The 141469-nt window shown below is 38.4% G+C and overlaps 15 protein-coding genes and 3 non-coding genes across 22 annotated transcripts; 4 read left to right on the top strand and 14 right to left on the bottom strand.

Annotated features, from left to right (window-relative positions):
• Nucleotides 1-32945: 32945 nt before the first annotated feature.
• On the bottom strand, nucleotides 32946-43306 carry nf2b (NF2, moesin-ezrin-radixin like (MERLIN) tumor suppressor b). The gene is made up of 17 exons (XM_053331607.1): nucleotides 42987-43306; nucleotides 42316-42430; nucleotides 41364-41489; nucleotides 40168-40290; nucleotides 39917-40000; nucleotides 39427-39495; nucleotides 39156-39238; nucleotides 38927-39002; nucleotides 38685-38822; nucleotides 38333-38407; nucleotides 38121-38234; nucleotides 37891-38013; nucleotides 37544-37761; nucleotides 37175-37277; nucleotides 36621-36751; nucleotides 36303-36471; nucleotides 32946-35060 (listed from the first exon to the last, which is right to left on the bottom strand). Exons 2-17 carry the CDS (start codon nucleotides 42403-42405, stop codon nucleotides 35013-35015), a joined length of 1770 nt encoding a protein of 589 aa, XP_053187582.1. The 5' UTR covers nucleotides 42406-42430; nucleotides 42987-43306; the 3' UTR covers nucleotides 32946-35012.
• Nucleotides 43307-43739: 433 nt separating this feature from the next.
• On the top strand, nucleotides 43740-47937 carry mettl27 (methyltransferase like 27). Its single transcript, XM_053331529.1, has 6 exons — nucleotides 43740-43834; nucleotides 44379-44509; nucleotides 45523-45651; nucleotides 46008-46143; nucleotides 46577-46669; nucleotides 47193-47937. The coding sequence occupies exons 2-6, from the start codon at nucleotides 44387-44389 to the stop codon at nucleotides 47399-47401; spliced, it is 690 nt and encodes a 229-aa protein (XP_053187504.1). The 5' UTR covers nucleotides 43740-43834; nucleotides 44379-44386; the 3' UTR covers nucleotides 47402-47937.
• Nucleotides 47938-50249: 2312 nt separating this feature from the next.
• Nucleotides 50250-54461, bottom strand: LOC128371256 (claudin-4-like). Of its 2 annotated transcripts, none has more exons than XM_053331525.1 (2): nucleotides 53637-54098; nucleotides 50250-51260 (listed from the first exon to the last, which is right to left on the bottom strand). In XM_053331525.1, the coding sequence occupies exons 1-2, from the start codon at nucleotides 54096-54098 to the stop codon at nucleotides 50250-50252; spliced, it is 1473 nt and encodes a 490-aa protein (XP_053187500.1). The 2 variants fall into 2 exon arrangements, with proteins under 2 accessions (XP_053187500.1, XP_053187501.1); XM_053331526.1 differs by lacking the exon at nucleotides 50250-51260 and adding an exon at nucleotides 54436-54461 and having other exon boundaries at nucleotides 53466-54081.
• Nucleotides 54462-55556: 1095 nt separating this feature from the next.
• LOC128370888 (claudin-4-like) lies at nucleotides 55557-58404 on the bottom strand. The gene is made up of 3 exons (XM_053331073.1): nucleotides 58141-58404; nucleotides 56905-57147; nucleotides 55557-55973 (listed from the first exon to the last, which is right to left on the bottom strand). The coding sequence occupies exons 1-3, from the start codon at nucleotides 58273-58275 to the stop codon at nucleotides 55557-55559; spliced, it is 795 nt and encodes a 264-aa protein (XP_053187048.1). The 5' UTR covers nucleotides 58276-58404.
• Nucleotides 58405-59253: 849 nt separating this feature from the next.
• Nucleotides 59254-59814, bottom strand: LOC128371260 (claudin-4-like). Its single transcript, XM_053331531.1, has one exon. The coding sequence runs from the start codon at nucleotides 59809-59811 to the stop codon at nucleotides 59254-59256; it is 558 nt and encodes a 185-aa protein (XP_053187506.1). The 5' UTR covers nucleotides 59812-59814.
• A 1483-nt stretch (nucleotides 59815-61297) lies between these two features.
• Nucleotides 61298-61722, bottom strand: LOC128370887 (claudin-like protein ZF-A89). The gene is given in 2 exon segments (XM_053331072.1): nucleotides 61298-61335; nucleotides 61338-61722. Coding segments are annotated over 2 exon segments (423 nt in total).
• Nucleotides 61723-64509: 2787 nt separating this feature from the next.
• On the top strand, nucleotides 64510-65571 carry LOC128371259 (claudin-4-like). The gene has a single exon (XM_053331530.1). The coding sequence runs from the start codon at nucleotides 64558-64560 to the stop codon at nucleotides 65188-65190; it is 633 nt and encodes a 210-aa protein (XP_053187505.1). The 5' UTR covers nucleotides 64510-64557; the 3' UTR covers nucleotides 65191-65571.
• Nucleotides 65572-67213: 1642 nt separating this feature from the next.
• On the bottom strand, nucleotides 67214-70265 carry LOC128371261 (claudin-4-like). The gene is made up of 2 exons (XM_053331532.1): nucleotides 69646-70265; nucleotides 67214-67859 (listed from the first exon to the last, which is right to left on the bottom strand). Exons 1-2 carry the CDS (start codon nucleotides 70119-70121, stop codon nucleotides 67214-67216), a joined length of 1122 nt encoding a protein of 373 aa, XP_053187507.1. The 5' UTR covers nucleotides 70122-70265.
• A 5982-nt stretch (nucleotides 70266-76247) lies between these two features.
• On the top strand, nucleotides 76248-81841 carry LOC128371257 (claudin-4-like). Of its 2 annotated transcripts, none has more exons than XM_053331527.1 (2): nucleotides 76248-76735; nucleotides 80564-81841. In XM_053331527.1, exons 1-2 carry the CDS (start codon nucleotides 76248-76250, stop codon nucleotides 81213-81215), a joined length of 1140 nt encoding a protein of 379 aa, XP_053187502.1. In that variant the 3' UTR covers nucleotides 81216-81841. The 2 variants fall into 2 exon arrangements, with proteins under 2 accessions (XP_053187502.1, XP_053187503.1); XM_053331528.1 differs by having other exon boundaries at nucleotides 76248-76880; nucleotides 80796-81841.
• Nucleotides 81842-94473: 12632 nt separating this feature from the next.
• Nucleotides 94474-100381, top strand: abhd11 (abhydrolase domain containing 11). Its single transcript, XM_053331503.1, has 6 exons — nucleotides 94474-94692; nucleotides 96497-96632; nucleotides 97035-97208; nucleotides 97406-97576; nucleotides 97846-98027; nucleotides 98278-100381. The coding sequence occupies exons 1-6, from the start codon at nucleotides 94565-94567 to the stop codon at nucleotides 98411-98413; spliced, it is 927 nt and encodes a 308-aa protein (XP_053187478.1). The 5' UTR covers nucleotides 94474-94564; the 3' UTR covers nucleotides 98414-100381.
• Nucleotides 100382-100470: 89 nt separating this feature from the next.
• Nucleotides 100471-105996, bottom strand: bicdl2l (bicaudal-D-related protein 2-like). Of its 2 annotated transcripts, none has more exons than XM_053331827.1 (6): nucleotides 105285-105996; nucleotides 104596-104715; nucleotides 104345-104503; nucleotides 103057-103142; nucleotides 102803-102923; nucleotides 100471-101411 (listed from the first exon to the last, which is right to left on the bottom strand). In XM_053331827.1, exons 1-6 carry the CDS (start codon nucleotides 105831-105833, stop codon nucleotides 101067-101069), a joined length of 1380 nt encoding a protein of 459 aa, XP_053187802.1. In that variant the 5' UTR covers nucleotides 105834-105996; the 3' UTR covers nucleotides 100471-101066. The 2 variants fall into 2 exon arrangements, with proteins under 2 accessions (XP_053187802.1, XP_053187803.1); XM_053331828.1 differs by having other exon boundaries at nucleotides 103057-103139.
• A 1516-nt stretch (nucleotides 105997-107512) lies between these two features.
• On the bottom strand, nucleotides 107513-111817 carry sumf2 (sulfatase modifying factor 2). Of its 2 annotated transcripts, none has more exons than XM_053331591.1 (9): nucleotides 111640-111817; nucleotides 111386-111539; nucleotides 111187-111301; nucleotides 109897-109941; nucleotides 109644-109794; nucleotides 109271-109326; nucleotides 108824-108908; nucleotides 108419-108560; nucleotides 107513-108335 (listed from the first exon to the last, which is right to left on the bottom strand). In XM_053331591.1, the coding sequence occupies exons 1-9, from the start codon at nucleotides 111692-111694 to the stop codon at nucleotides 108233-108235; spliced, it is 906 nt and encodes a 301-aa protein (XP_053187566.1). In that variant the 5' UTR covers nucleotides 111695-111817; the 3' UTR covers nucleotides 107513-108232. The 2 variants fall into 2 exon arrangements, with proteins under 2 accessions (XP_053187566.1, XP_053187567.1); XM_053331592.1 differs by having other exon boundaries at nucleotides 111386-111536.
• A 1241-nt stretch (nucleotides 111818-113058) lies between these two features.
• cct6a (chaperonin containing TCP1, subunit 6A (zeta 1)) lies at nucleotides 113059-121348 on the bottom strand. The gene is made up of 13 exons (XM_053331823.1): nucleotides 121158-121348; nucleotides 120111-120174; nucleotides 119059-119193; nucleotides 118706-118879; nucleotides 117726-117829; nucleotides 117333-117603; nucleotides 115834-115916; nucleotides 114833-114929; nucleotides 114540-114687; nucleotides 114011-114144; nucleotides 113769-113871; nucleotides 113540-113612; nucleotides 113059-113444 (listed from the first exon to the last, which is right to left on the bottom strand). Exons 1-13 carry the CDS (start codon nucleotides 121292-121294, stop codon nucleotides 113372-113374), a joined length of 1596 nt encoding a protein of 531 aa, XP_053187798.1. The 5' UTR covers nucleotides 121295-121348; the 3' UTR covers nucleotides 113059-113371.
• Nucleotides 114252-114388, bottom strand: LOC128372015 (small nucleolar RNA SNORA22). The gene has a single exon (XR_008322865.1). It is a non-coding gene; the product is annotated as a small nucleolar RNA SNORA22 (small nucleolar RNA).
• Nucleotides 116002-116138, bottom strand: LOC128372014 (small nucleolar RNA SNORA22). Its single transcript, XR_008322864.1, has one exon. It is a non-coding gene; the product is annotated as a small nucleolar RNA SNORA22 (small nucleolar RNA).
• LOC128372013 (small nucleolar RNA SNORA22) lies at nucleotides 119394-119530 on the bottom strand. Its single transcript, XR_008322863.1, has one exon. It is a non-coding gene; the product is annotated as a small nucleolar RNA SNORA22 (small nucleolar RNA).
• A 2171-nt stretch (nucleotides 121349-123519) lies between the features above and the next one.
• On the bottom strand, nucleotides 123520-131254 carry LOC128371566 (protein NipSnap homolog 2-like). Its single transcript, XM_053331918.1, has 10 exons — nucleotides 131152-131254; nucleotides 129549-129676; nucleotides 129342-129387; nucleotides 129101-129195; nucleotides 127302-127372; nucleotides 126370-126510; nucleotides 126187-126218; nucleotides 125493-125587; nucleotides 125202-125285; nucleotides 123520-125017 (listed from the first exon to the last, which is right to left on the bottom strand). The coding sequence occupies exons 1-10, from the start codon at nucleotides 131241-131243 to the stop codon at nucleotides 124953-124955; spliced, it is 849 nt and encodes a 282-aa protein (XP_053187893.1). The 5' UTR covers nucleotides 131244-131254; the 3' UTR covers nucleotides 123520-124952.
• Nucleotides 131255-131858: 604 nt separating this feature from the next.
• mrps17 (mitochondrial ribosomal protein S17) lies at nucleotides 131859-133714 on the bottom strand. The gene is made up of 3 exons (XM_053331798.1): nucleotides 133633-133714; nucleotides 132827-132970; nucleotides 131859-132354 (listed from the first exon to the last, which is right to left on the bottom strand). The coding sequence occupies exons 2-3, from the start codon at nucleotides 132947-132949 to the stop codon at nucleotides 132031-132033; spliced, it is 447 nt and encodes a 148-aa protein (XP_053187773.1). The 5' UTR covers nucleotides 132950-132970; nucleotides 133633-133714; the 3' UTR covers nucleotides 131859-132030.
• Between the last annotated feature and the right edge of the window lie 7755 nt (nucleotides 133715-141469).

Here is a 141469-nt window from a genome sequence, read left to right as displayed (position 1 = left end):
CATCCCTCCTGACACCGGGATTCAGCAGCAGGAGCTTTCTTCTTATCCTGTCTGGTTCCAAATGGTTAGACTTTGGATTTATATCCACAAAAGCGCACGCGATACACGGACAGCCAACAAACGAATAAAAACATTTCACTGGACGTGTTGTGTGTGTGTGTCTACATCTCTGCGCATCTTTCTGTATAACTGTATGAGAGGTGATAGAAAAGGTGTACATCTGAACCTGATTTGACTTAGAAAAGTAAATACAAGGTGAGCAGAGCGAGGTGAGCAGAAAGAAAGATGTGTGTGTGTGGGGGGGGGGGGGGACTTACAGAATCAATAAGATGACATAAAATTGAGAGTGCAGCACAATGGTCTGTCTCTGTCTGAGCAGAAAAAAGCCTCATAACGATCCCGTGGACGAGAGCGAGAACAGGAGAATGCATCCATTTGCATCCATGCATTAATCGTTTGCTTTTGTCTGATTCGCCCAGTTAACCAATTGTGCTTAAGAATAATGTTTAGAGGTGGGTAGAGTCAGAGTAGCCAAAAATTGTACTCAAGTAAAAGTACTGTTACTTCAGAATAATATGACTGAAGTAAAAGTAAACAGTAGTCATCCAAATAATTACTTGAGTAAGAGTAAAAAAGTCCATGGTGAAAAAACTACTCAAGTACTGAATAACTGTTGAGTAACGTCTGATTTATTTGTTAACACAAGCATTCAATCAGACAGACAAAAATACACAATAACCATCTCCAGGGAAATTAGAGTTCATCCAATCAATAAATTAATTAATTAATTAATTACCAAATAGCTTCAATTAAAATAATCAAAGTAATTTCAATAAAATAATAAAAAATAAATTAAGCAGAAGTAACACAAATTTCCAAACCTTTGTACTTTTTCACCAGGCTCTGCAGGCTCATGAACTGTGTGTGTGTGTGTGTGTGTGTGTGTGTGTGTGTCTGCGTGTGTGTATGCGTGTGTGTATGTGTATGTGTATGTGTGTGTTTGTGACAAAACACCCCATAATGTAGCTTCTGTTTCACACTTTTTGTAAGTTAAACATGATTTCAATATGAGGCCAGCTGTTCCTCCTCGTCTGTGTCTGCATTGCCGACTGTTGATTCTGACATTTTTCATCCGTTTCTCTTTTTTGTTTGCTACGACTGTAAATTGTAAACCTAACCCGTCCCGCCGCTAAGATTGAGTATGGTCACATGACGAGACTGCACGGCTACGTATGATTTGGCGGCAGTCTCTCTCTGACAAAATAAAACATTAAAATGAGGCGTACACGGGGGAGAAGAAAAGTAACGAGCTCAATGTAGCCTAATGTAGCGGAGTAAGAGTACAGTTTCTTCTTCCCAAATCTACTCAAGTAAAAGTAAAAAGTATAGTGATAAAAACTACTCCTAGAAGTATCATTTTTTCAAAAACTTACTCAAGTAAATGTAATGGAGTAAATGTAACTTGTTACTACCCACCTCTGATAATGTTAGAACCGCCCACCTCATTAACATACAGAGACAGAAATACAGAAATAAATACATGTGGAAATGTAGAAATACAGAAATAAATGTAGAAATAAATAAATGCATAAATAGATAAATGTAGAAATAAATAAATACATAAATGTAGAAATACACTAATGAATACATAAATGTAGAAATACACAAATAAATACATGTAGAAATGTAAAATTAGCCTTTTTCAGGACTAAAACATATTTATTTATTTATTTATGCATTTATATATTTATTTATTTATTGTCATTTTTTGTCGTTCATATGGGAACTCACAAAAACATGACAAAACCTCATCATCCACCTACACACACACACACACACACACACACACACACACACACACACACACACACACACACACACACACACACACACAGACAGACACATAGCCACCACCGCATGCTGGTAACAGACCCAAATGAGGTTTAATTAAAACATGATTAAATTATTTTTAATTCATGATATGGTAATGTGGCTGGCATCGTTGCTGCTCTCTGAGAAAGTATGAGGGATTAAATTAACAGCATTATAATTTCAACTGAGCTTTAAACTTCACGATTTACAAAACAAACAAACAATTCTGAGTAGACAATGGTGAAATGAACAAAAAAACCCTGAACATCAGAACTGAGAAAAAACATCAAATTCCGCCTGGAAGCATAAAAAAGTCATAACAATCTTACGGTAAAATCTCATATTTTGCTGTTTCCATATAGCTTGCCTAAAGGCATATTAAATTGCATTTGCTTTACAAAATAAAGGATAAAAAACCTTGCAAATCTTAGATTATGAGCAAAGATACACAGCGCCATTGTACTCTATGAGTATGATATACAGAAATTTGTTGCTACAGTCAATTTTAAACTTTTATCAATTACATTTTTTACTGTAATATCAGTCACAGGTTACATAAAATGTATAAAGCAGCTCTGTGCCCAAGGCGTCTCATTACAGCTGATACATATCATAGATAATAAAGCACGGACAAGATTTTTCTTCATCTAAGACTTTCAGATCTGTCCTCTGCAGTCTGGAGGAGGTCCTTTGAGTTGAATTTAAATGGCCAATACGCTTTTCGTCTTCATAGCCAGCGTCTATAGCGGCATGTCAAAACAGTCTGGATATTATTGCAAATGAAGATCATTTCCTGCAGCTAATAACTCCCTTGTCAATAATGCATGAAGTCATATAAAATCACAATATGTCTGTTTATCTGGCCTACCCAAGGTCATTCCTCCACTTCCTCCCCATTCCTCTTCTCATCTATATCTCATCCTGCACCCCTCATTTCTCCCCCACTATGGCTGTTTAAACATTACCCCCTCATCATCCTTTCATTCTAGCTCTCCCTGCTGTCTCCCAAATCTTAGTCAGTGGTGTAAATAAATGATAACCATCTTGGCATGATTGTGAGTTAGTTTGTTTTCTCTGAGAAATCAAACATTTCTGCTCTGCCGAAGGGCACATCTGTGCATGTGTACACACTGCAGACCTGTGAATGCTCGCATATCCTTGTGGTTTTAAACACACACAGGATCAGGCATGCACACACACAAGAGTGCAGCTACACCCCTGAATCCCTGCTGAGCCATCACAGGTCACGGATCCCTAAATTAAATAACATCAAATTCGATTAAAGTAAATGAAACATCACTGAGGAGCACAGGGACGAGAGGATGGAGGGTTGTGCAGGGATATTGAGGGGTGTAGGAGAAGTGGAAAAGTGAGGCAGTAAAAGATTTTATGTAAATTTGAGGTGAAAGAAAGGTTGAGGAGAGAAACAGGTGAAGGAGGGGAAGGTGAAGTTAAGGAGAAAGAGGGAATGATGGAGGAGTGGGGAGAGGGGACGAGCACAGAGAGCAGAGAAGGTTACAGTAAACAATCACTTGATGAGGAGCCAGGAGGACTGTGAGGGTGTATGTCTGTTTGTGTATGTGTGTTTGTGTGTGGGTAAGATTTAGATCACTTTCAGGGACATACACCAGACTTAAGACCAGTTGATTGGGGATTGCTTGTGCAATTCGGGACAAAATCCCAAGGGAATTAATGTAAGTCTATGTAAATATCCTGAAAGTAACTTAAATAGACCTGTGTGTGTGTGTGTGTGTGTGTGTGTGTGTGTGTGTGTGTGTGTGTGTGTGTGTGTGTGTGTGTGTGTGTGTTCAGATCTGTATAACATAACATCACCTTTAGTAAACCGAATCTGAATGCAAAATCATTCTCTGATGGAAATAAGTGCCGTTTCATGTGCGGCCAACTCATCAGACACAAGCGACGGGAATTTCCAACTCCGCTGCCATGGGAATTGCCATGGGAATTGCCATGGCAACATATTACCTTTCTATGTTCACTGGACCAAACTCAGAGCTGGAACCAGCGTTAATTTCTACGACAACATTATCAAAAGTCTCACAGTAAATGTACCAGTCAGGGGACCTATAAAGACAACAAAAGGCTGTTTTGTTTCATTCAAGTTCAGTTGAAGGACCATAACAGTTCTGTGGAGTGTCACTATTGCAAAGTAGAGAATATTCCACTGCTACAATAGCACCCTACACTTTTTTGTAATACTCTGCCTCTCTGGCAGTGAAGTGCCCTATAAAGTCTGTGCTGCAGCAGGTGAATAGAGGCGCTATGTTTCTTCAGGTATTAATATCATCCAGGCGGGGAAGGAGCACTAAACTGGGGACGGAGGCAGACGACCGTAGAGGGGATCTTCATTCGTTGGTGGGCAGTAAATCAACTGCTGCTAGAGGCACATGGAGGTTGAAGCCAGTGAGAGTGATGGAGCTCCCCTGTTCCACCCCTCCATCGGCTGTAACCCGTCCCACTCAACCCGATCCGATGACCTCACTTCCCCATTTACCCCTTTACCCTCCACTTCCCTACATCCTTTTCTCTTTCGTATGCACGCCCCTTTGGCAAGTCCCCTCACTCTCCTCGTCTCACTCCTGTGCCTCTACCTTAGATTTCATTAAACTCCCTCACCTCATCTTTCCTTCCAGCAACCCAATTTTCAGTTCATCAGCGACAGTTGCCTTTCCCCCTCATCTGGGTTTCCCACGATTTCTCACCCATCCTCCCTCCACACCTCCTGCTGGAACGATCCCCAGAGACACGGAAAAGGAGGTCAGCTTTGTCACAACACAGGTTCACATTTAATTGCCACAGTGTTGGGGCTGCCAGAGTGCCAGATTGATGGTTTGGGGGTTTTCCGGTAGCTCAGAGAGTAGCTGTACAGAAATGAATACACAGAGAGCCAAACATGGCCAAGTAGAAAGTAAAAACATAATGTACTGTTTAAGATTAGATACCCTAACAGGGAGAGAGGATGAAGCGGGTAACACCAGATCTGATTTTTGATGACAATACAAAGTGAGCTAACTCTGGTCATACTGACATCAATGGACACTTCAAAACATGTCATCAACATGGCTGCCAACTCACACCTGGTCAGGGGCAACAGATGAAAACTAGCTTTAGGGCTAATTCTGGCATATTTACAGATATGTTTTATGCACTGTCCCTGACATATAAACTAATAAAATAAAATATTTCTCACTCAAAATGCAAAGTCAACAGGCAGTATAACAAGTTGTAAACACAACATTGACATATTATTCTCAATCTAATGCAACAGCTCTGCCATAAATTCTACGTATGAAGCTTATACATTTTCGGTTTTTGTTGACATTGTCAGAAAGGTGATAATTCTACTTTTCGTTTATTATTGAGGTCATAGTGGGTGGTGGTGTTGTACTGGAGTACATTATATTGAACAGTGTTCCTAATATTTTGTCCACTCTGTTAACATACATGATGTATAAGTTTTGTAAAAGTAGAATTTATAGCAGAGCTGTTATCTTGGATTACATTAGATTGCAGAGGGGTTCCTAATGAAGTGAATATGTCTCTTTAGCTGCTAAATACTACTAAATACCAATAGCTATCACTATCTTGCATTAGACTACCTGCATAAACTCTTGTATTATTAAAGCACTTTTTTGGTTAATGAGAGCTATAAGAGTGAACCAGCAGAAACAAATCTAAACAGTGAGGTGAAATATGCTAAAATGCTCCATGATGCATTTGAGACATAAAAACATTGATTGGCGCAGTTTTAAAACTTGCCTCTGCTTGATTGACAGGTGTTTCCTCATTTTAAATACTAAACTGTGAGGATGTTGTTCGCTCGCTTCGGCTGCACCTCCCTACCCAAGTCAACGAATCCACCTCAAGGCTTACATTTTTCCACCACGGTCTGTGAACTCACCAAGATGTTATTGCCTCTTTAAGCAGCCACCATTTGTTACGCAGTACATGCTGAGAGTTAATATTGTCCTGTTGTCAGTTGTGTTTCATGTTTTGTTTCATGTTTATGAACCAACAATACCAGAGAAGCTCTTTGAATTGAACTCAATTAAGAGGAGGCAGAGATAATGAAAGGGATGTACTAAGTGTGTGATTCATTAATACTAATGAGGAAAGTGTAGCTCAGCAGCATCATGCAGGTGTGAGCTCACACACACACACACACACACACACACACACACACACACACACACACATACACACACACACACACACACACACACACACAAACACAGACACACAGACACACAAACACACACACTTGCACAAATTCAGAGGGGAATAATCAGGATAAGGCACGGACAAAAACAATGGTAGTATGTGATATTTGCCCTTGTTTGAACTAGAACAGAGGGCAAAGGTCTCCATCTGTTGCCACTCTAATGCTCCATAATAAACTCCCCATTCTGTCTGCCAATGATACCTTCATAACACTACTTTTATGGGTCTCTGTCCTACCAAACAATACTCTCCTCAATTGCCAGTGTCTCATCTCAGCTACAATAACATCAGACCAGCTAGTCTAATCAGACAGATGTTTGTAATGTTCACAGTGAAATGCAGTAAAGCCGACATTAAACTTTGCCTCCTCCTGAATGTCGCTTGCTGGGAGCAAACAAACATACATGTACCATTGCTCCTGCATGCAAACGTGCACAGTTGCTCATAAACACTCAGGCTCACCTTTCACATGCAATCAGATACAAATTTAAATGTCATTCATGGTCAACCCAACTTTTGCTATAGGCAGGTAGTTTTGTATCCAGCAGTAATTAACTGCTTTGGCTTCTATGATTATGATCAAACAGTATTTAGAGCTATAACTGAAATATACTCATTTACACTATATTATATTTAATTGCAATATTGAACAAGAAGATGTGAGTGAAAATGTTCAGTAACACTGATTTTTTATCCTGAGTAAAAAAACTCACAAACATGTAGCTGTTGTATAACACTATTTAGCTCTTGACTCTTAACAATAATTCAGCTAAGGTTATTAATAATCGCAAAGGATAACAAGTCAACTCAAATAACACCAAAGAGCGAAATAGTGCATTTCAGGTCTCTGCCATCAGTCTATACAACAAGAGCTGTGACAACAGGATAAAACAGCTATGAAGACCCACCACCAGCATCTCCATCCTAATGCACACACTCCTCCATCTTGCAGCACACTGATTACAATATGTAGAAATATAAATGACTTGTGTAGGTAATACTACTGCATATTTCTTATATAAATATAAATGACATAGTGGTCATAACAACAGGTCGTTTATGGCAAAAGTTGAAATAAATTTGGTCAGTCTACATCATTTTGCTTATTATTTATAATGTTAATAGACTATGTGCCACCTTTCTATGTACTCTCATTATGAAGCCTTGTGTTTGATCGCCAGCTTGGATTTTTGGAGCCAAAAGTGCTGAGAAGAGAAGTGACCATGAATAGACGAGAGGGGGCGCTGACTCCAACACTAGCTGTTATCTTGTTCAGCACGGAGCTGATGATTACGGTGGCCCTGAAGTGCAAAACACAACAGCAAATGAGAAAACACAACAGCATTAGAGAGACACAAACTGGAAATGGTAGATACATGGTAGGTACCTACCTACCTGTAAGTGGTGTGTTTTCTTATTTGCTGTTGTGTTTTGCACTTGAGGGCCACGGTAGATGATTTATAGTCTGTGGTTAACGCACGCTGTTCCGTCTACGGGACGGGACGGAAGTTGTGAGGTAGCCACAAGTTCTTCTGGATGTTTTAAACACCAACCCTTAAACATATATATTTTCATGCCGTACATCGTTGGAAAGCTTAGATTGTCCTGATTCATTCAAGACCACTCACGACTTATATGGTTGCTCACAGCCGTAATAGTATTAGCGATTAGCTCGGCTAGCCCCTGAGCTAAGTAAGAAAAGCTATAATGCCTACATACCTTCAAAGTCTTCCCTTTATCCACAACGATCATCTTATGACTCAGGACTTTCTATACAGCTCGCCAAGTATCCATTCTTGTGAAATATGAAATCCGTTTCCATAAAACCGAAATACTTTCCTCAATATGTCCATGTATTTAGTCCAACACGTAATGTAATAACACAAATAACAAACCATATACGGTCCGTTTACGTCATTTCCTGACCTGCGCGTCCATCTCAGAGTACACGTGACTAGATGTTTACGACCGTGAGCCTCTTCTGCTTCTGACGACACCACACACAAGCCAATCGGTGTTTAGGATTAGGCAGTACATGTCTCCAAAGCCAATGAGGACATGGCTTTGATTGACTGCTGTTCTAGCCTATGGAAATATTCGGTGAAATGAAGTTGATAACCTTTTAGCCAATAGTCAGAGGTTTCCACCGGTGTATGACACTAAGCTATTAGTTTGGCTGCCCATAAACAAACCCCAAGCGTAACCGGCATGCGCCCTGTGCGTAAAAGAGTTGAACCATATATCATTACGCACTCGGCATTTTGGTACACGGTTGGTTCTTCTTCGACTTAACATATGACTTATAGCAAAATAAACAGATAGATAGATAGATAGATAGATAGATAGATAGATAGATAGATAGATAGATAGATAGATAGATAGATGGATATGGCCAAACAAAAAAATATGGTTATATATAATAATAATAATAATAATAATAATAATAATAATAATATGGCGTCAGCTTTCATTAGAGACCAAGATTTTGATTGTAGGCAAAGGGGATGTGAAGTTATAGGTGTTTGATTGCGGTTATACAGCTTTGGTAACCAAGTGTCCATTTGGAGTCTCCAAAAAGGACCTGAGGAAAACGCATGGACATACCTGTTGAAAAATAATTCTGAAAAATTCATCTTTTGGTCTTTTGACTCCAAATTTGGACTGCATGAAGCCAAGACCTGTGGCTGTGGCCTCATTGTGTCTATATCCGGCTGAGAGGTCCCTGAATGTCTGTACACATGTCATTGTAAAGGCAAACCTATGGGCGAGTAAACAACCCCATCATTGTAACCTCTGCCACTCTTTGTCAGTAAGTCACAGAATCACACAGACATTTTTACAAGAATCCTGAGAGTGTTTCCTTTCCAATGATACCAGACACATCTCTGAGTCTCAAACTATGTGGGATCTGTGCTGCTCACAACTTGGGCATGTTGTTTAGGCTAACAGCATAAAAAACAGGGGCGTATGTTAAGTGGTTAACTGTGACCATGCTAATTTTCACTAGCTAAAAACTAAACGTAAAATGTACTTACCGAAAAAGTGAAAATCTTATGAAAGTCCTTATGGTGTCTTACAAAATAACTTACAAAATGAACATCATGCTCTCATGAAGAAGACTTGGAACTAGTGTTTGACAACAAACTCATGAGGAAAATGTTTACTGAGAGTCACTGAAGTTTCCCCCTGCTGGCCATTAGAGAGAACGCAGGCGGTTTAACATTGGCTTCACTTTTCAGACTTGTAACTACCCACTTGCAATGTGGGGAATAACTAGTTACATGTAATAACGTTACATAATTTAATGACTAAATAAATGTAGCTGTGATTGGTTACATTTACTGAGTGTGTAACTAAATTACAGTTACTTGTGAAAATGTTGATTACAAACGGGGTTACATCTGAAGTCAGGAGGAGGGTTTTTTCATCATTTAAAAAAATATTTAACATGTTACTGAATACATGTATTGCTGTTATTAATTCTTTGAAATCTATATTTTTTATATTTTGTCAATAAATGATACTAATTAATACATGTTTAAATGAGGGCTAAATCTTGCTTTATAAGAAATGATTTCCCTTAAAAAATCATGTCAGTGTCCATGAAAAAAACATGAACTTAGATTTTGGTGGGTTTAATGGGTACACTTACCCTAACAGTTGGAAACATTCATTGGAAAATCAGAAAAGTAATCAAAAAAATAATAAAATGTAATAAGTTACACTAGTTTGATTAAGTAGTTGAACTAGTTACATTACTTATTACATTTTAAATAGAGTAACTAGTAATCTGTAACCTATTAGATTTCCAAAGTAACCCTCCCAACCCTGCCCGCTTGGTACTCTTGCTTGGAAACCAGATGTCAAACCTTCTCATCAGCACATGAAAGCAGAAAGCTCACGTAATCTCCACATGTGCTCGAAGTCCTGCTGCTGCTGCTGCTGCTGCTGCTGAGACCGACACATGAAGAAGCTGGGTTAGGCATTCAGGGACAGGCTCACCTTGATGCAGGGCATCCAATCAGAGGCCAGGATGCCTGTCCATCTCACATGTAGCAGCTCTACAAATCAGTCCCAGCAGTCCTGGAGTGAAAATAACAAGCAGAGGAGCAGAATAGAAGAGATATCATCTTTGTTCCAGCTGAGAGACATTGTGTCTCAAGCAGAGATGGAAATGTTAACTTTTTTATATCATCCCATCTTTACTACTGTAACTATATTCTCATCTACCTCAGCAGAACATCCTTGAATCGTTATGCAAAGTTATCCAAAAAGTGATCTAAAATGCTGCTGCTAAATTCATGACCAGAACCTCCAATAGGTCTCATGTGACACGATTTGATTGCTCTACACTGGCTCCCCATCAAATTCAGAATCCATTTAATAACTTTAATGATCCCACTAATGAGCTCTGCATGGTCAGGCACCTGCCTAAATTAGAGATCTACTGTAGCCCTGTCACCAGCAGGTCTCTAAAGTCCTCTGATCAGGGTTTGGAGCTTGTTCCTCAATCTTAAAACCAAAGGAGACTGTGCTTTTGAGGTTGTGGATCCTATAACCTTTGAACTTTAGACTTAAGATCCGTGGTCTCTGTGGACACCTTTAAAAACAGCTCAAGACCTGTTTGTATAGACTTGCCTTTATGTAATTTTTCTATGTTCTATTTAATTCTGTTTTTATTGTGTTTAATGTTTTTATATGTGTATGCTTTATTTCCTCTGTAAAGCACTTCACTTCACTTACACATAAACAGTACACATGCATCAAACAGTGACACACATCGTGGCTCACATCATCCTCTCTTATGGGCTGGAATAAAGAATTACTTGTAAGTCAAAGCATACACTTTTTATTTTATATTCAATCTGGCTGAAAGTCAAACAAAACACTGAGAAACCTTGCAGCAGCTGGATACACTGGCATGAGAAAATGGAACGTCCCAATCGATTTCCTTCAAATATCCATGAGAGTGTGTGTGTGTGTGTGTGTGTGTGTGTGTGCGTGTGTGGCCTTGTTTGTGACTGTGACTGTGTGCACTTGCTTGTCAGTATACGTTCACATGTGTGTCTGTCCACAAAGTATTGATTCTGCAACAAGAAGATCAAAGACACGTGGGAGAAAAGATGTTCTAGTGAACAATTACAGGCTCGTTTGTGTCACTCAGCAGGGTCTACTCCCTCTTGCTGAATGTTACCTCTTTTTCTTCCATATTCATTGGCTCTTTTCATGTGGGGCAGAGGAATATGAAAGAGAGCTTGGGTGAATTAAATGATGGGGGGAACGAGATATCAATCACTTGTTCTTTTCAAGGGTTCAGACTTAAATGGAGCATGTGAGGCAAACGTTTTTTTCTGCAATTACAATGTCGCTGGCGCTATGAATGGAAATAATGAGCGTTGTGTCTAAACTTCTTTTTTTTCATTTCCTCTGTCTTTGTCTGCTTATTAGCTTCTTCATGAAAGAGAGAGAGTGAGCTGGCGATATAATGGGGTAAGAATTGGGAAATGATAAGAGTGTGGATAGGATTGAGTTTGAATGAATGAGGTGTTTGGAAAATATAAAATAAGCCACAGTGAATGTTTGTGCGGGTCTCCATGTGTTTAAATGAATACATGTGCATGCGTGTGTGTGTATGTGTGTGTATAATGCGATTCAGAACTACATCAGTAGAAGGACAGAGGGATGAAGGGCATACTTAATATGTAGGGGTGCTCCTCATTAACATGACAGCTAACCGCAGGGTAACAAAATCAGAGTAGTACCTGAACATCTCTTACTTTAACCCTCTCGTTACTGTTACTGTAGTGCAGCAGAGCTAGTCTTTATAATCACCTTTATTTAACCAGAAAGAGACTATAGAGCATGTTTATTCCTTTGTAGTGTTCCAAAGCACCAAGATTCACTTTAATCCAGATCGTTACATTGACACAAGCAGCTTCCCAGCACAGCCTGTGTGTACCAGGGGGCAGCTTTTCTGGTAAAGCTGAGGTCAATGGCATTTCTTTATTCTTTATTTGGGTCCCTATTAGCTTCCACAAAGTCACTAGCTTTCCCAGGGTCCACACAATAACAACAATAAAACAAACAACTTACAGTCTCATTGATTGATAAAACGGAACAACAAAAGGAGCCAAACATCAATGTCCAAACTCAGAAAATGTAAACTGTATAAACTGAATGAAAACAAAAAGATAAAACAATTAAGATAGAAACAAAGGAAATAAAAATAATCAAAAACAAAAAAAATCCAAAACTACAACACTAACTAAACATTACACCTCTAGGATTTGAGCAGACTCAGACAGCAGATCTCAACTCTGCATGATACTACAGGATAACCAGTGCTGACTTTATACCCATGACAGAAACCAGTATAGTCTTTAACAGAAGGAGTGTGGTGTGTTATTACAAATGACACTTTGCAGCAGTAGTTGTCGTAGACTTGGAGAGATATTCTCACTTTCCCCCAGGGACTTGCAATCTCAAGACGTTGCCTTTGGCTTAAAAATCCGACGCTCATTATCATGCAGTAGAAAACTTTGCACTGTCTGGTTTGCTTATTCTTTGCGTTTACAGTAGGTTCACATGATATAACTACACTCAGTGGATTAAAATCATGCATAAATGTGAAATTATTTTTTATTGAGGCCACTGAAAATAATTAAAATTTTACTTTAGCTTATTTTTGTCTCACTAAAGCTAGTTAACTAACTGTTACAACTCCCTTGCTGATCACACACACAGCAGCAAAGTGGTGAGTGTTGCTGCCTCAGTGCACACTCACATTTATACTTGGTGTAGTTTGACTGGTTTGAATGAAGGCATCAATGCTTTTCTAATCAACTACTGAGGCATTTTGACTGGTCATAGTAGTTTAAGCACAGTTGTTACTAATAAACATTCACAATGGCTCTTCAAGTGTCCCAGTGAGTAATGACAGTGAGAGTAAGCCAGCATACATGAAACCAGGACAGTGAAACTGAAGCAGCTAAATGGAAATCATCCATTTTTACATTTATTATCTGCACCTAATTTTCAATTATGATATGACATTAGGAGAAGTGGATCTATGAGCCCTGGCAGTGTTGGGTAGTGACTTGTACTAGCAAAGCAATGACTTGCAGTTTCAAATATAGGAATTACATTACAGTTACTAATCTCATTAACACTCAGTCAGTCAGACGGAGAGAAGGGGGCGGGTTGCTAGTAATTGTCCTTTTTTTCAGTGATTCAAATAGTGTGATTTGTCTTCTTTTAACTACTATACATGTTATATCCTCCGAGCTTGCTACTCCCCAGCGCATTATGAATCACATGGGCTTTGTTGAGCTGGAGGTTGTGTGGAGCCAGTGAAGTGAGTAGAGTATATGGTTCAACTTGCCATGAGTCATGTTATTTCACTGGCTCATGGCTCAGGGATGCTTTGTCAGTGCCACTGTTCACTGTGAAACTTGATGAGGGATTTGCCTGAGGTTGCCTGAGGTAGGCCGTACAGCTCAGCACTGAGCACCAATAATTGGCTCCACAGCTGGGTTGAAATGCAGCTCACAAGTGTAACAGATTTAACACATTTAGTATTACTAAATTGGTTGTAGAACGTGGATTGGTGTACTTGGAAATTCATTTTAAAATTTTTCTTTTGAGGCAAGTGTATGACTGACCAGGCGCATATCCTGCTCCATCCTGGCAAATGGCAGCACAGACGTTTCCTACAACTCAACACAATGCAGGGTCAAGGATTGGATTATCGGCTGGTTCCTTTTCAAACACAGTTGATTTTTTTTATTATGGTTTATTATGGATGAGAAGTTCAATTATTATTACATTTTCCAAGAAATCTGCTGGACGATGGCTCTTAGTTGCATTCCTGCCTCAGATGTGTATAGTCAAAAGATGACGTGGAAGAGGTTGTGTAGAGGGATTGTTGCATTAGTCCTGATGGAGCTGAGGGCCAAAATAAATCATTCTGTGATTCAAAGGTCACCAAGTCAGTGCCTGCACAAAATAACTAACTTCCTTAGAAGTCAGGAGTCGTTCTAAAATGCACTTTAGCGAGACACTGAACCCTTATTTTAAATTGGATGAGCGGATCTGCAATACCTGCAAAAGATACATCTGTAATGTGGGATCTAATGTGACTAAACTGAGTAAAGTTGAAAGGATTTAACAAACAAATAAGCAACAACTAGTTTCAGCTAAACGCAGGGAACATCTCATCACAAAATATTTTCTGTTACGCATGCAAATAAAGAATCTGCAAAATCACACAGTATCCTCACACACGCACACACATACACACACATACACACACACACACACCACAGGCGAAGTTCGCTAATTACTGACAGGAGGACTCTCAAGGGGCCAAGGAAAGCAGAGCGGTGCCCCTCTGCATCCTGGGACCTGTAGTGCCCTCCAGCATCGTTGGACCTGCACTTCTCTCATTTAATCACCATCGCTGCAAGCTGGTCACATGATCAGGAAGGAAGTAGGGCAAAACAGCAGCAGGAGCTGGGGAAACTGTGTTTGAGATAGGGTTATGTCTGTCTGTGTATGTGTGCGTGTGTTTGTGTGTGTTTGCGTGTGCGTGCATGTGTGAGGGAAAGAAAAAGGAGGCATATTAGCATAGTTAGACTTTCAGTACATATTAACACATCACACATGCATGCACACTAACACATGCATGCACACACACTTTAATATCTAACTACATATACACAAACACAGAGAAGATGCCAAATCTCAAATGATAAGATGAACAGCCTGAGGATTTAGGAGGTCCAGCCAAAACACACACACACACACACACACACACACACGTATACATATATTAACCCTAACCTTTACCAGTTGCGGACACGGCTTTGTCCCTATTGCACAAGCCGTCCCCAATCAACTGTTCTCAACTCTGGTGTGTGTGTGTGTGTGTGTGTGTGTGTGTGTGTGTGTGTGTGTGTGTGTGTCCCACTTGCACACACACCCTTCCGCTCACTCTCTCAGTTGAATCCATTAAAATCTCTTAAAAATAATCTGCAACCTGGACTGTATTTTACCCTCCACATTTTGCCTTTACTTGCATGTTTTTGAAAAGTGTGATATGTAGATAAGCACTTTTATAACTTTTTTCCTAATATCGAAACTGCCCCCCAAAAAAACAAGTCTATTTCAGATGGCTTCCTCTAGCATTTCATGGTTTCAAAAACAATGGAAAAATCCTTCACATACATTAACCTTTGACAACAAAAGAGGCCAGGACAGCAGCATGTTGTTCTGTACAAACATCATTTCTGCATTGTGCTGTTTTCTCTGCTGAGTCATCTCCATCTTTGTTCATGCAAAATAATGCTTTTAAACTAAAAAACAAAAATTTAGACATCCTGATCACAGGGGTCTAGTTAATGGAGTGGCTCAGATTGGCTCCTCCTGGTCGACCTTTCAATATAATTGTAATCACAGCAAACCCTACAGACTAAAATTAATGCATCAGGGCAGTAAAACAAGCTGTAAAGACAATATTGACATATCGCCAGCAAGGTTTATCTGTCTGCTGTTTGGTACCAGGCCATAATGTACAGGAGGGTTTTAGAGAATACAATAAATAAAATAAAATAAAGTTAAATAAAGTATATATAACACCACAACGCCAGCTTGGATGCATTTCATATCCATGAAGCCTCCTGTACTGGGTTAGCTGGTCCTGAAGTAACACTGAATCCCACTTGTCGGAGCGTCTGCTTGAAACATCCCAAGGACTTAAGATGCTTGCACAATGTTGACATATTAATAATAATACCATCCACATAACTCGCTGACATTGATATCACCCAGTGTCTGATACAAAGAGGTAAATTTGGCATTAAATCAGGTAATGCCATCATGTCTCTATCTTCTCAAACGGCGACAGATAACCACCTTAACATTGTGATGCTGCAGTGTTGAGATTTTTCATAATTAAGAGATACAAAAGTCCTAATTACAACATAAGGTGTCCAATTTATATGGGTGAATGCAATGCATTTCCATAGGGAGCAAATGTCGAGTTGAGTGATAATTCATCACCATTACTCATACATTACTCATAATTGTTTTTTTAACAAAATATTAATTACTGAAACATTATGTTATAGAACTATGTTTGATCGTGTTGTATTTATGTGATTGGGTTTATGTGCTAATATATTGTACAATCATGGTTAACAAGTTAAATACTGTAGCAGGATGATGTCTCAACCACCTGATCACCTGCCAAGCCAATTCATACCTTGTTAACTCATCCTTTCCTGTTTGTCTCATTCATCCTCTCACCCCTCCCTTCATTTAATCTTATACATCCTCTCTCCTTTGGTATAATGCCTGAGATTGATCCTTCACTCTGAGTCTCCATCCTCTGGTTCCTAGACCAACCTAACCAGATGACTTCCTCTTTCTATATTCATCCACCATCTATCCATTCCATCCATCCTCAAGATCCAATACAACTTTACACCATTAAACCTATTATCACACATTGTTATGACGTGGTCCTCGCAGTACACCAGATTAAACTGCTAAATGAATCCTGTGCCGCTACTGTGTGGAACACAGAGGGATGAGGGAGTCTTTAATTCTTGACATGAAACACTGCTCTAAGAGGATAAAGTACATCAAGCATAATCTGTCATGTTACAAACTGTGAAAATCTCTTTCAACATTTAGATCAAAGCATAATTGCAGAATGAAAAGTCGGTAAAGAAGTAAGGAACCTTGGTAATCATAAACAAAATATTCCCAAACTTGCACCTGGGAAAACAGTAAATATATACATTTACTGCTGAACATTTAAGGACAGAAAACATATACTGTTTAAGTAGGCATAAAATTAGACTTTTTTAGTTTATTATATTTGTGCAGTAGCAATAAAAATCACAGGTAAAAGAAGAAAAAACTTTTATGTCTTTAATTTCATTTTCAAAAGCAATCAATAAAATATGTTTTGCACTACAATAACTTCTAAAAAGATTCCCATTCTATTATAAAGCCACAATGTACAGAATGCATTACAAATGGCATCACAGTAGCAACACATGACACTGTGAGTGTCAGAGATGCCTCATTAGCTCCTGGTTTGACAGTATCCTGTCCTATTGATCCATTGTCAAATCAACAGTGTCACCTCATGTTGCGTGCTGCATAGCAGATAAAAGGAGGACTCAACTTTCACATTCAAAGGTCTGTCCACACAAATGAGGATCGATCTATGAACATTTGTTGAATGACACACACTGAGACAAACACACATAAGGAAGGTAGTAGACGAAGCTGCCAGCTATAATGACTTACATTCCCTGAGGAACTTGTTATCAAAGAATAGCACAAACTCACAAATACTATAAAGCTTTTAAATAAATTGATAATAGAAGACCGGAAAAACAGAAGGAACTGCACCTAAACCCACACCTATACACACCTACACACACAGCAAGATCGATATCTAATTTGACACCGCTGTCACCTTCAGCAGATCTGCGGAGCAAAGCAAAATAAACAGTGTGACCTCCAACTCCAATCACGTGGCTCTCCCTTTCCCAAACCAATGTGGGATGACTTGTCATAAATACAGAACATTACTGTGGTGTGAGTGTAGCTTTGCTGGCAGGTTATAATGTGTCAGAAAAGTGTTCCCTCAAGGAGACTAATGCTGGGATCAGATGACATGATGTCAGCCTAATAAATAACTATGCTTATGTATCAGGAATGGAAACTTGATTGTTCCTATAGTGTGTTATAGTGGAAGACCACCAATGCAGCACCTGGGATGGCTCACAATTTTTCAACAAAACGACATGCATGTCAGAGAGTTTGCCATTCCTCATCTACTTTTAGAGCTTCTACAACAACTCCTTATATGTGATCCACAGAAGCTTAACGATTCCTCTGTGTGCACCTGAAAACATGGTGAAGCTAAAATGGAATGATTAATTTCATCTTAGCAAACCTGTAACCATTTGACTATCACCTTCAGGTTAGAAGCATTGTACCAAATTAATCACACCTGTGGGTGCACAGCAGACCATCTGCACACTACAGTATGCATTCTGCGCACCCACACACTCACCCTCTTTCTACCAACTCATAAGGAAAAGACAGCCCACTTTCATTTTCAGAGTCACTTTTAAAATGTACATATGTAAATGCTCGTTGTTGGTGCAGTCTGACAATAAAGACGACTTCTGGCACCTCCTTCCTAATGACCTATGTCATGAAAGATGGCAAGATGGTTTGTCAAAATGTGGCTCTTATCTTAGTCAGATTTTATGCATCTATGATGGTCCAATCTGACACAATGACCATCTCCAAAAATATTTTGCAGTCTGATCTCGATATTAGTCATGCATCAAAAGCAGCAGAGAAAATGTCAAACTGACAAGATGTTTTTACTTACTGACTTTGCAGTTAATTTGGTATCAGTTGTGCATCTGTCCAAACTTAGTTACTCATCTGTTGAAGACAAAATGGCACAGATTGGTGGATGTTAAGAATTTGCTTATTTCATTGTGCTGTAACTCCTGTGAATATGACTTTGCATCAGTTTAAAGTCTCTACATGTAACGTCTACCTTTGGTTGTGAAAATGATCATACATTTATAAAACTGAACCCCATTTATTTCAATCCCACTGAGTCAACTGGAAATGGGAACTTTTGGTTATGATGCATTCTGGAGCTGAAATAGATATATCATGTTTTGGAATACAGTTCTTCTGTTATTGCATTAAGCTCCACATGGAATACCTATATTGCAAAATGATTGGATTTTATGACGATGATTGGCTTGATTCAGTTTGTGCACTAGATCGCCCAGACGGCTCCATGTGCTGCAGCTGACACCGACGGTATGTGAATCACTAAGTCATTTTTACAGTGCTGTGTCTCAGGAAATGCATGCATGTTTGAAGCGTTTGAAGAAAGTTAGGCTTTAATGTGGTGTGTGTTTGTGTGTGTGTGTGTGTGTGTGTGTGTGTGTGTGTATTGTGTTTGCATCTCATTGACAAAGTTTATTAGCTAAAGAATCTGAAACCGTCCATTTGAATGAAAAGAAAACATAAACCGTAAAAGTAATACCCATAAATAGGTCTACCCAAAAATAGAGGACAATATACACACAGTCACACACATACATTACACAAAAACAAGCCCTGTAAATATAAAGACTACAGTCTACATCTATCATTTGCTCCACGCAGTCAACTGATGCCAGATTTTGACCTATATGAAAAATCCCATTGGCTTAGATGACTGATGTGAGGCGTTAACCTTGCAAGGTACAGACAAATGGTACACACACACACACACACACACACAGAAAAACACACACAGACACAAATGTGCATATACAGAAACAATTGCAGTGCATGCATGTATATGTGTGTGCATGTAGTGCCATAGCCACAGCATGCAATGTATGCATTCTGTGTGAAATTCCTCTCAAAACTGACAGGACTACATGGCCACATAGGTCCAGAGGAGCAGTCATCTTCAGATCTTCAGTTCAATGACAGTCTGCCATAAAATAAAAAATAAAAGAAGACATCAAAACATCACACTGAATACAGGCAGTCTGCTGCAGAGAGGAGTGCACAGCTGGCTGCTTGTGCGACTGTTTATTGAGCATGTCATGTCTACATTCATAGCTAAACCATCAGCATGTGCCGCAACTGAAATGCAAACCCTCTGGAGTCTAAAGGTCATATTAAAGGCACTTTTTTCACCCTTTTACACTTCTACAGTGATAATGGATTGTGCTTTTTAACACTACAGAATAAATATTAAAGGTCATGTGTCAAATTTCATTCTTCACTTTGAAATAGGGCGAGACCTAAGATGCTGCTAACTCATCCACCAGAAGCATCCTAGTGGGACTCATGTGACTGAGCTGTCAGAGCCTTCAAGTCACAGGAAGCCAGTAACCACAAACCATTCAACACCTTCAGATCTCCTTGTCACACCTTAAAGCCATTGGCCATTGGCTAGCAAGGGTTCAAAGTAATCCACCAGGAGTCAGCAGATGGCCAGAGAAAGATCAAGAAAATCATCTTTATACAGAGATTGGGGTTACCATCTTATCTTTTTCCCCTCATCTTATCGTGTAACCAAAACTCTATTCATGGTTCATTTACAGGTCCATGCATTTTAATGTTTTTATGCTGTGTTTCTTTTTTAATGTGCTTAATTCATTATGTAAAGTACCTTGAATAACCGGTATGTATGAAATGTGCTGTACAAATAAAGCTGCCTTGTCTAGGTCACATGACGACAGATGATGAAACTCCACCTGCTAAGAAGAACATAAAATACAGAAAAGGCCAGTAAGTGGACCTTGAGTTTTCTGATTAAAGGTCATATTTTATCCTTTTGATTTGATTATGAAACATACTGCAGTGTATGTATAAATGTATTTCAGTTACAATTCTACACTGAATTGGTTACTGACTGGATTTGAGCTCTAAATGTGAACTGTGTACATTCTTAATATTGGATCTTGATTGATTGTAATAGGAAAAGCACAACATTTTGTATATGCAGTAGTTATGGGGCCTCTTTTTGAACCACAACCAGAGATTAAATCTTATCCAATAATCATGTCTGTTTGATAAACACAGCTTGACCCACTTGACAGGTTTGATTATGAAACCTTGTATCACGTACACACAATTTAAATGTCAGTTTAGTAAAGTAAAGAAGTAAACAAAGAAGTTTAGGTAAATATGTATAAGTATAGGCAGTAAGTAGTAAAGTAATTAAAAATAAGTAAGTATAAATGAGTAAAGCAGTAGTAAGGAGTCAATTGCTGGTTTGATGTCACTGTTGCATAGATTTGTTTTTATCAAAGATGCGAGCAATGCAACTTAATGATTTCACATATCTCCACAATTCAAATCAACTGTCAGCTGTCTACCATGGTTATCTACCAGGGACTGTTGTTGTTGAGCACATTGTCACAGTGATTCAGTCTGTAGCCAGGAGATGATTACTTAAGCTTATTATAAAGACTTGACACAGGGGTAATCAGCTAGCACAGCTCTGTCCAAAATTCAAAGACACACCTTCCAACACCTCTAAAGCTCACTGATGAAAAAACTAAATCTCGTTCAGTTTGTACACACACAAAAATGTTACAATGTCAAATTGTGATTTTACATGGAGTTACATACTGCAACAATATCTAGCATTTCTATGCTATACTAGCACCAGTGACTTCCCAGTGTCTTGCCATTGCAGAGAGGTTGCCAGGCAACCAGTGATATAGCCTGTGATGCTGTACAGAAGTGCTTAGAGCGTGTAACCCCCTTAAAACCATACCATTTGTACATTTGTACAGTTTATGAATGAGCCTGAGAGTAAAGTTTATTGGTGCTGGTAAGCAGATTTTTTTTCTTTACCTTTTTAGAGCCATGCCAGCTGTTTCCCCTTGCTGATATCCTCCTCTGCACAGACATGAGAAAGATATTGATTTTCTCACTTCACTCTCATAAAGCAGGTTAATAAACATATCTCCAAAAATGTATTTATATTTCTTTAAATCTCTAAAAAACCGGACTTTTCACAAATATGACTTCCAAGTACAATATAATCCAAGTACAGTCCAAAAAAGTGATTTTTTTTTTTTTGTTAAAAAAGCTTTCTACTCTCAGGGAAATGTGGGACGTTTTTTTGTTCTTATTTTTGAGAGAAAAAGACAGAACAAGAAATACAGGTAGGATTTAAGTATTTAAGCCAGCACTAAGCACAAAACATGTCTTAGTACATTAATCCTGACACATTTGAATGAAATATTGGTAAAATATATATATAATATAAAGTTAATTACCATAAAATGAATGAGGATGAGCCAAGTCCTATTATTCTATAAACCATAGCCTAATTGTTGTAGGAGTAGGTCATAGGATTACATTCAGCTGCACAGCCTCCATTTCTTTCTCATGCATTCATTCATTCCTTGCCAAGTTCACCAGGGTGATACCAGGCAGCTTTCATCTGCAGTGGACCAGAATAGCCATGAAAGGATCAATATCTTAGCAATACAAAGTGTGGATCCCCAGGTATCCGTGTATAACTTGGCTTCTTCCCAAAATACAATTCTGCAGAAAAAAAGGCCTAATTTTGTTTATATTGAATTTATGGCATAGTGTGAAATAAAAGATATTAAAAGTCCTTGGTTGTGATTTCACTGGATGACAACCCCTGTCACTCCTCCACATGCCTCACGCTCATGGAAAAAACAGGGTTTGCATTCTTGCTTTTGCTGAGACGAGGCCTCCAGCATCCAATTATTTCACTCCTTTAAATGCCTTCACAGCAAAACGCCTTCAAAGGCCTATTCTCTCTTTCTCTCTGTGTAGGACGTGATTTCACTCTGTTATGTCTTTGTAACTCTTCCTCTCCAGTCTGCTCTGCCTAGAATGCAATTCACAGTCTTTAAATGTACCCCTACCCCTTCTCTCCTATTACTCTAATCTGTGTGGCAAATGCCATGAGACAGATCGTAGCTAAAACAGATGGGAGAAACAGTCTCCTGGTTTCCAGAGTTAAAGAGGTACTGAACCCTTTTCCAGGCAAAATGAACTCTCTGAATGATCCTCATTCCCCTGATCTGATATTCCTGTGGCTGGTGGACATCACGCTGTGATGAGTCCCTGTGAGGAAAACCCTCTCCCTCATCCACTTATCTCCCTCCAACTTCTTTAGTTCTTAGAAAATCCTTTTTTGCGTGTCATCATAATCTCATCCAAGTGGATCCAACAGTGCCACTGAAACATTTCATGCGGCAAAAGGGCCTTAAAGTGATGCTGTAATAGGGAAATACTTTTTTTTATCAATGTGGAGAAGACTGAAACACCCATGTGAAAAATATGGTTCTACCTAGTTAGATTGGAGGGTCTAGTTCAGGGGAGAGTTGTTGGTTTAGGGCGAGAGAAGAAATGAGAGGATGTCTGTGAAGCTGTGTCTACCTGACAATACCTAAATTTGTTGTTTTGTGCTTTTCTGAGTTAAAGCAGAGTTCAATTTTTGGAGATTGTTTTGGTTTCACTCGTAAAAAAAAAAATCACCTGTTTAGGCGTTGAACAATCTTTGAGTCTGGCTTAGCTCCCTCACACAAGAACATACACAACATTGATCATTTGTGTATGTACAGTATTTTAATCCACAAACAGCAGTGATTTCTTCATAACAGTATTATTTTCCTATAATTTGTAAGTCAGTCTATGCACCAACTACAGTGCTGAGACATTCATGCATGAACTTTTTTATTCAATATAGTTTTTCAAAAAAAAGGTATGCATTAAAGTTAGAGCCCTAACTATTACTACCCCATTATTCTTCATTCCGCACTGTTCATTTGTTTATATTGTCATGGTCCAGCTGTGACTCACTTTCATTCCTAGTGTTATTGCTTGTGTTTACCCCTCCCCTCTGTTTCTTGTTGATTGCCTGTTTGTACTCTCTCTCTCTCTCTCTCTCTCTCTCTCTCTCTCTCTCTCTCTCTCTCTCTCTCTCTCTCTCTCTCTCTCTCTCTCTCTCTCTCTCTGTGTGTGTGTGAGAGTGTTTAAGTGTGGCCATCTCCCTCCTGCTGCCATCAATCAGCACACCTGCAACCTATGCAGATCAAGCTCCTACAGTATACGTACCCAGGCTTTACACTCCAGACTTCACCAGATTGTTCAGTTTGCCGATTTGGTATAATGTTAGAGTGAAGTTAAAGATTTTTCAATTAAGCATGTCTCTCATTGTTCCCTGAATCCTGTTTATCTGTGTTTACCTGATCATTCTCCCTCTGTGGTCTCTGCCTGCTCGCCTCACCCAGTGTCCTGCCAGTCTGCCTCCCAGCCAAAAGTTCAGCTCCCTCCACCTTTATTAAGGTTCAATTCTTCACACCTCCATCTCCCTTACTACTACTTTTGTACTGTTACAAACTGTGTGGCAGGATCCTCTTTTTTGCTCCAAAATGACTGAACCTCAAATATTTACATACAGTATGTCTATATGCACATTTGCTGTTTGCACCGTCTGGTTAGATGCATTGCTGTATTGGCACATACTGTGTTTGCAATGACAATAAAGTTGAATTCAATGTAATCAAATCCAACATGTGTGATCCATGTTAGATCACTTCATCTCACTTCAGTTGTTCCTTTATTGTTCCAAAAGAGAAAAATTCCTTTAACAATATAGTTCAGGAAAACCTAGAAAAACAATAAAATGAGATCATATGAATAATTAAAAATTAATAAATGCTACATTTGATATTTGATGATTACAATGATGAGAATTCAATTTGTCCCCAAACATCTAGCTATTTAAGTAATCATTAAAGGCTGATGCATTGATAATTCCTAAACAGCTGTGGTAATCTATATTTGTTTATTCTCTTTTTTGATTCACAGGTGTCTAAAGTCCAGTTGTGGATTGTAACTAAGTACATTTACTGAATATTTACTTACTTTATACTTTTTTACTTTATACTTCTAAATATTGTACCTCATACTCTACTACATTAATTGAATAGTTAATAGTTACTTTTCAGAACAAAAGTTTACATATTAAATGTATTGTGATGTCTATAGTTAAAATTAGCTCCACCTCAACCAGCTACAACTTTAAAATGCTGTTTACACATTAATGCATCAGTAACAATAATTCAATAATATATAATAATATAACACACAGACACAATTTATCTGCATATTGTTGACTTTTATGATACTTGAAGTACATTACGTTGATAGTACTAATGCTCTCCTACTTGTCATTGAGTATTTTTCCATTGTTACATAAATAAGGGATTTGAATAGTTTTTCCACCACTGCCAAAGCCTGTCCCAGCATGAACAGTGCTGAAGGCAGGGAAACATCCTGGACTGGCAGATATTAATGGAGAATACAACATTTCCAGATGAACAATATGCAAACTCCACACTGAAAGGACGAAAATCACAAAAATCAAACCGCTGATATCAAAGTGATGGTTTGAATGAAAAGTTCCACAAGACTTGAGGCAAGTGAAGTTACATACTAATTAAGTATATTTTCATTATACGTGTAAAGTGTGGTTAAGTTAAAGACATATAGATGCAATCAAGTAGTGTTTCTGAGACTCAAAATGCAAAACAAGCCGAGGTTCATCCTCCCAGGAGGATTTCGAATGTTGAGGAGAAAGATTAAGAGAAGAAGTCAATCTTATCATTGGCAGTGTAAAAGAAGACAGACAGAATGACATTGATTGGATATACTGTGGAAATCAACAAAGGAGTGTAAAGTGTGAGCCTGTGTGCATTCTGCCCAGGAGAGTTCAAACAGCAGAGTGTCAGAGCAGCCCTGACAACAAGGAGGTGTTATTCTTGCACACTTCAGACTGCAAAATCAGGATTTAACAGTCTGTGAGGAGATGTGTCTGTCTCTGTTGACTGCAGTCAATGCTTTGATTTATTATCTGGTGAATGATCTCTGACCTTCTTAATAAGGGGCAGCTGCATATCTGGAATTATCAATGAAAGAAACTGCTGTTAGACATATTTGTATGTTGACTTGTTTTTGACACTATCAGTTTGCTGCTATTCTGACCTGAATTTGACCATTATCAATTAGAACTACTGCTGATGAGGAGTTCAGGGCTTTCCAGGGAACAGTATACTTCTGTCTCAATGAGCTGAACAAAAAGAACGTCTTTGTGTGAAATAGGTCACACACTCTTTGTGTGAGCAGACACCATTGTAAAGATGGCCTTTTAACATTTTCCTACCATAGCTCCTTATGATAACATCTTTACATATACTGTACACTGCCTGGTCAAAAAAAAGTCGCCACCAAAAAAAGGTCAAAAAAGGTCACACACTCTAATTGTTTGTATATCTTTGAATATTTTAATGTATGCATGTGCCATATAACCAATATATATTGCTTTGAAACAATATATACATGATGTGCGCAGACAGCTATTAGGACAATCTTAGGAAGGCCTTCCCTTTAACCCAGGGTATTAAAGGATGTGTGTCCTTTGGGGAGAGGGGTTAATAGACGGGTTTTGAGTTTCCAGCAGAGCTTGTTGGTGGATTTTTTGATATTTTCTTGCTGCTTTTGTACTTAGTATATTGCCTCTGTGCTGAATAAATTCAAGTAAATCATTTTTGATTTCCTGAAAGATATACACTTCTCATCTTTTGAACTTCCTAACTTTACTTATCCAAGGCTTCTTCAACTACATTTTGGTAAGGCCCCTTGCATACTAATCATGCTCTAATGTGTTAGTAGTGCTAATTTGGATCTCTCAGGAGAGGAACCAGCATTAAGAAGGGTTAGGACAGAAGCCTCTATGTTGGGGTAAAGCCTAGAATGAGGGGCGTACCTGCCCCCGGTGCTGGGTCTCTCTGTCAGATGCTAATAGACTTCTAGGATGAGAAGAGATCTCTTTAACACACACTGATTGCACTGATAATAAAAATTTACTGTGCTATTATGTATCAGATGTTATTATTATCTAGTCCTGGATACATGAATGAATCTCAGTGGAAAAATAGGGAGAAAAAGATAAGTCATTGAAAATATGTCATGAATCTAAACCCAGATAAGGTACAGGGAATGGTATTTTTTACATCAATACCCAACAACTTCAAACATTCTTAGCAAATGAAATAAGATGAAATTTAATGGATAGGGTCAGAAATGTCAGAAAAGTCTTAATGCAACAATTAGGTGCCCATATGAACAATGACAATTGTTTTACTTGCTGTAATCATAACTTATTTTCATACAAAGATCCCCTTCATTTTTAAATGGGGAACAAAATCCACAGTCCTTGTTTTAAAAACTAAAAAATGTGTTCATATATCCAAAGATAATATGAATCTTTAGCCATCTGAGTGGATATCGTCCACGCTTACAGTCTTTTTAGTTAAAAAAAATCCATTGTTGTGTCTCAAAAGACTGTTTTTCTGTTCAGCTGCATTGGAAGGATCACAACAAAAAGAGAGACATATGCACTAAAAGCCACCATCACTTACATTGTAAATGCATTATGAAGCATGAACAGGAGAAATGATGGCAGTGTTCATTTGGGGACCTGAGTGTTGTTTTAGGACAGACTTGACATGTTTTACTTTGGCTTTTGTTTACCAGCCAACATCCCAATGTTCCCAATGTAGCCAAATATCACCCCAGACTTTACAGTAGGGTACTGCAGTACATATACATCATGTCATATATGTGTGTGTTCAAACAGACACAGTCTTTCTCTAGCTAATAAAACATACTGTATCTAATCCTGGACTCACTGCTACTCAGTCTGGTCTGCAGATCTGGAATGAATAAAAAGCCAGTGAATTACAGAGCAGAGCAGCTATTAAAATATCAAACTCTTAACCCGCACAACATTTAATGTGCAGTATTTTGACCCTCACCATACCTATTGAATGCAAACTCAATAAGGTACTTAGAAGCATCTGATCAGAAGCCCCATTAGTCCACACCAAGACTTCACCATATTTTACTCTACTGTCTTCAAAAGTTCCTACTAGAAGACGCCATTTGACTCTATTATCCCCGTATAGTGCTGCGACCTTCCTTCATTACACAAATTACTTCAGCCATCAAGCTTTGCTTTCATCTCCAAAATGACCATTTCCCTCCTCCACTATATAATCACCAAGACATAATTCAAGAGCTGTTTCAGAGGCAGTTAACCCTGAACTCTCTTTTAATGATATCATGGACAATTTTTTTTAAAGTCTTTTTTCAGGCATTTTTGCAGTTATATGATGGTGACAGTGAAGAGACGATGGCAAATGAATTCAAAGAGAAGGGTCAACATCTTGGATCAAACAGGGGATTTTGCAATTACATGGTCAGCATTTAATACCCCCAAGGCCAAAATGATGCACCAAGACAGATCTTTAACAGTTTAACACATTTCAAAATGTGAACTCAAAATATGCGTACACACAAGTACAGATTAGACATCCACACCAGTAAAGGTTGTAAACAGGTCATTTTCAATTATATGTTTTGCAACTTTAACCTTCTAAATGAAGAGAAACTAAAACTGCATTACATGTGGAAACACTAACAAATAGCTGAAAATAATGACATAGTAAATGACAAACCACAGGCACCTATTAAACCGTTATATTAGTCAGTGAAATACCTGCATTGTCTGTTTCTTTTTTTTTGCTCTCAGTAGAAGTCAGTCTGGTTTCCAAAGATATCAGTTCTATTGCTTGGACTAGAAAATAAAATAAAGTTCATATGTGCCTGTGAATAATGTATATATAATATACTATAATGTCATATCAAAGCATTTGCAAATGATGTGTTTTTATTTTTTAATTAATTTTACCTCCTCCAGACCACATAGACCATATCATATCATGTATACAATAAGCAGATATGAGGACATTTTTATTTAATATTCTATAAATGTACATTATTTGTCATCTCATCATCTTTTGTGCTCATCCATTACTTTACCAATGTTACAAAAAAACATCAAAATTATGTGTTCAAAATATGTATCAGCTGGTTGAACGTTATTTCATTGATTGCATTTTGGTGGCCCTGTGTTGTAGAGAGGCCTTAGTTATTTTAGATTAAACAGGGATCCAATAACAAATATCTACCAATGTTTCATCAGCACCAAACTCCATCATTCAGTTCAACTGTACACACAAATGCATCAAGGACACAAAAGTGACATTCATCCAAAACTACTGTATGTTGCATCCTCACCTCAGTCATTTCATATTTTATGTTAAACATGTTTTATACTGGTTAAGCTTATAATAGGATCATCACCCTGACGCAACACAAAGTCTCACAGTTTAAACACTGAACAGGAAATGTCGCCACTCTGTACCAGAATTCTCTTTCTGCAGTCGCTCCACGTGTTTTAGTGAGGCTCAGCTCAGCTTTCAGCTCATCCACCTGGCTCTTGCTGTCCTTCACTGTGGACTTCATGTACCTCAGCTCTATCTTCAACTCCACCACAATATCTCTCAGTGTCAGTGGTGGTTTGCCCGCTCGATTCCTCAGGTGCATCTCTCAGAGCCGCCTCCTGAAACTCGCTGACCTCATTAACTTCATCTCCCTGCCCCTGAGCCCCTGAGACTCACAGACTCAGGAACAACCCTCATTGTCCAGTTTCAGCCCTTCACAAAGGTACAGTGGTAGAGCTGACCTGACCTGACTTATAAAGCCTCCAAACTTCAACTGGTTCAAACTGCTTTAAAAAGTGCTTTATGTTTGATCTTTGAATATAATTCAAGGTCTGAGATGTTTCAGTTTGATCTTTGTGCAGGTGAGAAAATACATGCACCTGTAATGCACGACAATCAATCTCATACAGTCCCAGCTGAGCATACACAGTGCCTAATGTATGTGTATTAACACACACGCATGAACAAACACACTTTGCAGACTATGCTATAGTCTGAATGTGTTTGAGGTTTGTCTAAATGAAGCCAAAGTCTTCACTCTGCCTCACTACTTATCTCATTCTCTCTGATATATATAATAATGAATGAAAATAATAGCTGTCCTGTATTAATACACTGCGTTTATGCTTAGTATCTTCTATGATGCTTCTTAACCTTAATCCTCCCGACTGGGGTATTCTCAGACTTGTACTTTTTGCCAGGTCAATTTATTCCCAGTGACTTCATGTCATTATTTACTGTTTCTGTTATATTAGTGCTTTAAAAATATCAGTGTATTGGGACTCCTTATGCAGTTTTAATAGATGGAGCTATTCATTGAGTTCATGTTTGGGTCCTTATGTAAAGTATCATCAGCCATTTTGAAGGAGACAAACACAGATGCAGTAAACACAGATTTCCTCATGCACTCTGTCGATGACCCTTAATTTTCATTTTACATGATATGCAAATTAACTTTCCTTGAGTAATAATAATTTGTTTTTCAGATTACATTAATTACATATGTAACGTATAATGTTTTCAGAAGAAATAGTCAACATTTTGCAATGAGTGTTGTTTCTTACAGTAGTTTATTCTTGGGGTCCCTGGAGACCCCCGTCGGTAGTCGTTGATGAGGGTTCATTTTATGAACAGTTTTCTAGATCACAGAGACTCAGTGAAAGTTCATACTTGCTCTTTTGTGCACTCTGCTGGTAACCGAAATTCAGTTTACATCACTCTGCACACAGACTTTTCAGATTACTGAACAACAGCCTAGTGTCAAGGGTTAAGACTACAATTACTTCAGATTCACTTTGACATTAGACTAAAGACAATTTTAATGATAAAAAAATGATTATTAATATTAAAATGAAATGTAAAAGTGCTGAATGCTGAACAGACTCAACCGCAACAGTTGTAAATGACAAGTCTGTCTGACATGCAACTTTCAAAAATCCATCTTCAAACAAATTATCCAATCACCATAATTGTCTTGTAACTATGTATTTTGATGCAGATGCAGATCAATATATTTTTTTAATTGTTTAAATTCAAACATATAGAGGACTGAGTTGCCTTGATGATGCGTTGCTCTCCTGTTTTATGTAACTAAATATGTTCATAATTCATGTTTATTTAGATCAACTGTTAAATGGAACAAAAGTAAAACTGAAAATTGTTTATGGGAACAACTTGATACAGTACTAAAGTTTTATCACTGGAGGGTGGTATTTCATTTCATCTTTTATTTACCAACCTACTTCCTAGTTAGGTAGATATGGATCATCAATAAAACCTCACTCACACAGTATGATCCAGATTTGAATTCAAACAGTAACAGCATGTTACAGTATGAGTTTATGTCATGAGTTTGTCTCATGTAAAGTTCCTACTTACAGAAAATAAACAGAATCCAAAAACTTCAATGAATTTTTAATTTGCTCATTTATTTTAATGCTATTTTCATGAACTGACACAAAATAGGTCAATCAGATTCAGAATCCCGTACTTGTTTTAGGTCAGTATTTTCTAAAGGATCACAGTGTGGAGGACTGATCTGAGGTCTGAGATGTTTCAGTTTGATCTCTGTGCGGGTGAGAAAATATAAGCTGCTGCAGGCTGCTGCAACACTGTTAGTACGACAAGCAGTCTCATGCAGTCACAGCTGAGCATACACAGTGCCGACTGTACATGTATTAACACACGTATAAACAAACACTCACAAGAACACACTTATCATTATATTTCACTGCTTATGTCATTCTCTTTGACATATAGTAATGAAGATAAAAATAACTGTCCTCTGATAATACATTGTGCTTTACTTCATATTTTTCATATTTGCCGATCAAGGAGGCTCTGTTCTTTTTTGCCCTCTGGTGGTAATGAAAATAACCTTTTGTTCACACACAGGTCCTTCACATTCATGAACTGTGATCTGGGCTCAGGGGTCTGGGTCACTGCGAAGGTTTAATTTATATCTGTGATATGAGTCAAGACCTGGTGTTTAACAGGTACATTTTTATAAATTGATTTTCACTTAGAAATTAAATGAGTTTCATTGAATAGTAACCTTTTTAAAGGAACTTTAAACTCTATATTAAGCCGATTTGTTTTAACTGTATTAAACATCACAGCAGAGAATATACTGATATAAATTACTACAAAATAATGAAACATTTTGAAAGTATCCCTATCCAAATCCATTCCAACTTTATTTTACATTTTAATATGAATATTTCTGGATGCATTACTGCAGCTTACATGAATATCCAAAGTATTTTTGTGCTATGAGCACATCTCTGTAAGCTCATGTCCCATTTATTGCATACTGCTACAGTACCTTCCCATTTGCTTTGAACATCCTGTGTGCTCTGAATTACAGCTGCATCAGGTTTGTACCCAAGCAGTCAGCTTAAGGCTGTTGATAGGCTGTCTTTTTTTAACATTTTACTTTATTAATTAAAATAGAAAATATTATCTGTTGGAAGCAAACATATAACTGTGATGTCCCTAAATCATGAGCTCAGTGGAAACTGGTTTCAATGCTGGATGTTGAGAGAACTGGCTACATCTGAGCTCCATTAAATAGTATAAATATTAACACCATGTGATTTAAGTAACAAATTAATTTGCATGATTTAAGAAGACCTGTGACACTCTGACAGACTCAACACTTATTACCTCAAATACCTTTACGTTTTCAGTCCTTAATGAAAGCAGTCTTAACAAGAGTGAGTAATCCTGAAAAGTTTGATGGCAATTCATCTATTGATTTCATTACAGTGACATGTTAGATCTAAACAGCCAATCTGACTTTTTCAGTCCAATACCAATACCTGGGCTTTGGGTTTCAGCTAATAGCAAGTGCCAATCCAATAGTGTTTGATTCATAATCTTTACTCCTCACTGTGAAGGAGACTGGGATCTTTCTTGTATGTGGAAAGTAAAATCAGGCATGATTTAAATATTGCTTTCCTTTTTAAAACAAAATGTAACAAATAAATACATAGATATAAATGTAATGATTTGTTATTAAAATAATGGTATCTGATACAAGATTGGCCCATTGTCACTGATACCCGATTCAGTTATTTTAGTCAGTATCAGACTGATAACCAATATCAGTATTGGGGCAGTTCAAGTCAAGAATCTGACTCAAGTCATTTTCAAGTCATCCTTGTCCAATTTTTCAATATCGCTGATCAGGATTTAGTTATTCAACAAAAATCATATACACCATCTGCCAATCAGACTGTCTAAATTATATTTTGATGCCATTTCAGATGCAGATTAAGTATTCCTAAGAATGTTTCATTATTAAAATCACATATTAAGAGGATTGTCACTCTATAATGCTCTATAAGACAACACTTTGACACACTGCTGTATGATCACTGTTGTAATGAAATGATATACACAAAATGCTCAAGGTTACAAATCACTGACAAAACATAGCTGTGCATGTGAAACCATAACATTTTTGTCACTGTGTCCCTCTAGGGTACATTTTCTTAGATGTAAAGTTATGTTGTTTTTAACACTGGACTTAAATTTGGCAGGAAAATCCCAAGATAGTACAATAAAACATACATTAAAATACAAAAGTTCCCCACAATGACACACTTCATGAAAATGTGTGGTGATAGTGTTTTTAAGGCACAAATAAATAAGGATAAAGATGCAAACTGAAACATTTCCACCTGCGTTAACACAATAACCATTTACACAAGACCAGGGTTAGCCTTGCTCGTTTACAACCAGTCATGAGGGTAGTAATAAACCAATCATGTTCAGTCTATAATGAAGTCAGTCTAACATGGTGCTACAAATAAACATTTTGCATCCAGTCTCTCCCTTTCTGAAAAAAGTCATGAGGAGAGCAGCAGAATAAAAGTTCACTCAAGTTACCCACACCTCTAGATTTGTGAAATGCAATGCACCCACTGCCGGCAATAGACTTAATAAACTTACTATTGGACTTATGCTGAATGAAAATAGCCTGTTCAAAAAAAAGTTAACATTAATGGATATCATACTGTATATCTCAGGGGATAAAAACAACTAGATTCTACCTGCAGTGATTGTCTCCAACACTAACCCTGAGAAATACATTAGCAAAGAGAAATCAGGAAAGTCGTCAGTCTGTTATTCTGTAAGTAAGTCAGGACGTGAAATGAATCCCAAACTTAGAGGAACCCTAATGCTAAGACAAATGAGCACAATAACACCAAGTAAAACCATTGCAACTCAAATCAAAATGGTAAAAAATAAACCTCAAGGCACATCAGAGTAAAGTACAACATACAAAAACTTGAAATGGCAGAGTTCAAGCTTGAAACTATATACTGCATTTCTATTAATTACCATGAGGAGGCATTAGAAACAATAAGGCAGCTCTTGAACATAGTAACAAAAACAGCAAGCAAATAGAAATGAAACGCCAAAAAGAAAAAAGAAAAAAAAAACATATTTATGGAGTGTCACATCTAGGCACCCTGCACATGTCTGCATGTTAAAGTTGGACTTTTACTAAAATGACTTACTTAAATTACTAAATTAGCGCAATGTTAGTTTTCACATTACATGTCTTTGATGAAGAGTTGTCTTCAGTCTATTTTTGTGTCTGAAGTAACAACAATAGCTTGGTTACTGTATAATAAAAAAAAATTGGGCACTTGGGTTTCTGAAGTGCTACTGTCAAAAGCCAAATTTGAGAAACACTTTGCTGGTTTGAAAAAAACAGACCAATTTTTTTTTCATATTTACAAAATCTTCTGGATATTTTAACTTTTTACAATTGTCCCCCACCTGAAAAAGACAATTGAACTAATTACACCTGATGCTAGAGCTTTGCCTTAAGACGGTTCATGACATATTAAAACTTAAATGCTGTCCCAAAATGATGTTAATGCATAAATCTATAACATGTCACTGAGGCATTATTCTATATCTGACCATTATATCCCTTAAAACCACATAAAACAATTTAAAACTCATTCATACTAGGGTTGGATGATGTCTAATGAATTGGCATAGGACGATGTCTTAAACTACCTCATTAAGCAGATCGTCTGATTATAAAAACTATTTTAAATACTAGTCATACCGTTGTAACTGCAGAATATACCAGTGAATTCATACATCCATCCTCAGCACCACATCCTGAATCAGTGTTAGATACATGGCACACATTACGTAATGTGTTCATTATATAGAAAAGAAATGTGGAAGGTGCTGTAGTGTAACAGATGGTACAACTTAGCATGAGCCTGAGCAGGCGGCCAGGCTTGCGGCTGTTTGTTGTTGAGGATACATAGAAAAGTCTTTCCAAAGCACACAGTTGTGGTGTATGTGTCTGTCTTGTAGGTTCATCCAGGTAAAATATCAACTAAACATTTAGAGATGTCTCATAAAGTCGCAACAGCCGATGCTTTTCGTCTTCCTCTTGTTGCAGCAGGATCACACTTCTTCAAAGTAGGCCATCTGAGACATGTACGCAGAGTTTCGCTGCAAAACAAGACAAGTATGAGCAGTTTGAGGCAGAAACATCAGGGTGGCTTAAATGTGTATAAATGAATGTGCATTCATGGTGTGATTACAAACTGAAAACTGCGTACATATTTATAGGTTATGTAAATATACTGATGTAATCAATATTTTACATAAGGACTGTATTTCCTCCCATCTTAAATGTTTTGCACCAATATCTTCAGCAGGAGCCCTTCAAGTTCACTTTTTTCTACATTTAGGGCCCTATTTTTAACGATATATAGTGCATGGCGTGAAGCGTGTGGCGCAAGTGCCTTTGGGGCGGGTCCAAATCCACTTTTGTGAGTGTAGAGGTGTGTGTAGTTATACTGCAGCAGCCTGGTGTCATCAGCTGATTTAATAAACAGTGAGTGGCTGTGCGTAATGGCACTGCGCTCTATGCAGCATCTCAGAGGCTACAGACTTTCATAGGTTGTTAGGACTGTCCACAGCGGCACTCTGCCCCCGCCTCACAAACTTCTGGTGCTCCATATTTGATTGTTAATCAGCGTTATGTAATGCATCTCTCAGACCTAACCCATTCACTGCCATCTTTGGAGTCACACCCATGGAAACACATATCACAAATAAACAAAAGAGAGCAATAGCATTCAGTAGCCTCATAGCGTGAAGGATGATCTTATTGAACTGGAAATCCAACAAATGTCCACCTTTTAGAAGATGGATCCACGAGATACTGTCTTTGCTCCAACTTGAAAAAAATCTGACATACATTGAATGGGTCAGATGACAAATTTGAGAGGGTGTGGTCCCCATTTATTGAATATGTGAAGAAGTTAAATTTCTAATAGATCATGTCATCTAGACGATAAGTTTAGATGACCTGTCTGAGTGGTCCACCGATAGTGTACTATGACACTGACAGATTTAACAATTAACTCTTTCACTCTTTCCTTTTCAAACTCTGCCATGCTTTGCCTAATTGGTCATAATTATCATCATTTCAAGATCACTATGGTCGTTGCAAGTCTGACATCTTGTCAAGTGTCGATGGGTCTTTTTTTCTTTTTCTTTTCTCTTTCTCTTTCTCTCGTGTACTCTTGGTCCCAAGGGAGGCATTATGGGGAGGTATATGGGATTATGTTCTCTGACATTCTGTATGTCTATTTATATATAATTGAAAACCTGTTAAATAAAGTCTTTAAAAAAAAAAAAAAGAAAAGAAAAAAAAAGATGATTATGTGAAATTATCACACGTACGTTGCTGTGAGGTATGTAGACTGGCTCCTGGCCATATCCCCTCGCCTCATTGTGGAGGCTGTAGACGCCGGCCTGTTGCTGCTGCTCCTCAAGCTTCAGCGACTCAATCTCTGTCTTCAGCTCCTTCAGCTGATCCTGCAGGTGTTTACTCTTCTCCATGTACTCCAGCCTGCAAGAGCAAGAGAGGAACAACAAGAGACAGGTAGAGAAAAATACACAGATATGTATGAGTACTGATGCATGATGAGAAACCATAAACAAGCAGAATCAAGCCGTGCTTCCAACGTGTTGTTGCAGGATATTTTAACTCCAGTTCACCTCTCTCTCTCAATCTCCATAGAAAGTCTTTTCATGTCAGAGTCCTTGAAGTCGAGGCGCGTAGATGACGATTCAAAAGCAAAGTCAGCTGCTTCAGGAGGAGCAGGCGGAGTGGAGTAGGCAGCTATGAGCTTAAAATAAGGCAGACGGATGTCAAATTAGCAGCTACACTCGTGAAGATAAAGCATGTGCTCATGTGCTGACAAACAGTGGCAAACATTTTTTTGAGTTTTTTTGAGTAAACCAATCCTATCTAACTAAATCAAAATGAAAACTGTCCAATAAAACATATTTAACAAAACATGTTTAAATCCTGGGTATATTTTCTTGTTTGTGTTGCATTTCTCTTGTATGGAGCCCCTCTGGTGACATGGTCAAAAAAAAATTTAATTGTGGCCACAATATAGCTATAACGTGCACACGAAATACTAATTCATGGCCACGAAATACTAATTTGTAACAATAACCTCCTGTATTCATCCATCCAAAAAAAAAAAACAAACAACAAAGGCATCACAGAGAGCACATATGTATCAGTGTCATCACCAGCGTACAGGGTAAGTTGTTTTAGTGATCTCCAGCAGCTTCTGTTTGGCTCTCCGCTCAGCATCCTTTGCCTCAGTCAGGTCCTGTTTCAGGTGATCTGCCTCCTTCAACCTAGAGGTACAGATGATATCTCTGATAAGGCTGCATTGATTTTGATCCTTTCTTTAAATGTCTGACAACATTATAGAAGAACACTTTTAATGTACTGCCGCAAAACCAGTTTTAAGGGAAAACTTTTACAAAACTGTCAACAGTATCTCATTTATTCATTGAGATTACTCCATATAATTTAAGGGGAAATTGGGAGAAGTAAAAAATGATACATGTAATTCATAATGCAAAGCTGTAAGTGAAGTAATAAATAATTAAGTCCACACCTCCTCTCAGACTGCTCCACCAGTTTGACGGCCAGCTGCTCTGCCTCCCTCATCTTCTGCTCCATCAGCCTTTTCTCCTCCTTCGTTTTCATGGCGGTGACCTCTAACCTCTGCCTGTCCTGCTCAGCCTCTGCGGCCTTGTGGGCCAGCAGCTTGGCCTCCTCTTCTGCAATCTGGGCCTTCTCTGCCAGCAGGTCTGCCGTCTCCTCAGAACGCAGCTGGACAAAATGCAATGCAACATTTCAAAATATGTTAGCATGAGATCAGCTGAAGTATCGGGCTCGACGTCATTCTATTTGTATCATTTCTTTTATGCAATTATCTCATGTCAAGGAAGAAGATCTCACCAGTGCCTCATTGGCCAGTCGTGCCTCATCCTGCAGCTGGAAGAGTCTTCGTTCCATCTCTTCTTTTGCTCGTTCGGCTTCCTCCCTCATCTGTTTTTCTCTTGCCAGGATTTGACGCTCCATCTAGATGGAGCCCAAGAAACCCAATAAAGTTAAAATAATAAAATAATTTTCACATCTGTATTTAATTCTCATCCCTCAGGTTCCAGTGGAGCTCAAAGAGAGCTCACCTTCTTGCGGGCCTTCTCTTCTTTTGCTTGAGCCTTCATCTGCTGCACTTCAATGGAGTCCACCTTCCTCCTCCTCATGAACAGATCATGGTTACCGATGCACAACTGCAGGATCTGAAGATACAGGCGGCAATATTTTACTTCTTATCATTTTCTCTGATTCAAAGTGTTATATATTTGAACAGTTTAATGGACAAACTGGGAAAACCAACCAGCTTGTTGACGCGCAGTTGAGATGAGTAGAACTTGAAAACATCTTTCTTCTTGTCAAGTGGTTTGATTGTAAACTGCAAAATAAGAAAGTTAGAGAAGTTTAAATCTGGTAAAAGTAAAAATTCCTATTTGGAAAGGTCACAGGTTTTTTAATGAACGAGACTCAATTTAGGCAACAGGATGGTGGTGAGAACAGTAGATATAGTGACAAAATATACTATTTAACATTGATGAAATCATTATGGTTGTTGAATTACCATCAAGTCAACAAGTCGAAAAGTTTTTTATGTGACATAAAATGCAAACTGTCTCCGGATGAAGGCTTTAAAAACTTCCACTGATTACGTTTACCTCCTTTTCGCTGTAAGAGATGTTGCGGATGCCGCTCCAAGGAAACGACTTGTTAGGGTTCAGTTTGCTGTTAGGGCTGTAGATGTGAAGACCCTGAGCATCCACTCCAAGTAACAGGTCTGTGTCCCTCTTGTTTTGCTGTCAATGTGATAGAGAAAAATTGTTATGTAATCAAGTATGACTGTAATAAGGTTGCATTTTTCAGAACACCATAATAAATACGAACAGTAATTTACACTCACAGTGATGGCAAAGTAGCTGACACCATACATCTCAAGGTCCTGAGCAATCTTTAGGTATTCCATCTCAGCTTCATCCCTGTGTGGACGATGTGATGCATAAAAAAAGGCATATCAAACCTTGGTGCATTTATCACACATTGAGCACAGAATCTTGGATGACACCATTTTTAAAAAGGTGTTATTTCTCTTAACATGCTGAATTTCAGAAGCCCTCCTAGGTCAGTCTTACCTGGCGATGCCTCTGTGCTCTGCGTACCAAGCTGTGATCTTCTCCTCCCACATGTCAGCTGTCATTTGGTACTGCATCAGAACCTAAAATACACACACACACATAAACTAGAACATCAGAGGAAAAACAATATATACTGTGTGCACACGTACACACACGTACGTACACACACACACACACACACACACACACACACACACACACACACACACACACACACACACACACACACACACACACACACACACACACACACACAGGCTTTACTCACTCGTTTTGGCAGAAGTTCATCTTGTGCCAGAAAGCCTGGCTTGTGAAAGTTTGGGTCATAGTCACCATACTGAGAATGAGATGGAGGAAGGGATAGTGAACAAAGAGGGAAAAGGAGAAAACAAGAAAGAAAGCATTCCATTAAGTAATGACATTAGTTGGACTTGTTTTGAGATAAAAGGAAACAACCTGTGTGTAGGATTTGGTGGTATCTATTGTTGAGATTGCTTAACTAAATACCCCTGTCTAGAGCCAATGTTTGGTTTGTCCATTTTGAGCTTCTGTAGAAACATGGCAGTGCAATATGGCGGACTCTGTGAAAGAGGACCCGCTTCTTATGTAGATATTAAGGGCTCATTCTAAGGTAACAATAACAACTATTTTTATTTTCAAGGGATTATACACTAATTAAAACATACATACTGCTACATTTTACACACTGGTCCTTTAAGTGACTGAGAGGAACCATTAACCTTTCGTGGCTTTCTTACCTTGGCTTGAACAGCATATGACGCCAGCAGAACAGAAGCTTCAGGGGAACAGAAAATCTCTTCATCTAAGATCTGCTTTTTCACCTGAACGAGATTGAAGACACATATAAACATGTAACAAACCAAGTAAATATTTTTAAGAAGGAATTGCAGGTAAATTTTACCAACAGTGGGGAATAGAACTACTTAAATGTTCAAAAGATCAGGACAAAGGTTATTAAAAAAAAGACCAAACTAATCTGATAGATTACCTGTAAGAAGAAGAGATGCTGAGTGATTTCTTGGACTAACTCTTCTTCTACTTTCTCTGGGAAGAATTTTGCCAGGAAATGAAATGTTATGGGCGAGTCCTTGGGGACCTCCTGATCCAAGACCTTGGAGGGGGAAAAATATATATAATCGGAAGAAAAGTACAAAATAATTAGTTTATCTGATCAGAGTTTGTGTAAATTAGTTTTAGAAATTAGCATAAACAATTAATAAATTAGTAGCTCAACTGCTCGACTCATAACTCTTCATTGATTTAAATTATCCATGCATTCTTAATCCATTTATGAAGGAAAAATGACAAACATGAGCTGGTTCCTGCTTGATTTTAAAGTTTTTAGACCGAGCCGAAAGGCAAGAGGGCTCCAGAGGAGTCCTGCCTTTTCCTGGAGTCAAGGACCCTATTGTTTATTGTATCGTTTATTATTATTCTACCGCCTCTTTGAGCCTCAATTTGACCTCAAATACAAGAAAATGAACGGCTCCTCACCAGACCCTACCTCACTTGTGGTCAGGTCTAGCGTTAGCCAGACTAGTCAAAGTCTAGATCAAACACGAATTACAAGAGCATGACCTACAAACATATCTACAGGTTTCACTGGAAATCAGTTCCTCTCCTGTTTGACTCATCAAAGTGTTGGCAGTTCATTTCAGTTACTCAGTCTGAATGTCTACATAGACAGACTGAGAGCAAGAGAGCGTGAGTGTGTGTATGTGTGAGTGAGTGTGTGTGAGTGAGTGTATATGTGAGTTTGTGTGTGTAATGTATATCTACTTGCAGTATTCGATAAATGCCCCGGTATGAAGGTGTCTAAATGCCCCTAACAGAAACCTGACATGCGCAGGGTGTAAGGTCCCTCCCAACGCTGCAGCTTTAATGTATAATTGTAATTTGAATGTGTGTATGTGATTTGGACTGTTTATCAATCAAAACAAGCAGTTTGAAGATGTTACCGGAGACTGCAAAATTGAGAGAGGGCATTTATTTATTTACTGACATTTTATAGACAACAACAGAGAGCAAATATTGTCTATTTGAAAAATAATTAACTGATAATAAAAAAAACAAATTAGTTGCAGTCCTATAACACAGGTTATACTTGAACCTACCTTTTGAATTTTTTGACAGCACATAAAAATCATCTGTGTTGTGCAAAAACTAATTCACTCTGCCACTCACCCGTTTCTCTTGTTTCAGCCAGGCGTAGGTGTCCTTTATTGTGTACCTGAGTCCAAAGAACCAGGTCTCCCTCAAACCAACTGTGCGACACACCAAGTCAAACAGGTCTTTACCCTTCCACTTCACCTGATAAAAACAGAGAGCGAGAGAGAGACCAGTGAGTTGAGATGCTGAGAAACTAATATGTTGGTTTTCAGCTGCTGCTCTGTTCCCATTTCAAGTAATTATTTAAAGCAAATCCATATATAAACTAAGAAGCCATCATATTTTTACATAAACTAGACTATTACTTTAAACTTAATAGTAAAACATTAATATGACTGATTTAATGATATCAGTTTTATTTTATGAGGTGTAGAGCTCTCCTGAAATAAAGACCACCTGCAGTAAAACCATAAAAGAAATTAAATATTAACATACAGGGAGGGGGAAAATCAAAGTGACTATATAACACAGCAATTTCCAAATATTTAATAAATGTGGCTTTTGTTAACATTGTCATCTGCTAACTAAACTGATCATAAGACAAGATGATTCAGGATCTGAGCTTGTTACACATTTTCCTGGGAGAAATGCTGATGTTTCATCAAGGACATGTTTCAGTATGTCAGCTGTGTCTTAGATAGCAACAATAAGCCTAAATAAAAATAAAATGACTGTATGTACGAGGAAACACATGCTTGACTCTTTTGTCCTTTTTTCTAAATGCAGGGTGCAAGAGTCTGCACAGTGCACACCAAGAGTTATGCAAAAGCAAATTATTATATAATGTGCAAGAACATTACAGTGTAGTCTTCCATGAATCTGAGAGGGCTAATTTCATGTGAGACCATATAAAGGCAAACATACAATATATGGCCATATTCTTGCCTGGACACAGAGACGGTATATTGATCCATACATTTGTCAATAAAGCATAATTTCAGGCTCAAAGGTTGCCTAAAATCCATACCTCACAGCTGAACTCCATCTCAGCATCCATGGTGATAACTTTGACTTTGAAAGTCTTGGGTTGTTTCTTTTTTAATCCTAAAATGGACATTGTGAGGGTCTTCAATCAACAAAACCTGCAGAAAATGAAAATGAAGCACATTTCAACAACACAATAACACAAGATGAATATGATCCATATTAAACAGCAGTGCAGGGAAAAAGAAAGCAGATAAGAGGGAAGGAGTAATAAATACAAAGAAAATCAAAAGTCAAGTAAATGCAATTTAATCTTTATGTTATAATTTTACACCACTTAAACTTTACACATGACCTGATGGGGGTTTTGACAATAGAAAAGATGTGCAAAGACACACGTCTTGGTTCTGGTAAATGTATGTAAAAGGAACTGAACTGCTTTGAAGGCAAAATATGAGATTTTTACAAGCGATAAAATGGCTTCAAACAGCAAGATCTGACTCAAATGGCACCTTTTTAAAGCAATTACACATTTCAACAACAAGTCACCATCCTGACTGTCATGTGTTGAGAGTTAAAGTTCTTCTGTCTGAGTTTTTGCTGTCTGGAGACAATAATTGAGCGTTTCATACTGTTTCACAGAAAGAAAGAAAATATCAGATAACCCTTCTATAAATACAACATGCATTTGAAATGTAAATGAGGCCCGTTTACCAGGGAGTGAAGTTTCAAACTTCTGCCGTCCAACAAGGCACAGAGGAGGCTGGGCTTTTTTGTGTTGGGGAGACCAATGCTAAGCTAACGAACAAATATTACCAGACAGATTTAGCTTTCCAGCTATGCCACGAAAACGGACCAAAACAAGTTATAGGGAGAGCGGAACTTTTCGGAGGTCTCCATGACGAAAAGTAACCAACAAAATGACTTTTCAGCTGTTAAAGTTACTTAAAATAACACTTGGGAACAACTCTGCTAACTTTATCGGCAGCTACGGTGTTTTAGCTTGTTAGCCTGGTGTTAAAAATCAGGAGGACTTTCCAGAATATTTTTGGTTTGACTCCCAGTCGCTCTACAGGTGGGAACAAGAATAGCAGCAGCCTCGGATGACGCTACTGCGCATGTGCATGAAATTGGAAAGAATGCCTCCTTCAAGGGTTGTCGGAAAAAATGCTTTTACAGGCGTTTATAGTAGAAGGCATGGGGGCAGTGAATGCAGCACAAGGAATATTATATATTATATCATAGAGACAGAATTATCTGTCTGACTTTTTTTTATCTTGGCTATAAAGGTTTTTTTAAGGTAACAAAATGTGCAGACAGGTGACAAGCCTTTAAAAAAATGTTTTAAAAATATATTTCAGTCTTTCCCTTACAGACTGAACTGAGGGTAAATAAACCACCTTAAACCACGTATTACTGTTTCCTGGCCAATTCGCTCGTAATAACTACACGTTGTCTGCAGCAAATCTTTCGTATTGCTCCATAATATTTGGGAAGCAGCTGCCAACTTGATATCCGATGGTGAACTTGTGAAGAAATTGGAACAAATAAACGACACAACTGTAAGTACCTGTCACTACAGTGCGTCATTATGTCTTGTGTAGTTTTCAACCACAGTAAAGGTCAGACAGGCTCCCAGTTTTAATACCACTGAAACAAATATTATTGACTATTAGGCTATAATGACCTGGTTTCAAACCATAACTGAGTTGAGCGGTAATTAGGTTTTGCAGGCAAGCAGCTTTGCAGTCTGTCTTAAAACAGGTGATAAATCAAGTACCCCAAGGTTGAAACAGGTTTTCTTGCTGTAATTATTCCTCCTGTTCATGCTTACCATTAGAAGATGTAATGTAGAAAGAAAGGTGCTTACGTTTTCAAATGTTCTCTTTTGTCTCGACTCACAGTCAACAATTCAAAGACATTTAATTTAAATAGTTGGCATTTAATTGACTAATTATTGCAGCTCTACTAGGATCACCAGTTAAAGTACATTTACTGAGCTGCAACTTTTATTCACACCTAAAACTTACAATCTATAATAAATATTCTGATATCTGTTAATATCACTTGCCTGCCTTGACTTTGGTTCTTTCTTAAATTGAACAGGTTTGTATATGATGTCAGCTGTTACCAACACATTTGAAAATGTGAAAGCGGTTATCTTATCAGCACACAAGAGCACCACCTCAAGAGACAAGGTCGACTTCTACAACACCTGGGCAGAGAACTACGATCAGGTGAGATGACAGATGTATGACATCATCAGCAAAATATTGTACTTATTGTTCATTTAAATAATTTTTTATTGTGAAAATTTAAAAGAAACATGTCTCTTTTAAAAATTAAAATTATGATGTTGCTACATACGAACTTGTTAACAAACAATCAGGACAGACTTCATTTCCCATCATTACACAGTTTGTGTCCATGTTGAAATAATCTTTTTTTTAGTCTTTTATTTATCTGCAAAGTTAAAGTGTGGGTTAAGATGTGTTGGTGGTATACTGTTGTTGTTGTTTTTTTTCCTTTTTTCCTTTTCATTTGATATTTTGATAATTCACCTTGAACCCTTTCCAAGATGTAAAGCAGGTATATCTATTAGCATGAAGTCTGCAGTTTAGGTTTGTTAACCTTGAGACTGGAAAAGTTTATTCTTAGTAAATAAGGTTTTGATAGGAGATAAAGTCAAGGCTCAATATTTGACACATAAACTTTGCAAAAGCAGTAGAATTTTATTGTTTAAAAAGTCCTTCATTGTCTTTTTTCAATAACAACTCTGTTTATTTTCAATTTAGATGTTGAAATCCAAATTTAAAGTCTTAAAATATCAGTCCATAAATGAGTTTGTCCAAATCTATCTGCTGTTTGATTAGTTTTGTTACAGAGCTGCACACCTACTAATTATTTTATGTTTTGTTGCTGACAATGACTTTGATAAGTCAAGATACTTGCATTATCAATGTTGTATATAGTGTAAATGTCCCCTGCTTTTGGCAAGATTTATTTGATTATTAACAGAGTTTAACTTGGAGTTTAATTCAGCAGATTTAGGCCCAAACCTACCACAACACTATTAATAATATTAATAATCATTTATTTTACCCATTAATTATATTTTATATAGGTTCAGGCACATGTGAAAAAAAATCACAAACCAACAGTGGAGGTGGCTTTAAGATGTAGTACTTTCTTATATGTCGTTATCATTCCACTGAAGCTCCTTTGCCTGTCTTAAAACTTGTCTGAATAGGATGTGGACATTCTGGACTACCGTGCACCAAGTCTGGCAGCAAACAGCATCTTCTCACATTTCACTGGTGACCGGGAAGCAGCTCTGGTGCTGGATGTGGCCTGTGGCACAGGACTGGTAGCCAAACAGGTAAACTCACAAGTTATGGGAACACACTCCTGCACTGGAGTAGCTTCATATTTATAGTCTTGATGCAGTACATAAATATAATATTTGGCAGAGGCCTTCTTTTGCAATGTTTCTCTCAGGGTGACAGCAGAAAAAATAGTGTTTCCTATAAAATGTGTCATATTTTGAGTCACTATTGTACATTTTATGTGCGTGTCTGTCTGGTCTATTTCAGTTTAGAAGATTATGTATGGCTGTTTAGAAATGTTTTATGATACTTGCTGTCTTTATTTTACTCGTCTGATTCTAAAAAGCATTGTCAGTATTGGTTTTAAGTTTCATGATCAATGGATTTGACCAGTATTTTTGTCGTGCAGATGAAAAAACATGGATTTGGACATTTTGTGGGTATTGATGGAAGCGAGGCAATGTTGGAGTTGGCCAGAGGGACTGAGTTGTATCAGGACCTCAAGCTATGCATGCTTGGAGAGGAGCCACTACCTGTCCAGTGCGGTAATTTAACGCTTTATTATTTCTCCCAGGTCATTGATCACTGTGATGCCTTAGTTGATCCTCAGGCAGGTTAGTTCTGTTGTGTTCAGATTTATTGCCATCATCTGTCTTTTTAAACATTATTTTACTATCTGTCACGGTTGCTCTGTCACTGCTTGTTGTTGCTGGAGATTCATTCAGTTTACTATATAATTGCATTTAATTACTGTTGAAAGTTTTGGTTGTTTTATTGTTAATACTGTATGCCTTTCTATGATTTAGTTTTTAACCTTTTTTGGAAAAACTCTAAAAAAAGAAATATTATGGCTATTGAATATCATTCATCTTAAGTATTATTATCAGTGGTTAGGGTTAGGCTGTAGGTGATTATGTCAATGAAGCTGTCATATCTTCGTCACCCATTCACCTCCTTTCTCTCCTCTCTGTCCTGCAGGTCTGTTTGATGTGGTTGTGATTGTTGGAGCACTGAGTGTCGGTCAGGTACCAGTTGGTGTGGTCAGAGAGCTCTGCAAATCCACCAAATCAGGTGGGAATATGTTTTTTGTTTCATGCTGTCTTATCTGCAGTTCTGAGTCTGTATTTATCAAGCTTCTTAGAATCACACCTCTCTACTCTAAATAAATTATATGATTTAAGATGTTTTTATTTCTTATTATATTAGAAATTGAAATTCATTAGCCTGTCCAGCCAGTCCGCTCTTAAATGTGCAATATGTGTATAGAGATCAACATTTGATTCATCAGTTGAGAAGCTGCACGTTCCCTGTCACATTTTTGGGGGGGCTTGAACGCCATCTCATGGAAACTCATAACAGGTTAGGACCCCTCTGGAGCTCTCCTAAATATTGGCCGAAACAGGAATGATTTCCTGACTTAAGAAAGTTGATCAAATACTTTCACTCTTACTGCTCAAAGTACAACCAACAATTATTCACCCTGATAATTTTTGACCAGTTAAGAGTGATTTCCCACACTGAGAAGCTTGATAAATACGACCCCTGATCTGAGGTGAGTTATAACTCAACAACACGGCTGCACTGTTTCCACTAGGTGGCTGCGTTTGCATGACAACCAGGAGTAACCATGACAACCTGGAATACAAAGCTGCTCTGGACCGTGAGCTGAAGCAGATGGAGGAAGAGGGGCTGTGGAGTTGCGTAGAGGTCACTGAGGTGGAAGACTGGGAGAGAGCGGTATCAGAGCAGGAGGACGGCTACATATCGGGCTCTGTGTATCTCTATAAGAAACTTCAACAATAGCAAAATGAACAACAACGCTGCCAACATTCAGAACAAAGTTATGCAAGAAGATGCAAAATATTGAAATAACTCACTCAACACTGATACAAAGTGTCAAGATTTTTTGATATTCAACCCAAAATTGAAGTTGTTAATCTGCATTCTTGGATAATGTAAAATTAAGACCTCAAATATTCTCAAGTGTCATGTTTAACAATGTCCCTGTTACATGTGTGGACCCGTTGCAATAAATTTCTATACATATACTTATACTTACAATAAGTCCCTGAGCAGCATAAAGGAGAGATTTAGTCAGAGGAGTGTATACATTCTGGGTCATTTTGTGGTTGCAATATAATTGACAGACTTCTACATTTTTGTATTTCTGTCTGAAAAGTTCAATGAGCGAGTGCTGCAAATGTAACATGTAAATACTGTTATATGATGCTGCTATCTCAAAGTGCCTGAGATAGTTTTAACAAGTAAAACACATTTGACATTTGGTGTAAATGTAATCAGATTTTTTACCGCAGTGTTATTTAAATAAATTCCTGGAATAAGAACTGTGTCCTGTAATGACATGGATTAGATATATTTTGCAGAATATTGGTGGAAAAGTGATGCAATCAGATGAGAGGAGCACTTGGGAACATTTATTTGAAGAAATGTTCCTTTTTTATTTCCTGTATTTAACCACCATAAATGTATTATATATATATAATATATATATACATTCATTTATTATGGAAAAATATGTGTATCAAAAATGTACTGAAATATGACATTATTGCAGTAATATTTTAAGTGATCCTATTTACTGTAGGTGCTGTTTAATGTTAATACATGATTTTATATTCTTATAATTATGCAAGTATAGCAGAAGAGTATATTGAACTGTTAGGGTCCAATGTGTTTGTGTGTAGCTTTGGCCACAAGATGGCAGTGTTTCACCAGAGAGAGATTAGCGTGAACATCAATCCTGATGGACGCTTAAAGGCTTATGGTGAGCCTTGAGCTGCTCTGAGTATTTTCTTTACAGACCACTGTGGATTGGGCAGCATGTATCCAGTGATGTGCTGCAGTTTAACTCATTTAATCTGCCTGTATGCAAACATTTCACCATCCTCACTTTTGTTGTCATCAATGTGAAACAAAACTGAGAGCTTTCTCATTTTTAAAAGTTGATATTTTTGACTTACTTAATTGTTGGTTTATTTCAAATTCAAATAAGGTTTATCAACATGACAGATCAAAAACGTATATTGCCAAAGCAGTACATCATAACAGATAAATATATAATAAAAATACTTTTTTTACAGATATAATCACTCACAAACATTTTCTACAAAGCTTGTTTCTTTTCATGTACAACAACATTATTATATTTTTCAGCTTTTACTCACTCACTTTTCTCCCAACAGTTTCTGAGGATCAGGGAGATGAATAAAGGCTGTCCACTCATTCCGTACATTGTCCATGTTTTCCTTGATTTTTTTATAGGCCACGGTGGTCAGGTACTCTGCCACCATGTACTCGGTTTAGTGTCAAATAAAATTCAAATTTATTTTGATTTGGTGATTTTGTTCCAATATTTGATATAATTAAAGATACGATTTGGTTGGGCCAGATTGTTTAGTGTGTGTCCTGAAGTATGGGCAGAGCTCCAGGACGAGCTGGCAGAGAGGCCTCTTATCTTTGTTCAATTCTTGGCACTGAGTAGGAGTACTAGTAAGAGTGGAGGCCGCTAGATTGGAGGTATTTATAAAATTTTAATGTTGATTATTAAAGGGCATTGGCCACATTCTGTCCTAAATGTTTTATTGGCTGTTTGTCTGTGAACTCAAAATATGTTTTTTCACAATTCTGCTTAGACGGCTACTGTATGAGCTACTCATATATTTAATCTATTTATGCATTTATAGTATTAATAAAATAAGTAAGTTAAATATTCCATTTTGGTCTGCTGACATTAGATTTTGATTAGATAATGATGCTATTGAAAATTTGAATAAGCAAAACCAAAACTACGCATGACCCATAAATATGCATCACTGAAACTAAGTTTGACTCCTCTACAAATGCATTGTACCTCCCTCCTCTAACACTGCACAGCTTTTTGAAGTCACACTTTCTGTCAAACCAGTTTGTCCTGTGGATTTTAATAACCAGGAGGAAGGCTGAAAGTCCAGGAGGATCTCATGCCTGACATGTTAACACAGAATAACATGTTATGTCATACATTTACATAAATGAAAAAAGGCTATGACTTCCTTGATAAAAATTGCAGTCATTTATTGAAAAGTACATGTATACATCTAAAAAAGTTAGAGTAAAATGAACAAAATCACATTTCACAGTTGTAACAAAAAGCTAAATGTTTACAGAAACTCCCTTAACAGTAACAGTTTTGCAGTAGATAGAACATTAAGTGCTAACTTATTTGCAACAAGGGGAGTTTTTATTGGTTAAAGTTCTCATCGAATCATCTGAGAGATCATACTTTAATTAAAAATGTTAAAGTAGCCTAAACATAAACAGTAGGCTAAAAATAATTAGCTGCTTCATTACTCAGGTTGCTGTGTGTGAGAACAAAGATGCTAAAAATATCTGAGGTAAACTTCAGGTAAAGACAACTATAACATCCTTCACTTGGCCCTTGTAGTTTGGTTCAGTTCACTTTCAGTCCATATGACATAAAAACTAAACAAAGCTTTAATTATTTTCCTTTCTGTGCTTTGATCCAAATAACTAAGTGGAGTTTGAAGATAACTACATTTAAATACAATGCCAACCTCTTAAACTACTTTTAAGCAGTAAACAACAAAAAATACTACATCAGAATAAGAGTTTGTAAGAGTGTGTGTCCATATTATAAGTATGTTCTTGCTGGATTTGAGGATGCGTCGTCATTGTCATTCTTGACTGAGTCTGATAAAGTCTCTTCCATCTCTGCTTGTTTCAGCTGAGACTTTGTAGAAAGAGCATCACTTTCTTCTGACTTTGTCGAGCCTGGTCTTTTCATCTGAGACTTTGTTGATGGTGCCCATGATCTCTCTGACTCCTGCCTCGAGTCCTGCTCAGGCACATCCTCCCAGGGAGGCCTTGTGTATGACTGAGACTTAGTGGGTGCTCCTTCATAGCTTTGAGGCCTGGTGAAAACTGCTCCAACAGGCTGAGACTTTGCTGATGGTATCCTGCTGCGTTGAGAACCAGCCTGACTGGGCCCATCGGAGCGGACTACCAGGTAGCGGACAGAGGGGTTCTTGTCTTCATTGTGTGCTTTGATGGGACACGCTGAGCTGATGAACAGACCCCCTCCCAGAATAAGCAGGATGGACGCTCCCCAGCCAATGTAGAGACAGGCTCCAATCTCCCTGCGCTGAGCATCTATGGCGGCGCTGTAGAACTTCCTCACGACCGCGCCAGCCGTCCATGATGTGGGGATCAAACACAGCAGCCCTGTGACGATCAACACCGTCCCTGCTGCTATGGCCACCTTGCTCTTCATCCTGCTTCCTTCTCCATCCATGAAGCGAGTGCACTTCCCACCAATGAAGGCCAGAATTAGGCCTACACCACCAGTAACAATTGCAAGGACAGTGAGAGCCCTGGCGGCCTGCAGATCAGCACCTAGAGCAAGGAGAGACTCATACGGTTTACACTGAATCTGCCCTGTGCTCTGGACCACACAGGTCATCCAGATGCCCTCCCAGATGGTCTGAGAGGTGACAATGGTGCTGCCCACAAAGGCTGTGACTCGCCACATTGGCATTATGCAGCTGATGATGACCCCTGCCCAACCCAGCAGGCACAGGGCACTGGCCAGCATCTGCATCCCCATGGAGGCCATGATGTAAAGGTGTAGAGAAGATCTCTGTAGCTGCTCTGAAAAGTGCTCTGATGTTATTTTCTCTGGGGCTTCTTTTGCTTTCACTCCTGGTCTTCTGCCACTCTCCTTTGGTATCTCTCAATGCGCTTTTCTTTGTCAGTTCTTGTCTCCATGCAATGTTGCCATTTTCATCTTTCGTTCTTTTTTTCTTGCCACAGTTCCAATGTTGTAAAGTATCTGTTTCATGAATGCAGAGTCCACTCTGATGATTTCAGTTGTCTGTTTAGCCTCCAGTTGCTTTTACTTGACTCCAGGTGTGTCTCTGTTTGGCCTCAGTTCATTTGTTTACAGCCCTCCTCTTCTCTGGCTCCGTCCCTCCCTCTTCAAATCCTCAATTGTTGTTCTCTCCTTCCCCCTTTCTCTCACTCTGTCCCCTCTCTATTTCTCTACTGGAGAGTGCTCTTTCTTTCCTGTCACCTGAGCAGCTGTCTGTGTGCTACTGGTCAGGTGTGGATGCACCACACCTACTCTATAGGGAAAAGAAAGGGGAGGAGGTTGACAAAAAAAACAGAGCGAGAGAGAGAGAGAGTGAGACAGAGAGAGAGAGAGCAAGACAGAGAGAGAAAGAGAGAGAGAGCGAGAGAGAGAGAGAGAGAGAGAGAGAGAGAAACTATGACATCATCTATTTCCTCCCTCATTATCCATGTCTGACAAGATTATTTTGGAAACAACGAGCGATGGATAAAGAAGGAAGAATGATGGGCATCCATGCATGAAACATGCATGGATGCACTCTGATGAAGCACTGCATTGTTGTCTTTATTCAGTAATACTGGATTGGATTTCAAACGAAAAAGGGAATCTGATTCAAAAGTTAATATGTGGAGTTCAGTTCAGGATAACAAGAAGAGAATGATGCAGAGCAACACAATCTCCTGGGAGAAAGTCTGTTTCATTCTAGCAGTGGCTACCGTGCAGAAAAACCTGTTTGAAAAATGCCAAACACCCCCTGCACACAAGCACCAAGCCTTTTAATCAGGCTCAAAATAATCTGTAATCTCGCTGTCCTTGTAAAGTTCAGAGGGATAGTTTTTGTATCTACTCTTTTTTTTCTTCATGACATTAGGCCAAACAGAAATTTTTTACTGTAAAGTGCACAAGAAGTTTGACTTTATCTAATAAAAATGTCCCAACATGCAAACATAGGCAGGATGCAGTGCTAAGTCTATGACTCTCTCCTGACGTTACCTCAAGACCTGCAGGCTGCATTGTCATGAAGTGCACAAAACAAACAGTCAGTTGAGTATGGCCGAGTTATATAAAGCATGTTTTAGATAGATAGATAGATTCCTTTATTGTCATTGTATAAAATACAACGAAATTCCAAACCCAAGGCAGAGAACAGAGCTCAATTAAAAAGTATTCTCCTTTTCATTTGTTCATATATTTTTTTTTATATTCTGTTAATTATACATTTCATTGTATTAAAAGCAAAAGTTTCCAAAATGGATCCGTCTTATGAGATACAAGGAGGAACACACACAAACTGCAAACACAGTGACACACAAAAGCACACAGTTATCTCTCAATCTTTTGTTTCTTCAGCACTAAGGCCACATTGACACAAAACCTGTTCTTAACAATCCCTCCAGGTGCACTTGAAAAACCAGATCCACTGCACAGCACATTTTTGGGCAGTTGTCATCATTGTAACTGTTAATCTCTCTGAAAAATAGAAACTGCTAAGACAAGTTGGAATAAAAGATTTAATGACATACAGAGAATACAGAGAAAAACAAAACCATACTTATAAATGTGAATTGATTAGCTAATCAGTATCTCACTGACTACAAATGTAGAAGTTAGATTTCACATTTCACATTAATATACAAAGCGTTTTATACATACGCATTTTTAACACACATGTTCTGGATCTTGCATATCCTGTAAAATATCTTGTGTGAGCATGTGGGACTATATCAGCATAAACATCATGTATCAGTCAACATAAACAAAACAAATAAAGAACATCTCTATGCAAGTGTCCAAAATTATATAAAGTACAAAAACATAGTATGTTTATATATAGAAAATTACAAACATTGCACATTTTTAAACATATAGTATTCCTTGCTACACGCATAGTGCAAAAGTTAATATCTGCTTTAATCACATTAAAGACATTATTATTCTAAATGGTTTTTAAATGATTAATCTCCATGTGACAAACAGAAGATGAAACTGTCCCAGTCCTCTCTAAACGTAGATCTTGTTGCTCTCCACAGAGCGAGCCTTGGAGTACTTCACATCATAACTGTTCTCTTCTGCGGGGGGACAGGAGCTGCAGAGGAGGCCTCCACCAAGGAACAGCAGCCCTGCAGTGGCCCAGCCGATGTACAGTGAAGCCCCCAGCTCCCTCTTCTGGGCGTTGATTAGCGCAACATTGTTGAAATTACGAATGATGGTGTTGGCTGTCCAGCACACAGGAATAAGCACCAACAGGCCTGCGATGATGAAGATGACTCCAGCAGCAATGGCTACTTTGCATTTCTGCCTCTCCTCCTCCACAAAGTTGGTACACTTGCCGCCAACGATGCTAAGAAGGATCCCAAAGACCCCGGTGATGATGGCCAAGATGACCAGTGCTCTAGCAGCCTGCAGGTCTTGAGGTAAAGCCAGGAGAGAGTCGTAGACTTTGCACTGCATCTGGCCTGTACTTTGGGTCACACAGTTCATCCACAAGCCCTCCCAGATCACTTGAGCTGTGATGATGTTGGCACCAATAAAGGCTGTGACTTTCCAGTTGGGCAGACCACAGATGATGATGCTCCCCACAAAGCCAATGAAGGCCAGGGCCATACCAAGAATCTGTCTTCCTCCAGATACCATGCTGAATCGCTTCTTTTCAAAGAGCTAAGACTGAGTGATGCTGAAGGTTGCAGTACTTTGCCTGCTGCCAAGAACGTGCGTAGAAGCAGGTCTTATTGCCCGCTCAGAGGAGAGTTTGACACTGGGAATCTCATGTACGGACTTTGCTGATAAAGTTGAAGTCAGAGGAGGAGTTTCTAGTTTTGCCTGTAACATGAAACTGGTTTGTGAGGAATTTTCACCTGGGCAGTTTGCTTTTCAATGCTACTACTAGAAAGTATAGAGTTTCTGAGGATAACGCGCAGGCCCCTATAATGACAAAACTACAGAAATACAGCGCACAGACTAACACATTCACAAACAAGCATACTGCAAATTGGACATTGTTCTGTAAATTTAAGAAGAACTAATTCACCTATTTAAAGATATATTTTCTTGGCGGAGACTATTACTGCAAAGAGGGACTTATCAGTTGATCAGTGCTCAAAAAAGTCCGGCACACTGTGGTTTCGATGTGTTTTTTTTAATTTTTTATCACTCTTTGGAAAGTTGTTTGCAGTGTGAAGTATCACTGTAGTCTGTGTATGACAACCACACTGAATCTAAACACAGAGATTATCTTCTGTTGTGCCAAAGATGAATAGGTTTCAAATGGTTCCCAGAAAATCAAGTGGGACTTTAAGTGTGACATCTAAGTGTTTTAATGCATACTTGATCATCATCTCTGGAGGAAGAAAAGGAAATACTACACCAAAGAATGTTAGACTCAACCTCAAAATGTATTCATGCTTCTTATAACAGTGAATAATAAGCAATATAAACTCTCTTTAATAAAACTTAAAGTTGAAAAGACTGTATGACTAATAAAATGATCCTCCTAACATACAATTTACCCTCTTATTTATCCCAACATGGCTATAATTTAGTTTCACGCTGTTATTAAAATATGTTTCACTCATAAAGAAGCCCTCTGGTATTTTTTGAAATGTCATTGTGATTTCTGAAATGTCAAGTTCTTTTCTTTTCAAATTTTTATTTTTGGAAAACTTGTGTTCTTGGAAAAGTGAGATATATTTTCTTAAAATAAGACATGTTTTCTTATGTAAAAAATGCTTGACAAGATATTTTTTTATTTAGACAAAAATAAGTCTAATTTTCTCGAAACAAGTCTTTTTTTAAAAAACTTTTTTTATTTTATACATACAGATATCAAGTCTTATGATAAAAATGATATTAAACGATTGATTTGTCCAAAGAAAACATTGAGATAGTAAGCATTAATTAATATGTGAATGGAAACAATAAGCACAGTTAAATCATTCCTTCAATCATTCTCAGCACTATGATTTATGCAGATTCATCCAGATTATGATTTACTGGAATAATATTTACTTGGTACAGTTGTAGCTCTGTCATGCACCGGATTTGGCCTCATTCCCATCAATAAGGCCTTCCTGTTGTCTGGGGCCTCTGATCCATTTAACGTGGTTGATAATACAGTCCAGCCCCACTGTTAGCTTTATTAAGTGGACTGTACACTTGGTCTACACGCTCTACCATCGTATTCGGTGCATAGCGATTGTTAGATCTTATGACATCAGACCTCTGTGTGGACATGCGGGATGAATAGTCACTGAGTTCTGTGTTGCTGTAGGAGCGATACAAAGGCGGTGATCTCTCCTTCTCTCCACAGACGAAGCAGATCAGAGCCCCACCGAGCAGGAGCAGCACAGACGAGGCCCAGCCTATGTAGATGGAAGAGCCTACCTCTCTCCTTAAGGCCGCAGCAATGAAAGGGTCATTGTAGATTGAGATGGTTCTCGCTGCTGACCAGCTGACTGCAACCAGGCACAAGATGGCAGACAGCACGCACAGAACTCCACCCAGCAGACATGCCTGGAAAAACAAAAGACACTACTGACATGTTTCTGATGTGTGTTTATGTCTGAATTTAAAAGCAGTGGAAATGCATCTTTTTAAATACTCAATACAATGAGTCAGCGAAGTTAGAATTTTTCATGGGCTTTGATGGAGTTGTCACATTAATGCTGAAAAAAGGTTTTGCTTTGTTTTTCAGACATTTTACATCATCATTATATAAACATCAGATTGAAAAATCTTTGTATGATGAAATGTCTTGAAACTTACACACAATTGTTAATTCATTGTGTAACTAAGCAACATTTACCGGAGACACTTTGACTGCAAACAGACAGGACTTCTCCTGGCGCCATCCAGTGACTCAGACTGGCCGACAGCTGGACAAAGCATTACTTTGTGCAAAAGCCTTGATTTTCTGTGGTAATGTTAAGTCATTTTAATCTTACTTAGTTTTGCAACACCAATATTTCTCTTGTTTCAGAAAGTCAAAAAATACAGCATTCATTGTTGAAAGGTTTTTTAGTGAAACAACATTGAAACATTGTTGTGACTGATGTGAGCCTTGCTCACTGGCCAAATTTGATAAATCGCAAACTTGGTAATATACACCATACCTATTAGGCTCCTGTATTGTAGAAGGGCCATGACAAAATTTTAATTTAAGACCTTTATTACTGATATTTTTAACTATTTGAAATATGTATATTCTGGCTCAAATATATTCATGTTGATTCCTACTTCCTAGTGCATATTCTTAAATAGATGTGTTTGCATATCAAATTATCTTAATATAACTGACATACAGCAAATTAAAGACTGCGAGGAACGAGGGGGTCAATAATCCACAGCTCATTTTCATTCCCCCAGGGCCTCCTAGGAGGTTAATTGCAGAAAACTATAATTTTACAGTGTTTGTTTACAGAGACAAACACAGATATGTTCTCACCTTCTTTCTGCCATTAGAAGAGGACGGAGGCTCAGCAGGGTCAGGTGGAGTCCCACTACAATTGGCCACACCTCCACCCAGGAGGCTAATGATGAAGCCCAGGAAGCCGGCGAGGATGGAGATCAATATGAGGGCACGTCCAGCCTGGATGTCAGCAGTCAAAGTGTTGGGTGTTGTGTGTGTCTTACACTGCATCTGACCTGTGGCCTGGACGACACAATGCAACCACAGACCATCCCACACCTAACACAATTTTTTGTGTTAATGCAGAATTCACATCTGTCAAATTAAACATCTTTGGTGTTACAAACTGACCATTTTCAGTAGGTTGGACTACTGCAATGGTGTCTTTACGGGTCTTAACAAAAAATCAATTAGGCAGCTGCAGCTGATTCAGAATGCTGCTGCCAGAGTCCTTACAAACACCAGGAAACTGGACCATATTACACCGGTCCTCAGATCACTACACTGGCTTCCTGTGAGTCAAAGGATAGATTTTAAAATCTTATTGCTGGTCTACAAAACACTGAACGGTCTTGGACCAAAGTATATGCTAGATCTATTAGTTCCCTATGAAGCATCCAGGCCCCTCAGGTCATCTGGAACCGGCTGTTGTGTGTCCCAAGAACGAGAACCAAACAAAGTGGGGCAGCATTTAGTTATTTGGTCCTCATCTGTGGAACAAAATTCCTGTAGATCTGAGGTCTGCTCAAACTGTCAGCTCTTTTAAATCAGGGCTAAAAACTTTATTGTTTACTGTTGCTTTCTCCTAAATTCAATACCTACTTGCTGGTTTTTATTATTCCTATTTAGTTTTATTTTTTATTTTTAAATCGTATCTGTTCTTATCCTAATTTTTACTTATTTACTTGTGTTTATATATATATATATATATATATTATTATTATTATTATTATTATTTTCCTAATAAATAATGTTTAAACTTTTTTTTCTTTTGATGTGTTTCCAGCTTTTGTAAAACACTTTGAATTACACAGCGTATGAATTGTGCTATACAAATAAACTTGCCTTGCCTTGCCATTTAGATGTTATCAGGCATTATACTGTGACCACCATATATTCATATGCTTCACTCTTACTCCTACATTTTCATGTGATTTCAGACAACCTGTATGGTGTTTTGTTTTAAATGAATATATAATATAGTAGAGCTGCTGGTGAAGGTAATGGGAATATATACAATTTAATATACACTAGGAAACTATACTGACTTACCGATTGTGCAGTTACAATGTTGGCTCCAACGAAAGATGTCTCACGCCACAACGGCAGTCCACATGTCAAACTCACTCCTAAAATGCCCATCATACACAGTGCCAGGCCCCCGATCTGCCTGCCCTGCCCCCCCATTTAAAATTTCTACAGTTACACAGCCATAAACTAAAGCCAGAATCCCTTCAGCAGTTTAAGATAAGAAAAAGACAGCAAATTCATTAAAATTTTCCTCTGTGATAAAAACAAATGTGATATTTCTTCAGAGGAAAAGAGAAGACTGCATTTCTCTTGCCTTGTATCTGTTTAAGTTTCTACCAGCAGCTCTTATGTGTTGCAGTTATGTTAAGTAGTCAGATGACAAAGATCAACAGAGAGATGCAAACACGTTTCAGAGAGAGACAACTGTGTGTACATTTACATCGAGTATTTAAACACCTCTGAGCTACATCCAAATCAAGTTTTTCAGGCTTTTATACAAATGAAAGAAGCTGGTGTAGAACACAGAATTTTATTTTTCTTTTGTCTGTTTCCAGTGTGTTTGAATTGTTTTGCAATTTTCAATATGCTAAAAACAGGCTCTTCTGTGCAAAAAAATAATACACAAGGTGAATATGAAGTTTTTTGGTATAAAAATGAACGTGGCAAAGCATAGTAATTTTGGTTTTCTTAGTTGTATTTTTCCTAACAATTATTATTCTTAAAAAAAATAAAAACTCTTTTGTTGCATACAAGATACATTTCCTCACCACACTAGCAGTTATTTTCATTTGTAAAAAAGAAAAGAAAAGAAAAATACTATATAAGATTATGATTAATTATGACAACAGTCTTAAAAACATATTAGTATAAAAATTGCATAAGAGTATTCATGCATCACTCATAATTTGTGCTATACAGATCATGTTGAAACACTGATTCTACTTTTTCACATGCTACTCTTTTTAGTATTTTAAACAGGTTATTTGTTGTAAAAAGTCAGTATAGTGCAATTAACAAAGGTTGATATAAATGTTGAAAAAGAGACTGAATCAAATAGTCACAGTAAACACATTTGTCCATTTTCAACTATATTATGCATCTGATGGGTGGCATGAACTCCCCTCTTCTCTCCCCTCAGCATCTGTAGGTGCTACACAACACCCCTCCACCAATGACGAGCAGAGCTCCGGATGCCCAGCCCACATATATGGACGCCCCCAGCTCTCCTCTCCTCTCACTGGTAGCCAAGGGGTTGTAGAAACCTGTGATGATGCTGTGAGCTGACCAGCTGACAGGAATGATACACAGCAGCCCCGCGATTATAAACACCACACCTCCTGACACGCCAACATTGGATTTGGTCCTCCAGTCATCACGATAGAAGTTGGTGCAACGGGCCCCGACCACAGTGAGCCCAATGGCCACCACACTGACAGCAATGGAGACACAGATCAGAGCCCTGGAGGCCTGCAGTTCTTGTGGTAAAGCCAGAACGGAGTCGTAGGCCTTACACTGTGAGTGACCTGTGCTCTGGATCACACAGTTCATCCATAAACCTTCCCAGAACACCTGAGCAGTAATAATGTTTGCCCCGACAAAGGCAGTCACCTTCCACATGGGCAGTCCACAGATAAGAATGGTGCCAAGAAAGCCAATGATTGCCAGACAAACACCAACGAGCTGAGTCCGCATCTTGTCAAAAACCAAATCCGAGGCATGTATTTAAGTTTGCCACAAAGTCAAAAACAGACACAAGATCCACCTTCAGTTGAGCTGCAGATCATTTTTATCGTAAGTTTCACTCGGCTGTAAACACTGCTGGTTGTGTTTTGCTGTGTGTGCAGTGGGAAGTATGAACAACAGGGAGGGGACTGCTAGTTTGCAGATCAGGTTTCTTGCTTGTCCTGATTCCTGCTTGGTATGAATGAGTACAATGAGAAACCTGTTTACAAAAGCAATCGTGTATGAAAAACTGCCCAAGACCCAAAACAAACAGCTTTGACCAATTTTTAATGAATTGAAACAGAAATATTAACTATGTCCAAAAATATAAAATAAAGCTTGCTCATATCTACAGGTCAGACAAGAATCTATTAGAACCTGACAACATGAATGCATGAACTTTAACAGTTTCCAAAGAAAGAAAACCTACCTGCATAAAGCCTGGGAATGCCTAAACAACAAGAAACATGCTGCTTTGAGGAAAGAGTTTGCTTGTTCAGTCAATGCTTACCAGTATTATTCAGTTTTAAAAATGTTTTAATATTGAAATAGAAACAGAACATTTAAGAGTGTTATTGTGGTTTTAGAGATCAGATTTACTGCCTACCCCAAGTTTTATTAACACTGAAATACTAAAGTACAGTTTGGAAAATATTAGCCGTTTTGCTGAGATTTAAGACGAGGGAAGACTTGTGTAAACTAAAGAGGTTGGAGCAGGTAGCTTAGTTTAGTATAAAGACTGAAAAAAAAAATAGCCTGGTTCTTTGGTATTTTCTAGTACACAACTGTTGCTGAAAATGTGATTCTTTTGCGAGTCTTGGATCCAGGGGATCTGCTGACCTGCAGACTGACTTGGGGCTGACTGTCGAGATGATTCCAACATAAGATGTAAATTGAAAAGTTGATCACGTGTAAAAACATTGAACACTCCAGATTTAAACATAATTGCTTAATGAATACAAATTGTAAACTGGACTGAAAAAGGGTCAGATAACTTAACTAGGTTGAATTCAGCCGACAGTGGTCAATCCCAAACCATTTTAGACTTGAAACCTTTGCCATCCACACTGACCACAAAATTAAAGAACCCCAGTAAGTATATGAAGTCAGATTTATTAAAATTCATCAGTAAGATACATCATAAAAATTTAAGACACTTAAAAACAAAAAATAAATCACTCTAGGAGTTCAACAGTCTAGTTCCTGGAGGCACGGCAAGAGCAACAGGCTTTAAGCACTTGCAGCTTTTCAAACGTAGGCTCCTCCACTGGCTGCTGAGCGAGGGGCAGAATATTTGACAGAGTACCTGCTGTCTTTCCTCTGCTCACACTGACAGCAGAGAAGTGCACCTCCAATCATCATGAGTCCTGCTGAGCCCCAGCCGATGAATAGCGCCGCACCAAGCTCTCTCCTCTGTGCGTTGATCATAATGGGGTTGTAGAAGTTCCTGATAACCTCATTGGCAGACCAGGACACAGGGATCAGGCACAGGATACCACCGACGATGAAGAATACCCCTGCAGCAATTGCTACCCTACTCTTGGCCACCTCGTCGTCAAGGCAGTTGGTGCACTTTCCCCCTGCGAGAGCGAGCAGGATTCCCATGAGGGCAACAAGGATGGAGATCACAACCAGGGCTCGGGCGGCCTGTAGGTCTCGTGGTAGAGCCAGCATGGAGTCGTAGACCTTGCACTGCATCTGGCCAGTGCTCTGCTTCACGCAGTTCATCCACAGGCCCTCCCAGAAGACCTGCGCTGTCACAATGTTGCTCCCAATGAAAGCTGACACCTTCCACATGGGCAGGGCACAGATGATGATGTCTCCCAGAAACCCAATGGCTGCCAGGAAAATGCCCAAGATTTGAAGACCTGCAGATGCCATAGTTGTCACAGTGTAAAAAGATAAGTGCACCACAATAATAGAATATAATATAGAGGTTTGTTGCTCACCTGCAGCTTTTATACCCATGTGGTAGGTTGTGGTTTCTTCTGATTGGTTGTTCTAAAATTTGTCAAATTGAAAATACCTGTGATCGTTAAGTAAGACGCCAACCAGCATGTGTGCATTTGAATTGTGAACCAGTAACATCTTTATTTTCTTTTATTCATCATCCACATACCTCTCACCTACTTTATTTTTTTTAACAGTTTTGAGGTAATGTTACGTGGTTTCAATAAACTGACTACCTTGTAAATATGATTTTTTTTGTGTTGAACTATGGGAAGAAAAGTTATGTATTTTCATGTGCAACACTCAAAACATTTTCTCTTATAAGGTTTTGAAGGACTATGAACGTGAGGTTTAATTTGTTTGCCAACTTTCCCATGTGTTTTACCAGTGCAGTAATCAAGCTGAATGATTCCACCTGTACTCATTAGTCAACGAGCCGTATAACCTGTTTGGCTGGTTTGCTTGGCTGAGGGCACCTGTGGCTCAGGAGGTATAGCAGGTTTTTCATTAACTGGAGGAAGTTCAATCCCCGGCTTCTCCACTCCACATGTTTAAGTGTCCTCGGGCAAGATACTGAACCTAAAATTGCTCTTGAAAGCTGTGCTATGCGTGTGTGTATGAATCATTAGAAACTCCTCCTGATGAGTAGGCACCTTGCATGGCAGAAGCCATCAGTGTGTGTATGTAGTTTGAAGTGGTTTGAGTAATTGGAAGATGAGAAAGGGACCATATAAATGTCCATTAAACTTCACCATTTTCAGTTGGCTCTGACATGTGACATCCATATTAAAATTAACAAAAAGATGTATAAAAACTGAAGTTAAGATGTAAAGTGCAATCTTTAATATACAACCCCTGGCCATTAGTACCATTAGTACTTTGTTACATCACCATGGTATCACCAAACATCACCAAATGTCATGGACCATTTTCTTCAATTTCCACCATAGATTTTAGATGGGATTCTCCATAGGGAGATCTGGACTATTTGCAGGCCATGCCATTGACATTATATGTCTTATGCCCTATGGCAAGATGCATTGTCATCCTGAAAAATGATGTCATCATCACCAAACATCCTTTCAATTGATGGAATAAGAAAAGTGTCCAAAATTTCAAAGTAAACTTGTGCATTTATTGAAGATGTGATGACTGCCATCTCCCCCGTGCCTTTACCTGACATGCAGCCCCATATCATCAATGACTGTGGAAATTTGCATCTTTTCTTCAGGCAGTCGTCTTCATAAATTTCATTGGAATGGCACCAAACAAAAGTTCCAGCATCATCACCTTGCCCAATGCAGATTTGTGATTCATCACTGAATCACTTTCATCCAGTCATCCACAGTCCATGATTGCTTTTCTTTAGCTCACTCTAACCTTATTTTTTCCTTTTAGGGCTTTTCTGTATGTACATCCCATTTCCTTTAGGCAATTTCTTACAGTTTGGTCACAGACACTGACTCCAGTTTCTGCCCATGTTCCTCATTTGTTTTGTTGTGCATTTTCTGTTTTCAAGACATATTGCTTTCATGTTTCTATCTTGACACTGTGATGTCTTCCTTAGTCTACCAGGATGCTTCCCTTTTACAACCTTCCCATTTTCTTTGTACTTGGTCCAGATTTTAAACACAGCTAACTGTGTTTTGCAACATTGTGTGATGATTCAGAAGTTTTATAATCCTCTCCTTTGTTTCACCTGACATCTCTTGTGTTAGAGCCATGATTCATGTCAACTCGCTGAGTGCAACAGCTCTCCAAGGTGTGAGCACTCTTTTTTAACTGCAGACTAGTAAACAGATTTAATCTGATGCAGGTGTTTGTTTTAGAACTACATGTTACAGGGTGGTTCCATGATATTTTCCTCTGCTTGATCTAAAAACTGGCTACAACAATTTTCTTTCTTTAATTTTTTTAATGTTTCTTAAAGCCAGAAAGTTGGCATTTTGAATAAAAATTGTTTTGTGGCATGTCTGTGATTTCTTTTTTTCTACAAAAGAGAGCGGTGATTCCATATTTTTTGCCAGGGGTTGTACTCCATGTAGACTATCATACTTGCAAGGATAAATGTGTGTAGATAAGAGATAAGGTAAGATGCCTTTATTGTCACTGTACTTAAAATACAATGAAATTGCTAGTGCCCTAGTGCCCATCACTAGGGCACTAGTGATGGGCAATACTAGTGGTATTTTGGCATAATACTAGCGCATACATACATACTTTTAAGACAAGGTAACATACAAATTAAGGCAAGGCAGGTAAGTTAAATGCCAATATTTTACCAAATAGCACATTAAACATGATATTGTTTTTTAGCAAATATGATTTAACAGGTTCAACAAGACAGAATAAAATGTAAAAGTAATAAATTGCGTTGTCTACTATATTAAAATATTTTGCTAAACATGTTTTGATAACAAGAAGAAATCTTTCATATTTTAAGCAAAGTTACTGTTTCACAGCACGTTTTTATTCCTTAAAGCTGGATTTTCATGTTAAACTTTGAAGTGAATCACACTGTTTTTTTCTAAGCTTTGCTGAGACACCATGGGGCCTTTCTGTAGGAGAGAGACACCTCTGAACTCAAAGGCTTGATGGATGTTTATATCTGAGCAATGAAGCCAAAGCCCACCCACAGGAGGGGGGCTTCTCAGGGGCATCTGAGGGTCATATAAAACTTCCCCACAGTTGGAAAGTGTTTAGTTGGCAGCCCAGTGTTGAACTGAGACGCAGAAAGAGAAAGAGGAGGAACACCAGCAAACAGTAATGGCATCTTTGGGGCTGCAGATTCTGGGCGTAGGGTTGGCGGTGCTCGGATGGGTTGGAAACATATTGATCTGCATGCTGCCCATGTGGAAGGTATCTGCATTCATTGGGAACAACATCGTGGTGGCTCAGACCATCTGGGAAGGACTGTGGATGACCTGTGTGGTACAGAGCACAGGCCAGATGCAGTGCAAGGTCTACGACTCCCTGCTGGCCCTGCCTCCAGACCTCCAGGCTGCTCGGGCCATGGTGGTCATCGCCATTCTGTTCTCTTTATTTGGCCTGCTGCTCTCTGTGGTGGGAGGGAAATGCACCACCTGCGTTGGGGATAAAGCAGCAAAAGCCAGAGTGGCCATCTCTGCAGGTGTTTTCTTCATCCTGAGTGGGGCTCTGTGTCTGGTGACTGTGTCCCTGCCTGCTAATACTATCATAAAGGACTTCTACAACCCCATGGTTCCTGACGTTCAGAGGAGGGAGCTCGGTGCCTGTTTGTACATAGGCTGGGGAGCATCAGGGCTGCTGCTGATTGGTGGGGCTCTCCTCTGCTGTCAGTGCCCGTCAGGAGGAGACCGCTACAGCGGAGCAAAGTATTCCCCACCGAAATCCACAACACCCGGGAAGGAATTTGTCTAACATGAGAGGAGAGCACTCTACATACAGTTGAATCCTGTTGCTTATCAAAATGTGATTTGCATTGTGACTAACTTCCTTTGTCTAACACACTGTGGCCATTTGTTTTTGAAAGATACAAGAGACTCTGTAAGGTACGTGCCATGTTAGAAGAACACAACATGAAGTTAAGAATTGCAGTTTAAGTTTAGTTTAGTTTTCTTTTTACTCAGTGTATGTTTTGTGTTATAATTTCAGTATTAATTGAGTCTGACTCACACTTTCAGTCCTCATGTTTCCATCATTTTGTTTGTAAGCACTTAAGAAAAAATATTTGTCATGTGAGATTTATTTTTCAGTTTCATTTTGTTTTTTCATTCAGACAATAAACAGTATTTTTGTCAACATTTTTTTTTGTCTCTTAACATTCTTGGAACATGAACTCGCATTAACTACAGTACTATACTTAAAGCACTAGCCTGTACTTAAGTCAACCTGAAGATCATCTTCTACTTCTATTTCATTACATTTGATTGAGAAGACTGTACTTTTTACTCCACTACATGTATGTAAAAGTTATAGTTACTGAATGAATTATAATAATGACCTCAAATGATATTTTATACAATCTTCTCATTAAAGGTTCTGCATTATTATAGGTTAAACTACCTGAAAGTATATATAGAATATTTCCAGCTGCAACATTTGCTGCTTTCATATTGATGCATCAGTATTGGTAATACAATGTTAGTATGTAAAAATACATGACATTGACAGGGGCCATAATGAATAATGCAAAATTTTACCAGATTTGTTCTTTTAATCATGTAAAATTTTGAATACATCTACAGGATTATTTACAGGTTGTTGAATTTCTACTTTTCCTGAAGTAACTAATCTGAATGCTTCTCCCACCACTGATTACAACAGCTGAGAAGCCAAAACAGAAACAGACAAAATAGTGAAAAATTACAGGGGTCTGTTATTTTTCTTGTCAATGTGCTTTCAATTGAAAATGTCTGTAAACAAAAAGAAAACCGTTAAAAAGGTTTAGCATATATCAACTTGACAAGACTTGGCAGATGGGCTCTTGCTGGGCAAAGTGTAAATATCTTTTCTTTGGAGATAAAAAACAGTTCCTTAGCAACATGAATCCAGGCATACACAGCACACCATTGTCTCTGGCAGTGACATCCATTTTACTCAAGACAGAAACTGTAAATTACTGTCTGAATACAAGGACAGTCGATTGTAGCGTGGCAAACATCTTAACCTGATACAGTAAATTCCCCGGAGTTTACTCCCCTGAATTCCTGAATGCCTTATCATGCGTGGCCAGATGTACAGTTTCAGTCTAATTACAACAGAAAGTAAGACATCATGAACAGTATGAATAAAGAGGCTTTATTTGAAAGACAATTGGAAGTCCAGCAGTGATCATATTATTTTAATACAAGTAAAAAAGAAAGCTTCACAACTGATTTCAAGTGTAATTTATCTAATATCATAATGAGCTTTAGAATATTCTGCATTCATTCAATTTGTTTGGTTTTCAGAACCCCTCTGGGCAACAATATTGAGTATTTGAGCAACTGAATAAGCACTGCATCACTCCATTCATTCTGTATGAAAAAAACAAGTCCTTTTAGTAGGTATTTACTCCTAATGAATATATTGTTTCAGAGAAATATTACAGGTTTTAGATTCACAGTTTAGGAATAGTGGAAAAGAATATTTGAGAAATACATTCATGAATACGAATATGAATTTGCCATGTGTATATCAATCTTCTATAGGAAATCACTTAATCTGAAAACTTAAAACATAAGAAAACAAACCAAAACAATATACTTTACTTTGCATGATTTAGTTACTATAGAGCTCCAAATTGAAAAGAAAATCTAAGTCTCAACCAACTATACAGTGAAATGTAATTAAGATTTATTTTACAACCCTATGAAACAGGTCACATTGTGCAACTTTTTCAGTAACAGAATTTAATTGTTTTTTTTAAAAGCCTTAAGGCATCACATGTGACAGATAACACTCACACATAGTCCACATTTGAGGATACGGTCCTGGCAGGGGCAAACTTGGCAGGTATGTAAGGTCTGCTGTCTTTTGGGGGACAGTTGTTGCAGAGCAGGCCTCCTCCCAGCAGCAGCATCCCAGAAGAGCCCCAGCCAATATAAAGTGCAGCCCCAAGCTCTCTCCTCTGAGCTGCGATCACCAGGGGGTTATAAAAGTCCCTGATTACTGCATGAGCTGACCACGACACTGGAATCATGATCAGCAAGGCGGCTATGATGAAGATCACTCCAGACACGATGCATGCTTTGGCTTTAGACACCTCATCCTCCATGCAGTTAGTGCACTTTCCTCCGACCACGGCCATGAGGATGCCGAACACGCCGACGATCACCGAGATTATCACCATGGCCCTGGCAGCCTGCAGGTCCTGAGGCAAGGCCAGCATGGAGTCGTAGACCTTACACTGCATCTGGCCCGTGCTCTGAACCACACAGTTCATCCACAAGCCTTCCCAGATCACCTGGGCGGTGACGATGTTGGCCCCAACAAAAGCGGTGACTCTCCACATGGGCATAGCGCAGGTTATGATGGTGCCGAGCCAGCCAATAAAGGCCAGCAGCACACCCATGATTTGGAGGCCCTGAGATGCCATGTTAATGCCACTGCAGCCACAAATCAACTTCTACACAGGAAACTAGAAGAAAGAAATGAGCGCTCTTGCTGAAATGCCCACGTCTTGAAGATTGTTGAACACTACAGGGGCTTTACAGTTAGTCTTACTGGGTTTGGGGTCCCATATAGTCCACTCTCACCTGCTTGCGGAAGAGTTTGCTGTGTTCTGATGGATTAAGGTCTCACTGTGAGAAGATAACTGCCTCCTGTTGTGGTTCAAACTTTCAGGGTGGAGTTTCTGTGCTCCCAGACAAAAGGGGAAAACTGAGACCTGATATCCACAGCTCATGTTTTCTCTCTGTTCATTGTTCCCACACATACATGCTTTGTTACCTCAAGCTAAGATTCAAGACCAGGAACAATGGCTACAGATTCCACCTGTGCTCACAGACACACACACACACACACACACACACACACACACACACACATACACACACACACACACACACACACACACAGGTAAAGCTTTGAGCAAACACTCGATTTCAAAGATTTGGGTTGGTGCATTCAGCTCAAACAGACCAGGAAGTTGATTTTTCTGAATGAAATACTCCCGAAGGGTAAACAAACTACAGATAATTAAACTTTGAATAAACTTTGAATTTATTTGACATTACATTTTAACTGATCACCCTGACTATCTCACACAGTATTGCATTAGGCTTGTAGGTTGAACTGAGAGACTTATTCCTACAGAAAGGAGTCAAAATAGAGTTTTGGTGGTAAGGAATGATTTACCTTGCAAGACTGACTCAAGAACAAACCCCTGCATAATATCTTTTGCAGGGTAAAAACCTCAAACAAAGTGATGTAAATATTTCTATGAATTTCAATATTTACTCCTTTAACAAATGAAAAAAAAAAATCCTGTGACTCCATTTAAAGGACAAATACCTTTGCCTGTAGGCTCAGTTTGAACAAAGACAAGTTTCCAACCTCCAATGACACCTGCCACACCTAAACCTGATCTACAGGAAAGTCAAACAAACTTCTGATACCTATTTACTGCTGTAACAGTTTTTTTTCTTTTTCAAAAGGGATACTTGTTTTGATTATATTGCATAAGTGAATGTACATATACAGTATTCATCACAAAATGTTGAACTGCCAACATAAACATTAAATACAGTGAAATTTGATGGAATAATTAGTTCAATTTTAAATACATTGAGTCCTGTAGAAAGCAGCTTCTGTGTGAATGCACATAAAAAGAAAAAGCAAAGACAGGTAATCTAAGATTTGTAAACAAAATATTTATTTACAGTATGAACTGGCACATCATGAGTCTCACACATATGGTTCATAAAAACAACCCACAAAAACATGACAAAACAGATGCATTTTCAAAAAGATTGAGGTTACAGAATATTTATACTAATAAGGAAGAAGGCTTACAAATTATTAGTATTCATGTGTAACAACCATACATAAACAAGTAACTGCGTATATAACACAAAAAACTGAATTTCACCTTTGGGTGTGTTTCATCTTCAAAACCTCTCATCAGGAGAAAAACTCGGGAATATTTTCACTCACTCACAACCCAGTAGCACCAGTGCATCAGTCCCAGTAAATGGTGCTTTTTCACAGTCTACTGATCTATTTTTTTAGACATAGTCTTTGTTGGATGCTGGAGCTGAGGCATCCGATCGAGCAGCCTTATACCTGGCTGAGTAAGAGCCTTCATCCTTAGGGCAGTTGGCGCAAAGCATCCCCCCTCCGATCAGCATTAAAGCAGCTGCTCCCCATCCAATGTAGAGTGAAGCGCCCAGCTCTCTCTTCTGGCCTTGGATCAATAGGGGGTTGTAGAAGTTACGGATGATGGTATGGGCTGTCCAGCAAACAGGGATCAGGCAGAGGATCCCAGCTGCAATGAACACAGCACCAGATGCAACGCCCACCTTGGCCTTGGAAGTTTTATCTTCCACACAGTTGGTGCATTTCCCACCAGCCACAGCGAGCAGGATAGCCATGATGCCCACGATGATGGAGATGATGGTCAAGGCCCGGGCAGCCTGGAGGTCGGAGCTGAGGGCAAGCATGGAGTCGTAAACCTTACACTGCATCTGGCCCGTGCTCTGGACCACACAATTCATCCAGATACCTTCCCAGGTTATCTGCGAGGTGACAATGTTGCTGCCGATGAAGGCCGAGACCTTCCACATGGGAAGGGCACAGACAACGATGGCACCAATCCAGCCCAGGATCCCCAGGGCCGTGCCCAGCATTTGAAACCCAGCAGACACCATTGTGGTCAACTGATGTGGCTTTGGGTTGCTTCAAATGAAACTTCTTCTTTTCAGTTGTCAGTTGAAAGGTCTTCTGTGATCCCTCTCTCGCAGTGACGTAAGCCTGTGAGTTGTTTGTCTCTTTGTTTGAAGGAGGCAGGTCCTCTGTTGCTCAGGTGCGTTTGCTAAATGGGAGAGAATTAGGAAGAGAACTGGTACATATGCATCATCTCAGAGAGAGGAGGGGCCATGGAGGAAAGCAGCTCACCGTCACCAGTTCTCTGCTCATCAGGTCCACCCCCATCTCCACTTACACATAACCTGTTTACCCTCCCCCATCTTATTTTAACAAAAGACAACAGGTGAAACTGATGTGCATGCATGTAAGGCAACATCTTGAAAGACACACACAATTGAAATTCTGTATAAGCATCTTATTAAAGAAAGGTTGCTAGTAGTTGCTTCTCTCGTCCTTTCCACTCCCCCATCCCCAGTTTCAGGAAGGTGGAAAAATGTCATGAGTGACAGATGACTCATACATGTGGCAAAAACTTCACTCTAACCAAATATGGTCATGTGCCCGGTGACGTTGTTGTATCACACCTTCACAAACTATTGATGACATGTTGTTAGAGTCAACACAGATACTTACTCAACACTGTGTCTTAAAATGTATTTGTTTAATAGTAATTAGTTCTGTCAGATATATTTTGAGATAAACATGACTGGATTCAATGAACAGAAATGATTTCTGACTGATGATTTTGCAACGTCCACTTAAAACTCTTCTTCATTGTGCTTATAAAAAATTTAATATGGGCCGAATTATTGTCTCTCAAAGTTATTTCCTTTTGTAAATTAAACATAATAAGGGGACAGGCTTGCTTCATTTGATTTAACTCTCTACTACAGCAGTTCCTCTTAATATGTCAGTAATTTGTTTCCTAGCAATTTAATTAAAGTTCCTTAAACCATTACTTTACATCAACAGCTGTGTACATTAAATAATTTTCAGTAAACCTTTAAATTAATATTTCAATAATTAAGATGTCTTTGAGATCTTGTTTAATTTACAGTAAAAAGCAAGCTGGTCTCAATCTCAAAGTTTGAAAGATAGAATCAAATTTCTCCAAAGAACGCATCAGATTTACTGAGAGCAAAATATCTGATTGAAGAAGAAAATGTGTGACTAATGGCTAATAGCTTTGACAAAAACTCTTTCATGTTTAGTCTCTGTGTGTTCTGTGAATCAGACTGAGGGCCAATTGTAAGTGTGAACAGGAAAAGAGCTTGTACTTGATATTTATGGGAAACTGGGTGTGAATGGAGGGGGGAAGCGTAACAAAGACGGGTCAGTGTAAGTGCGGGTGATATGATGTACAGGATATCTGGTGGGTCTGGATTTTGCAACTTCTACATGGTGTAATCTTGACATGAAAGAAAAACTGTTCCACTCTCTGATGTTTGGCTCTTCTATCTGCTATTTTGCACTCTGCCCAAGGGGAGGCAGCAGCTTCTGCTTTCAAAATCTCCCTGTCTTGCTGTGTGTGCGTGTGTGTGTGCATACTTGTCTCATAATCTGCCATTAATTCTTCTGCATGGAAGAGTCAATTGTTCATTAATTTGTGACTCACAGGAAACAAATGCATTCATCTTTCTTTTTTATCTTTTCTTATCTTCAGTTTTAAATACTGTCTTTTCAGATTGATGCAGTTTGATATGAATTCATATAGTTTTTTTTATATGCACATGAAGCAGCACACAATGTGGGTTTTGTTTGGTCTGGAGTTTTCTCCACACAAAGAGAAAGAGAGATGTCCGAGTGGTTGTGAAGGGTGTGGCATTACCCAGTGTTCAAAGAGCTTTTAACTGCACTTTTGAATGTGTCCATAAATCTCTACGCAGCCATTAAATCCAAGGCCCCCCACTCTTTCAGAGAACTTATCACTTAGTAACTGAAGGTCCGCTTACAAAGCAGTTTTAACCTGACCAGTGAGCTAATGAAAAGGCTGCCAGTGGAAATTTGAAATGGGCAGTTTGGGCTGAAAGGCACGTGATCCATTTTCAGAAAATAAATACTGACATGAAGTATATTTTAATAAATAGATATAAATGAGGTGCTGTAGATATACAACTATTACTTTAAATGTGGGTTTTGCATGTTTATGAGGTCCACTCAGCCCAGCAGTTTCTACTACATTTTACTACCACAGGTGATAGAAAGGCAGTTTAAGAGCTTGCTATCTTTAATATGATCAAACAGGAGGTGTTTCGGTTTCTGTGGTAGTTATACAGTTTTATGGTCAGCTGGGACCAGTGCATAATCCAGCAAATACAAATATTTTTCAACAGCATTCACACTTTTACACACTTCCAAAATGTATGTTGTTTTTTTTTTAATTATGTCAAGTCTCAAAGTAATAGATTACATAAAATATTATGAGTGAGTAACACTATCTGTCACATTTTTCTCAGATCAGGGATTTCACTGTTATTTAAGTATGTTTTGACTCATGTTTTGTGCTGAATAACTCCATAACAGAGTACAATATTTTGTTGTTGGCTACTGTATATCAATCAAATTTAAGACTACAAAAATCTCCAATTTCTCTGTTTAGCAACAATGTTCAGTTAAACCAAAGCACTGACATTAACTGATAATGCTAGTTTGAACTTTTGACATTTGCTACACTGAAATGACCATTAATGTCAAGAAAAGATGTGTGGTTATAAATATTAACCAAAAATTACACATCCTTATGTCATTTACATGTATTAAACTTGTTCTCAGCATTTCTACAGCTCGTTCATTGACACAGTATCAGTGCTTCCACTCTGGAGGGATATTTTGCAAGTTTACCTCCTCTGTATTTAGGTTAGTGTGAGCAATGTGTTGGCAATAGTTGCATGCATGCATCTTATCTGAATTTCCCTTGGCAGTTAACCAAATAGATAACCTGCTATCTGTACTGTATGCCCTCTGAGTACCATCTCCCCACACCCCACTGGATTTCCTGATAGATGATTTGTGTGTTTTCTCCTCAGCTGTATAAGAGGAAGTGCTCACACACTCACAAATCAGCATTCACACATGAGAGTAAACAACATTGATAATCCCTCTGCTAACAGAAACTCATTTATCAATTGCTGTGTGAAACTCCCCTAACTACACAAATCAGGAATTGTTACAGAATTCATTGAAGATTTTTTTTTTCAGTAACATGGAAATGAACTTAGGCCTACATTTTTTTTTGGGGGGGGGGGGGGGGGTGTCTTGGGGCCAATGGAAAAAGTTGTAAATACGCCATTGACATGTCATCATCTTTGAAGTTGATGAGACAAAGGTGAATTTAAGTCCAATACTCACTTTTTGCGGGCGGGTTTACAAATGTAGACAGCCTCTTCCTGTGCTAGAGGCAGAAAATGGTGGCAGATTTTGCTATACATTAAGAAATTCTTCAATACCAATTTTTATTCAACAGATATAAAAAATGTTCCCAACCAATACTGCAGCTTCTGTTTCGACTGACCTCAGCACTAAAGATACAACACTACTAACTGGTTAAAGAAAGTAACTTGAGAAACAATAAACAGCTAACATGATGTCAGATTTCATCATGAAGTGACATGAAATGCCAGCTTAGTGTGATTATGAGGCAAGTTAATGTCACAGCTACTCAGAGTTCCAGTCTCACTAAAAGTGATGCCTTTTTGGCTTCTTAACAAACAGCCAGAGTGCATGTATGAAGCAGGTTTCAGTCTTGAAGCTAATGATATCACTCGCTTAATAGAGTAATAGAGACTTGCATCTTGTAAACTTGCACAAGTTGAATTTAGATTTTTTAAATTGCATTTAAATCAAATTGTATATACCGTTAACTGTCTATACACAATGATGCTTAGCTTTTTCACTTTAATTAATTCACAAATAATAGCTGTTGTGACATTGCTTCAGCTTGTTTTTGCTTTCAAATTTCTATTCTGTTCTATTTATTTACTTTTCTTACTGCTGCTGTTTTCTGGGAGATGCCATCAAATTTCATTGTATTACATATACCATCAAATATTTCTTGTTTAAACATGCAAGTAAGAACTTTGGAAGAAGAAATATTCAATTCAGATATGATCTGAATTGTTGGATAATTAGTTTTCTTCCTAAATACAAAGACAATCAAAGTGAATTGCCTTTTATCAGGCGTTATCTTATCGCGGTTGCTTAGTTGGCCATTCTATAGAGTTAGACTAATATTGTAGCTTGATAGTAGGTACACGTATACAAGATAATGTGTCAGACTGTGATAGTGGCAGCAGGCACTGTAGTTATTGCCCAAACTGTCAGACTTACCGGTGTAAATGTGGACATGGACCGCCATTAACCTGGTTAAGTTGGGGCTTTTGGGTCATCCATGCCTTTGTCTTTATCTCTGTGCTCCTTGTTGCCTTAGTTTATTTGAGGTAGGATTGAACAATGCTGTATGTCGCTGAGTCTGCCTCATAGTAAAACATTATGTTCATTCTGTTCTGCCACATAATAATTGCCAACATGCTGGCCATGAAAACACATTTCTATTCCTGCTTCTGCATTTGTCTGACTGAGGTAATATACAAGCTTTGATGCGGTCAAATGAGGCTAAAGGAATCGTTCTTTAATTATTTTAACACTTTAAAACACTTGTTGTTTCCAGTTTTATGTTTAATATTCCTGTGGACACACACTTATCGAAGTGTGGTTAAAGCCTGATATATCTTTCATACATTGCCATAGTTGGTTATAAAACTACACTATAAAACCTAATCCGTGAGCCACTATTGTGCTTGTTGTTCTTTCACTGTGATGAACATGGGCGTTGTACTTCAGTCAGTCCCATATACACTGCCCTGGTGCTCTAAATACTCACTAGAGCACCAAATGTATATTAATCCGCACCAGAAAGTAATCCCCAACAAATTCACTATTTACTCCAGTTTGAGTAACATTTAACATTAGAGAGCCCAGCTGTTTAAGGAGATGACATATGTATATTTGTTCTTTTCATGGGATTCGTGTTTCAGTTTAGCTTTTATGTATCTGTCAAACTGTTGTCGCTGAAAAGTTAATGAATATTGTAGCTTGTGCCCTAAATTCTCAAGACATGAAAACAAAGACACTGTTTGACCCATTTTTCAAAGCTAAAAAGAGCACCGTGTGGACTGGATACATAATTACATATCAATAAAACATATCTTTAGTATGTCTAGTCTGACATTAACTCATATTTTACTGTAACGATACCCATAAACTGTGTAACCCAGTGGAAATGCTATAAAAGCTGTAATGTCTTGTTCAAATCCAGCCTATAAAAACACAATAGACCACAACGAAACTAAAGAGTTAATGGAAAACAGAAAAAAGATACATGCCTCTGTCCTCATGTCTCTTTTAATTTTCCTCTGTCTCTCTCAAACACACTCCCACACAATGCAAATATACACACATACTGGACACATGCATTCACATATCAGAATACATGTTTGTATATCTGTTACGCTCTCAGGTGGTCACCTATCAACCACATAACAAACTCTGCCCTAGCCACTCATTACCTACTGACAGCAATAAAGCAGACGCACCCAGAGCTACCATGAGCAAAAGGTTAACCCATAAAAATACTCTTTATTTGAAAAAGCACACAAACGAGCACCCTCACACCCAGGTGGTAAATGAGGCCAATGCCCAGGACTCACCTGATTGGCTCAGGATGGAGAGTGATGTCATCTCTTAGGAGGGCCTGACCACTTTGTAATAAAACAATATACAGATAAGGGTCATCAACTCCTTAAGAGCAGCAGACCACAGGAAAACAGCATCTGAGTGGTCACGTACAGGCAGCAGGGACGTTGTGTTTGTAGAGGAAGAACAGCGTGACGAACCGACACTTCTGGATTCGGCTACAAGTGCAGCAGCTACAGCTGGATGAGGAGGCATACCTGGTGGGAGGACGGGTCAACAAAGAGTAACTTGTTGGACAAAATCAAGAAGGCCTTCAAATACTTGCTGGAAAGTAAAAGGGGGAAAGGGAAAGAAGGAAAGGAAGAGGAACCAAGAGAAGTGAAAACACAAATAAAAGAACGTTTGATCCACAGAGAGAACGCTTGTCTGGATGCACAATGGTGTCTCTTGCACTTGAACTGACTGGCATCAGTCTTTCAGTGCTCGGTTGGCTGCTGAGTGTGGTCAGCTGCGCCTTGCCGATGTGGAGGGTCTCCGCCTTCATTGGCGCCAACATCGTCACAGCTCAGGTGTACTGGGAAGGCCTGTGGATGAGCTGCGTCTTCCAGAGCACGGGGCAGATGCAGTGTAAGGTCTACGACTCTATGCTGGCCTTACCTCAGGACCTGCAGTCTGCCAGGGCACTCACTGTCATCTCAATCATCCTGGGATTGTTGGCTCTCCTCATCTCCATGGTGGGAGCGAAGTGCACCAACTGCATCGAGGCAGAGGGAGCAAAAGCCAGGGTGATGGCTGCCTCCGGTGGGGCGTTCATCACAGCAGCTCTCACCCAGCTGGTGCCCGTCTCTTGGTCCGCACACACCATCATAATTGAGTTCTACAGTCCTATCGTCCCAGAAGGCCAGAAGATGGAGATCGGGGCAGCGTTGTATCTGGGCTGGGCTGCTGCGGCCCTCCTGCTGGTTGGAGGGTCCATCCTCTGCTGCAGCTGCCCCCCACAGGAAGAGAAACCAATGAGGTACAGCATTCATCCCCAGAGTCGCATAGCATACTCTGCCGCTCCGAGGTCTGTAGCCCAAAGCTCGTACAACAGGAGGGACTACGTGTAAGGAGGAAGACTTGACCGAGGAGGAATTACGACACATTTTCACATGCTTCCTGCTTGTTTGTACATTTTTCACGACGTGTATATACATGTAACTAAATGATGATTACATTGGTTTAACTGGAACATGGGTGGGCATGTTTTGGGAAGGGTTTGTGAATATTCAGGAACATAAACGTGAATAAATGTAGAATTGGAAGTTCCACATTCGAAAGGTAAATGACCAAATATGGTTAAAAAAAGCTCTAAAAATATGATATATTAAATATTTATTATTTGTGCTCATAACATTTGGGTCCTTTGTGAATATTCCTCATTGTACTGATCAGTGTGTACGTATTAAGTGTCATACTGTCAATTATTGTAAAGCAAATAAGAAAACTGTTTTCAGCTGTTTCCTTCCTGAGGGAATATTATTTTTCTTTGTTTGAACACAAAATACAGACACAGAATGAGTCACAAATGTGAAACTACAGAACTGAGCAAAATGGAGCTCACTCTGGGCTCCAGAGCGAGGTCAACATGGCGGAGTGAACTGTAAAAGAAGTTAAGTACAGTCAGCGTTGTTGGATTTTTTTTAATAGGGTGAAATGTGAATGACTTCACAATGTGAATGTGTTTCACAGTGTTTTATGTGGCTTTGTTTAGACATTTTCTACAAAGGTTGAAACTTTTATATGACATATATTTTGTTGTTTTAATTGTATGTGTTTGTCAAATTGTCATAAGTGATCAGAGAGTTTTATCAAAATGTATTCATTTAATTATAATGTAATAAAGATCTCTTATAAAACATTATTTGAGCCTAATTTATACTGATAAATAAATATGTTCATTACATTTTTAAATGTTTCCATATAGTAAAAAGAAAATTAAATCAAACTCATCACAACAAGAGAAGATGAACAATAAGTTTAAGACAACATTACATTTGTATTTTCATTGTGTTTTTTAATATTTCATAGAAATTTTGAATATATGTTTTCCTTAGAAGGTGGAATTCAATTTGAGCGAAGGGAACTTTTTCCCCTTGCACTTCTGTTTGGTTTCTGACTCAGCATCTGAAACACAGATACCAACTTTTTCTTGTTTTGAATAGTCAAATTGTTCCTCTGTGTTCTGGCCGGTGTGTTGTGGTGCAGCATCCTGTGCACAGAATATTACATGACCTGTTTCTGCACAACACTGAATAAACCCTGTTTAACATCCAGTCTGTGAACATAGACACTGCAAATGTAAACACATATAGGTGTGTCTTAGTTTTGGCATGTATTCTTCCACTATTATAATAACTGACATGATTTACAGTAAAATGGAGATATATAAATATAGATCTTTACTAGCAGACAAGAATAGAGTTTGAATTCTATTTTCAAACCATTCTGACATCTTTGTTTTGGTAACACAGCCAGCTGTTCAACACAGTTTTACTGATACAGGTAACCTACAGTTTATGGCTGTTATCTCAGTAGACATACATCAACTGATGTTGTTACAAAAACACAAAAACAAGAACCTAACGGATGAAGATGCTCATGATGGGATGACAAACAGAGCCTCACTGATGTCCAGTTTTCATCTTTGTGAGAACTATTTTGTGCCTTATACAAACATACCGTATGTTGCAAAAACATATATTTATGTGTATGACAAAAACATTTGATAAGCTTGTTATTTAAACTTGCAGGAGACAATTCATGTGTAGTTCTAAAGCTTTTAATATATCAAGAGATTAGAGTTTGGAGATGAAGTTTGCTGTCCGTAAATCAGAACAAACGTGACATTTTTACACTATAAGCAATTGGGGACATTCTAATTTAAAGGACTTGTTCACAATTTATTTTTTAAAACAACAGTCAGGTACCCAAATGAACACTGAACAATATTTTTCCTGTGGAAATCATTCATCCTGTTCATACTAAGAGATCCAGTCATAATGTACTTTCAATGTAAGTGATGGGGGACAAAATCCACGGTCCGTCTGTACAACAATTTACTAGACTATAAAAGTCAATTTTGGGGGAATTTGATGACGTCCAAATTAGTCAAATTAAGTCAATATGTTCATCACAGTGTTTTAGTGCCAAATTCCCTCTTTGTGTTATGATCCCATCTGCTGCAGCTGAACAGGAAAGCACTATTCAGCAGGGAATTGTTTTTTGTTGTTGTTTGTTTGTTTTTGGTTTTGTACCAAGTACTCCAACAGTGGGCGATATTCACTTATAATAATCAACAATATATATTTGATAATAATATGATAATAATATTTGATATGATAAATAATGGATTTCGTCAGTTTACATTTTAAGCACATTATGAAGCGATTTTCCAATAGTTAGAATGAACAGCATGGAAAACCTGTTTCAGTGTTAATTTTGGCAATTCACTGTTGTTTTAAGACTGTGAACCAGTCCTTTAATGAAACCTCATTATGAATGTGGTTACTTGATTCAAATGTAATCCATTTACAGTAATTCACAATCACAGTTTGGCTCTTATATACTGTATGTAGGTGTATTCCTCCAAAACAAACTATTTTTGATGACAGCAAACTTTTTCCCAACAATTGCCTTCACATTAAAGACAATCCTAATCTTTTTATTTTACTCATGTCCTCCTGGTCTGATTTTTATACTCAACCAAACCACATATGTGTCCAACTTTGGTCAGAGTAATGAGTTTAACCGATACTGAGAAGATCACGCTGTCTGTATGCTCAAGGTGTCTGAGAACTGGCCCATTATGTTTTCTCTGCTCATATTTACTCTGGGTGCAGTTATTCCGGTTTTCCACAGAGCTTTGGGATTGTTTTCCTTAGCACCGAATCCTGACTGTTTAAGAAACCCACAGGACTGGAACCAGGAAGTAACAAAAGATCAACAGTAGCATAAGAGTTACTCCTCTCATGGCCTGAGTGTGAGTTTACCCACAACAAAGCTTTCACAGTAGCCAGAGGCTGGATCCATATCTATGTTCCCCCTTCTGGTGAATGACAGTCAGCCTTCATATTTAATCAACAACATATTTGTTGTCTAAACGTCTCCTTCCCTTTCAGCTAAGTGGATTTATTTAGTTAGACCTCATTTAAAAGCATTATTCACTGTACTTGTAATTTCAGCACTGACATCATGTGCAACACAATTCCTGGGAGAAAAGTGATAATAGTTTTAAGTGTTGATTCTTTTTGGAAGTCAAGACAGATCCATCTTACCTGTCACCAACCCCCAACAACCACACACACACACACACACACACACACACACACACACACACACACACACACACACACGCACACACACACAGACACAGACACCCTTCCTCCATCACATACTTCCTCCCCCACCCTGCTCTTTCAGCTCCCCTCCTCCACTGCATGCGAACAGGTGGTGCGGATTTGTGTGTGTGTGTGTGTGTGTGTGTGTGTGTGTGAGAGAGTGAGGGTGAGTGTGTGTACGACGACGGCCTCCTGCTGACATCATGACTAGAGGACTCCTCCTTGCTCACCTGAGGTATAAAGTATCTTTGTTTCCGTGGCAGCATCTCACAGCTACATCACACCCTCCTACAGGTGCTCACACGGGAGGAGGCTTTACTGCTACCTGAAAAAATCTGGAGACTGACCAGCTTTTGTCACAAAGAGAGAGCTAGCATGTCAATGGGTATGGAGATTGTGGGCATTGCCCTCGGAGCCATTGGATTTATAATTGCAATAGTTACATGTGCCCTGCCAATGTGGAAGGTGACAGCCTTCGTCGGAGCCAACATCATCACTGCTCAGACCATCTGGGAGGGTTTATGGATGAACTGTGTCACCCAGAGTACAGGCCAGATGCAGTGCAAGGTCTATGACTCTATGCTGGCCTTGCCTCAGGAGCTGCAGGCCTCCAGAGCGATGATGATCATCGCCATCATCCTCGGGGTGCTAGGGGTTTTGATCTCCATTGTCGGCGCCAAGTGCACCAACTGCATCGATGACGAGCCATCGAAGGCCAAAGTGATGATCATCGCTGGTATCTTCTTCATCCTTGGTGGCCTTCTGGTCCTCATCCCTGTCTCCTGGACCGCCAGCGTCATCATCCGTGATTTCTACAACCCCCTCTTGATCAGTGCACAGAGGAGGGAGCTGGGGGCCTCGCTCTACATTGGTTGGGGAACTGCAGCCTTGCTCCTGATTGGTGGGGCGATGCTATGCAGCAGCTGCCCGCCAAAAGAGAAGAAGTACAAGCCACCCCGGATGGCCTACTCAGCCCCGCGCAGCACCAGTGCGGGTGGAGGGTATGACAGGAAAGACTATGTATGAACTGCCCTGATGTGATTTGTATAGTAAGATAAAATGAAAATGTTCTTTGTTAATTGCACAATAGTGTTTTTGTTGTTTTTTTAATGTTTGAAACCACAGGGTGAATCCCTCAAAAGGACTCCGACATGAAGGGATGCATGTACAAATATTGATATATATATTCTGCTGTGCTTTGCCTAAAATTTTCATTTACATATATTTTAATGCCTTTCCTCAGTTATAATCTCTTGTTGCAGAGGCTCTCATTTTCAGAATATGAAGATGAGAGCCTATTTTCCAGTGAAACATAACTTTATTCTTCCATATGAGCACATTTTGTACTAAAATCTGTCTGTGGCATTATGTGAATTTGAAAACACCTGCTTTTTGTGTGTGTCGCTCTGTCATTAGCTGTTGGCTAGCCAGTGTCATGTTTCACTGAAACTTTCAGTTAAAACGACAATGACAAGGAAGAGCCAGCTCTCATTTTACATGGATTTGGTTGTATGATTGTTCAGTGTGTGCATGTGTGCGACTGTGCGTGTGTATGTGTGTGTGTTTTGCATGTGATATTTGCTTAGGAGAGTTTCTGCTGAGACTGAAACTAAAGATGGATCCATGATATGGCTCCAGGTAACAACCTTATCCTCTTCCTGACAGTTTCACTGTTTGACAATGTTTTTGTGTCCGTATGTGTAAGTTTATTTTATATTTCTGTAATTAAACATATTTGTAATGTGTTTTAAAACGTATAACCTGTCTGTGTTAAAGATAGATTTTTATTGTGCCTTAGTTTCAAAATGTTTTATCTTTTATATCTATCATAAACAGTGACATGGATGGTCCTCTGTACATCAAACAGAGCCAAAGGACCTGTTTCGTGTGTGTGTGTGTGTGTTTGTGTGTGTGTGTGTGTGTGTTTGTTTGTTCCCCCGCTGCTGTAAAATGTTTGTTTCCAGTTCAGCAGGGTGTCAGTGTGAGTTAAGAGGAGGTTTATGTGACTTAATTAAACATTGCCTATTAATAGTGTCTTTTAAAATACAACTTGATCTTAGTTTTTTTTACTTTGGTGTTACTCAAACACTGTTAAAAGCTGAATCATGAAATAAAATGCTTGGTTAAATGTTTTGTAGTAGTGCTTCCAGATTTGAATAAAAGCCATATTAAAACGATTGTGTTTTTAATTTCTTCTGTGCTCAATAAAGACAGTTTAACCCCTTTTTAAGGCACTAAAAATACAGAAGTTACACTGCAAACATGATCTTCCAAAACAAACAAGGATAAATCTAAACCAAACAGCCTGAAAAGCTGGAAGTTGGGTTAGGCTTTAGGAGTTGGGTTCCTTTGTGTAGCCAGAGGTAGAGCTGAGTTAAATGCATCAGTTTACCATAATGCTTGGGTGTGGCATGTAAGCTGCCGTATGACCTGCCAAAGATGAAAAAGCATTTAAGTATTGTCTATTAAGATTGTAGATGAAGCTTCACTGACAATGAGGAAATTCTACAAAAAAAATAATGATAAAAAAACAGTAGACCGAAAAAATATATATTTAAAGGAAAGGTTCACAGTTTTTCATGTCTCATAAAACAACAGTGACAACACTCACACATGCTGTAATAATCCTTCTTATTCATACTGACCATACAGGAAAACCTCTGTATTTTTCAACCTGTGTCTAAATGACTAACGGGGACAACAGATTTTGAAATGAGTCCAGAACAGCAATACTACAGCTGCACCCCACCAATGTATGGTATGTCCAAATAAAGTTTCACTCAAGGAGAAGTCTCAATTTGAAATCTCATGAGAGTTGAGTTGCTGTGGTAGTCAGCTAAATATTCAGCCATGACTTTAAAAAAATCTTTTAGATAACACTAAACCACACTTTCTGTACTCCAGCACTACAAACTCCTCCCAACATTCCTAACTCTAATTCTGTTTTGGTGGGCACCTGGCTATTGATTTAAGACAGTTTCCCTTTGTGCTAAGTTTTGTGTAAATGCTGAATTACAGCCTGAAATAGAGCAAAACAAAGAAAAAACAAACAAAAGGTAAACTTTCTGTTCAGGCAATCTTTTTGAAATGTAGTGATAATACTGTATGTACTCATGATCCACTACTGTGCACATCAGTCACTATATTCTAACTTAAGGATTCATCTCCAACTTTTTCTGGAATGTATTGGGCCCCCTTTTTCAGTTACAAGAAATTCATTATTGTACATTTATAAAGCCACTCAATACATATACTGTACATCTTGCATTTGTTCTTCAGTATAGAAAAACTAAGAGTAACTAGATTTTTATTTCACCTTCAACTTGTTCTGTTTCAAACTCGAAGCAGAAGTTGGCAAAAAGCTGATCATGATTAAATAAAGGTTGCAGCAGACTCAGGTCCCTGTATGATTAATCTAATAAAAACAGCCTCAGTTACAGTGACATCACATTGATCTCTTTAGGACTTTCCAACAAACCAGTTCTGACAAAACCTATATGTCGATAATTTAATAAGATGACTATCTAGTATTTCACTATTTTAATCTTTTGACTGTCTCTTGGTTTATAAAATGTATGTTAACATGCTGATTAATAAGTGATGAATTACAAGGAGCAATTCAGAACAGAGCCCTTTGTTGCACCACTAATGTACCAACATAATGTAACTATGTTTTTCATGTACCAGAAAAAAGGAAGTTCAAAATGAACATTTTTAAATATACAAGTACTCAGAACTAAAATATCATATTGTTGTGCCACTGTTGTGTAAAGTACAACATGTGCCAAGAAAACAGGTGAGATTTAGATGAGTAATCGATACTATCTTTATTAAAGCAGAGTCAGCAAATGTCAGAGTCACACCAGGGTTTTAAACCAGTAAGTCACAAGATTTTTCAACCTTATCTGTAGAAAACATAACTAAAAGGTACTTTATCAGCCTTGAAATGCTCACTGAAACCTCTGTCACCAGGTTTTACCAATCAGCCACACACACACACACACCTTTCCATTCCTCTGTAATCTCATAATCTCAAAGGACCATGATCAAGGTGGGTCACTGAGTGGAATTTGACCAATTTGACAGAAAAATGGCTGCAACTTATGAACTAAAGAACATGACACGCTAAGTGTGAATAAAACACCTAAATAGTTTGATTATGGAATTTATTTTACAAGAACATATGGACAGTGTGTTGCATTACTTGTGTCAGAGAGAAAAAGTTACAAGGAAACTTTATCATCTTTTTATGCTGTTCTGCATCTCAAAGTCTTAATCCATATACAAATATAAGAGGCTACTGTTGAACATCTGGTGTTGGTTTGAATTCCTCAGACACAAAGAGAAAGAATAGCGCTTCACATTTCTCCATCCATAATATATCTAAATCTACACTAGACTTAAACATAACAAAGCCAGAAATTACATGATTATTTGCAACTGATAACATAATTTTAGGAATTCTGATTTGTTTTTTACTAAAGGAGAATTAAAGAGCAAAGAAAATCAATAAATAGACAAATAAGAGAAAAGGGCATGCATGATTCAGATGTCAAAATGGTCTCATCTTTATTTCAAGTATTCCTTATGTATGTCAGATAAATGGCTTGGGGGCAATAATTTAAGAAAGACATGAGAAAATGTGTGGAGATGGGAGTACCCCGGTGGTCAAATGGCTTGAGCACACGCCATATAATAACAGCATCCCTGGTTCGAATCCGGCCAGGGACCTATGCTGCAGGTCATTCCCCTCTCTCTCTCTCTTTCTCCCCCGATTTCCTGTTGGCCTCTCTGCCAGACTGTCTGAATAAAGGCATAAAAAGCCCCAAAATAAATAAAAAAGAAAATGTGTGGAGATATCAATGAAACATGAAGGACAATCTGTTTTCTTTTTTAGACATTTAAAAGAAATACTAATAGGACATGTAAACCATCCAAACCAGATGTGCACTGAAAAGTAAAAAGTAAAGTATGTGCTGAATATACCAGCAGTGTTTCCGCTACATTTACTCAGCTGTTTTGCACCATCACATTACAAACAACACCACCACAGCTACATAGAAACCACCAGGTTTTTTCCCCCATTTATTTATTCAGGGAAGTTTCACTGAGAGGCAGCGTCTCTTTTGCAGGAACGCCCTGATCACATTCACACAGTCACACACATTCACAACTGGAAGCTGCCAGTAAAACCTCAGTCTGATCTGGCGGTCACTGACCAGCTTCACTGGAGCAGTTGAGGTAAAGGGCACCTCAGTGGGGGGTAATGAGGGAGGAGCAAGTGCTGCTTTTTCACTTTTCTCCACTCAGATGTATCCCTTCTGGTCACCAGCTCACTGCTTTAACCACAAATTACAACTCATATTTTCAAGCTGCACAAACAAGCAGAAGTCCAGTTCTTGGATCCTTATACAGAATCAAATGTCAAAACAGATAAAGTTTTAGTTCCTCAATCTGCACTGAAACATAGTAATCAGATGCCCATGATGACCCTCCCTCTAGTGCCACGTCAGGCCCAACAGGGCATCTGCTCTACAAATCAAAGCAATCAATGAGAAACTGAATTTTATATGTAGATCTTGTTGTAAAAACATTATTCCACAGCACTAGCGGTGGTCAAAACCTCCTCTTCCTTTAATGTAACTCACATCTAATAGATTATTTGATCATTGAGTATCTCAATGTGAAGTTCATCAGTGTGAACATAATGAGAACTATATGACCAGGTTAAAATGAAAAAGTCAAACTAGGGTTATGACAAGGTAATACAGAGAAATAGGGGCTTTTGTTCTCTCAATTTGTTCTACAAATGTCACTGATTTAATGTCAACTTCTCTTTCCAGTGAGCGACATGTGAAGTTGACAGGTAGCAGATTTCTCACAAACAAGATGATGAGCAGACAGCAAAGTCCAACAGGTACCAGAAAGTATAATCGTGGGTTATCACTGATTTTTTAACCTCAAGGATTGATGGACTGTAAAGTTGTGTAAAGCAGATAAACTATCAGTTGCAAACACTTCAGCAGGTGTGTGTCAGTAGGTACTGTATGTTGTATTTTAGATATATTATTATTCATTACAAAGCTTAAAGGACTCATGATCAGGCAGCAGTGCTACCAAACAAGATAAGTAAAAAAATATCTGAATGTAAATGACCCAAACACACTTTTTTAATACCCAGTCAGTGTATAGCATATTTAGATATCACATTTAAACTAGAGGTTTGAGCCAAACATTTTTGTGTGGGATGTCCATATTTCCTGCCATTGGTCATTGTTCATACTGAAATTCAGAAACTCTACTCTATGTATATATAGATGTGATATGTTGCTTTCAGGCTAGGAAACCCATAAACTCTCTATTTTGTTTATGTGTTTTTGTTATAAACAAACTCTGCTATCTTAGCATGTGGACACAGGCCCATCAAAACAGCATTAGTATCACAGAACACCAACATGACTCAAGCACTCACAGATAAAAAACACGCAAAAAAAATAATAATAATAATCTGCATAATCAATATCTTGTCTGTTGCTTTAGTAGTTTGTTGTGAATGGTTTGCAGCTGGCACAGAGATAATGACTCTGATGTTGACAGATGTTGACAGCTCTGTAGTGAATGGCAAGACTGCTGTGAGGACATCAGGATGTGGTTGTTGTGCACTGGGAACATTCCTCTCTAAGAGTATCCCGATAACTCTGCAGCTCTTATCAGGGAGCTTTGAGCTGTGTGTTATGTCTTAATGAGTCATCAAACAATTTATATCTGTAAATACAGATAAATTGGGGGTTGTTATGAAAGACTAAAATAGTCACTAATTGGATGGATTTTGATAGCACTATTTATGTCTGACTCTCTTTTAATCTCAGGATACTGGCAACAAATTCTGTCTGATGAAAGTATACATATTTTATGTATTTGTTGGAACACTAAGGACCAAACTCATGTTGTGAAGGGCATGCTTAAAGTTGCATGTCAATAGTTTGTGCATCAGGTGCATCAAAAACATTAGTGGAGGTGTTTATTATTATGATTATCTAAACATCTCTTTCCAAAGATTATTATTGATCACCTTTTAAACATACTGAATATTTGCAAAATCCCTAAACTAACATCTCTAAACATAGCTACATACAATAGTTGGGAACAGTGACACAGACACTGAAACTGTTGGTGCAACAGTCAAAACAGAAGTATTAGCGAAGCAGAAGTTAACGTCTCTTATTGTATTTTGATGAATGTGTCCGAAACCATGACATTAGTGACATTTAAAAGACAGTTGTTGTTAGTATTAAATAATGATGCACTGGGACATTTTCTGATATTTTCAGAACTGTAAATAATCTTACAAATGATCCCTCTCTGATTGCCTTCTTTGCATATTCATTTTACAATTATACATACTGATTTTACTTTTAAGGTGCCTTTTAACATCTTCCCAGGGATAACAAATGAAAAGTGGTTCAACTCTGGCCCATTAGTCTTATGTTTTACTCTTTTATGTTACCACATGGCACAATTGAAGCAGCTAAATAAAACAGTATTATTACTTTGATTAATTACTCTCTATATGAATATTGGTAAATGTTTTACATTTTATGAAGAGTAACAACAGGTTGTGCCAAAAACTTTAAACCTTCATTTTAAGTTTGGCAAACTGGTCAAATACTTTCCATTCAGTTTTTGTTTCAGTGTTACAGATTTTCTCTTATAGATAAATTGTGTAAACATGTGTGTAACATTTTCAAAAGAGCAGGTTGTGAGAAACTACTTTATTTGCTGTCCTCTGTGTAGCATTAAGAAGAGTTGAGTGTTTGCTGTCTGGACTCTCAGCTTCATTACACAATGAAGGAGTAAAACCACAGCACTTGACGATGCAAGGTCAGCAAAAATCTGTTCTTTTTCAAGTCAAATGGAAGAATAGTCTTAACTTTAAAAGTATGTGCATGTGTGTCTCTAAATGAAGCTAGCGAAAGTTCAGACAGGAAGACCACCTTTTTTGTATGCTCATGTCTTAGTTTTATTTCTTCAGTCATCCTGATCCTTCTCACAGCTCATACTGATCTCTGTCGAAGCTCATTATTTCCTTGCTGTTAATTCTGGAGCATCAATTGACACATCAGCTGTTCACATCACCTGGTCAAGCCTAACCAATAGCACGGTGACACACCTTCAATGTCAGCCTATCATATTGTCTTTTTAAATGTTCTCCCTCTCTGCTCAGATGCTTTCTAGATGCTGTTAGATGTTGTGGTGCCCACCACCTCCCCATCACCACCCAGTCTTCAAATTCCTCAATGCATCATCACTTCAACTCCATCAGCCGATCAGTTTCAGCCTCAAGATGACTCTGTTGTGATTTGGACTGATTGATCGGTTGATTGATTGATCAATGTCATCAGCCACCACCACCAGTGTCTGGATTCCATGGGGGGATCTATCATGCTGATGCTCATGACTGTCCTTCGAGTAAGAAATTCTCCCTGCAGAGTCCAAGCACCATAGACTTTGACAATACCTAATCATTAATATCATCTGCATAATAAACATTATTTTACTTAATTCTCTGGTCTCTCCTGATTGAAATAGCCTAATCTTTGTTTTGTCTTGCTTGTATAATATTTATGCCAACACTTGATTTAATCTCTATATAAACCTTTGACATAAGTGTTTGGTTAAATTATTGTATGTCTGTATGTCATGTTTTAATTCTGATAAAAATGGAACTCTGAAAATCTGTCATTATGAAGCAATTCTCCAACTTGATGCCAATTAAATTATCAGTTGAAATAACTCAAATTGTTTAAAGTAAAGGCAGTATAAAACAAACAATACTACCACTTTCACCACAGTGACAATAGATTGAAGAATATTGTTAACTCAACTCAATTACCATCAGAAACATCATGTAACTTGGTTTAAGGAAATATTGAGTTACGATGATGTTCAATAGATTCCCTTTTTGGTATGTAAAGGATAAGGATGTAAAAATGCACACTCATCCCCCAGTTCCCTTTTCTTCTCTATGTGTACCATGTCCTCCCCCGAGCCTCTGTCTCATGCCATCACTATGGAGACAGTCCACAGCATGCTTTATCCCAGCAGACACGTCTCCCATAACAATGAATGCTTGGAGACATAACGAGGGAGGCTTCAGGTTCTCCAAGTCTGTAGACTAATGGTTTGTTTTTATGTTTCTGTAGATGACAAGACTGATGGGATAAAGCAGACAAGACCAAAGCAGGTTAGAAACAGGACAACAAACAGACTCATTGTTTTACAGTTTAAATGAATAAAGCTTGTATTTCTTTGTAGCCATCATAACTTTCTGAGCTCCACTGAGATTATTGATCAAGTGTCTCAAATTCACTAGTATGTTATAAATATGGTGTTGTCTATAGGCAAGCAGAATGCAGTCCTGATAATTTATAAATAATTAAGTCATACATGTGAACTTGAAAATGATTATAATTATTTTCAAATACAATACACATGAGTAAACTCTACTGTTGTAAGATTCAGTGAAAACTATATAATATGTAAAATGTCTTATATTTCCCAACATGGTGTTAAAACTGCTGGTGGTGATCAAACGTTTTCCACATCGTGACACTATGACGCCACTTAGTGGCTCAACAAAGCACTCTAGCTTCTACAGTTTTTTAATATATTTTTTTATTGTCCAAAAGCTAAGTGCACACGAATGTACAAATGATTTTCGATAAAATAAATCAAGAAAGGTAAAAACATTAAAATTTAAAAAAATCTAGAGACCTTTGAATCAACGTAAATTTAAAGATTTTACATTTTTACACACAAATTCAGCGCATTGTTCGTCCTGTTAACTGGGGACTTAATCTTAATATAAACACACACACAATACATCAATGAATACATCAGCTTTGAGTGGGTACAAAATGATGCTGCTGATAGCTGATGGTATGAAAGAGCCCTCCAAGTCCCTCTGCTCCAACTGCTTTGAGGCACATTTAACTGGTAGGTTTGTCACTACCCGATCTGAGTGTCTATGGTCCCTACCATAGACTGTAAAAAGATGGTCCCTACCCGATTTGAGTCTGACATGCGCAGTAGCGTTCTCGATCGTCCGCCATCTTGGACCGTGATGTACGGCACACCGCTTGGACAAACTACTGTTACCATAGGTTAGACCAGTGTTTCTCAACCAGGGGTCCGTGGACCCCTAGTGGTCCGTGGTGTAATTGCAAGGGGTCCGTGAAAATAAAATAGCTTTTAAACAAAGATCCTATGACATTTATAGAAATAGGATTATTTTACTCAAATGTGACTGAGACCTTTATCTACCTAAACTACAGAGGACAGAGTAACAGAACTTTTTGTCTCTAATTACCTGCAGCGGCATTTAAGCACCAGGCACCAATCATAGATGGGCAAGACTGCTGACTTCTTCAAACGAAAATTGTCCGAGTTCAGGAGAGCACAAAATCACATGCATGCCGCAAGTCACACTTCAGCAACTTCCCTCCAAGCTTCTTACCAGGTAGCTTTGCTAATCGCCAAAGCTAAAAAGCCATATATACAATAGCAGAGGAGCTAATTGTGCCAGCAGCAGCTATCTTAGCTGAAACCATGGTGGATAAAAAAGCAGCAGATGCTATCAGGTGAGTACCGCTGTCTAACGACACAATATGCCACAGGGTGGATGAGATGGCTGGTGACATTGTTGAGCAGGTGACTGATAAACTGAAGAGAGCTGGCTCTTTTGCAGTACAGATAGACGAGTCTACTGAAGTGAATGGAGAAATTCTGTTTTGTTAAATATTTCTCAAAGTTACTGCATAAAAATTCTGTTTTGTTACACATATATGTTACATATATCTAAGTTACAACTGAAAGCTCTTATTTTGCCTCAAAGAGTGAATAAATGCCATAATGCAGTTTCTACCCCCTGCCCCCCTCTCAATGGGAGGGTCCTCAGAGTAGATAATAAATATACAGGGGGTCCAGGACCCAAAAAAGGTTGAGAACCACTGGGTTAGACAGTGTTTTGTATGTTGCGTTTCTTTTTTTTTCTTTTTTTCTTTATTAAGACAATAAAGCAAACAACAAACACAACACAACAGACAAAAACAAAAAACAAAACACAAACATAAGACAGTCAGAGATGTTTACAAGTCACTAGCACAACATTTCTCCATAATAAAGTACGTTTTGGCAGCTTTCTTATTACTGATGTTCACATCACATGCATATTCAATGTCTAATTTAAATCTTTCAAGGGTTTTCTTTGCAGGGTAGATTTGATGTAAAAAGGTAAAAAGAGATTTCTTTCACCTTATTATTGAGACAGAATTTTTCACCAACCAACCAACCATGCTTTATTCCAGTTCATTTCTCCAAATTGTGCAGACCATTTAGTTTGACCTCTCGGTAGGATCTTGGTTTGTAAGCAGCTTCTCAAAAATCTGTTAAAGTAGGATCTTTTTATAATATCTACTCCGCCCACAAAAATATCACAAGTAAAATTTTCTGGAACAGCAGTAATTCTTTCAGTCCCTTTAAGAAGCTGAAGCACACCCTGAGGTAATGCATCAAAAACCACAGCATATTGTTTCAGTGTGACTAGGAGTTGAAATTTTAACAAAAATTCTTCATAAGAAAGTAAGAAGCCGTGGTCATTAATAAGTTGGTCAACTAATAAAATTTTATGCTCCATCCAGTCCTTGTAAAACAATGATCACTTTTTGTAAAGGATGTCTTCATTGTTCCAAATATAATAACTGGTTGGTGAGAAATTATGTTTGTAGATCAGTTTCCAGGACAGCAAAGCTTGTTTGTGAAATTTTGAGAGATTGACAGGAAGCTTTTCAATTTTATAGTTACATTTCATCATACACCCTATACCACCTAATGAATTAAATACATGTGTAGCAAAGGAGTTCCAGAAGTTGTTCTTTTGTCTACATAACTTACTTAACCAGTTGACCTTGAAAGAGTGATTCAACATTTCAAAGGTTAACACATCCAGACCACCATCCCTCTTGGAGTTACACAAGATATCTTTTTTTAAGTAATGGCATCTGTTCTTCCAGATAAAGTTGAATAAAATTTGATCTAATTTCTTAGAAACTTCTGCAGGCATTTCTAGTGCTAGTGATAAATATACAGATCTTGATATTCCTTCAGCTTTAGATATCAGAGTCCGACCGTGTAAAGATAGATCTCTCATTAGCCACATATTGAATTTTCTTTGTATCTGTTGAGTTATTGGTTCAAAGTTTATCTCAGAGCGCCTGTTCTCATTTTTATCAAGCACAACAGCCAAATATGTCACAGTTTGTTTGATGGGAATATCATTCAATTCTGACAGATCACAATGTTTAAGGGGAAACAGCATAGATTTATTAAGGTTCATTGTCAACCCAGAAACCTCAGAAAACTCAATGATACATTGCACAGCTGTGACAAGTTCATTTTGGTTGGATAAAAAAATTGCTGTATCGTCTGCTAACTGAGCTAATTTGAATTCTCTACCTACGGCTCTTATACCCTGAAAGTTGCTTTTTTTAATATGTGTTGCCATGACCTGTGTGACCAGCAAAAACAAGAAAGGACTTAGTGGGCAACCTTGTCTAATTCCACGACTAATATTAAATCTGGGTGTTGTGCCGTTTGTTATCTTAATTGAACTGTTACTTCCTTTATAAAGTGATTGAACTGCCCTCAGAAACTTATTTCCAAAACCAAAACATTGAATAACTTTAAACATAAACTGGTGATTAACCGTATCAAATGCTTTATAAAAGTCCACAAATAGAATAAAACTTTCATCAGGTATAAATTCATTATAGTCCATCATGTCCAAAATCAGACGAATATTGTTTACAATATTTCTCCCTGGCATAATGATGAGGGCAAACAGCTTTGTATCATTATTCAATAAACTAATCGGTCTCCAGTTTTCAATGTTTAATTTATCTTTTTTTGGCTTTGGAATTAGTTTTATCAATCCCTGTCTTAAAGTGTGGGGCAGTTCTTCTTTATCTAGAGCCTCTTCAAATAGACCAACTAAAAATGGAGCAATTGCTTGTTTAAAGCACTTATAAAATTCCCCTGTTAACCCATCATTCCCTGGAGCTTTATTATCCTTGAGGGAATCAATACAGTTTTGCACCTCTGTTATAGTTATTTTCTGATCACATATTACTTGGAAATCATCATCTATTCTTCTAATATTTGGTTGTATGGTCTGAAGAAATAATGACATTTTATCTTCATTTAACAGGTCAGCCAAATGCAGCTTTTCATAAAACTGTGCAACATGTTGTGAAATTAGTTTTCCATTTTCACACACAGTATCATTAATTTTAAGTTTGCAGAGAGAAGATGTTTCATAATTCCTTTTTTCTAGATTAAAGAAATACTTGGTGCATTTTTCCCCCTGTTCAAGCCATTTCCTCCTGGATCTGATAAAGGCCCCTCTAGCTTTTCCCTCATGAAATTTGTCTAATTCAGTTTGTAAATTAGCCAATTGTTCTACTTCGGCGCTGGTTGGGTCCGTTTTCTCAGATAGTGGAATAGTTTGGGTGACAAGTTGAAGTTCTTTTTCTTTATTATATCTTCTGATATTTCTGCTTAATCTTATAGCTAACTTTCTTATTTCATATTTCATTAATTCCCAGTATAATCCAATATATTTATTATATACAGTCTATGGATTCATCACACGGAAGGTAATGGACAAAAGTAAAAACACACTTAGCTTACCTGCTAGAGCGAAAGTTTTGTCACTCCCACCACATGGTTTTTGCTCCACAAAATGTCAAACGGGCACACACCTTCACAGGTGCTAAGAGCTGTTAAAAAAACGGTTCAAACTGGTTCAGGCTTGCATGCGCACATGAGCAATCGACGGAGTTGGCCCAATTTAACTCAAAAATCTGCTCAAAGATTTACAAATGCTTGTTGAGCTGATTTCAAAAATAGTACTTAAGTCAACAATAGGAGAAATGTGTTGGGCAGACAAGAGTTTATAGATTGCTTATTGCAAAGCCATATTTGCGAGTCAGTTTAATTTCAAAACTGTAATGAGATCAGCAATTGCTAGTTGTCATTTTTACAGACTCAGATCGGGCAGTGACAAGGACCACTGCCATAGAGGGTAATCTGGAGGGAGCCTAGGAGACAAAACTCAGGACCAGGAAAACTCAATGTAATGTGCGTCATACGTCACGACGCACAATCAGCTGTTGACAGACGCTGAAGCCTCCTTCATCATTCTCGACCTCCGGCGCTTCTCATGCACCGCACTCCCACTGACTGAACCTCCCCGGTCGTGGCAAATTTGTAGAAGCACATGCTGTTTTCGACCTCCCGGTAACGGAGCATATGCTGCCATGAGCGCTTTGTGTCGCCTGATCCAGAGAGGGCTGCTATTGAGCGGCAGGTCGTCGTGTCGTTTATTCCCCGTTCAGCAGGATGTGTGCGGACTGGCTGCCGTTGTCCGGACCGCCAGCTCATCCAGGTATCCCTGCTAGCTTACCCGGCTAACTTGATGCCCTCAGCCTGCCTGAGCGGTGGCACGGTGCGGTGGGTTTGACGTTAAACGGACAATAACCATCGGAGTTTGTCACAATGACGTCTTTGTTTCGTCGTTAATAACCGTTAATATCGTGACGGCTTTTTACGTCGTTAATAACCGTTAATTTCATGCAGTTTGTTTGAATGACATTCAAACGTCTGTTAACGTTAGCAGGACGGCGTTACCTCTGTAATACTCGCTTTTACACCGATACTCTGAGCAAAATAAACACATATGGGCTCTATCTCCTTTCTTATACTTTATCTAAGCTTATAAATAAATGTATGTCATGGTATATTTGGTGTATGGTAAGCTCAGAACACTCAGATGTCAGTATGATAGGTAGCTTAGCTCAAACTAGTGGCGTTATATTAAAAAGGATTGCTTACATCTAGTCCACACCATCTTCATAAAAGAAAAAGGTATAATAATAGTAACAATTATAATTTTAAAAAGCCTCTCAATATGATAGTACGAGTTATTGCAGGGCTTTAGCTTTAGCTGGGATCATTCAGTGTCAGTCTAAATACAAGCTAATGCTATCCAGTCTGTATTTTTAAAAGACAAACAAATGCTAGAGAGATTTTCCAGTTATTAAATAAAACCCAACACATCACAGACTGTAGGGCCTTTAAATGCCGTCATAGAGGTCAGTGCTGAAAGGATTAATCAGTTAATGGATTGACAGAAAATAAAATTTTGGCAGAGGATAAATGTTTCGGTCATTTAAGAAGCCAAATGCTAAACATTCATTGGTTCAAACTTCTTACAATGTGAAGATTTGCTGTCTTTGTAAATTGAATATGTTTGGTTTTTGCAGTGTTGGTCAAATAAAACAAGCCATTTGACAGACACACGTTTTTCACATTTTATTGACTGAACAAGTACATAAAAAATTTATAAAAATAAATGAAAAATAATAGAATGATTAACTGGAAATAAGTCTCCGCTAAGGCCTCTCTGACATTGTCTCACCTAAACTTGAACATAAAAGGTTCGCAAAGGCAGTTTTTAATCAGACCGAGTGTAAGATGTACATATTTGTGTGTCCTACAGGGCTGCAACTAACAATGATTTTCATTATCAATTAATCTTTTATTTTCTCAATGAATCTGTTCATTGAGAATCTGTCATTTGATCTTCTAAATTGTTTAAAATGTCGATCACCGTTTCCAAAAGCCCAAAGTGCCACCTAAAATATTTCTTAAAGAATGACTCAAAAGGATCAAAATAGTTAAACAATTACATTTCTGTCAATCAGCTAAATGATTTGTGTTGCAGCTCTTGTGTCCTCCCACTGTACGTTGTTACATTCACATCTACAAAACCGACTTGTGTAAATTCCACATCCATTAAAAAAAAAAAAAAAAAAGTCAAGTAAAATTTGTGTTGTTTTTTTTTTTTTTTAATAAAACATTTTTTCTACTTGTGGGAAAAGGATGCATCTGTATCTGCATTGTTACCTGATGCTGTACCAGCAGGTGGAAGCAAAACAGTTTCAACCAATACAGTCAGCGAGTGTTTTAACAATCCTGCCACTGTCCTCATCTCATATCCTGCTGCTCTGCAAACTATTTCTCACTTTGACTGAAAGCTATTTCATCATCATTTCCACACTCTGAAGGTTTCATCGCTTTCCAGAGTTTTATTATTTAGATGTATTCGTGTTTCTACAGGCACGGTGAGATAACTCTCAGCTCAGATATAAAAGTCTATCTAGTGAATATTTCTTCTTTTTTTTTTACAGCACTGTCAACTTGACCTACGATGTCTTCGATGGGAAGGGAGAAAGTACGCCTCTGGTGTTTCTACACGGCCTTTTTGGCAGCAAATCTAACTTCCACTCAATAGCGAAGTCCTTGGTGCAGCGCACAGGCCGAAAGGTAATGCAGTGATGAAGACACCACACCTGTCTTTTGCTAAAACAATAACAAGTCATTTTGTTCCCAGCAGCTTGACACGAGCCAAAAAAAATGAAATTAGGCAAGGGAATGTACAATCAGCCAGTGTCTTACTAGTTATTTGATACAACTCCACAGCAGTCTGTTGTAATAAATAGTGATAGATAACCTGGCTGTTGGTTTGCTTGAAGAAAGTGGTCGCCTCATGTGCACAATGCAGCCTGTGTTTGAGCTGTCACTCCTTGCCTGATCTGGGCTGTACGCCAAAAAAAAAAAAGAAAGAAGAAAAGCAGGATGCAGCTGACATAAAGTTATTGTTTGTGTTCTCCTCTGAACCCCCTTTCCCCCCATTCCAAGTGTCCTAACTGTCCTTTGTCTAGTTAGGTGCTGACTGTAGATGCCCGTAACCATGGTAACAGCCCCCACAGCTCAGTGTTGACCTATGAGGCGATGAGCGGTGATTTGAAACACCTCCTCGCCCAGCTGCACATTGAGAAGTGCATCCTCATTGGCCACAGTATGGGAGGGAAAACGGCCATGACGACCGCCCTGATGCAGGTTAGCAGTCGCAAAATGTCACCATGAATTTATCATGACGCTGCAGTCCCTCTCGCTGCAGGTCACCTGACCTCTCTCACTGTACTCTCTGAGCTGAGTAATCCTCCTCAGGTCCTTGGCTCATCAAAAATGTGCTCGTTCCACTTTGTAATGATAAATATCTTTTTGTGTCTCTCCTCTTCTGTCTCCGTCTGTAGCCCGGTTTAGTGGAGAAGTTGGTGGTCGTGGACATCAGCCCTGCTCAGACCACCACACGAACAAACTTCCGCTTTTACATCAAGGCCATGCAGGATGTGAAGATCTCCAGTGACCTCCCACGCTCCACCGCTAGACGGATGGCTGAGGACCAGCTGCGCAGTTTGGTCAAGGTCAGCACTCCTTTTTGATTTCATACCTGTCTGCGTTTATCTGGAATACGTGTGTGTAGGATGTTCTTCAGCACATGAAACCCAGGATGTAAGTTACTCTTTGTGCAGTATTAGTTCAGGAGTGTCTGCTGTGTTTTTCCATTTGGTTTATTTAGTGGCATCTTTCTTGACAAGTAGTTTCCAACATCTGATACGTAAATCCGACATCACACACTGCGGACGTATAAATGTATTTAGTTTTTAAATGAGTCTGTCGTCCTCTCTCTCAGGAGCACTCTGTGCGTCAGTTCCTGCTGACTAACCTGGTGGAGCAGAACGGCCACTACGCCTGGAGAGTCAACTTGGAGGCCATCTCAGCACACCTTGACAACATCATGAGTTTCCCTAGCTTTGACACAGTCTACAATGGACCCACACTGTTTTTGGGTGGAGCCAGTTCGGCTTATATCAGGTATAAAAGTGAATCATCTTTCCTTCTCCTCTGTTCTCATACAACTGCCATCTACTTGATATTTTCATCCTTCCTTCTCTGTTTCTTCAGAATATTTGATTTTACATTTCTTTATTTTTATTTGTTTGTATTGCTTCTGAAAATGTATTTTTACCCTTTTCCCTTATTCAGTTTATCTGCATGTGGTTGTTTGTTTGCTTTTCTGTTGCTTTTTCACTTTCTAACCTCTTATTATTCACTTCTGATCCAGCTCCGATGACTACCCAGAAATCCAGAGGCTGTTCCCGTTCGCTGACATCCAGTACATCCCAGATGCGAGCCACTGGATCCATGCAGATAAACCCTTAGACTTCATCAGCTCAATCAGCTCCTTCCTACAGTCGTAGCCGCCTCCTGCTTTTATTGCCTCCGAACTCTTTTGTGCTCAGCACGCCTTAGTGTCCCCTCACTGAAACCGAAGGTGAGAATTCAACAGCTTCAGCGAAAGCCAGCGGAGTCTTTAATGATGCTAACATATGCCAACACTGGACCAAACTCACCCTTTTACAGCAGTCAGTTCTTACCTTTTAACAATATCAAACTTAGTTTAGTGTACTGTAGGTGAATATTTTTTTGTTTTGTTTAGTCTGCCAGACAGGTAGTGTTGCTAGGTCGGCTGGTCTATAGATGTGTTTTGATTTATAGATTGGTAGGTTAAAAAAAAAGTAGTGAAAATATTTCCAGTTTAACATAAGGAAGATGTTTTGGAGGTGATATACTAATCCAAAGAAACTCTCATTTGCACAGCGCTTTACGTCGATACATTCATAGCAGTGATATAGAGACGTGGCTTTAGGCCAAGTACAATATGGCACTGCTGAAGTAGACCAGCGACACGAGGGTTTTGACGGCACTTCAATGAAACAAATACTGTATCTGAGAGGTTCTTCATGGGCAGAAGTGAAGAACATGCAAAGCAGAAATAGTCCAGTGCGCGAAGGTGTTTGGTGTCATTTGTAAGGAGGTCAGAGCTCTGCAAAGAGGCTGAAATTCAGAGTTTATGTGTACAGATGGTTTGTTTTAGAAACAAATTTTAATGTTGATAACAGAGTTATATTCAGTAAGCTGGTCTGGGACTTTATTTCTCACATCCTCTCCTGTGTGTTTTCTGTATATCAGAGAAGAGGATTTACAGGTTGGTTACCGTTAAAAAGCTGGTTATATTTCTATGCTGACATAATCATGTATGAAAAGCTACAAAACTGTGTCGTCACAATCTGTTTCCTGAATATCTCAGGTTACAAATGGATATGCTACTTATTATAAACTCTTCCTTCTATTATTCTTCTGTCTGTCCGGCAACGAGCCGTTGTAATGTTGTTGTCTTTGTATTTGGTCGGTCCAGTCAGTGTTTTGATGGGAAAATGTTTTATTGATTTATGTCACTTATCTTAACAACTAAAGCGCAAGGCTATATGGGTATATATGGATCTCAAATATATGCTGCAACAGTGTAACTTATCTAACTGTAATAGTGTTACTATCATTTCAGTTTCATGGGGTTGAACAGTACAGTCCAGTCCAGTAGTGAAAACTGCCATCTGTTTGAACAAGCAGGGTGTTAAACATGTATGTGCCTCTTTTGTCGAGCGCTCCTTTTTCCATTTCTGTAAAACTTGATAAAAAAAACACATTTTCTTCTACAACACTAACTAGCAGACTTAAGATTGGCAGCTGGGTTGCCAGTTCTGTGTGGATTTTCTCACCAGTAAGATGAACAGATGAGGATTTATTCATTTTGGATGTTTACTACAATCAGTGTTTTATGTTTTGTCTAAAAGTCTTAAAAGATTTTAAATAATCAGAAATAAGTTGAGTGAAACTCTGCTTACTTCTGAAATGTTTCGGTTAGGAGAAGCACCCTCATCCTCCTCCACAGCGGGACACATTTGTCTTGTCACATAATATGAATAGATTGTTGGGGGCGAGGGTGGGGGCGTTGGATAGCGCTGACATTTGAATGCAGGTCCTGCTTCAGCTTCTGTTGTGTTGCAGTGGGATAAGATTATGTCAAAGAGGAACTTTGTGTCAACGATATGAAAAAAGTGAATTATTCAATCATACTTAAAATCTAAAGACAATAATGATCTGTTCAGGATTGTATATTGTTTCATTTTGAGCATGCCTTTTCACTTGTCATCAGGTGTGAGTTTGCTGTGCTATAAACGTCTGAGTTTGTTTAACGTGTCACAGCGGTGGCACTCACTGTAGATAATCGCATATATAAATTTTAAATGTGTGCAAGATGCATATAAGAGTGGATTATGCAGTATTAAAATGTACAAACTGATATACAATAAACAGACAAAAATGTCTCCCTTTTTTTTCTTCTTTTTCTTCTTGAAAATGCAACAAGCAAATAATGACTAATGATTTCATAAAACACTACAGTCTGATGTCTCTTTACATAAGAATTTAATTTATTTACAAAATGACAACTAACAATACTCAGGAAACTTAGTGAAATACATTAAAGTGTTACAGTGTTACACATTTAAAAGGCTCATTCACAATCAGTTATAGACAAAAGTCGAAAGCATGTGTTTCCCCTCCACACATTTTTGAAACAATAATAATAATGTGTCTGATGGTTTTTCCACAAAAGAAGTTAAATTGTTTTGTTAAAATATGCAAAATAACACCTACTCCTTCCCCCTCGTTAAGAAAATACAGAATCTGAAAATATGTAAATATTGTGGTCGATGTAAAAAGTTTCCTCCATCTCTGTAAAGTTCATCCTCAGTGTATGTGCGCTGTGGAGGCTTCAGGTTTCACACTGAATCGGGATTTACTTCAATTAAGTTGTGATGTTATAAATCCTGCTCGTATGTACAAGTGTTAAACTCAGATTTAATGTGAACACAGAGCGGCAGATGATCCTGAAAACATTTTTCTAGTGTCAAACTTTGCAGTGAAGCTCAAACATCAAAGCAACAATAAACAAAACCAGTTTTTCGAGTGGAGGGGGACTTAAAGCCGTAAGAGATGAGAATCCAGGTTTCAATCCAGCGTTACAACATGGAAGCCGTCGTTCTCTCTGCTGCACTCTGCCGGCTGTGAATCCTGGTCTCCCTGGCGACCAGTCGTGCCCCTCCTCAGCTTGTAATTCCACTTGCGTGAAGAGGCGGTGGGAGCAGGTGAGGACGAACCCGCAGACTTGGTGATGAAGATTTGGTTCTTGTTGGTTGTGGGTGGGACAGGTGTAACCTGAGGGAAGTTGGATGGCCGCTGGTTGAGGGGCTTGTTGTTTCTTCTCAGGAGGCCAAGGCGTGACGGTTTCTTCTGGGCCTGCTCTGCCTCCTGCTGACTCTTCAACTGCTGCTGGAGGATCAGCTGGACATCCTCCTAAAGAAAAGACAAACGGGCTGTTAGACACAAGAAAGACTTCAACCTCAAACATGGAAATGGTGACGATTATCGGACAGAGAGACAAGATTCTGACCATGTGAGAGTGATCCACATTAAATTTAAAAGAGCTGCTTTCAGATCAGTGTACAAAGACGGGCCACTGATGAAAAAGCTTCACCTGTTTATTCATTTCAACATAGAAATCTATAAACAGTTAATATGACTGAAAGACAGTATAAACTAGAAAATGAAAAGAGTGCAAATGGCAACATTTCATTGAAACACAAATACTAAGAAAAAATGAAGCTAATGATGGGTGTTAAACATGGTTGAATCCAGCATTTTAACATTTTTTAAAACTTCAATACTAAGATGTGGGTTGAGTTTTATATTGTTTTACAGAGATTCATTTTCAGACTCCAATATACAACATATACACCACTAACACGCACTTACTGCAAATGTGGAATATCATTAAACAATAACATTACACATTACACTAATAGCATCATTACTGGAAAGCAACCTCTGTTTTATATAATGCGATAATCTTAACACTGACAGGAGGAACAAGCTGCAGGAAACAGTGAACATGGCCTCCTTCAGCAGTATGTATGATGAAATCTAAAAAAGTAAAGCTGACAGAATTATTAACGACCCCTCTCACCCACTGAACAGTGAACTGAACATTTGAACTTTTACCCTCAGAAAAAAAAGTTCAAGATTACAGAACAGAAATATTTACAGGAAATCCTTTGTCCTGAGTGCTGTCGAGGTAATAAATTAAACAAGGAACTGGCAGGATTATGAATTTGTATGCTGAGATGATTTCCACAAATTTCCATATTATGGACAATAAAGTTTTCGCATTTGTATCGCTATCACTGCAGCAATCACTAAAACCTGAGAATGTAATGCATTTTTCTTTCTAGGTAAAATCAGTTGGGTATTGATGTGTATAACTGCAGCAGTAAACTTGAGGCCGCTTCCAAAGTGTAGAGCAGTCAGTTGTGGTTTAACACTGCAGGAGACCAGGCACTCAGCAGATGAGCACGTGGGCTTGGGGCCAAAACACTGTGGCGGGACACCAGCTGGCAGTGAAGCCCCCACATACCCACTGCATGTGCTGAAAGTAATGTGCCTGAATTTTAATTGCAGTTTGTGTTGTGTGTGTTTAACGGCTGAACTCATTCTGGTCTCTGAATGTAACGTGTGGCTAATTATGTGTGTGTGTGTGTGTCCTACTTTTCTAAACTAACACCTACATTTTCCGAATATGACGCCATAGTTTCATGTAGATTTTAGCGGTGTATTCTCCCCTCCCTCTAGAGTAAACTGTAATCACTTTTGTTATTACTGTTAAACATTACACCTCGTCTCAGGTTTACCTTCCAGGCTTCGAGCTCCAGCGACAGCTCCAGACGTTTCTGTACGGCCTCCAGCAGTTGGTTGTTCAGTGACATCATCTCCGTCTTACTTCTCAGCAGCTCGGCCTCCATCGCCTTCTTCCTGTAAGGCCGAACAGAAAGAATGACAAATCCCTCAAAATAAACTAAGTGTCTTTTAGCTTCCTTGTTTCCCTCCTTAAATCTTGAATCATGTGTTATTTAGAGGAGGTGAGTGTGATCGTGTGAGTACTCACTTCTCTATGGCCTCATCTCTGTCCCGTAGTGCCTGTTGCAGAATAGCACCGTCCTCTGCTCCAGTTCCTTTTCCAGATTTGATCTTCTGAATAGACAAACAAGCAGGAGAGTGAGATTATGTTTTGATTAAAAAAAATAGATAAAATAAAAACCTATTGATATTGTTGCCTTTAAGGCCAGGTTTCTGTCTTAAAACAATAGTCAAGTGCCCAAATTAACATTAAAATAGGTTTGTATATGTTCATACTGACCATTAGAAGATCTCTTTATAATTCATTTACATTTTAATGTGATGAATCTTAAAAGTTTAACTGAAGCTCATATGAAGCTTCAGTCATCCAAATTAGTCATATAGACATTTCTCAATGTTACAGTATTTTTAGTGCCAATGTCCCTTTTTGTTACTATATTTCAATAGCAGCTCAACAGGGAAACAATGTCCAAGGAAACACAAAGAGGGAATTAGATGCTAAAAAGACTGTAAATGTGACAGATATCCACTTGATATGACTAACTCAGACTACTGAAGCCTCATATAAGATTCACATCAACTTTTAAATGACTGCGTGGACACATTGTGGATTTTGGCCCCCATCACTTACACAAAAAGCACATTTAAAGGGGATATTTTAACAGCCAGTATGAACAGGAGATATGATTGCAGTGAGGAAAATCTCTTTCAGTGTTTATGTAGACACCTGACTGTTGTTTTAATTAGGACTTGAAACATTGGAAACCTTTGCTTTAACCTCAATGACTTTACTCACTCTGTCTTTTAGCAGGATTCATATCTAACCCCACTGTCAGTCACACACCTCGTGACTTTCTCTGAACTTCTGACTCAAATCACTGATACTGTCACATGTAAACTTGTCAAACCACATAGCTGAGCTTTTTAAGACCTGAGTGGAGGAATTAATCTTCTCAGAGAAACAATAAGAAATATGTTTCAACAATTTGAAGGTACAGAGGCCTCTCACGTCATTGATACACAGACTTGATATCAGTCAGGGTCTGTCGTATTTATCTACGCTGTTGTGGATATACAACATTTTATCATTTGTAGGTAAAGGTAAATACAGTTAAATTGCAGATGTGTGGAGGTTTACAGTGTAATAATGGTGGCTACCTATAAATAATTAGCTCCCTTTCCTTTATTCACACAAGTATGTGCAAAGCAAACATCCCTCTGTGTAACATGTCGACTAAAAGGAACGCAAACCAAGATTGTAGGGATATAATAAAGGTGTGGAATCTGATGTGAGTGCATGCAGATGCTGCTTTTACCTGCTGTGTGTGGCTGATTGCCAGTTTGCGGGCCACATTCTGCAGCTGGGCCAGTGCAGTGTCTAGTCGGTTTTCTCCATTAGAGGATTGAGCTTGGCTGGATTCAGGCTCTGTTAGCGGGTGCAGCAGCCTCAGAACAGACAGAACCTCCTCTGTGACCTGTGAGATGAATGTGGAGATAAAGAAATTATAGAAACACTGCAGATTTCTACTGTATATGTGTGTGTGCTCTTTCTGTGTGTAAACCTTACCCTCTCTCTGTGTTGGCTCCATCCTGGTCCATCTCTGCCCTCCTGCAGTTTGTCCACTTGGGCTTTGAGCCTGATACTCCGTCTCCGTGACAACTCTACTTCTCTGCGCACTTCTTTAAGCTGAAAACAATACATTTTCTGTCAGTACAATTTAACAAGGCATGACATTCCTTTTTGCTGAGTGGACATTCGCAAGCCCACACATAAAAAGTACCAACTCATGACATTTTAACGCTATGTAAATAGAAACTGATAAAGCAGATTCCCGAGTGAAACTGCAGACAAGAAATCCAGTCTTGCCAGCTAAGAAGTTATTCCTCACTTGCAAACATGCACAGCTGAATGCTTTCATAGAAACTCACCTAAACACACACTGAACAATGATAAACATGGTGCAAAACATATTTTACTAACAGTCTTCATCTTTACGCTCATAACCACAAATCAAACTCATGCCGTCATCAAGTGATAATGTGTCATTGTGTAAAATCATAAATGTAGTTCAAGGTATACTGATGTCAGAGGAGCAGACAGGCTTTGATCATATTTCATTATTTATTGGTGGAGCTTTTGTTGTCCTGTGAAAAACGTTGCATCTTTGTAAAGGAAACACTGAATGAGACTGTCTCCTCTCTGTGTAATCCATGTGACTGTAAAGATATTAAACATCAAAAACACTGTTATCCTACCGTGTCTGAGACATGTCCCAGCGTCCGCCGTCTACCGAGCGGCCTGCCACTCTTGATCAGGTCTGGTAAAGTCCTGTCTATGTAGGGACTCCCACCTTCACCAGATGAGGCTACTGACTCTGAGGAGTCTCCTGTCCCCTCTGAGGTCAGGTCCACTGAACTGTCTTTCTCCTCAGTCTGACAGGGCCTGTTGTCCTCCTCATTGGGCTCCTCTTCATCCACATCTTTTAAGTTCAGTTCAGAGATGAGACATGTGTTAATGTGCAGCAGATTGGCAGAATTTCCTTCATCTACACCATCACAGACTAAATCCTCCTGTTCAGCATCATCCTCAGGTTCTTCTGGATTTTCTAGCTCCGGTGCAGTTGTGGAGACTTTTGGTTCTGGTTCTGTTGGCAGAACTGTTGGTCTGTAAAGTGGAGCTCTGCTCCTGAGTGAGTTCATCTGTCTGTCCTCTACTCTGCTCAGAGAGGAGTACAGCTGCTGACTGGTGGAGAATTGAGGTTTCATCATATCGTTGAGGGCTGAGAAAGGTTGAGAGTAATCCATGATCAGTTCGGTGGAGGAGTCACAGGCAGAAGTGGAGTCAATAAAACAATCTGATGATACCGTCAGGCTTGGTGCATGAAACTCTAAGAAGAAAAATAAGTACAAACAGGGAGGAGGAGGAGGAGGAGGAGGGAGGATGACAAACAGAATGTCTCCAAACTGGTTTTTCCTGAACTGTATGCGTTCTCACAGGGACACGGCATGACATGATGTGATGTCACTGGAGGCTGTGGCTTCATGTGGATTGTCTGGGTTTTTCTTCCTCCTTCTCAGTCGTTACACAAACACATGACGTGCCAACATACCAGAGCTGCAGGGTGACAAAGGGAGGAGGGCTTTTGTTCCTTTAATACAATCAAATTACTCCAGACTTGACGCATGTTACCTGATTTAAAATGCTCTCTTTGTCAGGTAATGGAATAATTTACAGTCCGGGTCAAAGGCAGTTAAACAATGAATGCAAGTTGAGTCTCAATGTTTTAGATTATTTTTTCCCCATCTGTTAAAAAAAAAGACATTCACTTCGTCATCGATTTCATTTTAACTTTGGGGAAATCACCAGTTGTAGTCATACCTTGCAGTTCTTTAAAGTCATGGAAAAAGGGTAATTTTTTTTTGTTTGTGACAATTTCCCTCCATACATGAGCAGATGAGTCAACACATCCTGTTGAAGCCACTGAATACTTCAACAGCAATAAGAAGCTGGATTCAATTTGTATCTGCAGGCAAGTGAGAGTTGCCAAAGTACACAAAACACATTGCACATTATCAGTTATTTTACCGTCAATTAAACAAGTTACTTCCTGTTTATTTCCTTATTTGAGATAGCCAGTTTCACATTGTTCTGTTTCCTCACACACACACATGGTGATATACAATCTCATAAAACTAACTAATTATTATAGACCTAGTTTTCATCTTGGAAGTGGTTCATGTTGGTGTTGTGTGGATTTATGGTCTGAAGTGTTTTCCTACTCTGTGGAAGTAGGTCACCTCTTAATTAAGCATCCATCACGCAGGTGGAGCCATTCTTCAAGAAGTCTTCACATGAAGCAGTGTTTTGGTTTGTTGAGTGCAGATCATCACACTGCTATCTGTTTGAACTAAAAATTAATCAAACTGTGTATGTAGGAAGATGTCTGTGCCAATATTGAAAGATCAGATGTCTTGTATGAACATGTCTTAATAAGGCACCTTAGTCCATAATGCCTCAGACCCTTTTCTTAAAATAGAGAACTTTTTGCCAATGAGGTAAGACAATGTCACTAATCCCTTGAGTTATTTTAGTAATATCTATTTAAGGAATATTAGTCAGTAGCAAAGCAGATTATAGCACATCTCTGCAAGAAAATGGGTCGAGAGTTCATGAATTTTCTACAGACGAGGTGATTTATATTCAAAACTATTGAAATATGGTCACAGTGTTCAAACATTTGTTCTGTTTGTTATTTAACTTTCTTTTCAGTTTGGTTTTGAAAAGAACTCAGGGTTTTTAAGGATCAATACAAGTAAATTCAACACAATTGAACTGATCATTCACATGTTGAGACCAATCCAAGAGGCTGAAACTCTACAGAAACTGCACAAACTTCAGACATGTACCATGGAAGTGCTCAGTGAACATGTGGGGATGTTCAAATGAAGCTGAAAAAGCCAAAGACAAATTTAAAGTCGGTTGCTTAAGTCCACATTTAATTTCAAATATGTCTGTTTCAAATTAGTGATCAGATCTAAAGTACTTGATGATTTCTTCCGTCCTGAGAGCAGTTTTTGGTTTCTACAGAAACTTGATACTTAAAACCAAACTTCTTATCTGTGGTGTTAAAGAGAATGAGGTCAAAGCACCACTCACTGGTGAGAAAGTAAACAAAGAGACAAAGAGGGGATTAACAGAGGAGAGTGTGACCAAAACTACAGACCAATTTACTCTCCAGTCACATAAAACACTCAACAGAAAGAGAGATCCCAGCATGTGGAGGGAGGACCACCAGTGCTGACAAACACTGTCTTATTTCTTTCATTCAGTGAAATTAGTCAACAAACATTCCCACAAGTCTTTGGGGTGAAATCAAAAACTCATCTTTAGGACAACTAAGTGAGAAGGAACATTTTCTGGACAATTATTTATTTTTTGAGTTTTCAGTTAGGTATTAGTATTTTTTTTTAAACAAATTCATTAAAAAATCTAAGTTCTCCACAGGAGAAATAGAGTTTCTACACTCACATCTTCATGCCATCATATTTCATTAATATCATTTTTTTTTTCATATTATTTAATTGGTCCTCTCCTTTTTTCTGCTTCTTTGTCAACTTGAAAGTCACCAACATCATTTGAATCTGCGTTGGTTCAAATGAACATTATTGTCCTTCAGTGAATATGTTGAACTTCCTGTTTGTTGCTACAGTTCTGTTTTGACTTTTTTCTTCCCTTGCTTCTGCTTGATGCTGGAAGCACACCTGAATCCCAGATTATCAGAGGCAGAGTCAGGAGTGTTTCCCATCCTGCAGGACACAGAATCATAACGGTCAGTCACTCAGTTGTTCTGTGGGCTCAAAATCTAAAAATGTTCCCCTCAATAACTCACCTGGTCGTGATTCGTGCCTTGTGATTGGCTGAACCGTCCGCTGTGTCAATCCACGAGGCCCCACGCAGCACGTACATTGGTCCTGCTCCTGGGAAGGGGGTGGATGTCCACTCCCACGTGTTCCCCATCATGTCGTACACACCTGTGGAAATAATCAGCATTATTCTTAAAATATGTGTTTGTGCACACAGCAAAAAATGATAATCTTTTGTTTTCTCTCTCTCTTTTCCATCTTTTTAATGTTTTTTACTTCTATGAGTAAGGTCCGATCCTCAGTCTCTGATCATTCTCTAACATCTTTTTCTCTCTATTCCCTTCAACTATAGACATTTCTATCAATGTGTTGCCCTCATAATCTTCAATCATCTTATTTATGTTATTTTACTTCAGCTAAGGAACATTTACCATAACTGTTCTGGGGAGGAAAGGCTGTGATGGGGGCGACACCGTGGTATCCATCCTCTGCAGTGTCTCCATCTGGAAACGACCCCTAAAACATACAAAAAACACCATTACGTCATGGCTCATTTAAAGAGTAATATTGTATCAAACATAATGTATTTTTACTGCGACATTTTTCAGAACTCTGTCAGGTAATACAACTGTCCAGTTAGCACTACAATCAAGTCATGACACTATATTGTAAAAAAAAAACCCACAAAACAGATAATTGCCTAAAGATGGGTGGAGAAAGTGGCATCATTATCTGTAGAATTGAATGGAAAAATATCACATGTTTGCGTCAGTTACAAAAAAACAAACAAGAACATATCAGTAAATCTGCTGTCATAACATCCTATCAGGACTTTGTGGGCTGGGCTGCTACAAAATTCACTTTCACAGTAAGCTGACCTGCCACAGGTTGGTTCTGTTGGCCTGGAACTTGTTTCCCCATGGATAAGTCCGACCTGAGCTCAGGAGGCAGGAAAGAGATAAGAGACAGCAAATTATTATATTAAAAGGTGTGTTACTGAACAAGGTGGACGTGAAGTTTTTCCTGAACTGTGTACGTTCCACTCATCAATGTGTTCAACTCATGAAGAGACGTCTCTCTCTCGATGAAACAGACAGACTGGACGCATCAGTGTAAAGTAAAACAGAGTACTGACTCAGTTTAATGGAGTCAGTAAGCGAGGGAAAAAATGGCAAAAATGTACAAAACTCCATCAAAACAGTGGCACACTTAGTATATATGATCTATGTTTTCAGAGTGTAAACTTTGTACCTTGCAGCCCTCCACGTGCAGCCCACTCCCACTCCTCCTCCGTCGGCAGTCTCTTCTCCTTCCACTGACAAAACGCCTGAGCATCATTCCAGCTCACCTGAACCACCGGGAAGTCCAGGCGCTCTCGAATGCCTGTACCAGGACCTGCAGGCTGAATAGTAGAGTGCGAAAGTGTGAAAGGCATGCTGGGAAATGATATACAGAAAATGGTGGGGGAAAAAACAGAGATCCAATACTAAACACATGAACTCACCTGTCTCCAAAAGACACGTTCTACTGGCAACCACCAAGGAGCGGACTGGAAGTTTAAAAAAGTTCAGTTGTAATTAATAAAGGGCAGCATTATTCTGTCTTTTTCTTACTGTCAAGATATCCCATGAAAGGACAAAACCGTCCAAAAAATGTAAATTGCTTAAAATATTACAACATACATAGTTTCATTTTTATAGAAGACTTTTCATATACCAGACACAGGCACTGTAGTTTCTATCAAACATTATTGAAAAAGGACTAGTGTGCATATGTTGGGGACTATTTTCAGCTATTTGTGGCTCTTCTGCAGTCCTTCCCAAACTCCAGGGGTAAATCTGTGTGATCGTTTCATATCTCTTGTGATACAGTAGATCGAACCTCTACACCAGGCTTAAGGTATACAGATGACAACACTTATTAGTAAGATCATTTCATTGATGCTTTTAGTCTTTCCTTTGGATATGTTGAAAAGAAAAAAAATCTCCATCCTTATCCTTCTACAACCAGTGGTGGAAGAAATATTCAGATTCTTTACTTAAGTAAACGTACCAATATAACAATGTTAAAAAAAAGAAGTCCTGTATGAAAAACGCTACTTCACTGTATAAGCAGCAAAATGTATTTAAGTAAAGTACTTATACTTATTTTCTAGCTGCTGGATGTAAAGCTACTTTGAACTACTTTACACACAGTTAATTAGTTTAGTCCAGTGGATCCCAACATAGGGTTATGCCCCCTCTAAAGGGTCACCAGATATATCTGAGGGGTCTTGAGATGATTAATGTGAGAGGAAAGAAGATAAAACTACTTTCTGATACATGAAGTTGTTTTCAGTTTTTGGACTTTTTCTCCAATCTTAGATTTTTGTTGAAATATTGGATCATTTAAACATTTATTCAAATGAAACCATGTGAGAAGTTAAGAGGGAAAAATAACTTTGTTGGAGCTGTTAACAAATCATAGACATTTGAAATGTGACTAACTACACGCTGCTTTTTGTAAAGCATCAAAAGCCAAAAAGGTTGAAACCACTGGTTTCATCTTTATGTGTTGTTATTAAAAGCTTGTTTCATTATCCATTGTGTCTTCATCTGAAAAGTAACTAAAGCTTTCAAATAAAAGTAGTGGAGTAGAAAGTACAATATTTCCCTCTGAAATATACTGGAGTGGAAATATAAAGTAGCAGAAAATGGAAATAGTAAAGTACAAGTATCTCAAAATTGTACTTAATTCATGAATGATCAGAAATGCAATTATTAGACTAATCAGTGAATCAGAGTGGCAGCAGTACCTCTATTCTCTGTGTGACTTTGCTCTTCAGCTCTTCTGACACAAAGTCCTGAAACACAAAACTCCAGCCAAATGTCTCTGCTTCAGTTTTGTACTTCTGCGCTCTCACAAAGTCTCTGTGATGAAAGAAGTCAGAGGCTTTATTAAATTATTTAAACTCATTATCAGCTATCTCAGTGCCAGGTGTGAAATTGTATTACCTGAAATCAGCATTGGTGACAGGGTATTTGTCTATTTTAAAAGGCTGCATTTCAGCCTCTTTGATGGGACTCTCTCCATCTCTCCCATCAGCTGCACTGGTTCCCATTAACATGTGTCCTCCTGGTATGTCCACCATGTCTGCTTCTGCTGCTGCTGTTGAGTAATAGCAGGAAATATAAACTATCTGATCCTGATGATTCAATAAAAATATACTTTATGTTATGTTATGTTCAGACATTAAAAGGTTTCTTACCTGCAGCTGCCAGTAAAGCCACAGCAGACATCCAGAAGACTAGTTTAACTTTCATTTTTGACAAGTTTGAGTAAACATTAATTTAATATAACCCGATTATTTTTACAAATAAAAGTTTAAAATGTTAACTAGCAGCAAAACTTCTCCAACTTTGATGTCTCTGTTTCATTGGACCCGATTTTTTTTTCTGTCGGACAGATTTAACTGTTACACGGAAACAAGTTCAACAAAAACATGCTCCGTGCAGTATGAAAGGTTCCGCCTTGTTTAAAACTTAACTTGTGTTTTACCATAGACTGTATAAAAGTGTTTTACCCTATTTGGTTTTAAACATGCACAACTTCTTTTATTGATTTTTCTTTACATAAAGGATACCGTTTGTAGGCGCATTATAATGACACAAACCTCTACTAATGAAATATAAAAACTGCATCGTTAAATTGATGCTGAAATGTTTCCAAGACGCATTTTGAATAAAAAAAATTAGATTACTAAAACTTATGTCAAAAACATGAAGTACATATATACTTACATGTCAGTAAACGCAAAAAGTAAAAGTAAAAGAAGGCAGCTCGTGAGTTTATATATCATTTTATGTATAATATACTGTATGAATACGTTTGTATTATTGTGGTTTTTAAATCACTGATGCGTTAATGTGTGTGGGGTAATTTAATGTTCTAGGCAGTGAATGTAATGCAGTTTAACCACCGTATATAGTGTTAGTTGGATTTATGCTTTATAACTGTTTAATTAGTTAAATCTTTATAACCTAACTACAGTTCATGTCACATAATTCTCATGAATTTGAGTGAAAAGTAAAATATATTTCCCTGACGGAGTATAAGTCCGGCTGGGTATTATTTTAAAACATTATGATACCATTACCAATCCAGGTACCAATTGAGTACTTTATTTGATACCCATCATGTGAATAGAAGCATTAAATTGCATAAAATAACACTTCTCCACATCTAAACGATTAGATTTTTACATAAATGCATTTTGAAAGTCTTCAAATTATTAATAATTATTAATTGAAGAACACTTGTTTCAATTAGCTGAGAGCAAGTCCATATTTTATAGCTCCGGGTGCAAAAAGGATCGATTGCAGGTATCGTATGACGAGAAACGCTTGGATACTACTTTGTACTGATTTTTTCGGTCATACCATAAAAGTATTGAGTACCGATACCCAGCCCTTAGTACAAGTGTCAAAAGAATTCAAATACTCCAGCAAGAAGTACCATGTATTAATTAGTTACACTGAACCGTTGGTTATGTTACTTTTGGATAATTTATCCAGCGGTGGTTCAGGACATTCACACCCTGTCTATGTAGAAAAGGAGAATTTTACAATGTACAAATTGTGTTTTATGGATCAATTCACTCTTCACAGAAAACAAAACCAACCAAATCTTTCAGGAGCTGAGAAAACCTTTAATGGGTAGAAACAAAACTGAGTGACAGAGGTCAGTGCTTTTAACAAAATCTCATAAATAAACCAATCATGTCGGGATGCATTGACAAATCCATGGAAAAATAACATGACTAGCATTAACAATGGTTTCTGACAGACACTGCGATGGATGCCGTGGTGTTTACAGCAGGCGGTCCATCAGACGGGGGGGGTGCTTCAGAGTGCCGAGAGCAGGGACGCACTGGCTGAACCGTCAGGTGCGCAGCTATCCCTGCCAGCATGAAAACAGCTGCAGCTTCTTCTGTTTGACCTTTAACCTTTGAGAGAAGACATTCCAGCTCGCATGATCTCATCCACCAACAGGATGTTGCTGGCGATCACCGTGCTGCAAAGAAACAATGATTGATGAGGAAACCATTCATCTGGACAACTTCAATTTTCACCACAGGTCCTGGTAAATTTAGAAAAACTTCATCTCACCATGAATGAAGGAGCTGTTTCTTGACGCTGTAATTATCCCACACACCGGCTTCTCCTGCCACCATGGGCTCTCCTGAGAAACAAAAGGATCTCATTTAACAACAAGCCTGTGCTACAAGTGTGTCAATCAGTTGTTTGAAAGAAGGATTAACTAACGGAAGAAAACTAGAACAACTCTGTAATTTTGGGCTGTAAAAATGATGAAAGAAAAGTGTGCTGCAGTTCTAACCTGTGCTGAGATCAACTCCGACCAGCTGACCAGACTCTTTGTACTCAGTCTGCAGCTTCAGCACAGTTTCCTGTGGGTCATAGCCAGAGTTCTGGGCCAAAACCTATGAAGAGAGATGCATAATTACAATCAGAGGCTGATACTGTATGAATGGTAACATGATATATTAGTTTGATCATTTTTGATAAAGTTAGGTAGGATGATCACTTAAAGTTCGGAGGGGAAATGTAAAACTCCCTCACCTTGGGGATGACTAGGAGAGCATCTGCAAATGCCTGGACTCCCAGTTGGGCTCTGCCTTTCACGTTGGGCTTGTGTTTTACAAGAGCGTCTGCCAAGGCCACCTCTAGGGCACCACCACCAGACACTACACTACCTGGAGTGACAATGATGAGGAGAAGATAGTTAGAAAACACACAAGAAGAAGCAGCCACGCGTATTTAAAACAATATTGACCACAGGTTACAAGAAATGAAATTAAGAGTTTGTTCTGATCAGCTGAATACATGCAGGAGAGACTGTAACTCTCCGAATGCAGAGGAAAAGACCAGAATCACTGTCGCACAGACGTGAGAGACCAGGGAGAGCCACATTAGCATCCTTGGGTGTTCGCTGTGCAAATGACACCAACTGCATTTTACCAACAACAATAGTAACTTAAATAAAAACAACCTTTTCCTAAAAAACTGAGTCAATAGAATGTTAAAGATGACAGTGAATGTGAGATAAACCACACATTTTATTCCAAAAAAATAAATGATCATATCTTACCATCTTCTATGGCGTTCTTGACAGCACGCAGACCATCCCGGACAGCGTCTTTGATCTGTGTGAGGGTGTGTTTGTTGGGTCCCTTCACCAGAAGAGTGACTGAGCGAGGGTTCCCACACTTCTCAATGAATGTGTACTTCTCTTCTCCCTGAAAACAGGATTGGGGGAAATTAACTCTGATGCAACATCTTTAACATGAACAATGCAAACAGACTTCATGAATATACAGAAAAAAGTCTGAAGTGTTAGTCTCTCATTTAAAAATCAAAGAGTACACTCAGAAAAACACTCACCAGTGTGTGCTCGTAGACCAGCCCAGCATGTCCCAAACACTCAGGTGTGAGGTCATCAACTGAATTCATGGCAATGCCACCGCAAGCGAGAGTGAGCCTGCCAAGGGAACAACATGCTGTATGAATAAGTCGGTTCTTTGATGTCATTTTGTTGAACATTAGAGCAAAAAAAAGGCACTTAACAGATTGTACTTCTCTTAATGAAGTAAAACATTTCATGCTAAAATTATTCTGATTAAAATGTAAAACTAAAAGACACTTGACTGATTAATAATTTGACTACAGTGTCTGTGTCTCAAATTTCATGTGTCTATACATGTTTTCATACACTTATAAAGTCTTATGACTATTTCTGGTTAAAAATGCAGAACTGCTCGTCTGTCTGCACTAACCAAATACCAAAAATGTGTCAATGGTCTCGTTTTCTTTTGCTGGTCGCGTAGTGTTAGCCGTGTATCATCCCTGAGCTGAATTGAAACTTTCACTACAGCAGAGCTGAAGCCAACCAGTAATACAACCATAATGTGTTCAATGTTGAGACAATTTCCTCATTCATGTTTCTAGTTTTCAGTAAATTTTACAACTCATTACCTACAAACTGCTCACGCTTCATTAGGCCGGCAAAGCTACATTTTGACAAAGCAAGCTACACAGAGGAGCAGACTGCGGTGGCTGTTCTGCCTGTTTGACGGGCTGCAGGCGCCCCCTGGTGGCTACACAGAATAAAACTGCTTATGATTGCAGGAGTACTGAGCTGTGTTCACTCTGCTCTTTGAAAACTGTGGGATTCAAAGTAATGACAGTAAAATTAAAAAGTAAGTGGTGTTAATGTCAGTATGATTTTGTGTGATGTGTTGATTTCATGTTTATAACTTTTACATAACACATTCTGTTTCTATATGTCACCAAAAGGTTACCAACAAGTTACCAGAAGAAACAGAGCAACATTTCAAATTGTACAGAAAAGGTCACTCATATTTGAGGAAATGATCCTTTCTCACCTCTCCATGTTCCTCCTCTTCGCCCTGCGGAGAGCTACAATGCCCTCCTTGGCAAGGGCATCCAGGGAGTATGGGTCAATACCCTTAACACAACACAGAAGGAAAAAAAACAGCAATTCAGAGAAGCAATAAAACTTCAATACTTAAGTTCAATTTGAGTCATGGAAATGTTATTCTGATCCGTTGAATACATGTAGGGGAGGAAGTGTCTCTCCTAATGCAGAGGTACAGATCAGAGTTACTGTGGCACAGATACATTAGACCAGGGGGAGCCACGTTAGCATCCTTGGGTGTTCACTGTGCACTTAGTGAAATCAAAAGGAAAACAAAAAATTAAAGCCCCAAAAAACTTCAAATCCCAACACAAAAAACTAAATACAGAGATATGATAAAATAATGAAAACTGTTTCAAAAGAAGAAAGTGACTGAAAATATGCTTTCAGGGCCTTTAAAAGAAACACAGAATTGGAAACAAGCTTTACAGAATAATACCGCCCCAATGGTGTCAAATAACTTTATTAAAAAGTGTATGTGACATAACATGAACTCAGATGACCAGCTGTACTGTGACAGAGCGGCTATAAATGATCTGAGCTAAAGATAAATCTTTCTCTGGAGCTCTCCAACCTAACAAGAGCTAAAATGATGCTGGATGCGCAAAGAAGTTTCAAGAGTTTATTTTCTAAAGCTAAAAGTTGAGAATAAAGTTTTGAGCAGGTTTATCCCAATTTCATCTCTCCCGAAAACCTGAGGAGATCTGGTCTGGGACCTCGGTCTGTATCGATGCTCAGCACAGATTATCTGGTAATGTGAGAGGTTTATAGAGCCAGTTTGGTATTAAGGATTTAAAATCTGGATGAATACGTCACTACTTTCTGAGGGCGACCACACAAGCCAATGAGAGTTAATGGTGTTGCCAAGCAACAGTAAACAGTCTAGCCCTTGAGGCCAACGTTAGCTAGCATACTACTGCTAAGAGACATTATAACTGAAAAGAAATCCTCCAGTGCTAATTGAACAACAAAGAACATGTTGAGCAAATCTACGCAACCATATGTAATCCAGACTTGTTTAGCCCTGCTTTTCTTTTTTAAGCATTTTGACATCACGTGAGGACTGGCATAATAATTTTAATAATATCCTGTGATGTGCCATTATTTTCAAATCTAGTAGTGTCTGCATGTTACAGATTAGATGCAACACAATTTAAAGATTGGTTGGGATATTTAAACTCCTGTAGTCGGAGCGCGGAATAATATATTAGACAAAAGAACAAGATAAGATGACATGGGCTACTACTTTCTAGACAGCATTGTTTACACATTATGAAGGCAACTGACTGTAAATATCTACCATTAATCCAAAAATGCGTAACTAGGAATAAAAAGCAATTTCACAAAAACAGTCTCTTACACCTAAGGAGCCAAAAAAACAACAGTTTAGAGTACAGTAGTTAAAATATTAATAACGCCCAGTGTATCAGTCTGCTTCTCACATACCTTCTGGTTAATGACGACAAATCCCTTCTCCTCATTGACACAGACTTTGTTCTTCAGGGCGATGATCTTCTGCACACGTTCCTCGATGAACTTCCTTTCTGCAGCCACAAACTTCTCCCTCTCGTCAGCGCTCTTGTAGAAGAAGCCGGAGTTGACCTCTGTCTTTTCATACTCCAAAGAGACGTTGCAGGTCAGCACATAGGCGTCCTCCACCCTCTTCTTCATGTCTGGGTGTCGGGCACCGTGGTCCAACACCATACCTCTGATCAGCCTGAGAAGGGAAAAAGCAGCAGCACTTAAGACATCTGGGCCTCCTACATATCCCTGAACCACTGACAGCAGGTATCAGCGGAATAATGAATCAGGTTGTCTTGACTCTTTATTAAAACTCACTGTGTATCACAGTCGGTCTTGTGCTTCATCTCCATGATTTCCACCATGTACAGGTCGATGGGTTCGTTGGGCTTAGCGATGGCCAGCACGGCATCTACAACAGCCTGCAGACAAACAGTCATCATTACATTAATCATTCATAAAGTAATAAGTAATTAGCTTACTGCCACAGAACCATTTAACACTGGAAAACTTCAACATTTTTTTAAAAACTTGGGGATCCCTCTGAGATGAGCAAGTGTTTCAGACTTAGTGTGGTTTGATATATTAGAAAAAATGGAAGTGTATCAAGAAAATCATCATTATTTGGTGCCGTAGATTAAATGGTGAATAATAGGGCTGGTAAATTAATATTCGAATTTCGGATATTCCTCGAATATGGGAAAAAATATGTATATTCGAACGTAAAAATGAATATTCGAATAATTTACAAAACACACACACACACACACACACACACACACACACACACACACACACACACACACACGGATCCGATGATCAGAAAATATATGAAACACAAACCAGCCAGCCCGAAAAACAAACCGGGGAAATGGAATCCGGTGAAGTCAACAACTCCACCACGGACAAAGTGATTGTTAAGCCAGATAATTTCAGAAGTACTGTTTGGCGCTTTTTTGGATTCTGGTCAGTTGGAGTTGAAGTTGTCGACAAATCCAAGGCTGTTTACAAGTTATGCGATGCGGAGCTGGCATATCACTCGATTACCACAAATTTGAGGATGCATTTAATAGCTGTTCACCCGACCGAATGGAAAAAAGTTGAAGACGAAACAGACGGCCCGTTTCCCAAACAATAACAAGTCCTATTCTCCGCGGGGAAAAAAAAATTATTAATTAATAATAATATTCGAATATATTCGATATTCGGACCATTTTTTAAGACCCATATTCGTATTTAATTTCTGGGGAATGTTACCAGCCCTAGTATATAATGAGCTCCATTCTTTCATGTCTCACCTCAGTGAGCAGGTCTGCCAGCTCCATGTGGACCTTGGTCCTGAGGGAGGTGCGTGCTACGTTGATGAGGGTCTCTCTGTCCATTTCCTGAGTCACTTTCACCTCCTCCAGAACAGCCAAGGCTTTTTCTTTTGCTGCCTCAAAGCCCTCAGCAATGATTCTTGGGTGAAGCCCCTGCAGTACAATAATTACAAAAAAGAGTTATGGGGAAAGTTTACACGTTTCCAAATACTGAATATTTACATGGGTCAGAGGAGGTTCACAGGTAAAGGTTAAAGAAAAAAAAAACTCAACATTAATAAAATGACTGATCATGAAAAGCAATGATTTACAGTCTAGTCTCTGTCTTTTACCTCTGACACGTAGAGGTCAGCCTGCTTCAGCAGTTCACCAATGATGAGGACGTTGGAGGTGGTGCCGTCTCCTGTGATGTCATCCTGCGCTGTAGCAACCTTAGCAATAAGCGACGCTGTTGGGTGCTGAATTTGCTGAGAAGGAACAAGAAAAGAAAAACAAACAAACTGAAAAACACAACACCAAAGGCAAAATCGCCATCACAGTGGTTATGAGAAACCCCTCCATGGTTTAACAAGCAGTACAACTAAAAATATTAATCCCACTGTGTGTATCTCTAATCTGACCATTAAGAAAAAACTTCAATATTTCAGCTCAATTTGAGTCATGGAAATGTTATTCTGATCCGTTGAATACATGTAGGGGAGGAAGTGTCTCTCCTAATGCAGAGGTACAGATCAGAGTTACTGTGGCACAGATACATTAGACCAGGGGGAGCCACGTTAGCATCCTTGGGTGTTCACTGTGCACGTCATGAAATCAACAGTAAAAGAAAATAATTAAAAGCCCCAAAAAACTTCAAATCCCAACACAAAACACAGAGACGTCTCTTGTAAACTAACTTGTAATTTAACATTTTATTATACTGAATATTTTGATTAGAGCTGCAACAATTAGTTGATCAATTGATTGCCAACCATTAAATTACTCGACAAGGAATAAAATACAAATGTTTTGGTTACAGCTTCTAAAATGTGAATATTATCTGGATATATTCTCTGAATATCTGTGGATTATAAACTGTTGGTCTGGACAAAACAAGACATCTGAAAATGTCATCTTGGGCTTTGAGTAACAGTTTTTACCATTTGCTGACATTTTACAGACCAATTAATTAACCAATTAATCGATTAACTGAGAAAATATTTGACAGATGGTCAATAATGCACATAATTGCAACCATCCTTTGATATGGAAATGTACTAAAATAATTACAGACTTAAATCTCTCTCACACACAAACACACACTATAGGGGTGTGGTTCCTTTATAAAAATGACCAGAAAGCAGTAAAATAGAGACAATAATTTCACAGCTGAGCACTTTCTTACCATCTCGTGTAACAAGACGTTGCCATCTTTGGTCAGCTTTATGTCTCCTGCACCAGACACCAGCCTGTGGGTCCAGAAAGACAGGGTTAATGTTAACTGAGCATAAAGCAACAACATGATGCAGACTGACATCAGGTTGATTGGTCAATAGGTCCTGAAGAAAGGTGCAATTTCTATGTCAGCTGTGCCTCAACTATAAATGACAGCTTCTCCCCACTGACTGACTTGACAGCTGTTCAACAGCATCTGAACCTGGACTGTGTTATTTTACAATGACATGATCTTACACTGATCTACAATCCTGGGTTTTGATCATTCTAACTATAGCGTCAATTTATGAGCTATCGAATACCATTTCCACCAATGTGAAAAGTATCCTCTTAGCCTATATAATGAGAAACTGTCTCTAAACAATGATATACTAATAAGCCATGCGATAAGTCATTATTTTGAGACAGTTTCTTATTATATTGACTTGCATATTTTTTTCATCACATTGGCGGAAACTGGCGGATGTTATTCTTCCCTCTAGTAAATTGAAAATGAACACCGTCATCTACAGGCGCTGTTCCTCTTTTAAGGTGGACTGTTAAACTTCCTTAAGAGGATGCGAAGAAGTAGCCAAATGTATGTAAATCTTCCTCCAGGCACTAAATACTAAATAACATTTACTCGGTTACCAATGATTCGCCCGCTCTTTAATCTTGACTAGGTACCATCATGGCTCAATTCACATTTTTGGTCATTTTAGTTAAATCCTTGTTTGTGACGGTCTTAACACAGTGTGCTAACCGGCTGATGTTAACGTTAGCATCCGTTAGCTTAGCTAATCGGGATGACTGGGCAGGGCGGCGTGCTGCGGCGGGCCTCGGCTCAATTTAACTCTGAGTGAGTCCTTTAAGAGCATAGGGGGCGAAATGGTGCCCAGCAGAGGTTTTTCCATATTTTAAGTAATGCAAAGGGTGAGGTTAGTTAAACTACAGCTCAGTTTGAGCTGAAGCTAATGCTAGTTGCTCATAGCGCGTGCTGCACAAAGGGCTCACTCACATCTTCATGGTCCCCTTCGGTCCCAGGTTCGTCCTCAGCACGTCCTGGAGCCCCCGAGCCGCACTGATGTTCACGGCCAGTGCGGCCTGGGCACGGGCCACCTCTGCTTTAGGATTGAGAGCTTTGACGGCAGCCATAGCGAAGTAAAAGAACCAACGTCCCGGTGCGAGGAGGGTCTGCTGGGCTAGGGCTCCGCGTGAAGGGGAGTCGGCTTCCAGAAGACTCCACCACGTGCTGTCGCGTTGCCTTTACAGACCCACGTCTAGACTCGGACATTCAAGAGTTTTTAGGAGCGCTTCACTCCCGTGTTTTTATGGGAGAGCAAGAAAACCACGAGTAATAAATAAATACACAATTTATTAGAAATGTATCAACCTATAAGATAAGATGTGTCTTTATTGCCCCCCTTGGTAGAAATTCAAAATTGACACAAGCAGCACAGTGGGGAAAAAAGTAGCAGGAAGTGAAATAAAATACTATATATAGTAAACAATATGTGTGTAAATAAATCAGCATTATATAAATGTACAATATGCAGAAGTTCCTGAGATTATAAATGTGTGCAATGTTCCTGGGATTAACATAGTAAGGCCAGCATCTTTTTTAGTGGGAGTGGGAGGTACTGGGAGCTGTGGTGTTGTACAGTCTTATGGTTGATGGTATAAAAGAGCGCCCCCCCTATGTAAGAGAGAGAATTATAGTACATTATTTTCCTGATGACATCCCCACAAGTTTTAATTTAGTATCATAATTTACAAACATTTACACAGCTAACTTAACTGCAAAGATGCAGAGCTGTTGCCTGCACTGTAATGTCATCAAAAGGATATTTACATTGCACATTGCTCATTAAATCCACACTCAGTTTTTTGTAGCCTATATTATAACTTAGAGATTTCTTGCACTAGGTTTTACACTGTTACCCTTGGCACTTTCATATATTTCATTCTTTCTTTCTTTCTCCACAGCGCAGTCTGTATTTTGTGTACAGTCTACACTGTCAGTATTTCATTTAAACTATTATTATTATTATTTTATTTCAACTAGTTAGAACTGTATACTATATGTAGATTTTTACATTTACAATTATTCTGTTTATTTCATTCTGCTTTATTTCTTTAGTCTTCGATGTTGGGTTTGTGGGCGCAATTTCCAAGATACATATCGTATATTTGCATATATGGCTAATAAACAAAGAAACTAAACCCGTAATAACAATTACCTTTAATAACTAACTATTGTTTCCTATCAAAAAGCTTTGTTTTTGTCCACTGTTTTATGAAGGTCACTCGCCATCTAAACTTTCCTGTAATTTTACTAGGTCTTAGGGATGCATATTGGCATTATCTTTAATTATCATAAACTGGTAGTCATTCGTGTGCGCTTATATGATTTTGAGATTTCCAAAAACCCTGAAGGCAGCATAAGTCACACCCTAGACTAGACGAAGACTACGAAGCTACGTCACACGAAATTTTCGCTTTGTCGTTTTGTCTGGTGTGAAATACATTGCCTTAAATGTACAGAAACCCGGATTAAGATGAAGGGACAGTAGCCACTTAAAATAACTATAAATGCAACAGTAGTCAAACACATTGTCAGTCCTCTGTTCATGAATAAGACCAGGAAGAATGAAGAGAGAGAGAGAAAAACATCTCCTTAAATCCTGGGTTTTTGCTTCTTGGTGTATTCTGTTATGTTTCTTCTAGCCTGTTTTGAATACTGAAGTCATTCTGGTGCAAGGAAATGAGGTGCAGCTTCATATAATCTACTATAAACTCTCACGCTGTTCTTCAATCCTGCAAAAGAAAGTATTTAAATGTGCATGATCGTCATAAAGGGTTTGGAAAGGTTGAGAGCATCCATTCACAATCCAATCCATGTCTTACAATTAATATACAATCAATGTATGTCACACCAAGGACACCATTTTCCACACTGTGCAATGTTGGTCTGGGGCCATTTTTCCTAGTTTAAATTCAGGCTTCTGGGTACCAACTAATCTGAATGCTTCTGTGTACAATCAATATTTTAGACTTTGTAACAGTAGTTTGGGGAATGCTCTGTACTATTTGAACATAACAACAACCCTGTGCACAGTGCAAGGATATAAAAAATAGTTTCCCAGTTTAGAGTGGAAGAACTTCCTCACATTAACCACATCCAACGCATTTGGGATGAAATGGACGTGTCTAATCTCACTGAGGCAAATCTGTATGAGTTCACATAGGTGTCATGTTCAAAGTAGAAAATACTATCATAATTGTCTTTTTTTCTGAGAGGTTATCTCAGTCAAACACTAACTCTATTATAGTTTCAAACAATACATGATTACATAAAAAAAATAGTCCAAGACTTGTTTTTTCATTTTCATCAGAAGTTTAATTCAATATGTACAGCTAATCTTATTAAAGTACTGCAATTCACATTTACTACGATGAGAAATCACTTCTCTCCTGTCCATTTGTTTATTAACACAAAACAGTCAGAATATCCCACCTCATCACAGCTACAGGATTGACCATATCTCTGGTTTGGTCAGTAAGCCCACTATGTATAGCTCTAATCTGACCATTTAAAAATAAAACATTCATCTCATTTATAGCACACAATCCCCCAATTGGCATTAATTACTTGACATAGAGATAGACCAAACCAGCCAGTGTACAGCAGTTTGTAGATACTGATTAGTTAAAAAATAATTTCTAGTCATTTTTAATAATCTCGTCCCCTCAACACAGCTGGAAGAGCCAGAAGTGTCACAATGTCAAAGTTAGAGAAGATACTGGAGACGTGGTCAGTTTATCAGAGGAGACATAAACAGGGGAAATTACTCCAACAAGCGATTGATCACAATTTTACCCCAATAACTGTGATCAGGTCCAGGTGGGAGTGACAAGACTGTGCTATAAATCATAATCTAATGTCCGGCTTTGTGCTCCTGACTAGTCTGACAGTCTGCGGTCTGTTTGTGCCTCTTCGTAACCGTTGGTATGAATATTTTTATCAAATCTGACTGATTTTAAAAACAGTTACACACTAAAGTCGGCTGGTTAGATCAAAGCCATGTAAACATAAAATCTCTTGTTCTGGTGGAGTGGAAATCTGGTGAAGTTTGGACTGTGGTGCTACAGCAGAGGCCTTTACTTCTGATAATTAGGATTATTGTTGATTATAAAACAGTCTTTGATTTGTAAACAGCATGCTCCTCTTTATAAAACTGACCATCACCTGAAACACTTAATTTTTTTTTTGGAAGAAGAAGCAGCTTATCCAATCAATATTGATCAGAAATTATTAAAGCCCTGTGTTCAGTGTTTCAGTTGAGATACTGGAGTGCAACAGGGCTCATAAGTCATTTTTTCTATTGCAACACATTTTCACAAAAACATTTTTCAGCCCGTGGGACCTCTGCAAATATGATTCACATCCTCTCCTGACATCTCAACTCAAGCACTGGTGAAAGTAGTTTTTAATCATTATTTTTTAAAACAGACAAACCTCTAAAACTCTTGAAATGAAACCGTGAAGAGGAGAAGTGCGTCAAATTAGATTTTGCCTACGCAGCTCATTTATGGATCAGTAACACAGTAACTGCTGTAACAGATCATCATCTGAAGTAAGACATTCTAGGCTCACACAGAAAAGGACAGTGAAGAAGTAAAGAAGAAAGCAAACACAAACTGAAACAACGCGTTGCTGAAATCCCTGGCAGTGCACACTCCGACAGTTGGTTATACTCTCTGTTGTGACGGCTGTGGAGAGTTTTGTTGGGCTTTCCTCCAGTGTTGGTGGTTACTTCAAGGGCGAGTTCTTCATGGGAATCATTATTCTAGAATCCATGTGCTGAATAAGAGGGACTGCGGGATGAGGAGGAAAAATTAACACCTCAGCATCAGATACCTGTGTCATGTAGTTTGTGTTCAAGAAATCAGAGGCCTGTCGTTCAAAGACAGTTCAGATTTCTCTAATCTAGAATTTGCTCATATCACCCAGTCCTATCAGAAAAGGAAAGAGAAGAGTGATAAAAGCCTGCTCACTAACCTGTGTAATAAACAACCTTATCCCAGCCATCACGCTGCCAGGCTGCATTTCTGGTTTCTTCTCTGGACTGAAGATCTTTGTAAGCTGATAGAAAAAAGTAACAGGTCACTTTCAATGGACATGTACAGTTTTTATCAAAATCACCTCCAGTCTAGTAAGGAATACTGAAACTTTTGCTTTAAGTTATAATTTAGAACACAGTCATGAATTAGCAAATGTTTGCAATATTCAGGGATTTAATGTTAATGTCATGATGCTGCAAAGTTGATTAAACGTGGGTACAGTCCTCACCCCATAGGTGATGAACCGTGTACAGACTCCCAATCTGTGAGAAGAAGCCTCCCACCGCCTCGTGGTTCTGCTGGCGGATCTCAATAGCACGCGCCCTGCAGAGCACCAGAGAACAGACAGTTCGTTGTTTGAAAGCTGCACCAATTAAATCACAATCACAGATTTCTCAACTTTAAAGTTAAAAAAAAATTCCCATCAAGCATCATCCAAGTCATTTCTTTCAAATCAAACATAAAATGTTTCTGTTACAACCTCAAAATTGTTTTAATCCTCTCGGCATGTTTCATTTGAAAAATGTTTCATCAGGCAAATTTCCCAATCAAATTCAATTAGAGTTAGATATGAAAATTAAATGAAACATTATTATTATTATTACAATATGATATTAATTAAAAATAGGTCAATTATTCTCCAGATTTATGAATTATGTGCAATATATCTTGTCATGCTGAGGAGTCATGCATAGATCGTGTAGCCAAAAAGTACCGTTGACTCAATTTCATCTGCTACAATCTGTAAAACCAATAAAATAGTAGTGAGGGATTAAAAACATGGTAAATAATGTTAGCTCTCTCATCATGACAAAACTGCAAGAGAGCTTATGAGCTTCTCAAAATACAAATGTAAATGAATCCAGTGTGATGACTTTCTGATACAAAAATATAGGAGAGGAAATAATCAAATTAAGCCTTACCAGTAGTTTCCCCACTCGATCATCGTCCCTGGCTGAAATAAAAATGCAAAGAGGAGAGAAATGTGGAGAATAAGCTGTCTGACCGTTCACTACAACAGCAATTAAAACATGTATGTATTTATTCTTACTGGGAGGAAGCTAGTAAATTAACTCTTCATGAAGAGGATTAAGAGACAAGGTTACCCTGAGTTGGTATGATCGGAGCTCATAGATGTTGGGTCCAGGACGAGGGACGGGTTCGTTCCAGAAACTGAACTCCAGCAGCAGCTGGTTCCTACGAGACTGCAGCATCTTCCCTCTCTCGTGTCTGTAGTCCATAAACGTCTAAAGCAATGACAAACAACAGGAACCAGTTATTCAGTAAATCTGCCTCAGACCACAAACTCCACACAATAAAGTCTGCCATACTGGTTAAAGTATATTATATCAACTGACTTCAGACCATTTAGGTTTAGTATATTATCTTCACCTGGAGAGACAAATCACCTCTTTTTATCATAAGGTACGATGATCAGTGTTAATGCAGAATAGAAATGGGTTATTGAGGGTCAAATGGAACAAAAATGTCTATAGAATATGCTTTGGGAGGTTGGCGTCCAGCCCCAACAGTCAAATCACTGCTTGTATCTTTTAATGTGTTCAGTATAGACAGAATACTGTATGTACATGTCTGTCTTTGATGATCGTTTTTTCACAATAGAGTCAAGTTTAAAGAATCCAAATCAGAGTAGAAATAACAAATACAAATAAATTAATTTTCTGTATACAAATAAAATCCATCATTCCAACAATACACAGTAAAACTGAGAAGGTGAAAGTGAAAATCAGGTGAAAATAATCTTTACCAAACTAAAATCTTGTCAACTTGTGCAAATTACACTCCACATGAACACACAGTGGACTAAGGCAGAGATGAACCAGATTTGATAAAAAGCAAAAAGACATTTTAGAGATAATTGTACCAAAATTAGAAATCCACCAAACACACAAAAACAATCACAGATAAATAAAGTCAAACACAGGGGTGGAAAATGGTCTGTGGATGTTATTTGAGGGGTGCACTGTTTTAAGGCCACCAGCTGCCAGTGAGCTTTACTAATCCGTGCACCCGTTACCTTATTCTGCCTGAGTTTGTTCATGACTTCGGTGAGAGCAGGGTATCCTCCCCGATATCTCCACAGGTGAACTAGAATAGAAGGAGCAGAAGAGCCAAAAATAATGCCGCTCTCTCATATATGGGTTTACTTTAAGGTTCTAATACTTGTCTTTCTAGACCCTCTGTGGCCTGGAGCAAGGCATGATGAACACACGCATCAACCATGAGTCTTAAGTCAATTTCAATGAGAAAACACTAAAGGAAAAATCACCCACTTCATATGCATCTAGAAAATGTGAGATCTACCTGAAAATGCTGCTGTCAAAAAACACAGTTTGATGACAAAACTTATTCCCACTGTACAGGAACGCGTTTAATCTGCGACTCACTGCGATAGCTAAAGCGCTTTTAGACTTTGTAACAACCATGATTTATTTTGTGCCACACTGTGCAAGACGGATCTAATAAAATCTTGGTCACAATATGAGTCACACTGTACAATAACAATGTGAGGCGTGTCTGACTGTCTCATGAATATGTGATGAATTGTAGAGCTACAGTATGATGTAAATGATTTAAAGTATATGAAAGTGGAGATGTGAGCAGAGACATCATCACGCATACTTAGTTTTTGTTTTGCCCACAACATTTTTGTTTTACCTGGATGTTTTCAGGAAAACACACGTGAGAATTTGGATAAAATTTTGTACATTTTGACTCAAATCAGCCATCAGTGGACAAGTCTCACAATGTGAACAAGGTCTGACGACCAAAGATTTCACAACATTTCTTTCGTGATTGTCAACTTTTGCCTCAGACAGCTGAAGTTTGTGCAGTGTTAAAGGGTCTTTAGTATCAGTTGAACCTGATCAGTACCAGAAACCACACTTCAGTTCATAAAAACATCATGAATCCAATGATCAGGATTAAAAACTTATTGGAATAAACTTGCAGCTTTTTAGATTATCTTAACTGAGGTTTGTCAATATCGCTGCACAGTAACCTTAGAGGCAGATTACAAGCAAGGAATGACAAATGTCACCACAAGGACAGAATGGACAGCAGCCAGGAAAACTGTAATACAGTCACAGCTATAATTAACTAAAATATAAGAGCTGTCACAGAGCCAGTATGTGTGACTGGGCAGGAGAGCAGCAACATCCTAAAGAAATGTCGGCAAAATGCCTCAATTTATTCCCCAGCAGCAAACTGAAAGGAGGGAGGAGGGGTATCCTTTGATGGTCAATGAGATAATGAGACATTTTTAAATCAACTGAGACCTACCTGTAGGTCTTTTTATACGGTCCAACTTTAAAACTTAAAAAAAGATTAGTATAAGTATTTTGGTACACAGCTTACTGCCATGACCCAGAAAAATCACGACATCTGTAGTTCAGTTCAAATCATTTGTTGCATGTCATAACTGTCTATCTGCCTGTTTTCTGTCTCTCTGCACTTTTAAAACAGTAAAATATAAGCAGAAATGTAACAGAAGTATAGTACAATATAAATATCTTAATATATGCCATGATTCATCTGATTGTCCACATGATTCAGTAGTTATAATAATATTGAAAAGCGTGAATAAACTACAGTATCTTGTAGGCCTGCTAACATATTTGGTATTATTACCAACAAATCCTCACATTTGAGAAGTTATCAATTAATGTTTGAGAAGTTATCAATTAATGTTTGATTGCCTGAATGATCGACTGATCCCTTAAGCATGAATACATTGCCTGCAAGACTTTTTTATTAATTAATAAATCAAACGCACATGTGTGAGGTGACAACTAATAAAAAATTAAGACAGCTTACCTGCCTGATCCTGCTCTCCGTACCATGTGTTCCAGGTGCCCACCAGCTCACAGGGGTATTCAGGGTCCTCATGGATGGAATGCAAGATGCCCGCACTAAGATAAGATAAGATAAGATAAGATATTCCTTTATAAAGAAAATGAAGACATGTGTAAAAGCTCAAAATATCTGCACTGTTTACTGAACCATAACTTTAACCAGGTATCTGAAAGAGGTCGATTAGGGAAAATAAACTTCTTACCAAAGTTCATTGTAGGCATCAAGGCACTCAGGCTTCACACTGTGAACTGCGAGAAAACAAAAAAATGTAGTGAATAATCCTGCGTGTATTAGCAGAATTTCAAAGACACATTACATTTTTAATCCATTCTAACATGTTATAAAAAAACACACAGTCAAGATAAACTTGTTCAATGCAGCATCAAAGTAATGTATACACAAAACATACACTGTATTTTGTACAGATTGCTGTCTTCCTTTTTGGCAAGCAGATGAGAGTGAGCGTCTTTTCTGGGGTCGACCTTCCTAACAAAGAGAGACTTGAACCAGCTGTCCTCTCTGGCAGCAGAAAGGTTCCTGTGGTGAAACAAAACAAATTTGATACAATTAGTACTTCATAAAAGACTAACATCTGCAGCATACAATTACATTGCCTATGCTCTCCTGTAATTTTGCTTATGGCATTTAAAGCACTTAATAGTTTGGGCAATTTCTGAGCTGTTCACTGGCTATAATCTACTATAATCAGACCTCTCAGGTCACTACATGGCGGTTTTCTGTATGTGAAATATGATCCATATCTGAGGTTTTTTACTGTCTTTTGGAGGTTTTGGTTTTCTTTGATAAAAAAAAATGTTAATTGTTTTCTTTTACTATGTGTTTATATAACAAAGCAATATCAACCAATATATGCTCACTGGATCATTTATAAACTTATATATCAATAATCAGTCTGGCCATATTTAAGTACATATACTGCCTATAGTAGTAGTAGTAGTAGTAGTAGTAGTAGTAGTAGTAGTAGTAATAACAATAATAATAATAATAATAATAATAGGTACATTTCCCCACTGTATGACTAATAAAGGAATGTCTTATAGATTTTATGCACATAATTTACTTGTGATGAAATGTGCCATATAAATAAAACAACATGGCACTTATTAGAGACTGAGGTCAGTGTACAGACGAGATCTTGTGTAAAAGTCAGTCAGAAACTGCAGAAACTAAGAACTTTGAATGAATCTTTATCAGCCCATCCAACATATTCATTAGAGAAAAACTCCACTTGAGAAACCAGCAACAGAGAAGGCTTTAATCTGTATATAACCAGAGGATTAGTCTACATGGACTACCTAAGCTGCCTTGCTAAAAGAGTATTTAGTTTTCTGAAACAGAACATGACGATAAGCTTAATTTCAAAGTGCCAACAAGCCCTCCGTGCAAAGGTTACTGCTGTTCATCAGAATTCACTTCGTTGACAGTTTGCCAGCTGCTGCAAACACAAACTTTAAACTGTGCATGCAGAGCTACGACATCTAAACTAACTTTCATACAAGTCACAGCATTTCAATGGTGAACATTTCCTCATCACAGCTTGGTCTGAGACACACACCTGCAGTTTTAACTATCATCCACTGATAAAAACAATCAGTGCTTTGCAGCAGTTCAGTGCATTTTGACCTTGAAGTTGAATTCAGTTAATAGTCAGTGAACTGACAGAAAGTCTGTTTTAATTTTGTATTATGCCTGCATGTGACAGCTATTTCTCTGAGCACACAGACACGAAGTAGTGTAGGAAAAGTTCTTCTACAAGTTGCTTCACAAGTTTGTAATTCAGTAGTGGGGTAATTAGCATTAGCTGAGACTTAGCAACTTTAGAGCTAATACTGCTACGCTGCATGAGACTGAACGTAAGCAGCGTACGTACGTTAGCTTAGCCACCTAACACACCGGACTTTGTCATTGGTGTTTAACTTTACAGCAACTACACACGTTTTAAGTTGCATTTCTGCATTCACACCGGCCTATTTCTTGTGTAAAACCCTTACCTTGCAACAACCATGGCCTGTCCGGTCGCCTGGAGCCCATGTCTCGTCTCTCTGAGGCCGCTGCTGACTCTGTGAAGGACTCGGGTCGCCATGTTTGCTGACAGCTGCTGGAGGTTGTTGTGGACTTAGGCTGCAGCTGCAGCCCTCACCTACACAAACGTCAACCCACGTTGACTCCGAGTATCGGAACAACTAACCCTCACCCATCAGGAGCCAGTTGTTAATGTGCACAGAGTGATGAGTAACCATGGCATAACTTTTTGATAGAGTTAATACTCCTGATTCTCTTTAGTGGGATTTCTTGTTTTTAGGCTTTGAACGATACCAATGATTAACACATATCTGTTAACTTTTATTAACTTTGATCTCTACTTAACTTTATTTGTTCTAAATATAACTTACACCAGCCTAAAAATAAATAACTAACCCAAATAATTCTCCTTTAGCACTTTGTCCAATGAATGGACAATTTATATGGCAAATCCAATTAATGACAAAGAACGTGTTTACAGTCAGTAAATTAATATACATTATAATTGAAATAATAATGCAGCAATTAAGGATATTAATTAAAACAGCTTTTGCATATGCACCTCTATAAACTTTTATACATATAAATAAATATGTCTTGTGTCATTTCAAACATATCTTCTCTGACAGTGACCAGATTTGGGCAACATGCATACATGTTTGTGAATGAGACCATGTGTAATCAGTCACTTTTATTGTAAATTCCCAATAACTGTGACTTCAAATAAGAATACACATAGCAAAGAAAATGTATTTAGGCTCTCCACATTAGGTGATACACTGTATATTATTCTACAATAGAAAAAATCTGATTACAGAGTGACATTTAAACATAACAGGACAGTTTTTTTAACATGAAGTGGGTTTCTCTGCAAGTGAGGAATCAGCTTCACTGGTGGCAGCACCGATGTTCAGCTCCTGCAGTTTTTCTAATAACGTCGTCTCCTCTGGGCTGTGTGGAAGGTCAGGCAGGGGCTCCACAAACTCAGTTCCTGCAACTCTCTTTCCTGTCAGCGGGTCAACTACCCGGCCGACTTGATACACTATCTCAACCAGTTCATGCTTCACGTGTTTGGACCTCGGCTCAGGAAGAGCCTTGAGAAGGACGATATCTCCCACAGTGCACTGTCGCAAAGCATCATGGGCGAAGTAGGTCTTCCTCTTGTTGTAGAACTGTGTGTGGGGGGGGGGGAAATACATTTTCGACCATGAAACATTAAATTCATAATAACTATAAAGAAAGGAATCAAAGCTTTCAGAACAAAGCTTAAAAATTAATAACATTTGATTCTATACAATGAAGTTGATCATGTACTAGTCAGAGAGGTAATCAATTAGTCAAATAAATTTTAATAACTGGGAAAAATGTGAAGTGAGCAAATTAAAGTGAACTCACAAGAAAGAGAAAGAAATCAACTGTTAATTTGTGATGCTGTAAATAACAAATCTTTGGTATTTTAATTGATAAATGACAAAAATAATTGAACTGGGATTTTTTCAAATTTTTCTAATTAATCAATTCAGCTGATCAGTTGCATAATTTCTGGCAAAGTTCTTGTGCAGCTGTTTGTGTTAAGATTCAATAAAACATGTCACCTATTCTTCATGTGCATCCAGCAATGAAAAGACTCTGTTAAAGGCTCACCTTAAGCAGGTATGGGTCCAGCACCAGCCTCGTGACTCTCACTTTAGCAGTCTTGAACATCTTGGTGCCGATGACTTTACCAATGATCCATTTGGCATGGATTGATACATGTTTTGCCGACATCTTGAAGAGCTTTATTCAACCCTGTGGTACAAAAGATTTAAAAAAATAATCAACATCTGCTCCAAGGCACCCATCACCTGATACATAATCAACAGCTTAAAAACTCCTTAAATGTGTTAAAATGTATAGATAACATTACTGCATGGCCAGTTGAGGGCACCACAGACTACTGAGAGTTTATTAAAATCACATTTATTTTTAGCAGAACCTTTGACTTTTAATTAAACCTCGCTGATTGCTGCTTTTATGCTCTTTTATATGTTTTATTTGAGTTTTTTCTTCTTTTAAATTGAAGCTTTTACGTTGTAGGACTTAGATATTTGCTTCAAATGTAAAGTGCGTTAGAATTTAAATGTATTATTATTAATTTATTTTGAATTTACATATACAACTATAACTAAGTCTACTAGAACCATTCATTCTGCGCATATTTTGCACAACTTCTTTATTTTTTACAATCCACAAGGCAGGTCATTTATATAACATAAGTATTGTAATGTTTATAATCATTATGATATAATATAATATTCACAGGGTCAACAGTTAGCAATGCTGCTGCTAACATTAGCTCAAACTAACATCACAGTCGCACTCGTCCATGAGCAGAAATGATCAATAACACCGACTGTAACCCTCATCTATAAACATGAACACTGTTAGTAAGGTGTGAAAAATCAACTCACCGAAACTACTGGAAAGAAATAATTGTAGAAGGTCAAAAATCCTTCATCTGGAGGAGAGGTGCTCCATGCTGCCCTGGTCGGCTTATTATGATGACGTACAATACGGCTAGTGATAAGGGACAAACTGCGCAGAGCTGGTTTTGGAGAGAATCAAAGAAATTTGATCAAATTCATAGTATCTTACATGCATATCTAACTTGTGATATAATATGTTGGCATAGAATTACAAGCAAATTAACTAGATTTTTTGTTTTATTTGTAGAATGTTTTGCACCATAGACTGTATATAAGAAAGGTTTGCACTTTGTCTTTTGTCTGAGAAAGTTACTTTTTCCTTATGCCACCAGATGGTAGCAGAGAGACATTTCATAAACACTGAGGCAAAACCTTGAAGCACTGAAAGAAGAGAGGACAGGAAGAAAAAGAAAATGAAATGCTTCAAGTCAAAACATTTTGACTTAGCAAAAAACTACAAGGTAAACATAGAAACAAAATGGTATCACAAAACCATCAAAACTCATAATGTACAAAAAGATTCAAAAAGTTGAGTCTGTTCATCAGGAAATGTGTCTGTGAGAGATCAAACAAAGATGAACCGATTTGTGCTATGAGTTGACTTTTGTTGTGATTTGGTGCTATGTAAGTAATGAGCTGTTGAATAATAATAATAATCTATAAACCAAAAATGTGAGAAACATCAAGCTGAGAGTCGGACTGGTTACAGACATTTTTCATCCTCTTATCTCAAGATTATTTTATCGTTATCTCCGGATAACAAATTGTTTTTTCTCAGGATGATAAATGTTGTTACCCCAAGATAACACGATATTTTTATTCATGTTAGCATGCACAGATGCAAGCTAACACATCATATGATTTGACCTGATAATTTTACATCCAAATCTCGTTATTGATCCCATCAGGACATCAGATACGAGTAACACGCAGACATGTGTGTTTCTGCAGGATATAACATTCATTCATCTGTCATCAATCAACACTGATCAGACTGCAACTATACTGCATATATAACTATATTGTAGATATATACGTTCACAAGCTACTTTATTAGAAACACCTGTACAATCTAATGCAATCAAACAGCTCTGCCATAAATTCTACTTTTACGAAGCTTTTACATTTTTTGTTTCTGTTGACATTGACAGAAAGATGATCATTCTTTCTTTTTTATTATTAAGGTCGTAGTGGGTGGTGGAGATGTACTGGAGTGCATTATATTGAAAAGTTTTTCTAATATTTTGTCCCCCTCATGGATGTTAATGGAGTGGACAAAATATTAAGAGCACTTTTCAATATAATGTACACCTCCACCACCTGCTACGACTTCGATAATAAACATTAAGTAGAATTATCACCTTTCTAACAATGTCAACAAAAACTGAAAATGTATAAGCTTCCTAAAAGTAGAATTTATGGCAGAGCTGTTATAATGGGTTGGATTAGAGTAACCCGTTAATGTATATTGTTAATTTCACTTGTAACCCAATAATTCATCAGCTGCAGATTATATTCTAAGATATGCTAATTATAATTTGAGATATGGACATTATAAAATGGTATATAGAGAAGAGTTTATAGCCACACTACGCGGCAGTGAGCTAAATACTAACATCAGCATGCTAACATGTTCGCAATGACAATGTTAACATGCTGATGTTTAGCAGGTATAATGTTTGTTGATTTCAGTATGTTGTGATGCCAACATTTGTTTATTAGAACTGAACAAAAAGAAAGCGGATGCATGACTGTCATTAGTTTTACGGGTTATTTGGTCATTAACCAAAGAATTGGATACATTTAAATTTTGAATTTAAGATGGTGCTAGATGAAAAGTCAGAGGATGACCCTGGGTATGGTCAAAATGATATCGTAGCTAAAACTATAAGCAGGATCACTGAAATTCATTCCTATGTGAAAGTCTTCTCGTTGAATGAGGAAGACTGATTTAAATTACATTATAAAATCGTATTGCGATAACACTATCTTGAGATAACACTATTTGTAAGAGGATAATTATCCTCTTATCTTGACCCACTATCATGAGAAAACAACTCATAATCTCAAGATAACAGAGTGTTGAAAAAATGCAAACTTCTACTTTTAAATGTCACTGCTGCATGAAATTAGTGTGTCTTCTTTAATTTTCATTTCTTTATGCTGGTAAAAAAAAGTCCACAAAATTACCTATTAAGCCACTTGGCAATGATGGTAGCTCCTCTCCTCAAACTCCACTAGAGCAGATACAAGTGAACGGAGGAGAGATTAACATGCTGGGGGATGCATGCGCTGCACAGTACAGCATGAACAGTCGTGTCCCTGAATAGGAATTGGCTGTGGCTCAGAACCAACCACAGGCAGACCAATCTGGTCTTAATCAGAGCCATGTTGTAGTAAAGCACAGGTCTGGGTCTCTGTTTCCCATTTAAGGCAGTGTAGCATTGGTATACCTCTGCCAGAATTACAGCATTGGCCAACTTTAGTCTCCTTCATACAAGAACACTGAGACAATTCACATAGTACCAACTGTTTTCATACTGTTCCCTGTTAAATTTGCTGTCAGACACATAGCGTGAGGCAAAACTGAGCTGAAATGCTGCACGTATGCTGGCCGCCATCATCATACAATATTACATACTGTACATACTGTAGTTATGGGGAAACAGCATAGAAAGTCTGTTTTATTGCAACCTTAGGGTGTAAAAAAGCACACAGGAACCATAAGGTCTACCTCTTATCAAATCTGTGGGTAAACCTACAAGTACAGATCACATGGTATTAATGGCCATATTACAATATTTACCCAAAGATAACCACATACGTACCTCTGTGCAAATGTAGCCAATGTTTTTATATATGAGAAATTTGACATGAAACCGCTGCTGCTGTGACGTAAGACAGAGGCCTGATACCGCATAGACCGTGTGATTACAAATGTATGTTTTCTATGATAACATACTGACCTCTTAATCTTAGTTTAATATTCTCAGATTAATATGCTAGAATAATGTTGGCCTATATCCTTTTGTGTAAATTATTAGTCCCAAGATATGACATTTTTGAATAGATTAGACTGGATGTTTGTGTATGACTGTAACTGAGACAATCATTGAATTAAAATCAGCCCTTAGGACCTGTGCATGGGGCTGTTTTAAAGCTGGGAAGAGTTGAGTAACTGTATCATGGAAACACCAGTTATGAAAGCATGTTTAGTTGTTTTTAGAGTTTAAAAAAAGGTCATGGTATCCAACAGAATAATGATTACACATCCGTATGGGACTTGTTCTGTCTTTTGAGTCTGATAGTCTTTCAAACAGGGCTTCCACAGGACTTCCACCCAAGCATTGTTCTCTCTCAAGCAAAATCTATCAATCAAACACTTTGGTAGATGACCATGTGAGATAAAGTCTCACATGGTCAAATTCAGGATAAGGCCTCACATTGTTGGACAGTTTCTCCTCAAAGGTATTCATGCAAAAAATTGCATACAAAACAAGTAGATGTAGAAGTAGAAGTTCAAACTCTGGTTACTATCACAGCTTTGCACACCTGACCAATCACGGCATCAGGTTTACAAGACTGTCAGACTTTTTTGGAAAGTTACAAAAATTTTAATGCAGACCTCCAAATTCAGAAACAGAAAAGGGTTTTCAGACACTGTTAGCCTTTGGTGGAAAATACAAGATTTAGCAGCCTTTGAGAAGGGTCTACCTCGTAGGCAACCAAGGGAAAGATCTCCCCTAAATTTGGCCTCATGTCCAGGACAAAATTAAAACTGGACACATATAGATCCTAAAATATGTAACAATTAAACAAAAATTACAGTTAGTTTTGTTCAAGGCAATGAGATTGAGATATTATTGATAAATGAAAGCACATCGAAATGGTAGATCGGTCAATTCTTTCACGTAGTGTAATAAGGAGGCAGTTTTGCCTCACTATTTTGTGTTGAGATTATTCTTTGGGACTTGATACTTTGATCCAAAATGACTCACTTTGTATTAGATTGACTGAAAAACTGAAAATATTTGCCTGATAAATCTGTTAATTCTGGTTCTCTGTTAATTTTTGTTCAAGTCTATGAAAACGATAAGGCCAGTCAGTCTCTTCCTCGCACAGCTTCCAGAACTGAAGGTTAAAAGTTGAATGTGAGATAGCATGGCGGTGGTAGCAAGAGGCGAGGAAGGGCGAGGTATCGAGGACAGGAAAAAACTTTGCAGTGCTAACATTTGTGGTTTGAAGTGAAAGGGCAGTGAGTCATAGAATGACAGGCTAATGTGTTTGTTTTCATGGTGGATTGAGTGCAGGGTTAATGAAAGTGTTCCCCTTTTGGACTGCAGCCAGAATTCAAACAGACCTGGTGCTGATTAGACAGAGATGGCTATCCTCTGGGCCCTCTCTGTCACTGACTATCTGTGCTTTTTCTCTCATCTTTTGTTCCCCATATTTCTGCTACAGTGTAAGTGTTGGTTTAACCTCAGTTATGAATTGTCTTTGAGACACAATGTGGCAGGTTGTCTGGACAAAGAGTTCACCAAGCCACACAGCTACAGCAACATGTTTGCCAAGCTTGAATGATTGTTTTGTGGCAAGGGTTTGACGATATTGGGTTATTGTACCTGAGGCTGATGGAAATGTCATTAATTTCACTGTCATAAATGTAAGTATTAGACAAATTGAAACAACCTGGCCGCGGTACTAGGTGAAAGGAATCGAAAACCTTATAACAGTTCATCCTGAAGGGGAAAATTAACATCTGAAACAAGCTGTTTCAATCTTGACAATCCAACCAATTATAGTTGTGGAGATATTTAACTTAAAAAACACCAATGTTTTGCTTTGTGTTTAGTGTAAATGTACAAAACCTCATGGCAATACCTTTAATAGTTATTAGATGTAGTGATTTTAGATATTTTAGTCTGGATCCAAGTAATGGATAGACCCCCCAGGCAACACTGCTAGTATAACTAAAAATGTCTTTAACTCACCAAATCTTAAACATGTTACTAATATTTACATCACTAGACACATCATTTAAATGCAGTAGAGATAGTTCTCAAGTCCTAAGAGCAAAAATTCCTCCTCCTCTTTAAATCCTCTCTGTGTTGTAATGCTCTAGTACAAATCCTTGACATAGAGACGTTTATCAACCCCTGTGTTTGCATGTGTGATTACTCCCAACTCAGCCAGTATTTAATTGGGTTTAAAAGTGTCACTAAGCTCCACTCTTCAACAGTGACACTGTTACAACACCTGACATCCTGTCTTTTCCTTGGCTTTCACACTTCACTTCTGTCATATAGAGCATTACAAAGTACAGCTGTAGTATGTTCTCACTCTCCTGCCTCTAACAACATTTCTGCCACGGCTAATGATAATAATTAAAAGTGACTGTTTATTCCATATTTTGTATGTGAATTAATGTTCGGTGAATATGTCACTGTGCTCTGTTTACGCTGGTGTGCACAGGCCTCGTCTGTGCCATGTCAGACGTGTAGCTATTACATCAATGTTGCCCTCAGGGAGAGGGGCATAAATCATCCCATATTTGCCAAAATTATACCCAGCTCTACTGAGAAAATAGCTGTGCTCTCTGTGTGTCTTTCTCTATCTCTCTCTTCTGTCAAGCCTGTGATGATGAGAGAGGCATTGGTATGTGTGTCTACTTTTCAGAAACAATACTGACATCTCTGAATGTTTGGATATGAAATTCAATATATACAGTGGATGTAGTGGGACTGTTAATGTAGTTGTATTTGTGTTGACTTCCAGTATCAGATTGCATATTCAGTTGCATTTGTGCACAGGAGACGCAACTTTCAAGCACCTCAAAACAAGAAATAAACTGGTGGTCTGAAAATTACATCTTGACTTACACTGTATAGCTGCATATGGCAATGTATTGGTCAGTGGAAGAGGATGCTTAAAAATACTTTTATTGAAGTCCTAATACTATAATGTACATGTACTTCATTATAAGTAATAGTCCTGCTTTCAAAATGAGTTTTAACAGCAAATGTACTTAAGCAATAGGGCTCATTATGCTTATTATGTTATATTATTCTACATGTTTGGATTATTGTGTTAGCAGCACTGATTTAATCCAGATGGAGCAACATGTAGTTGCTCTATATTATTGAGTAACTTAATCTATATAATGCATCATGTTTTATGAGCCAATCATCATTCATCATCTTTCGCATGTAAAATTTTAATAAGAAAAGTAACTTGTCAATGATGAGAGAGGCATTGGCATGTGCCGGCCTCTCTTATTTCCGCTCTGTAGTTGTGATAGACTTCAGCAGGGCTGGCAAACTGGATCATGCACCACTGCTCATCGACGGGGCTGCTGTTGAGAAAGCAGCAGTGTGAAGTACTTTGGGGTTCACATTGCTAATGACCTCACTTCATCCACCAACACCACGGCAGTCCTCAAAAAAGCTCATCAGCAGCTCCACTCCCTCCGCGGACTCAGGAAAACAGGCCTCCCCACTACACACCTCACCACATTGTACAGGGGCACCATGGAGAGTGTCATGACCTACGACTTCACCTTCTGGTTCGGGTGCTGCAGCGCACAGGACAAGAAGCAGCTCAACAGACTGGTCAAGACAGCCAAAATCATCAGTGGACCTATACCGGCAACACAGCATCAGCAGAGCCACCTCCATTATCATGGACCCACTCTACCCCTCCCACCATATCTTCTCCCTTTTGCCATGAGGGAGAAGATACAGACGCATCAGCAGCAAAACCAGCAGGAAGCTGAACAGCTTCTTTCCGCAGGCCATAAGGCTTATTAATGGACTGTCCCCCCTCCCCATATACACAACCACACACTCTAATCCTTGACAGCTAGTCACCTGTCAAGTCAAGAGACTGAATGCACTACCTACACTTTGTGAGAACGGACTATTTTAACTAGTGAGATTTTGCACAGACGTACTTTGATTGATTTTCTTTTTATTGATTTTATTCCTGTTTATTATTATTCTATTAGGATGTTTATTATTCTATTGATGTTTTTATTTGCACTGCGGGATCACTGATTGAGAATCAGAATTTCATTCTCTTGTGTATGCAAAGGCACAGTGAAAATGACAATAAACTTGAACTTGAACTTGAACTTAATACTGCTGTCGAACAAATGTAATGGAGTAGGAAGTAAAATCTGGAAATATTTAAATTGTTGTAAGATGTGTGGAGAGTAGAAGTACCAAAAAATGGAAATACTAACCCTAACCCTACCCTAATCCTAACCCTTTAAAGTATATGTTGAGTGCCCAGTGAACTAATGGTTGAGATGCATAAAACATAACTGCAATGTTCCCTGTTTGTTCCAGCTGGGACTTTTGTTGCATTCTCTGCTCTGTTCAATCAAGGTACATAAAATATCAACTAAAAATAATCCTTGTAGAGTAGAGCTTTAATAATTGACTCATGCTTAGATACCCTCCATCACAGGTATTAGTCACTACTTAACAATGTGGAATTATTTTTTATGTTTGGCTGGCCAGTCAATCAAAGCCAAACATTTGTTTTGGTCATGAAGCTGCAATTTTGGCCCGTGTTAGAAAACCACATTTGATTTTGATGTCTGCAGTACAGGCAGTAAAGTAGCTTCAAACAAGTAGGTGCTAAAAGTTGTTGTAGTTGGGATATCCTAGAGGCTTACAGTAGAGGTTTAGGATGCTGAATGTGTCCTGTTACCTCTCCTTTGTCCACTATTAAATGAAGTCAAAAATATATATTTTTTCAGTATCTCTTGATGTGGGGCATCATCATCATAGGTGCAAATATTCATAATTTTTGCTGTATA

Source organism: Scomber japonicus, chromosome 13 (assembly GCF_027409825.1).
Source record: "Scomber japonicus isolate fScoJap1 chromosome 13, fScoJap1.pri, whole genome shotgun sequence".
NCBI lineage: Eukaryota > Metazoa > Chordata > Actinopteri > Scombriformes > Scombridae > Scomber > Scomber japonicus.
The sequence above is the reverse complement of the archived record's forward strand: the minus strand, read 5'-3'. Positions and strand labels throughout refer to the sequence as shown.

What these genes read in the sequence shown, in the direction of transcription:
- mrps17 (XM_053331798.1), bottom strand. Translation starts at nt 132,949, where the DNA reads ATGTCGGCAAAACATGTATCAATCCATGCCAAATGGATCATTGGTAAA. An exon ending in TGGACCCATACCTGCTTAAG is followed by an intron (nt 132,355 to 132,826) that starts GTGAGCCTTTAA and finishes CCCCACACACAG; the next exon opens with TTCTACAACAAGAGGAAGAC.
- LOC128371256 (XM_053331525.1), bottom strand. Translation starts at nt 54,098, where the DNA reads ATGGTATCTGGAGGAAGACAGATTCTTGGTATGGCCCTGGCCTTCATT. An exon ending in ACAATGTTGCGCTAATCAAC is followed by an intron (nt 51,261 to 53,636) that starts GCCCAGAAGAGG and finishes TTTTCAGAGCAG; the next exon opens with CTACAGAGATCTTCTCTACA.
- LOC128371259 (XM_053331530.1), top strand. Translation starts at nt 64,558, where the DNA reads ATGGCATCTTTGGGGCTGCAGATTCTGGGCGTAGGGTTGGCGGTGCTC.
- LOC128371566 (XM_053331918.1), bottom strand. Translation starts at nt 131,243, where the DNA reads ATGGCGACCCGAGTCCTTCACAGAGTCAGCAGCGGCCTCAGAGAGACG. An exon ending in CAGGCCATGGTTGTTGCAAG is followed by an intron (nt 129,677 to 131,151) that starts GTAAGGGTTTTA and finishes GTTTCACCACAG; the next exon opens with GAACCTTTCTGCTGCCAGAG. An exon ending in CACGGTTCATCACCTATGGG is followed by an intron (nt 125,286 to 125,492) that starts GTGAGGACTGTA and finishes TTTTTCTATCAG; the next exon opens with CTTACAAAGATCTTCAGTCC.
- mettl27 (XM_053331529.1), top strand. Translation starts at nt 44,387, where the DNA reads ATGATGTCAGCTGTTACCAACACATTTGAAAATGTGAAAGCGGTTATC. An exon ending in GGGCAGAGAACTACGATCAG is followed by an intron (nt 44,510 to 45,522) that starts GTGAGATGACAG and finishes TTGTCTGAATAG; the next exon opens with GATGTGGACATTCTGGACTA. An exon ending in CAGGACTGGTAGCCAAACAG is followed by an intron (nt 45,652 to 46,007) that starts GTAAACTCACAA and finishes TTTGTCGTGCAG; the next exon opens with ATGAAAAAACATGGATTTGG.
- abhd11 (XM_053331503.1), top strand. Translation starts at nt 94,565, where the DNA reads ATGAGCGCTTTGTGTCGCCTGATCCAGAGAGGGCTGCTATTGAGCGGC. An exon ending in TGACGACCGCCCTGATGCAG is followed by an intron (nt 97,209 to 97,405) that starts GTTAGCAGTCGC and finishes CTCCGTCTGTAG; the next exon opens with CCCGGTTTAGTGGAGAAGTT. An exon ending in AGCTGCGCAGTTTGGTCAAG is followed by an intron (nt 97,577 to 97,845) that starts GTCAGCACTCCT and finishes CCTCTCTCTCAG; the next exon opens with GAGCACTCTGTGCGTCAGTT.
- sumf2 (XM_053331591.1), bottom strand. Translation starts at nt 111,694, where the DNA reads ATGAAAGTTAAACTAGTCTTCTGGATGTCTGCTGTGGCTTTACTGGCA. An exon ending in AAGTCACACAGAGAATAGAG is followed by an intron (nt 109,942 to 111,186) that starts GTACTGCTGCCA and finishes TTAAACTTCCAG; the next exon opens with TCCGCTCCTTGGTGGTTGCC. An exon ending in TCCTCCCCAGAACAGTTATG is followed by an intron (nt 108,561 to 108,823) that starts GTAAATGTTCCT and finishes TTATTTCCACAG; the next exon opens with GTGTGTACGACATGATGGGG.
- LOC128370888 (XM_053331073.1), bottom strand. Translation starts at nt 58,275, where the DNA reads ATGGGGGGGCAGGGCAGGCAGATCGGGGGCCTGGCACTGTGTATGATG. An exon ending in ACATTGTAACTGCACAATCG is followed by an intron (nt 57,148 to 58,140) that starts GTAAGTCAGTAT and finishes AAATTGTGTTAG; the next exon opens with GTGTGGGATGGTCTGTGGTT. An exon ending in CTTCTAATGGCAGAAAGAAG is followed by an intron (nt 55,974 to 56,904) that starts GTGAGAACATAT and finishes TTGTTTTTCCAG; the next exon opens with GCATGTCTGCTGGGTGGAGT.
- cct6a (XM_053331823.1), bottom strand. Translation starts at nt 121,294, where the DNA reads ATGGCTGCCGTCAAAGCTCTCAATCCTAAAGCAGAGGTGGCCCGTGCC. An exon ending in CGGAGTTGATCTCAGCACAG is followed by an intron (nt 113,613 to 113,768) that starts GTTAGAACTGCA and finishes TTTGTTTCTCAG; the next exon opens with GAGAGCCCATGGTGGCAGGA. An exon ending in AAACAGCTCCTTCATTCATG is followed by an intron (nt 113,445 to 113,539) that starts GTGAGATGAAGT and finishes GTTTCTTTGCAG; the next exon opens with CACGGTGATCGCCAGCAACA.
- bicdl2l (XM_053331827.1), bottom strand. Translation starts at nt 105,833, where the DNA reads ATGGATTACTCTCAACCTTTCTCAGCCCTCAACGATATGATGAAACCT. An exon ending in GGAGCCAACACAGAGAGAGG is followed by an intron (nt 104,504 to 104,595) that starts GTAAGGTTTACA and finishes TTCATCTCACAG; the next exon opens with GTCACAGAGGAGGTTCTGTC. An exon ending in CAATCAGCCACACACAGCAG is followed by an intron (nt 103,143 to 104,344) that starts GTAAAAGCAGCA and finishes TTGTCTATTCAG; the next exon opens with AAGATCAAATCTGGAAAAGG.
- LOC128371257 (XM_053331527.1), top strand. Translation starts at nt 76,248, where the DNA reads ATGGTGTCTCTTGCACTTGAACTGACTGGCATCAGTCTTTCAGTGCTC. An exon ending in AAGATGGAGATCGGGGCAGC is followed by an intron (nt 76,736 to 80,563) that starts GTTGTATCTGGG and finishes AGAGAGAGCTAG; the next exon opens with CATGTCAATGGGTATGGAGA.
- nf2b (XM_053331607.1), bottom strand. Translation starts at nt 42,405, where the DNA reads ATGTCCATTTTAGGATTAAAAAAGAAACAACCCAAGACTTTCAAAGTC. An exon ending in AGCATCTCTTCTTCTTACAG is followed by an intron (nt 40,001 to 40,167) that starts GTAATCTATCAG and finishes AATCTCGTTCAG; the next exon opens with GTGAAAAAGCAGATCTTAGA. An exon ending in CATATGCTGTTCAAGCCAAG is followed by an intron (nt 39,496 to 39,916) that starts GTAAGAAAGCCA and finishes TCTCATTCTCAG; the next exon opens with TATGGTGACTATGACCCAAA.
- LOC128371261 (XM_053331532.1), bottom strand. Translation starts at nt 70,121, where the DNA reads ATGGTGTCTGCTGGGTTTCAAATGCTGGGCACGGCCCTGGGGATCCTG. An exon ending in ATCCAAGGCCAGAAGAGAGA is followed by an intron (nt 67,860 to 69,645) that starts GCTGGGCGCTTC and finishes TTGTGGCTGCAG; the next exon opens with TGGCATTAACATGGCATCTC.
- LOC128371260 (XM_053331531.1), bottom strand. Translation starts at nt 59,811, where the DNA reads ATGCGGACTCAGCTCGTTGGTGTTTGTCTGGCAATCATTGGCTTTCTT.